The 144,179-nt window shown below is 34.1% G+C and overlaps 1 long non-coding RNA gene across 3 annotated transcripts; it reads left to right on the top strand.

The window, feature by feature from the left end:
* Nucleotides 1–23,990: 23,990 nt before the first annotated feature.
* On the top strand, nucleotides 23,991–134,831 carry LOC129532136 (uncharacterized). 3 transcript variants are annotated; one of them, XR_010129641.1, is made up of 6 exons: nucleotides 23,991–24,085; nucleotides 24,184–24,318; nucleotides 68,769–68,838; nucleotides 70,322–70,455; nucleotides 97,201–97,261; nucleotides 134,805–134,831. It is a non-coding gene; the product is annotated as an uncharacterized lncRNA (long non-coding RNA). The 3 variants fall into 3 exon arrangements; XR_010129642.1 differs by lacking the exon at nucleotides 70,322–70,455 and having other exon boundaries at nucleotides 134,805–134,822; XR_008677764.1 differs by lacking the exons at nucleotides 70,322–70,455; nucleotides 134,805–134,831 and having other exon boundaries at nucleotides 97,201–97,291.
* The last annotated feature ends 9,348 nt before the right edge of the window (nucleotides 134,832–144,179 follow it).

The raw sequence follows: 144,179 nt of genomic DNA, 5'->3' as shown, positions 1-144,179 counted from the left end.
CCTTCTATATCTCTTGTTTTTTCCATTATAGCTGGGGTTCAAACTAAAAACAGAGATTGCACTGAATTATTTTCTCTAACGCCTTCTCTGGTTATTGCTTTTGCCTCCAGTAGAAATTAATATGAATCATATACCAAGAACAAACATTTTAGAGCGCATGAAATAAAGACATTTTCCTAGAATCTGTATCTTTTGTTAAAATAAAAACTTAGAACATTGCCTATGTTTAGAATGAAATCAAAAGCTGAAACTTTCAAAATGGAGGTTATTTTCAATATGAAAAAGAATGACTCATAAATAAAGCTCTGAATATCAAAGATTGCTTTTTTATACTTATGTTCGAAAAACCAATTTCAGGTGTTTATGCCCACGTAATATGACCATATAACTTCGTGGTCAGTTTTCTCTACAAAATGTGAATGTGTTTAAACCCAGCTTAACATAATCTTGTTTGCCAAAATTAGATCATTTATGTTTTCAGCAACAGGAAACAACTGTGGCATACACAGGGATGTTCTAAGCGCTTATTCAGCAGTTTACTTAAAGGAATAATTATTCACTTTAATATCTGAAATTACTATTTTTCTGGTACCTATATTTAGTAAATGATATAATAGCCATAAACAACCAAATCTACAGTAACACAAATATTTAATAAGTACTTATGGGCTAAGTTCTCTATATGCATTGTTACATTTAATTCTTAACACCAATTTTTTGAGGTAGGTGACAAAAACCTCACAGTGAGTTTTCTTAGTGGAGTCAAGGAATAACCTCAAAATCAAAGCCAGTGGAAGATAAAGGAAGATTATTTTCTTTGGGAAAGTAATTAATAGAAGAAAAATCAGCTGGGAATTTTCCCACACTTACAGTAAATGACTCTGATATTTGGACCTCCCCAAATCTAGAAGCAAATATTGTAGGTATATCACAAAAATATAAGAAAAAACTAAAAATGTGCATTGGGTCAAACTAAAGGGCAGTCTCTGTCAACTCAGCTCACCTGAAGAATGTGGGCCCTGTCATCATACCCAGAAAACAAACTGGCTGACTGAAACATAATAATGCATCCAGACAGCATGTAGGTCACCCAATACTCATTCCTGCCAACAACCATCACTACCATTCCCCACACCCACACATCCCCACTCTCATGCAGTTTTTAGAGGCAGAGCTCTTCTAAACAGAATCTGACATTCACTGCAAGAGACAAAACTTTCTTTCTTTGCCGAAGTAAATGCTCTATAATTACAGAAAATTTTTAATTTATTTCTTCAAAAAGAAATGCTAACAGAAAAATCAAAGACCAGCAGTATTTAAGAAAATTCAGTTGCTAAGATTGGCAAATTGCCCTGAAGATAGTTAAATGCTGATTAAAAGACATTGAAAAACACTTAAAACAATAAAGGAATCATACCTACAGAGGTTACATTTCCCTAAAAATGCTGCTATGAAAAAGAAAACAAGAAGTACTGAAAATTAAAAATATAATTGCCAAAATGTACAAAAAATAAACAAGATATGGCTAAATGTAATAGAAAAGACATATCTAAAATTAAATTAGTGAACACAGAGATTTAGCAGAGGATCCCAGAAATCAGCGCATATAAAGACATGGGGATCATTTTAAAACTATTTAGAAATTTGAAGGCTAGATGAATGAGCTCCACAATCTGGCAGCAATTATAGAATGAGAACAGAGGGAAGGAGGAAGACCACATTGTAAAATAATAAATAAATGAAAATTTCCCCAAATCAAAAAAGTCCAAGTTTGAAAGCAGTAAGTACCTAAGCCACAAAGAATCAAAAGTCCGTTAGGCCCGGCGCAGTGGCCCATGCTTGCAATCCCAGCACTTTGGGAGGCCAAGGCAGATGGATCACCTGAGGAGACTGAGGAGACCAGCCTGGCCAACATGGTGAAACCCTGTCTCTACTAAAAATACAAAAAAATTAGCTGGGCCTGGTGGTGGACGCCTGTATTCCCAGAGCTACTCAGGAGGCTGAGGCAGGAGAATCGCTTGAACCCAGAAGACGGAGGTTGCAGTGAGCTGAGATCTTGCCATTGCACTCCAGCCTGGGTGACTAGAGTGAGACTGTCTCAAAATAAATAAATAAATAAATAAGTACGTGAGGTTCACATCCCAAATGCATGTGAGTACGTGCATGCACACACACACACACACACACTTGCATGTGTTATTTAATAGAATAATTTTTCTTTTTTTTCTTTTTGAGATGGAGCCTTGCTCTGTCGCCAGGCTGGAGTGCAGTGGTGTGATCTTGGCTCACTGCAACCCCCGCCTCCCAGGTTCAAGCGATTCTCCTGCCTCAGCCTCCCGAGTAGCTGGGATTACAGGCAAGTGCCACCACGCCCAACTAATTTTTGTATTTTTAGTAGAGATGGGGTTTCACCACGTTGGCCAGGATGGTCTCGATCTCCTGACCTCGTGATCCGCCTGCCTCGGCTTCCCAAAGTGCTGGGATTACAGGCTTTAGCCACCATGCCCGGCCAGCAGAATTCTTTAAAAGAACTTTTCCTGGTCTGTGGCTGAGGCTTTCAGTGCCCAAACGTAGAACTTTTATTTTCTACTTCCTGAACAGTTGTTTCTACATCTCTATTAGTTCAGCAGGTGTCATGGTGTTGAAAAGCTTCAAACATCAGGATATCTATACCTGAATAACTGTCAAAGTTGGTAGCTAACCTGGGCTAGCTAATAATTAGGTGCTTGTAAATTGGTTCAATGTCCATTGATAGCAACTGAAGAAAAAAAAATACAGGAATGTTATTTTTATGCTCAAAATAATGAGAATTTGGCATGCGTTTGCCATCTGAAGTTCTATGAACTAATAGTTTTATGAATTATATAACCGATATACAAGGTTGTTGAAACATTACTGCTTTCATTTTCTAATTATAATGGCTGCCATTTTTCATTCCCACCAAAATGTATGAGGGTTCAACTTACTTCACAACCTTGTCAATACTTTGTATTGTCAGTTTTTAAACATTTGTTTCACTTAGAAATTTTAGTACCCTGGTAGGTTTTTAGTCATATCTTATTAGAAGTTAAATTTGAATTTTCTAAATGACTAATGATGTTGGGCATCTTTTCATGCATGTGATTACATATGCTATACATATATATTATTTGATCAATGATCGTGTAAAACATTTGCCCATTTTTAATCTGTTTGCCGTTTGTTTTGAGAATTTCTTATTTATTCTATAAATTATATATCAGATATATGATTTTTAAACATTCATTCCAACCTGTAGCATTATATTTTTATTATAATATCTTTTAAAGAGCAGAAGTTCTCAATTTTGAGAAAGTACAATTTATAGTTACTTAACAGATCATGCCTTTAGTGCTGTATCTAAGAAATCGTTGCTAACCAAGATCACAAAAGTTTTTCTCCTGTTTTCACTAGAAGTCTTATAGCTTTAGATATTATACTTTGTTTTACGCTTCACTTTTTAAAGATTGCATATGATGCAATGTAAAACAATATTTTGACAAAAATGTAACCTTTTCTCAATAAAGAATAGTATTTCATATTGTCTTACTCCATTTTGGCTTCTAGTACAAACTACCACAAACTGGGTGGCTTATGAACAATAAACATTTATTTCTCACAGTTCTGGAGGCTGGGAAATCCAAGATAAAGGCAACAGGAATATTTAGTATCTGGTGAGGGCCAGTTCCTCACAGACAATGTCTGTTTGCTGTATCCTTACATGTTCTCTTTTATAAAGGCACAAATCCCAATTTTGAGGACCATCCTGATAACCTAATCACCTACCAAAGGCTCCAGCTCTTAGTATGATCACTTTGGGAGTTAGGATTTAATCATATGAATTTCAGGGGAACATAAACATTCAGACCATAGCACATACACTATCACAGAATTTTAGCTGACAATGATAGTCATCTGTCAGAGACTATCAAGTTATTAGTGTTTATACAGAGCATTGGGTATAGCTACACCACACAGATTGCACTTCTGTATAGCAAAGTTCTCTTTAGAGAGAGACTAGTGGTCAATAACTAAGACTGCTTTCTTATTTTTATTTTCAAGAGTTGTCCATCACTGTGGTAATGGTCAATTTTTTTTTTTAGCGAAAACATAAGAAATATTGACTCTAGGCCAGTCGTGGCGGCTCACACCTGTAATCCCAGCACTTCGGGAGGCCGAGGTGGGAGGATCACGAGGTCAGGAAATCAAGACCATCCTGGCTAACACGAAAAACCCCCGTCTCTACTAAAAATACAAAAAATTAGCTGGGCATGGTGGCGGGTGACTGTAGTCCCAGCTACTCGGGAGGCTGAGGCAGGAGAATGGCCTGAACTCGGGAGGGCGGAGCTTACAGTGAGCCGAGATTGTGTCACTGCACTCCAGCCTGGGCAACAAAGCAAGACTCCGTCTCAAAAAACAAACAAACAAAAAGAATTATTGACTCTAAAACTAAGAGTTATGATTTAGAAAAGGTTAAAATTGATGATCATAAGAAGTAAATATAGTACCACAGCAATAACTCTGGCATTTAAAGATTTTTTTCATTCTCCTTAACTATGAAATATTCCAAAATAGTAGTAATTGAAAGATAATTTACTGAGAAATGTAGAGATAATCTTTAGGAAACAATACTACTGTCTCTACAACTTGTTTTGTCAATTGGATTAATTTATTGTTTTGTATAATGAACGAATCTTTATTTAACTTTGCTAAATTGACTTAAATTACAAATGCAATCAACATCTTTGTATTGCCACAGAATATTCCTAATTATTGCATTTATATCAACACTTAATTGTGCAATAACTGAAAACTAGTCAGGAAAATAACATTTAAATTGATGATTTATTTGTGAGATTTGCAAGTTTAAGACAGAGATGAGACATCTGAATGAAAACGTTTGATTCTTGGTAAGTTGTATCATTGTATCATTCATTTCCTAATCAACCAAGCTCAATATGGAAAAACAATAACAACAACAAAAAACAATTGTGTACCATTTGCTTGACTGTTATAAGTTTAGACTTTTTTTTAAATATTGGAAGCATATGCCTACGGGGGGAAGATAAATAATATAATATGCTAAGTTAGATTCTTTTGATGAATTTTTATCTATGAAATTACTTTTTAAAACATATTCTGATATGTTTAATATGTTTTCTATTTAAGATTCTCCTGATTCAAGATGAATTTAATTTGTTTTTTATATACATATGAACCTTTGGGTAACTTGGATAAGGCTTATGAGATTGTCTTATTTTTAGATAGTATTTTTTTCTTTTCCTCTGAAATTAGACTTTTTGTCCTCTCATTTCTTTATTTTTCTCTTATACTATAATGTCATCCTGGTTTCATTAATAATTCAAAAACTGGAAACAACTTGAATGTCCATCAACAGAAGAACGAATAACTAAATCATGTCATATTTACATTGTGTAATCTTCACAGAAACTATGTTAAGAAAAAAAAAGTTACCGTGTAACTTTCATGTAACCATGTTACCATGTCTCATGGTAACAATACCATGTATCTACACGATATCGTGTTATTCCATTTATATAAAGCTCAAAACAGGCAAAATTAATTTACTGTGATAGAAATGGAGAAAACAGACACGAAATTACAAATAAATATTTGTTTCTATGGGGCATTGCTTGAAAAGATGCTGACAGGAATTGTTACTCATGATGCAATTTTTTTCATGATTGCAGTGGATGTATTTGTGAAACTTGTTTAAGTCTGTACTTAAGATCAATACATTGTGCTCCTTGTAAAATACACCTTAACTTCAGATGGTGAAGAGAGGAAAACAAAAAAAATGAATCAGAATTGCATGTCTCAGCATTTTTAAATTACTGCCTCCATAAAGAGTCTTTTTAGACATTGTTTTCATTATCCCCCCCATGAAATTTCAATACCACAAACATCTGTTTTTATATCCTCCATATATCAGTATTTTATACATAGCAATAGTATGAACATTTTTACCCCCCTCCTCCACTGAAGAACCCATTTTCACTCAGTTGGAGGTGATATTAGCCCCATTTTTATATTATCCATATATCTGTATTTTATACGTAGTAATAGTATAAAACATTTTTACCCCCCTCCTCCACTGAAGAACCCATTTTCACTCAGTTGGAGTGATATTAACCCCATTGAGCATACACAGACTGGAGTAAGTGGTTTAAACAGTAGGTTGTCAGAACCATCAAAATGATATTTAAAAATTAATTGTAACCCCCCTACTCCAGATACACAAATAAGAAGTGGAATCAATAATTAAATTACTTCGTGAGAAATACAATTAATTTCTTTGAAAAATTTAAATAAAGAAACAGTATATATTAAAAACTATTATTTAAACTTTTAGGACAAATCTTAAATATAAACAATGATGCATAAATTTTTACAGATAAAAATAAAATTTTATTCCATAGTGGTCATCTGTATTAAATATTTTGAATATATTTAAACTAGGAGTTTATGCAGTAACAGAAATTATACCTCAAGGCCGGGCGCCGTGGCTCACGCCTGTAATCCCAGCACTTAGGGAGGCTGAGGCAGGCAGATCAGAAGGTCAGGAGATCGAGACCATCCTGGCTAACACGGTGAAACCCTGTCTCTACTAAAAATACAAAAAAAATTAGCGGGCATGATGGCGGGCGCCTGTAGTCCCAGCTACTAGCGAGGCTGAGGCAGAAGAATGGCGTGAACTCGGGGGGCGGAGCTTGCAGTAAGCCGAGATCGCGCCACTGTACTTCAGCCTGGGTGACAGATTGAGACTCCGTGTCAAAAAAAGAAATTATACCTCAAAAAAGGTGCAACAGAATTTTATAATCTTAAAATATAACATATTGTTTCTTTAATTTACTTCATCAGGTATTTATTTATCCTTAATTATTTCCCCCATCTTCATTGCAAATTTTTCCTGAAAAAACTGCTGAATGAAAAGGCTTTTCCAACTTTTATATTACTGAGAGCTCTATATGTTCTCCCAATATGAATAACCGTTTTAACCATTTGTTTACAATAAATAGCTTTAGCTACTCATTGGCCATCAATGTTATAATTATTTATTCCGTATTTGTCTTTTATTATTTGAATATCACTGACAAAGCTATACTTTAAACTTTTAAGCTAGTTTATAATGGTGTATCAGGCAAATGAGTATTTGGTGGGGTGTGCTAATGCAAGCTAAAAATAAACCCCATCTGTTCACCTTTCAGACTGCACTGCATTAGTACCCTGCATATTGGGTACCACATAACTTAATGAAACACAAATAAAAATATGCTTATTTCTATATCTCTAACAGTAAAAGCAAGCTGCTTTTAAAAGGGAACAATTCATGTATTATTTCCTGGAGTGTAATACATTTGTGTATTTGTCAAGATAAACTGTACATACATTAAAGCCAACAATCTAGTGTCTGTTTTAGGTCCAAGAAATAGAAAATACTTAAGAATGTATACCTTAAAATGTTGGTCATTTCTTCTAAGTGCTGGAGTAATGTAACGCATTTTAAAGTAAGTGTATACCCATATATTTTTACATCAAGCATATAATAATTGAATATTTTATCAATTCGATTATATATATCTTTGTGAATCATTATATTTTGTGGCTAAGTAAATCCTATTACTTCATTCATTGTATTCTTACAGTTTCCATATCCTTTTATGCATCAAAACAATTTCCTAAAATTTTCTATGCCATGAATGTTATTGTCGGGTTTTGCTGCGTAAACAAGTCTAAAAATAAACATAAAGAATTGTACTTTTAAAAATAACTTTGATATAATTAAATAATAAACATTTTGTTAAAAGCATTTTACAATTAATACTCAGATATGCTGTATATGTCTACATTTATATATTCAAAAGTATTCATATATTATTTCCTGTAGACATCTAATTATTCCATCATCAGGAGACAAATTTACACTTAATTCGTCACAGGTTTTTCATCTGTTTATCATCATTTATCAATGCTGATAGCATTTATTGAACTGCTGAGATCACAACTATTATTTGAAGCATTTGATTTTGAGACATAACATCACTCAGTGTAAGGAAAGGACAGTACTTTCTGGTTTATGCTTAGTATTCCCCTGGATGTCAATTTATATTTATTTTTGTCTCTCAAAAAAGATTTATTTTCTTTTGCAGTGACTACATTCCTTTCTTTGTCTTTGACAAGACTAGGTATAATCATATTCTCTAGAACTTCTCCCTTCAATTTTCCTATTCATTCATGCACAGATATTTTAATAAAAACTCAAATAACCTAAGATGCCATTGTGCAAGGCATTGTAGGAAATACCTGTACTCTAGTAGTAGAAAGATTCTGAATCATCTCCTGTTAACTTTTGCTTCTGTATGAAATTATTTGATTCCTCACACCACATTGCTTGGACTATGTAACTTATATTTTATTCCTTACCCAAGCCACTTGTCCAATGGCTCAGTTTGACTCTTTTATTTAGTTTAATAGAGTGCCAAAATAATCTATTTTTCAAACAAAGACATTTTAATGAGTTAAACGGAGCACTAAATATTAAATAAACTGAAAAAAATAGTATAAATTATCAAGACTGTCCTGGAAAAAACTTGGATGCATCGTCAATTCAGGCTATAATCACATGAGTACAGGATTTTAGATATCCGTTCTTCAGCCCCACACAGAGTGATGCCAATTGAATCCCAGTACTTCTCTCTTGACCCAGAGACAAACCAAATAATCCACCATTAATTGTATGTACCCCTCAGAGAAATGATTGTAATGTTTCTCAAATTATCATTTATCTACTACTTTTCTGTTCTGTATAATGAGAACTTTAAGTCAATTTTCCTTCCTTAAATAGGTCAAATACACTCCTCTGATTTAGACATTTCTACAAGCTCTCAGCCGTGTTCAAAATTCTATCACTTATGTTCTTACCTCTAGAAGTCTTGAGGAAACAGTAGATAAATCCCTATACATGCTATGCTTCAATAAGAAGATTATCAATGAGTAGGAGAAAGGAGAAAGATAAGTTTTTCTTTCCGAGCAAATATTTATAATTTTTATTAAAGATCAAAAATGCTTATATTTTGAAGGAAGTGTCATTAATGAAAAATCCTTATTTATTTTATGAGTATCATAGGATTTAGGATTTCTCAGTTTTAAGTGAAATATAATCAAACTGAAAACAAACCAAAATGGAATCGATTGCCTGAATGGACAATCTCTTTGAGTGACATTCTAAATGCATGATAAGCATTTAGAAATGATTCCTACTGCTGTGGTAACAGCCGCAATATTTCAAGGCAATGAATTTTAAAATCAAAGCCAAAGATGTAAATAATTTTGCATCTAATGTTTTGTGAAATAGAAAACACTTAAGTCTTTAAATAAAAAAAGAGTGGAGAATTGAGACAAATATTTTTCACCAGTTGGACTATATTATAACATAATTACAGCACTTAGGATAATATAGTGTAGGAAACAATACTATTTTATTGAATTATCTAAAGATTTCTGAGGGTATTTAGAACTAAGCTGAGGTGATGTCCAGGTGAAAAAAAGAACACATTATTATTATTGTTGTTGTTATTTTAGAGACAGGGTCTTGCTTAGTTGCCCGGGCTGGAGTGCAGTAGTGTGATCACAGCTCACTGTAACCTCAGACTCCTGGGCTTAAGTGATCCTCCTTCTTCAGCCTTTCAAGCAAGTAGGACTGCAGGCACATACCACCATGCGTAGCTATTTTTTAAAATTTTTTTTGTAGACATGGGTGTCTCACTATGTTGCCTAGGCTGGTCTCGAACTCCTGGCCTCCAGCAGTTCTCCCGCCTAGGCCTCTCAAAGTGCTGAGATTACAGGCCCAGGCCAAAAGACAGGTTATTTTCAAAGAAACATAGCATTATACAATTTAGCGTTCAATGTATAAAGTAGTATTTATAAAGTACAGAGCAAAGCAATTTTTCAATGCCCATCTTAAGGTGAGTATATATATTACATATTTACAACTGGTGTATAATACTTTAGAAAGTGGTATTTACCGATAAGTCAAATGCCAATTGCCAGTGCCATTTCATGACAGTCATTATCTATCAAAGTATTTTTCGTTTTAGTTAAAATATGGATTTTTTCAAAAATAAAAGAATTTCAATACAATATGATGGAGTTTATTTGAGATGCTTTTCTTTGACATGAACCAGCTCCTTCATTATCACTCTTTTATTGGGCTCAACCATTTTTCTATCTTTTTGGATGTGTCTTCTCTTATTTTATTTAGTAATTCTATATATTATTTCAAACTTCTGTACCTTGTAAAATTGCAGCCTATCAAATGTGTGCTATCCTGCAGAACTTAAACATTTTATTGTAATTGAGAAACATTACCTTGTATTATTTTCTTCTTTCACAATTTTGATGAGTTATTAGAATTAGTAGCCATGTGATTTTACTGAAGAGTCACTTAAAAGCACTTTCCTTTATATAACTTTCATTGTATAGAAAAGAATATGTGTATTAAAATGATTATTTACATCATATGAAGTATTTCAATCAGAAAAATAGATAAAATCATGTTGTTGGAGGCAACTCATTAGGTAAGACAAGATCTGCCAGTAACAAGTGGACAGTCCATTTACCACATAGAAATCTTCCATAAATGATGTGCTTAAGAGGAAAAGTGTCCAGTGATAAATTTATATATATATGGAAACATTTATATATATGGAAAAATTCTACTGTGTTAAGATATAATTTAATTTAAAATACATGCATATATATTTGCATCTGACCTAATTTAATAGAGCTTAAGTTATGCCAGTAAAGCTTTAGTATTTTTGTGTTTCTTCTCTGAAGCCCTGAACTGCTATTTCTAGTGGATAGTAGCAAAAATAAAAGTTAAGTGAAATATTCTTATATTGCAGTTGGACAACCTGCTATTGATTTATGGTATGACTAATGAACCAACATGAAGTGGTGAATTACTGGAATAGAATTGAGATAATGCTGTGTTATTCCTGGATGTGAGTTATAATAAAATTACTAGTATTAAAGGAAATTGGATATTTTGCATGTTTTAAATTGAAGGGAAACAACATTTTAAATCATCAAGAGCAAACCAGCTTTTTAGTAAAACTATATTTTGGGACATGGTATTGTAAAACATATGCCATTGAATAATATCATAGATTGTTGCACGTTGTTGAGTTCCAAACATTTAGTTCAAGAGTGTGTGTGTGCATGTTTAATGTTACTATAACTTAGAAACCATATATGTATATGTATATACATATACAAAGACATGTTGCACTTATGTACAACATATGTATATACATTTATTATCTGTGAGTATGAGTATGCATGAATTGGCTAAAGTTGTATTTTATTACCCTGATACAGAGCAACTATGAAATAGAACACTATCTTTGAGCTTCTTAATAATCTGCTCTGGCTGGGCACAGTGGCTCACTCCTCTAATCCAGCACAAGAGGATCGCTTGAGCCCAGTAGTTCAAGACGGGGCAATATAGGGAGACCCTGTCTCAAAAACAAACAAACAAACAAAAAAAAAAACACTAGCAAGGCATGGTGTCTTACGTCTGTAGTACCAGCTATTTGAGAGGTTGAGGTAGGAAGATTGCTTGACCCCAGGTGTTTGAGGCTTCAGTGAGCCAAGATCACACCACTGCACTTCAGCCTGGGCAAGAGAGGGAGATCCTGTCTTAAAATAATAATAATCATCATCTACTAAATAATATTTTATGTAAGTGAATTATACTGGCTATAATTTTAGATCAGGAAGGACAGATTTGAATTCTGTGATCTTTGATGCTTTGATGAGATATTTTTTCACTCGCGTCCATGTGAAGAGACCACCAAACAGACTTTGAGCAACAAGGCTATTTATTTCACCTAGGGGCAGGCAGGCTGAGTCGGAAAAGAGAGTCACCGAAGGGAGATAGAGGTGGGACCGTTTTATAAGATTTGGTTAGGTAAAGGAAAATTACAGTCAAAGGGGGGTTGTTCTCTGGCGGGCAGGAGTGGGAGTCACAAGGTGCTCAGTGGGGGAGCTTTTTGAGTAGGATGAGCTAGGAGAAGGAATTTCACAAGGTAATGTCATCAGTTAAGGCAAGGAACCGGCCATTTTCACTTCTTTTGTGGTGGAATGTCATCAGTTAAGGCAGGAACAGGCCATTTTCACTTCTTTTGTGATTCTTCAGTTACTTCAGGCCATCTGGGCCTATACGTTCAGGTCACAGGGGATGCAATGGCTTACCTTGGGCTCAGAGGCCTGACATATTTAGCTACTCTGTGCCTTACTTATCTGCAATATAAGTATATAGTATGCATAGAGAAAGATGATTTTTCCAAGATTTGAACTTTTATGGCTTTTTACAGCAAAACATTCTCTGTGCTTTTTTTTTTTTAAATTACCTTTTCTACTGTAACTCAGTTTCTTACAGGGCTGGATTAGAAATTGGTCTTCTATAGTCATTAGCATAAAAGCTAAAATTAGAAATCCCCGTGAGGGAACATAGAGAAGAATAGATCACCAAAGAAACAAGAGTTTAGTTATTAGCTTTATCATCTCCTTATTTGACCAAAAATTTTGCTGAACATTTTAAATTTTATGATACCATAATTATGTTGGCAGTTGGGAACAAAAAATTCCAGTGCCTGTCATTGTTTAATTGCAAATTAAAATTATGTTCTGAGTTGTATTTAAATCTATTTTTTAAAGGAATGGTAATGATAGATAACATTTACTGAGTGTATACCATGTGACAGGTAATATGCTAGGTATGTAGCAAGGTCAATCATATTTAATTCTCAAAGTAACAGTACAAATTTGGTTATATTATATGAGCCTGGAAACAGACTTAACTCTGAAAAACTGATACTTTGAGCAAAAGAATTAAATCTCATAAAATTATTGATCAAGAATATCTTAATCTATTTCTCTGCCTCAAGTCTTGGCTCTACATAAAAGCATCCAGAAAAATAAAGATGTATTATTAAAAAAAAAAAAAAGAAAAGAAAAGAAATGAAAAACCTTCAGGGAAAGTGTTATGCCCAGACCGTTAGTTCCCCAAAGAAGACCACCAGAGTCCACAGTCAAAGCCAAGCGGCAAGGATCTTTACTACAAGTTCGAACCTGGTCCCTCCATTCCACAGCATACAAGAGGGCCCTGAACAATGCGAGTGTTTGCTTTTTATAGCCTGAAAGTTACAGGGGAACAAAGGAATTCTTTTGGTTCCCGCTCTTTCAGTAAAACTTTGAACGGCTGTCTCCTTATCGGAGACTTTCCTGGTGGTGTTTGTACTGGGCTCAGGAAGTTTGAGAGATATATGACGATATGTGGTGGGATGGGAGGATGGGATGTGTTTGTACTGGGCTTGTTTGTTTTGAGCCCGGGGCTGAGGAATGTGCCCGGCTCCTTTCAAAAGCAATTAACTTTCTTCCCTTAGAGCTCAAGCAAGTTCTAATATAAGCAAATTATTTTTCTATCTAGATTTTTTACTTTTTCTTAACCACATTCTAAGACTATAGCCTTTCTAACTTTCATGAAAATCATAAAATATCAATTTATCAGATTTTACATGACAAATTGTCATATATACATATATATATATGAGATTTGAAAAATATCAATGCACAATAATTGGCAGCACTGCCTTTATTTAAACTAATGGCAAGAATAACCCAGTTATGAGAAGTCAGAACGTTTAAAACCCTGGTAAACAGTTACAGATACTTTAACTGATTGTAATGAAAATGCAGAAGGTAATGGTCACAGCACATGGCTTTGCAAATAAATGACCTGGAAAAGAATAGAAGGGAGAGGAGGGAGAGGGCTAAGGGAGAGGCCCAAGTTACAGGCAGCCTGGACACTGGAGGTACTAAATCCATTGTGGTAAATGTCCCACAGTGCAATACTTCAATCTTTTTCTTTCTTTCTTTCTTTCTTTCTTTCTTTCTTTCTTTCTTTCTTTCTTTCTTTCTTTCTTTCTTTCTTTCTTTCTTTCTGTATATATATATATATTTTTTTTTAATCGAGACAGGGTTTCACCATTTTGGCCAGGCTGGTCTCGAACTCCTGACCTCAGGTGATCCACCGGCCCTGGCCTCCCAAAGTGCTGGGATTACAGGAGTAAGCCACCGTACCTGGCCAAATTTAGGGGCAGAAACCCCACGTTTCAGCCCCAATCTTCTTTCTTGTTTCTCCCTTTTCACTGCCTCAGATTTGTCGTTTTGTTTGATTTTTATTTTATTTTATTTTTTGTTTTTCTATTTGGCTATTTTCAGGAACAAATACTATTCAAGTCTCTATCTTTCCATTTTGTCCCTTTCACTTCTTATTCTACCATTTCTGAAAAGAAATCAGTTTCTACAGTGGAACATAGGCAGTAAGCAAGGTTTTTTGTGGTTACTAAAAAAGGAAAGGTTATTATTTTTTTTTAATTGCACAAGGCAATACCCAAAATAGCTCCTCCCTTTAATAGTCTTCACACATATAGTTTTCTGGTTGAGCTGTAAGATATTATTGCCAATAACCTTTGCTTTATTTCCAATAAAAATATAGTAACTTTAAGAGTTTCCCTTGCAGGTTTCACCTAAAGTGAGGATTAAATAACGAATCCTCCATATATGGAGAAAGAGGGCAAGCACTATAACTGATATATTTTACAATATTTAACTTTATAACTAAGCCATAGTTTTTCAATAAAACTAGAAAATAAGCAAAATAAAAATAATAAAAACAAATAAAACCTGGAAACTCCAAAAATATTTTAAATGATCTCTATGTAAAGCAGAAAAATAACTCAAAAATATCAAAGCATAAAGGTATTAATACAAAAAGGAGACTATTCAATGTCAGAAAGTAAATGCTGAAACAATAAAATTGTATCTGCATACTATTTTACAGAGTTTCTTTGATTATCTACAACAGAAATAATGAAAATGTACTAAGTATGAGACCTAAATTGGAAAAGAAATAATAAAATAAGTGAAAAGAAAATAGAAGGACACAATTACAATGCTGATCTTGGTAGAAAAAATAAACAGAAAACATACACAATTGAGAATAAGAAATAAAAGACCACTAAAAGGAAAAAGGTATATTTAAGTGTGGAGCTAGCTGAAGCTTAATTATCCTTTTCTTCTGCCTTCTAAATGCAGAAGAAAACTTGAAGCTATGTCTTGTGATTTAAACCTTGTAAGATCATTTGGATTTAACTGGAAAATACAGATTAGATTTCAAATATTCTCTCAGTAATTAAAAAACAATAACAAAGTTTTACTTTGCTTTCTTTCACAACTATGGAATGTCATTGTCAATTTCAGTTGCATATGGAATAAATTTTAAATTTAAAAGTTAAAATGAGGATAACAATGTGCATTTCTAGCTTTGCCCATTATTATTATCCTGCAGATATATACAGCAAAGTACACACAAATAAAATACATAAGATCAATCTAAGATTGCTTGTTCCTGAAGGGAAATTAGTCTACTTCTCAAGTTGTTATTTTATTTTTTGAGGGAAGAAAATGTCCTTCAATAGGAAGAATAATGGGAGCCATTCAAAGGAGAATTTAATGTTTTGAACTACAAAGGCATTATGGTATACCCTTAATGCCTACCACTACATACCCTTCACTACTGTGAAAATATGTGTTCAAAACACATATTTTAATGTCAAAATCATCCAATAGTTTTCAAAGCAAGTGCTTCATTTTATGTCAGAGAACATTTGCTTAATCTGTGAGGTTTGGTTATTTATACTGTATTTGTGCATGTCTCAAGAAATACAAGGTTCATATGATCAAGTGCAATACTTTCAATTGAGAAAATTGCACAGTGTTTCTTTTCTTTATGATATCATAAAGTATATGCAAAAGCTGTAAACCTAAGCCCTAATTAGCATATTGTATCAATTAAACAGTGAAGATTAGATAATAAATGAGTCATTACACATGTCATAAAAATGAGAGAAAGGTATTTGCATCAGGCCCTTCCCTACAGACTCTTTTGATGTCTATCTGAAATAAATATGATGAGATAAATTCCATGTTGATCATAAAAGGGAAATGATTTTGTTTTTTATTTTTATTTTAGTGTTCTTCCTTGTATAGATACCTTGTAAAAAATGTTATAGTTATATTTTACATAGAATAATGAATAATCTGTAGTTATACATACCAACCACATGGGCATTGTATTGGCAAACAAAGAAATCTTTGGTCAATTGACTTAAAATACATGTAAATAATACTTTTCTGGCTTTGATCTTCTACAACAATCTGGAAATTGTGTTATATAATTCTCAAATTATGTGGCAATTCTAAGAGATAGGTGAGAGATTTAAAACAATTTTATTTGTAATTTATATATTAAATATTCATGTCTAGTTCGCTAAAGTTAGTAAAATTAACTTTTGAAGAGCATCGCACACTCAAGAAGTGTACTTTAATAATCACTAAAACAAAAAAATATGTAAAGGTGTAAATGACCCTTTGGAAAAGAACTTCAACTCAAGAAAATATTTTAGTGGCTTTATATTTTCTTGAATTTCAAAATGGTTTGTAGACACAAAAACAAAATATGAAAACATGTTAGTATATTTATAAAATTACATTTAATTTTTGTAAATCTGATTCAAAACCAAAGACTTGTAGTGCTGAAGAGGATCGTTTTACCAAAACTGCATGCAATTTTTTTTACATTTTCTTCTGACTTCCTAGTCCAATTGATAATACACATCACCTACACAAATAAGTTTTTAAACCATTTAAAACATGTTTCATACATTTTAAATACATAACACATGAAATGTATTCAATATAATGCAGTAGTACATATAGAGTGCTTGGGTAAAATACAGATAGTGATTGTAGAGCATTATCGGAAAAACTAGAACAGTAATCAAATGGTATGGTTTATAAAATCTAATGTGCAAACATTTCAAGGTGAGGCTTGCGAGTTTTAATGTATTTTCTTCTTTTTCATGAAAATAATTATTTAGTTAAAGAGAGGTTCACATTACACTGAAGTTTTAAATGTTTAAGGTCTAGAACACTCTCAAGACTATTTATAAATTAACTTAGTGCCTAAAACAAGCAATCATCCAAATAACCTCAAACATATCAAATGAGTTTATCCAAATCTTAAAATGTTGAAATGATGAACCTCAAAAGGACTTAACCAGACCCTTGCAAAAGGAAGGGAGGTGTGAAATATTTAGAGAAGAATGTGATTTTCTTAGTAAATCAAACTTTGAAGACTCTTCAGTTGTAGCCATTGCTAGAGAGTCATGGTAAAGCTTCTTATTAACTTGGAGATCACAAACTTTCATAAAAAATAAAGATAATTCTTCAAGACCATAGAGGCTCAGTTAACTGTGATAATGATGTTAACCACATATATAATTTAAAATTGTTGAGTGGCATATTTATAAAGGTGAAAGGAAACAGGTGAAATTAATTTTAGTATTCAAAATATCATGTTACCATATAATCAGCATAAAAATTATTGAAGCTATATGACATACCTTTTCAACTAAGTTTTGAAATCTAGTGTGTATTTTACACTTACACATATCTGAATTTGTACTGGACAATGTGTCACTATGATGTATGAGTGAAACTTCAGTGTCAGAAAGTTACATATCATATGCATCTGAAATTCTCTGATCTGAGAGAATGAAGCTCACTCTCACTTTGACTGTTCCATTACTTTTCTTCTGTTAAACATGTTTGGATTATGCTCTCTGTTTAGATGTTATTTCATTAAACTAGTGAATTTTTGTCGTTTGCAGCCTTTGATAGATTAGAGGATCCTTCAATAATTCAGATCTACTTTAATTTCATTATTTATCCATATTTGATTCTGCATATCTTCACAAGCAGCCTTGACACTGGATTTTCAATGTAGTTTCCTAAAGCCTAAGGGTCATTGCTAAAATCTCCAAACATCAAAAATACTGAGTCACAATGTCAAAACTTTTCTGATTATAGAAGATGCCAGTTTCAAAGACAGCTTTTTTCATAGAGATGAAAGCCAAAAAAAAAAAAATCCTATAATATTTCAATATAAATATTTTGAGAATTTTTATCTGAAGATAATTGTTTACAATTAAAAATAGTCAATATTAAAAAAATTCAATTACCATGGATTAAAAATAGATGATAAATCTGAATACTAAAATACATTAATGTATGGAATAGTTATATGTCATATATTCCCAGCAATGGAGATTCTATTTGTTGATTTTGATTATGAATGGTTGAAATTTCCCGTTTATTCTTTACCTCAAAATATTGTCCTGTAATTACAATTTCATTGTGCTAGCCTTAACTGTTAGAATGATTTCCAAATTTGTTTGTATGCTACTAGGACATAAGATGTCATGAAAGTTACAATCCTTTGAATATAATTTTATTCAATTTATTTATTCAATTTATTCAATTCTATTTAAAATGTTTTATTCATAGTAGTATTTTTTGAACATTATAGATAAGAAAAAGAGGTTAAAAAACATGACCTTTCATTTGTCACTGTTTGGCTTTTGCATTGTGAAAGATGTGTTTAACCTTTTATTTCCTAGAGCAGAAACTATATAAAGGTGTGTGAGTTGTGTAATAACTATAAGTGAGCTCCTTACGCCTCCAGGAAAGTACTCTGACATTCACTATTTAAGGCTTCAAATTTGTGCTCTTGTAAAGGTCAGAGACCAAAGAACATTTTCAAGGCACTTAGTAAGCGGAGGAAAATTTTTGCAATTTGTTGAATGCTTCTTTTAAAAGAAATTTAATATTTTCTGAGCGTTAAACCAATAAAAATGCATGTAATTTGTTAACATCACAATAAAAATGTCTTTCAGGAAGAGTTGATCCATAAGGAATCTATGTGACATGTAAACTTAGAATCAAAATTTTAATTACAGAGAAAATATTAGGCATCTCTCAAAAGTTTGTATCACCATTTTTGGGATTACAATTTCAATTCCCAAACATACCCAAACAATTTAATGTATTCTACACTATTAATCAAATGCTTGGTCACAATGATAATACAAACCAATATGCCAGAAAATCTTTGTTAGTATATTCCAAATCCATTTTTTCTTAGTAATGTTAGGCTTTCAAAGACAAAACAAAACCCCAAAACCCTGCCAACAACAAATAAGCCATGAAGAAAAATAATAAAAACATTTTCAGATTGTTTATGAACACATGGTGCTAGCCTTTCAGGGAATAACTCTATTAAATAGTTGCTCTTTTGTTTTGTTTAAACATACTGTTAGCTCAGCTATATGTCAAAATATTCCTTAAGCTTAAAATAAGGTAGTGTTTTATATTTCATTTCTAATAAGAAAAAATATATAACTTTTTGTGTTTAGCAGTGGTGTTTGCATGAACAATTTAAATTACAACAAAAGAACTTTGTTTCCAGAAGAAATATATACACATTGGAAGGTTCCATATTTGCCCATCAAAGGAAGTAGCTGCCATATTTTATTATATACACCAATCTCTCTCTTTCTATCTATGCCCTGGTCTCTAAATGCATATGTAAATGTAAATTACAATAAATGTGAATAAAATTCTTTTAAAAAAATTGCAGGTTTGAGTGATACCATTACTCTTGCAATATTATTAACACAAAACCATGAAGTGATTTTTAATTGTTCCCTCTAAATTTTACCATTTATGGAGATTTTCCTCAAGTAACTGATTCTTCCAACATAAAGTTTCTAACATTAGTTGTTTGCGTTTATTTTTCAATCTTTTCACTGACAGTTGATAAACTCACTACTTCATGTCATTTCCTTTAGTTCCCAGTTTTGGAAAATTATAAAAAATAAATTTATATTTTTAAGTATATACAGAGGTGGCAAAATATAAAGAAAGCAAGAAGTAATAAGAAAAGTTAAAGTATTTGTTGTCATTCCAGGAGGAGAAGAGAGAAATAATCTTATAAGGCCTCTTGAAGGGCAGGCTATAAACCTGGCAATATTGTATTTTTCAGGCTGGAAGTTTGCTTTGTAATTATTCATTACATCATCCTTTATGTATTGTGTACTTTTCTATATGTGTAAAATATGTCTTAATACAAAGAATTTAAACACTCATGTTCTCTCCAGCGGAAAAGAACATCAAATATAAGAAGAAAAAAATCACACTATTCTCAGTCTTCTCTAAAACAGAGCTCAATGTGAAAAGAGTAAAAAAAATTTTAGAGTTCAGAAAAATAAAACAAACCTAATCACTGTATTTCCTTCATTTATAAAGAGTATAGGTATGCCTAAAAATGCACAACATTGCATACTACCTTTTAAAAAGAAAGCTATTTGATAATAAGTTAAACAATACAAGATAAAGTGATTGAGATAGATTGGTGATGAAGATGAAATTGTAGAACTAAAACATGTGGAAGCTACAGATACAGATCAAATTGTAGAGTTTTGTACATACATCCAGATGAGCTAACTTATACCATAGTAATATTTGCTGAAATATCTCAATGGCTTAGCACAACAAACAGTATTCATTTCTACCACATTAATACATAGATATAGGTCGGCAGGGGACAGTGCCTGTGGAAGTTCCTCAGACCACCAGCCTGAGGAAAGTCTTCAGTGGCGCTTTGGTCTTATGTTATGGAAGCCCGAGTTGACTGAGGCCAGAATAGAAATTACAATTGTACCATATGTTTGGAAAAGAGTACTAGAAATACTTATCAGTGTTACTAACGTGTACCATAATTGTGAAGATTTAAAATGTAAAATTAAAAATATAAATAACAAAATTTGGCAGAACAATAGGGAGAGGAAAGTAAAGCAAAACATGTTAATGTCCTCATTTTTCATAGCAGAAAAGCAGTAGAGCTTGTAAAACTGGAAAAAAATGAGTTACAAATGAAAACAATTCCAAAAGTAATAATTTATACATTCTTCAAGTTCAGAGAATTCTGTTGCAATATAACATCTCTTGTTTTCAAGAACTGTCATATTTAGTATTTTAATATTTAATTTTGATTACAAAATGTATTTGCCAGTATTCATCTGCATTATCAGAAGCACCAGAGACATTTTGATAATTTTAAAATGAGTTTTCACAAATATTTTATTATATAAATAAAAAACTTTTACTTACATTTAGAAGGATTATGATGAAATGAAGAAAGGATTCAGCGGGGAGGCCGGGCGTGCCGGCTCACGCCTGTTAATCCCAGCACTTTGGGAGGCTGATGGAGTTCAAGACCGGGCTGGCCAACATGGTGAAAACCTGTCTCTACTAAAAATACAAAAAAAAAAAAAAAATTAGCTGGACATGGTGGTGGGCACCTGTAATTCCAGCTACTTGGGAGGCTGAGGCAGGAGAATTGTTTGAACATGTCAGGCGGAGGTTGCGGTAAGCTGAGATCGCACCATTGCACTCCAGCCTGGGCAACAAGCGAGAAGCTCTGACAAAAAAAAAAAAAAAAAAAAAGAGAAAGCGAGCGAGAGAGAGAATTCAGTGTGAAATTCTGAGCAATAGTGCTAAAATTATGCAATATTTTCAAGAAAATAATGTTCAAGATTAATACACAGAAATTCATTATAAAGTCATGGAAGCTTAATCATGTTTGTAATATCAAGTCCAAAATTCTATCTTTGCCTATTCACTGCAGTTTTAGCAATCAGTGAAGACTATGACATCCTTAGAATATTTTTCACCCAAAACGAGTTCTTAGATTATCAAGATAAAACAAGAAAAATTAGAATCAAATGTGTATTTGAGAAGATCAATAGAAGAACGTGGTTTTAAATTATCATCCCTCTGTGAGAGATACCTACTTTTATCTGTCTATATTTTTTCCACTTTGTTAATGCAATATTTAAAATCATGCAACATATGCCTTGGATTTTGTTAATTGGATTATGTGCTGATGTGTCTTGGAAAACTATAATATATTGATAAAAATTTGACTTTTCATTTTGAAAAATAATACACTCAGGAAAAAAGTTTTAAGTAGCCTATATTAAAATGTCAATTGAAAAACAGAAAATTCTCTATTTTCTTTGGTCCATTAATGTTGCCATTTATATTATAAAGTTGTCTTGAATTTTCTGTCATTTTGATCATGCCTTTTTATTACCGTTATAAAGTGATTAAAAAAATAAAGTGATTGACTTTTTTCAACTGTATTGCTATAATTAAAATACCTTTTATTACACTTTTTAGTGTACGTGTGAGTGTATTAATAAAAACTCTTTAGGTACTTTTAATTAATTTGTACTTCAATGAAAAGATGTTGCTGAAATTGTAATTTGTACTGTAAGGGGCATTATAAAGTTTGAAAAGCATTTTCTGAAAATAATAATAGACAATAACAATACCGCTCTACAATAGTACAAGTACAATATTAATTGCAAACTGAAAATTAATGAGACAAACTTAAGGTTAAAACTTAGTAGTATAAATTAGAAATTCAGCAATTTCTTAATAAATATTTCCAAAATTTTGATCTTTTCACATTTATGCTCATGCCTCAAAACAACATATGTCATTTTATATAACCTCTTTTTCTACTCCAAACATTAATTATTCTGAATGATAGACTATTCAGTATATATATGTGTACACATATCTATACATGTATGTAATAACTGTCATATGTATATGTATGTATTGTTTACTAATACAGCTATAAGAGCCATTACTACCATGGGTAACATAATAAGGGCTGTTGTTTTTTTCATTATTTTCTGTATGCCTACTTACATACTTTATAAGTGCTTAATTGATATCGCTTGGTGTGTCCCCATCCAAATCTCATCGTGAATTGTAGCTCCTATCTTTCCCATGTGTTGTGGGGGGGACCTGGTGGGAGATAACTGAATCATGGGGGCGATTTCCCCATACTCATCTCATGGTAGTGAATAAATCTCACGGATATGATGGTTTTATCAGAGGTTTCCCCTTTCCCTTGGTTCTCATTCTCTCGTCTGCTGCCATGTAAGACATCCCTTTCGCCTTCTGCCATGATTGTGAGGCCTCCCCAGCCATGTGGAACTGTGAGTCCATTAAACCTCTTTTTCTTTAAAAATTACCCAGTCTTGGGTAGGTCTTTATCAGCAGCGTGAAAACAGACTAATACATTAATATACAATTATTAATAATAATTACTTTCTATATTCTCATGAGAAAAACAGAAAAAATCTGATATTTCAGGAGATCCATGTTGATTCAAACCCGTATGCTATTGCAGATCTTGAGACTCTCTTCCTACACGCAAAAAAGTACAGTGAAGAAATGTGTATGTTATGCAAGATGCATGATTTACTAATATGTTTAAAGATTTCTGGTTTATATAATGCTAAGGGGAACAACCCCTTGACACCATGCATAAATTTGGAGTAGGATAATATCTTGATGTGGGCAAGATGTATCTTAATCCATGAAATGTAAACTATGGTGGGAGAATCAAAGAAACTCAATCAATGAAGAAAGATAAAGCTTTGATAGTAAAATATATTGTACCTGAATTTTAGCCAATATATTGTCACTGTTAATAACAATGCAGGCATCCCCTAAACTTGGTGAACGTACATTTTACAAAGATGATATTTTCCTAGTGAGTGTAAATTTCTAGGTTCTGCTTCAGATTAGTGAGAAGGCTTTAGCTGTGCTGACATGTTGTTTCACCTCTCTCCAAACTTATCCTCTAGCCCAGTGGTCCCCAAACCCTGGGCAACAGTCCAGTATGGGTCCATGGCCTGTTAGGAACTGGGCCACACAGCAGGAGCTGAGCGCAGAGTGGGCATTACTGGCTGAGCTCCGCTTCCTGTCAGGTGAGCAGGAGGCGGCAGATTGAGCAGCAGCAGATTCCCATAGGAGCTGGAACCCTATTGTGAACTGCGCATGCGATTGAACTGCGCATGCGAGAGATCTAAGGTGTGTGCTCCTTATGAGAATCTAAATAACGCCTGATGATCTGAGTTGGGACAGTTTCATCCCACCCCCACTCCCATATGTGGAAAAATTGTCTTCCAGGAAACTGGTCTTTGATCCCAAAAAGGTTGGGGACCGCTGCTGTAGCCCCAACATCAATTATGACCATACGAAAGTCTACTTGGTTTCAAGACTTATGGTAAAATCCCTCTTTACTCTTTACAGCTCTACTCTCATTGGTATGTCGACCTCTAGTTTCCTGAGTCTTCACTGCCGAGTCATATAAGAGCCCAAATGGAATGAAAGGCCAGGACCCAGAACCTAACAAGTGTCTGCAGACCTGCAATTAAATTCCTCAAGGTTTGTCCTATAAAGTTTATGTTCTTAGGTGCTGGTAAATTTGTTTGAAAGTATTTATTCAATTCTTGGGCATCTATTAGTTAGAATTTATATTACCAACTTAATTTACCTTAACCTAAGGCTGCCCTGGAAAATATTTTGTGTGTTTTTAAAATACTTCAAGCACAATGCAAAAAGTTATCGAGTAATTTTTTTTTTGAGTTTTTGAAAATCTTTTAAAAACGTGGAATTTTCAGGGAACTGAAAACATAAAGAGAATTTCCAAACCATAACATGGAAATTACCATTAAAATCTGACCACTCAAAGACAAAAAGTTATTAAATAGCCTAATGTGATAAAAAATAGCAATGTATTTTGGTCTTTAATATTGTTGTAAAGTAACTATTTTGGAGGGTCAAGCTATGAAATATCCTTATCAGGAGACTGCCTTATAATTAGTTTAAGATCTCTGCTAAATCAATTTATGGATACTCTATTCAAGAGGATGAGCTCAACAGCGTAGTCAAATACTACCTACTTGAGTAACTCAACTTTGGAGCCTGCCCTGTGGCTCATCAGATTTCCAGCCTTTTGAAAACAAAGTCTCAGTCTTTGGTCTTCAGTTTTGCTGCGTCATTGATACTTTATTACTCCATCCCATCTTGACCCTGACGTGTGATCAGTTCTCACCAGGTGCTCCCATGCAACAGTACTTGCATTATTTCAAAATGGTACTAAAAGTAAACCTCATTTTAAATGAATCTTAGGTAACCATATGTCACAGGAGGAATGATAACAGATTTTTATAAAGGTCTCCGTAATTTAAGAAACTTCTTCAGTTTACTAGGAATAATTTATTGAGTGATAAAAATTAATTTTATTAAAAACATGCTATTCATTTTATCTTATTTATAATTATGCATTTTAGTTATGTAATTAGGTCTGCCTGTAATAAATGTTTAATAAATTATTGGATAATTTGTAAGATAATAATCACTTCAGCCTATGAGAGAGACGATTGAAATTGAGTATTTTCTCTCTGCTGTCTTCTACACATATACACATGCTCTTTTTTTACACTCTTACATGTTGGTTAAGAAGGAATAAAGAATAATATTCCATGAGGTCAATGAATCTATTTTTCCTGCATTTAGCTAATGCTTTCAGCAAATATCTGTTTGAAATGATATGACCTCAATTTCCATTACCCTTCAGATACATAATAGACACTCAGTTTTAGAAATGTTAATCTAAGGGATGCTGCAATGAGAAAAGTATTAATATTCATGTGGGAAGAAAAGTAAAAGAGGGGGCTGGGCACAGTGGCTCACGCCTGTAATTCCAGCACTTTGGGAGGCCGAGGCGGGCGGATCACGAGGTCAGGAGATCGAGACCATCCTAGCTAACGCGGTGAAACCCCGTCTCTACTAAAAATACAAAAAATTAGCCGGGCGTGGTGGTGGGCGCCTGTAGTCCCAGCTACTCGCTACTAGGGCGGCTGAGGCAGGAGAATGGTGTGAACCTGGCAGGCGGAGCTTGCAGTGAACCGAGATCGCTCTACTGCACTCCAGCCTCGGTGACGGAGTGAGACTCCGTCTCAAAAACCAAAAAAAAAAAAAAAAAAAAAGAAAAAGAAAAGAAAAGAGGAATACAATCAGATGTCTGTAGTTTCTTACTAAAACTGCTTGAAATATATATTAATATAAAATTCTATCTGTGAAAATCTATTACACTGCTTCCTGTCACCACACTGCCCCTTTCTGATTAATGCACTCATTATACATAAATATTGAATTATTTATCCCTCCTGTCCTTATCAATATGACTCCAAGCCATCCTTAAATTATTTAAGATGAATTAATGACATTTACTGTGAATGTACAGTTAGTGAAGTAGCCTTATCCTCTAAGTCAAAAATCACATTTTGTCAACAAACAATTGTCTAAACTTTACCATGACATTTCCTGCAAAGCTTTCAAGTAAATTACACAAAGTACTTTTTTTGTTCTTTTCACAAACTGTTGACCTATTAGACTCAAAAATATTTCTTAAAATTCTCTCTTAGATACTGAAAATAGAGATAGCTTAAAGTGAAAATGTCACTAAGTAAGTGGTTGAACTTTGACAACACATATAATGTTTGTCAATGGAACAAGAGTATGTAATAGTTTGGGAAAGAAAAGGCCCTAGGTGAACTCACATCACCAAATGAAAGAACAAAGTCATTTTATTGAGTATTCAAAAGTTGTTGAAAATAATATATAATAGAGATATTTTTTATTTTAGAAAATTTAACATTAATATTAAAAACATGCAATTGGAATACTCTACTGTGGCATTTTCTCTCATAGCTAGGTAAAATTATTTATAAGAGTAACATTTTCTGAAATCCACCAAACTAGACAACTCTAGAGGCAACTTTTAGAAGTGAGTTTTCCTATTTAATAGCTACATGTGAGGTGTGGGAAAAGATGAATTACATTTCTGTATTAAGGACAATGAATTCCAATGCTTATGCGACAAAGACATTTCAGTCTTTACTAGTGAGATAGTAAATATCTTTCTGAAGAGACAAACTTTTAGGTCCATGAAGACAAGGCATGGCTGACTAACAAAAATATAGAATCAATTAAATACATAAAACTATATTTAAAAACAATGTTCTTATGGATTAAAAATTGCTTTTTATTATAAAAGAAGTTTTTATTATAAAAGAAATTTGTATTATAAAAAGAAATTTTATTATAAAAAGCAATTTTTAATCAATAAGAATATTCAAGGGAAACTATATCACCTACCTTTAAAGAGCCTAAGTTTTTAAGCAGAGATCTGCATCTGAAGCTCCGCTCCTTCAGATAACTCACAATGTCACCTTAATAAATTTACATAACTTCTGAGCTTTGCTTTTTAAAAATTATTTCTAATTGACAAATAAAATTATATACCTTTATTGTATACAACAAGTTTCGAAGTATATATACATTGTGAAATGGTTTAATTTAGCCAATGAACAAATGCATTACCTCATGTAGTTATTTCTGTGGCAAGAACACTTCACACTCACTCTTCGAATTTTTCAAGAATATAATATATTGTCATTAACTATAGTGACCATGCTGTACAATAGATTGTTTGAATTTATTCCTCCTAACTGTAATTACGTATTTCTTGACCAATATCTCCTGTATTAGTCAGGGTTCTCTGAGGGACACAACTAATAGGATAGATGTACACATGAAAGGGAGTTTATTAAGGAGTATTGACTCACACAATGACAAGGTGAAGTCGCACAATTGGCCAGCTGAAGCTGAGGAGCAAGGAAGCCAGTCCAAGTCCCAAAACCTCACAAGTAGGGAAGCTGAGAGTGCAGCCTTCAGACTGTGGCCGAAGGCCCAAGAGGCCCTGGCAAATCACTGGTGTTAAGTCCAAGAGTCGAAAAGCTGAAGAACTTGGAGTCGAGTCTGATGTTCAAGGGCAGAAAGCACACAGCATGGAAGAAAGATTAAGGCTGGAAGACTCAGCCAGTCTAGTCCTTCCATGTTCCTCTGCCTGCTTTTATCCTAGCCGTGGTGGCAGTTGATTGGATGGTGCCTACTCAGATAGAGGGTGGGTCTGCCTCTCCCAGTCCACTGACTCAAATGTTAATCTCCTTTGGCAACCCCCTCACAGACACATTCAAGAACAATACTTTGCGTCTTTCAATCCAATCAAGTTGACACTCCATATTAACCATCACTTCTCATTATCCCCTATTCCCCCTCCTCCCCAATTTCTCTAGTCCCATGTAACCACCATTCTATTTTCTACTTCTATGAGATCAATTTTTTTAGATTCCACATAGGTGTGAGATCACATAGTATTTGTTTTTCTGTGTCTGGCTTATTTCACTTAAAATAATGCCTTCCAGGTCCATTTATGTTTTCACAAATGATAAAAACTCCTTCATTTTTTATAGTTAAATAGATTCCATTGTGTACGCCACATATTTTCTTCATCCACTCACTTTTGATGAATTCTTAGGTTTATTCTATATTTTGGCTATTGTGAATAATGCTGCAATAAACATGAAAGTGCTGATATATCTTTGACATACTGATTTTATTTCCTTTTGATATATACCCAGCATTGGGAATGCTGGATGATATGGTAGTTTTATTTTTAATTTTTTGAGGAATCTTCATTCTGTTTTCCATAATGGCTATAATAATTTACATTTCCACCAACTGTGTAAGGGTTCCCTTTCTCCACATCTTCATCAACACTTATCTTTTGTATTTTTGATTATAGCCATTCCAACAGGAGTGAGGTGATATCTCATTGTGCTTTTAATTTGTATTTCTCTGATGATTAATTATATTGAGCATTTAAAAAATATACTGGTTGGCCATTTGTATGTCTCTTTTTTTTTTTTAGAAATGTTCAGATCCTTTGCCCACTTTTAAATGAGCTTATTTGTTTACTTGTTTCTTTAGTGTTGTGAATTCCTCGTGTAATTTGAATATTATCCCTTTATTGGCTATAGAGTTTGCAAATATTTTCTCCCATTCCTTAGGTTGCCTCTTCACTGTTGTTTCTTTTGCTGTGTGAAATTTTTAAATTTTAAATCAACCCACTTATCTACTTATGCTTTTGAGGTGATATCCAAAAAATACTTCTGAAGACCAATATGATAAAGCATTTCCCCTGCATTTTATTCTAGCAATCTCATACTTTTGGCTCTTACATTTAAGTCTTTAATCCATTTTTAGTTGATTTTTATATATAGTGAGATTAAAGGGTCTAATATCATTCTTCTGCATGTGACTATTTAGTTTTCCCAACACCATTTATTGAAGAGACTTTCTTTCCCCATTGTGTGTTCTTAGCACTTTTTCCAGAATTCAGTTGCCTGAAAGTGTGTGGATTTATTTCTGGTCTCTCTTTTCTGTTCCATTGGTCTGCTGTCTGTTTTTTTGTCAGTTCCATGCTGTTTTGATTACTATTGCTTTGTAGTATATTTTGAAGTCAGATAATGTGAATTTTAGGTTTTTTTTTTTCTATTTCTTTGAGGACTATTATCACTATTTTGAAAAGATTATACTAAATCCCTAGATCACTTTAAGTAGTATGGGCATTTTAACAATATTAATTTTTCCAATTTATGAATACACAATATCTTTTCATTTCATTATGCCCTTAATTTTTTTCATCTATGTTTTATAGTTTTCACTGTAGAAATCTTCTACCACTTTGGTTAAATTTATTTATAAGTATTTTATTTTTCTTTAGCTATTGTAAATGTCATTGTTCTCTTGATTTCTTTTTCAGATAGGCTGCTGTTAGTATATAGAAATGCTATTGATTTTTGTATGTTGATTTTGTATCCTTCAAATTTACTGAATTGTCTTATTACTTCTATTCATTGGTGGAGTCTTTAGAGTTTTATATTTAAAAGATCATGTATTCTTCAAACAGGGATAATTTAACTTCTTAATTTCCAATTTGTATGCATTTTATTTCTTTCTCTTGCCTAATGGCTTTGCTAGAACTTTCATATACATAGAGTACAGAGTATCGGTATTAGAGAGTTGTTGGAAGCTCTTAGAATTGTCCTTCTTGGGCTACCTTATGGCTTCACCATTGACTAGCTTAGTAATCTTTGGCAAGTTACCTGATCTTCAGCCTCCATTTCTTCTACAAATGATGAAAATGGCATTAACTACCAGATGAAATTTCTGTGATTATAAAAAAATTAAACATGTGAAACACTTAGAATGATGTCTTTCACATAGTAAGTTTTCACCAAATATCAGGTCCCATTTTCATTGTTCAGAGGATATCTTAATTTTGATTTAGGTACTCTTGCTATATATTCTAACGTTGTACTTTTCAATTTGTTAGGTAATATTTTCTATTAAATGATCCAACCTATCTTTGTAATTAGATTTTTAGAGCCAACTTTGAATAGCAGATGTAAAGCACAATATAATAAAGCACCCATATGATTAATAAATGTTTTAACTTATTGTCAAATGCTTTAATATCTTATAGATACTATCTCTGCCAAATTGGACAAAGTTAAGTGCTAATATTACATAGCTATTATAATTCAGACAATGAACAAACAGATATAGGCAGATATGAATGTGCAACTTATATGCTCATATCAATTGGCAAAGCTATTGAGAGAAAAATTCAACATGGGTGTTTAGAATAGAGAAATATAAAGATCCTCTAAATATATAATTATTAGTTTTATTTGTTTACTCCAACGATCTGAATTTAATATTTTTATAAATAAGTATCACCTTATTATATTCTTTTCTAATTTAACTTACTTAGTTGCCTGAAAGTGCTTTTTCCTCTTTGAGTTTATATAATGTTTAATCCATAAAGTTCAATTAGGCCAATGAGGTAAACAAAATGGCTTAAACAGTTCTTATGGCACTATACGTGTGTGTACAATTTGTATAACAAATTTGAGTTATATATTTAAAGTATCTGATAATAATCCATTACAACAAAGTTTGTAAAATTTCTACACTCTCATAAAACTCTTTAATTCACTGAAGCACAAAATTTTTTCCCATGTTGTAGTCAACAACGAGCTCAGCATAAATGTGCTACTGAAATTTTGTGATAGCCGGATATAACAGTTGTCTTTCATTTTAGATAGCTTAATATATCAGAATACAAGTGTAAAAGCAGCACCTGAGGTTGTAATATATTTCTTAACATTTATCAATCAAAGCTTTCAACCTTATAAAATATTGTGGAATATAAGAAAATACATTAAAATATACTTTATTAATAAAAGGTGATGAAATATTGATAAAGTCATAAATTTTATAGGAATTTGGAATCTCTAAATATTTCTCATTGTTTTAAACAACATAATAAACAAAGCATGTATTTTTACTGGAAGATAGAATCTCAGGCTAGATCATATCCTTTAGTTATGATTGAAAATAGACATTTTACAGAAATTAATTTGAAAAGCAAAATTGCTTTTGATATTAGAAAATTATCTAATTAAACAAAACACATAATGTTAAAATTAAATTGCATTTAGCATCTGTGTCTAGTTAGTAATGAAATTTCTCAAACAAAAAATTGTCATTCTCAAAGAGCTAAAACATTCAGTAATGATCCAACAATTGTGGTCCTTGGTATTTACTCAAACGAGTTGAAAATTTACACCCACACTAAAACCTGCACATGAATGTTTATAGAAGCTTTATGCATAGTTGGCAATACCTGGAGGCAACCAAGATTTCCTTCAATAGGTCAATGGATAAACATACTGTGGTACACATACATACAAGAAAATATTATTTAGCTGTAAAAGGAAACGAGCTATTTGTTAGACAAAAGACATGGAGGAACCTTAAAAATGTATTGCTAAGTTAAAAAAAAATTCAGTCTGTAAAAGCTTCATAGTATTTGATTCCAATTATATGACATTCTGGAAAAGGAAAACCTATCGAGAGAGTAAAAAAATAAGTGGTTGCCAGGGGTTGGGGAGTAGAGGTGGGAATGGATGAATGAGAGGAACGCATGGGGTTTTTAGGACAGGGAAACAAAACAATTTTGTATCATAATGCCATGGTGGATACATGATATTATGCATTTGGTAAAACCCTTAGAATTGTATAACACAAAGAGTGCAACTTAATATAAAAGATACACTTTAGTTAATAAATAATGTATGGGTCCATAAATTGTAACAAATATGCCCAGCTAATGCAGTATGTTTATAGGTGAAACTGTGGGTGGGGGAGGATATGGCACTTTCTGTACAATTTTTCTTGTAAATCTAAAACTGCTTTAAAATTCTATTAATTTTTTAAAAATATTAGTGTGTAAGGTTGCGCTAAAGAGAAGCTGAGTTTTTAAGAGATGGGAAAGATTGTTATTCTTCTCAAGTGAAAGGACAAAGTAATTCAGGTTTTGAGTTTATTTTTTAATATTGTATAATTTTTTACTTACCAAAATATTTTACATTCTTATAGATATGAAAATGAAATGTGTGTGAAAGACAAGTATAAATTTTAGCTAATTTTACACACCTAAAAAATAAAACATAGGTTTTTCTATAGCTCTATAATTGCTACTTGAATAGTTGACCATTTCCTTGGTATGTAAAAGTGTTCTCAGAAAGCGTTCTATAATTACTCCTTATCTACTAATGGGGAAAAAGTGAAAGATTTTCATAAACTAGGAATGTTCATTCTTTTATTTATATGAAAAATGTGACTGTGTTTTTATAATATACGTATGCTTCTGCAGACTAATTCTCACTTCTCTTGCATTATATTCTGTCTCTTAAATAGCATTACCCTTGAACTTGTAAGGTATACTGGAAGAGACTATCAGAAGAATCTTTTCCGTAGCTTTCTCTCAATTATTTTATCTAGGTTTTACAAAAGCATAGTGCACACCTGGTAAGATAGCTTTTATCAATCACAACAGAAAATTTAAAGTATGATTTATATTTTCAAAACATTTCATCCACAAGTGCTTTTTTCCCTATCCAGAAAGAATGTCAGCATCTTTACAAGTATATTATCTCCCGATTTTCTAATCAAAACAATCCAGACTGGGAGACAGTAGGAGCTGTTTAAAACAATGAATATCACTGTAATGCATTTTTAGTTGGATCATTTGCTAGATGCATAAAACAAACAAACAAAAAAGGTCATTTCAGTGAAATCTGAACTCATGTAATAGACATGCATCTTTATATTCCACACACTTTGTTAATCATTGACTGAACAACATCGTGCCTGGAGCCACCTGACAAGAATTTTAACCTGATTAAATGTCCCAGTATGCCTTAATACCTTTAAATGGAATTTTTATGGTCTGTTCTGCACGCATATTATTAATACAGTGCCATCAAGAAAACCACAGGCACACATAATAGCTCATCAATTTGTAACTAAGCACTTTTGACCTTGAAAAATCAGCTGTCTTTCAGATTAATGTAGTTACATTTTAGGCAGAAAAAGAAGCCATAAAATTATCATGCTTATTTTTGTAACATGTCAGGATAAGAATTAGGAATAACGTCCCTGCCGATGGCTTCTTATTGATATTGCCTCCAACCTCTGACATCTGAATTAGAAACTCTGAGACCTCATCCTAATAAAAACCCACTTAAACATTAAATTTCAGCTAAAGGGATGAATATAATATACTGCTGATAAGTTAAAGGGGTAGAGTTTAAACTACCATCCCCATTGATGTTCACATTTCTTAGAAAATTAAAAGAAAGGAAAAGTCTCCAGATTTGTTTCCTCTTGAATGTGCACACACACACACACACACACACAATAAAAATGAAAATAATTAGTGTAAAAGAAAAGCTCACCATGAATATAGCAAGGTCATACCAGTCAATAATAAAAAAGGAGTAAGAAATAAAAAGGACATCATGTGAACATAGAAGCAATTTGAAAAATAGTGGAAAACTATCTTTTATTCAAGAAAAATATATATCTGAAGTAAAATAGGTGATATTAAATGAATTTGGTTATTTTTTCAAAAATAATTTTTGTAGCTAATGCTAATTTAATCATTTCAGAAGCTGCAAGATGAAATTGTGTATCCTACTATCTAAAACAAAGCACCTAAAATATTAGAATATCTGCCAGGTGCGATGGCTCATGTCTGTAATCCTAGCACTTTGGGAGGCCGAGCGGTTGGATCATCTAAAGTCAGGAGTTCTAGACCAGCCTGGTCAAAATGATGAAACCCTAACTCTACTAAAAATACTAAAAAAAAAAAAAAATTAGCCGAGCATGGTGGCGGGCACCTGTAGTCTCAGCTACTGGGGAGGCTGAAGCAGGAGAATCACTTGAACCTGGGAGACAGAGGTTGCATTGAGCTGAGTTCATGCCACTGCACTCCAGACTGAATGACAGGTAAGAGTCCTTCACAACAACAACAACAACAACAACAACAACAACAAAATCTGACCATAAAGATACTGTTTATTTTATTGTCAAATTTATGAGCTAATATCAAGTAGACGAAAGCTTTGGAAGAAGTTTCTGAGAATAGAGAGAATTTCTAAAAGCATATAGTGTCAGGGCTGGAATAAATCATCATCATATAGTCTACACAATCAGAAGAATCAACTCCTAGATAAAGCCAGAGCTACCTGCTGGCTTATAGTCAGTTTCAACCTTCTTTCAAGTATCCTTAGCATAATTTTACTTCTTACAATATTTTGCTAACTTATAAACTAGCTCAAATGTATGTAAGAATGTATTCATTTATTTTTAAATAGTTAATCAATACATTCCTTTTCCTCTAAGAAATATGAGATATGCCGTGCTACAATTAGGAGGAATTATATAAGGCTGGAATCTGATTGTTAATTACTTAAAAACAACATATTTAAAAACTACTCAAGAATAAAGGTAGTTCTCAGAATTTGATTTGCAGCAGCCCTCTCTCAGTACAACCCTAAAACAAACCAACCATTACAAAAGTCGAACTTCTCTATGTCAATGAATACTAAAGAAGGGTCACATCCTTGCTGAAGCTTTTTCTGGAGTAATTGCTACAAATCAAAATGACACGATAAATAAAAGGAAATTAGACCAATGGTAAATAGAGTTTCTTTCCTTTGTCACTAACATCTCCTTCATTGCAACTGTAAAAATCTCTAAGAGCTATCTGGTCTTTCCCATTGAGATGGGCTGGACATAGACGGTTTTGTGCAAAAGTTCATCAAATTAAAAAAAAAAAAGTGGTCTGCATTACATCCACTGCATAAGGGGGAAAGAAACACAAAATCTTTTCATGGTCTATAGTAAATCTGTTAGATAAACCTGGCAAATCCCAAAATCCTACAAATTACAGTAGGATGTTAGATACATCAATATGGTCAAAGTTAACGTGACATGATTATGTATACTTTATTTGGGGAATGTATAGATAGAGCAATCCTGGGTGTCTATTAATGTAATTTATCATATTAATTCAATTATAGGTTCAAGAAAAAAATATAATCTCAGTATTTACCAAAAAAGAAGCCATTTTACAAACATTTATTTTTGTTCTAAAGTTTACTTAGTAAGCAAGGATTACAAAGATATTTATTTAATGTAACAATAAGTGCTTATATGAAATTAACATAAAATATTATTTTTAACAATGAAATGTTAAGGAAGTCTTCTTAATATTGATTTAATGGAGACTATCAACTTCAACATTTAAGTATTTTTTTGGGGAGAAAGTCCATAATTATTATCAGATTTAGTTTATTGAACCAAAGAAAATCTGAGAACCATTGATCTATAGGCATGACACTGGGCAAAGACACCAACTACAAATTTTGAAAAGAGAAAAAAAGAAAGAGAAAGAAATATACCTATCAGAAAAGAGGAAAAGTAATTATAAACATTTGTAGACAATGTGATTAAATCTAGAAACTCCCCTCCTAAAGAAGATAAAAAATCTGCTTAAGTGTTGTTTGTATTACATTCTATAATTGTTTCTAAAGTCTACAAGACTTCATACACCAGCACTTGAAGATATTACAAAAATAGGCAATTCAAAAGAGCAAAAATATTCAATTAATAGCAATAATCTTAAAAATATGATTACATAATATTTAAGATTACATATGTAATCTTAAAAATATGATTACATAATATTTAAGATTACATATGTAATCTTAAAAATATGATTACATATTACATACATAAAGAACAGAAAACATTTTGTTAAGGGGCATATATGAACATATAAATAAATAGAAGCCATATTACTGATTTAGAATATCAGATATTAAAATATGTCTGTTCAACTGATAATCATCTAAAAATTTAGCAGTCATCTAAAATATCTAAAAAGTGAGGTTTTTTTTGTTGGAAATTCAACATATGATGTAACAGTTTTATATAAAATGCAGTTAGGATAAGATGTGTTTAGAAAGAGCAATGGCAAAAGGATTTCTCCCACTAGATAGCAAAATATATTAAATTACAATAATTAAAACATTGTGATACTAACATAAGCATAGATGAGCCGCACATAGAGCAAATGTAAATACTATACAATCTAGCTAACAAGTTAAAATAAAATTCTATTAAATTCCTGCCTCATATCTTAAACTCAAATTTCAGCATTATAAAGGTTGAAATAACGAAAACAGTTTTCAAAAAGATAGTAATCTTAAAGTGGAGATGTCTTTCTAATTCCTGATATCCTCGATCCCTTTCATATCGCCTATTTTGGGATTTGGTATTCTGTAATGTTTCTCTGAGTAGTCAAATAATAGACATTTCAAAGATCTCTTACGTTTTGTACTTTAATTCCACTGTTTCTGCAGCCCGACTTTGCTATTTCATAGTGTTGTATTTCTTCGAAAAGCTAGTGATTCTTGCTGATTCATGTGAGGGCATAAATTCAGCAATATTGGTGACATGGATAAACTTTCTCCATGTAAATGAATCTTACTGTGCTGGAAGTCTTAAATCCAAAGGCTGATTATAAGGATCTTGCCTGTGGTAAATCCCAGCTAGATTTCCTTGTCAAGTTTTTCCTATGGAAAGGGATTTGCATTTTGGATTCAAGGCCACCCGAACTATTTTAGAGATTGGAGTTACACAGAGATTAACCTTTTGTCTCTCTGGCCTGCCTCACTCTAATCCCCTCTGCAGGTCTTCAAATTTTTGAGAGTATTGTGTTTCAGATATCAAAATCTACTCTTCAGTACTAGAGTAGCTGTTGCACAAACATTTGACAAATTTTTCCAGTGACTTCCCAAACCCGCATTTGTTTCCATTCCCTACTCTAAACTAAATATTATCCCAAGAATTTCATGGGAAGACTCTTTCATAGGAGTGGGGGATCTTTCTTTGGCTTCTATTTTCTTGGGAGTTTCTCATCTCTGTATAATCCCTTATCTATACTGTATGGTTAGTTTGATATTTCAAGACATTCTTCAGTATTCTAGTAGGCAGCTGGTGGTTCTCTTGACTTTGGAGTGTTGTAATGTTTGTTTTTATTTTTATATTCTTCGAGCAATGGAAAGAAACTTTGAAAAAGAGACCTTACCACATATAGAGGAAAACCAGAAATTATTTTTAAAACATATTGATATTTGACCATATACTTAAACATTTCTTTGTAACAAAATTAAATGATAAATACAATATGAAGGCCTTAAACAAAATTAAAAGAAAAATGACTAGTAAATAAAAATTATAGGGAAGCAATAGATTAATAATTTAATGTCCTTAATATGTAAATAAAATTTAAAAACGATTATAAGAAGACAAAACCATAATTGAAAGACAGACAAAACATATTACAAATGATGAAATGCAATGGCCCACAACAAATGAAAGATGTTCAGCATAAGCAGTAATCAAAGCAGTGCAAATTAAGATAATGGGCCTCTCTCCCCTCCCCTTTTCATTTTTGCCTAGAAGCTTAGGAAAGATTTAAAAAGAAATACAAATACGCTGAAACAAAAAACGATAGCGGAGAATTGGTATTCTCCTATACTAGCAGTGAAGGTGATGACAGAAACTTCCTACAGGTCAATTTAAAATGTGCCTCCAAATAATTGCTAAAAACATATTAAAAAAATAAAGCCACTTTTAGAAATTCTTTCTGAGAAAACTATCTGGAATCAAGTAAGGTGTAAATATAGGGTTGTATACTGTAGCGTTAATAGTAACTATAGAAAATGATTAGAAATTTATTAGAAATATTACAAAATATTGAGAATAGAAGCATTCATCAAGGGACATAAATTTCACAAGAGCAAAAGCTCTATGTCCATTTATTGACTGAGAAAATTGTCGATATGTTAAGTTGAAAAGTTACAGAACTATTACTAAGATCATGTTAATATAGAAATTATATACACACTCATTATTTATTTGGATATACTTATGCGACACAGATGTATGTGTGTATACATACATAGAAAATTATGTGGATGTTTATAAATCAAAATATCAATAATGGTTACCTCTTGGAACCATATTATATATATTATATTGTTTTTGTATTTCACTTTATTTTCAGATCACTTTCCTATACCTAAATGTTAATTTTCAAATTTTACAAGTAGAATAATGGCATATTTTGAAACATGCTAAGTAGGAAGTCATTTCAATTATATAGAAAATTACTTCCCCTAGAGAAATAACTAAGAATATACATGAAGAACATGACATTAAAAGCTATTTTTTCTGTTTTGGGTTAAAGTAGACATATTTTCCTCATCTTTTATTCTTATTACAAGTGTTTCTGTTTTTAGTTTTATTCTGTCAGGTAAAAGTGTCTCTGTCTGATCCCTCACAACCAGCCCTAAAAATAGGTCAGTGACTCTGAATTATAATAAAGTTACTAGTTTTTCCTTTCTTTTTCTTCACATTTTTCAGCACAATTTAACAGTCAGATATAATTTGGGCAGTATGATATAAAACTGAGTTTTGGAAAATAGGTGATATAATCAACAGACACATTTTATTTTATTATTTTGTTATTTGGTATACTTCATTTGATTTGTTCAATTAGCCTGCTTTTTTGTAATGATCCATATTAACTTTGCATTGAAGGGGCCAGATTTCTTATTAACTGAAAAAACATAATTGACAAAACTACTTTTAGCTTCGTTAATACCTTCTAATACCATAAAACAAATAAAAAGTGTTTTAATCACATTAAAAAATAATGTATAATAATATTGACATTTTATAAAAAACTGAATTTGCAAATTATGACACTTTTATAATTAACTTTTAGCTGAATGAATCACTAGAATATTTTCTATATATGAAAGACTGTTTTTATTTAAGAGTATTTTAACTTTCTTCACCAGGCTATAAATAACTTGCAACCCCTTATAATTTTTATTGCTTTTGAGAATACAATATTGTTTTACAGAGTCCTGGTAGACAATCTCCAAAGCTAAAGCAAATATTCAATACACTATTTAAATAAATCTCAGGAATTTCTATTTTCTCACATTCTTTCTGTAATTAAATATGAACTTTGCACTCTAAATGTCCATGCTTAGATTGATTCTCCTTTCTCTCTCGCCCTCTGTTCACCTCGCCACCTCTCTCTCTCTTTCTCTCTCTCTCTCTCTCACACACACACACACACACACACACAATTGGTGTGATTTGGAACACATGGAAGACATCATGATTGAATGTAGAAGATTTAGTGTATCATGGCTGATCTTTGGAGATTTCTGTGTATAGAGATATTGTAGTGTGACACTCACTTTGCCTATTTCCTCAGCTGCCAGAAGTGCTGACTCTGATGGTTCAACTCTTGACTTCCCATTACCTCATTCAAGTTTATGTTCCCCTCTTGGGCACCATGATATCAATGATTAGTTGATGCACAAATACAAGCCTGATTCTCATTCCTTAATCTGGGACATCTCTGGAAGGCCATCCCAGCTTAAGAAGGCCCAGTAGGATTGTAGTACCTTTGGATCACGTGATCCCTTTGTACAACTGCATTATACTTGACTCCTTTTGTTTTGCATTCTGCTGCTGCTCCCTTACAGGTATTGCTGCAGATATCACACCTCAATAAACTTCCTGTAAGTACATCATAGACTCAGGGTCTGTTTCCTGGAAAACTCCTGTTAAATAGTCTGTGATTTTTAAAAATACTTTTTAAAGAGTACTTATAGTTTGCCTTCTATAGCATCTTTTAAAAACTCTTTTCTTACAGGGACATGAGAAACTACCTCAAGTTTTCTGTAGTGGAAAAATACCTCAAGTTTCCTGTAGTGAAGGAGCCATCTAGTTTACATAGACAATTGAGAAAGGAAGCTGTATGGAACCTCATGAATGAGTGAATAAATCCATCATCTGTTCACATAATGATTATCACCAAATGGATCCATTCCATTGCTGATAAAATGGAAAGAATGTTCTCTGTGCATCTATCCCTATTATTATATATACAGCCAGATGAGCTATGATTCTATTAGTTCCCAGAATCATTAGGGTCAATTCAGGTTACCATTCAGGAAGAAAGTATAATGGAAAATCATGCTGCTACAGCAGTATTAATGATTCATTAGGTGACATTCTACCGTCTGGATGTTCATGAAATAATCTAAATCCAAAGTGTCATAGAAGCTACACCAAAGCCATGACACAATAAAACAAAAGAAACGTTATGCCAAGTTATATGAGTGGAGAACTCAGCCTAACATACTATGTATTTTTTTTGCTTCAGTGGTGCTAAAGATGAGTGTAATTTTTTGAAAATTCAAAATTACATGTAATAGCCCATATCTATCTGGTTGTTTTAAATTAACCTAAGAATTTTGATTTCATTTATAAGTCCAGTTTATGGTCCTAAAGCCTTGTCTACTGATTATGCTTTTTATAAGCATAATAAGAAAATACAGCATTTTGTCAAGTTCCAAGGTCTTTCTTCAAACTACAGCTGTTCTACCTTTAAGCATAATATTTGATCTTCAACCTAATAGGAATAGCTATTTAGTAATAGTAATAATAATAATAATAGTAAACTTTTATGCAGTGTTTACAATGTGCCAGGCATTATTCTAAATTCTTTACATATTTGACTTCATACTATTACTATCCCAACTTCATTTATTTATTGTTAAATAACTTCAGTTTTTATTTTAGATTCAGAGGATAAATGTGAAAATGTGTTACAAGAGTATATTGTGTGATGCCAAGGTTTGCTGTACAAATGATTCTGGCACTCAGGAAGAGCACATAGTACTGGGCAGGTACTTTTTCAGGCCTTTTCTCCTACCCCTCTCTCCCCTCTAGTAGTCCCTGATGTCTACTATTCCCATCATTATGTCCATGCGTATACAATATTTAGCTCCCACATGTGGTATTTGGTTTTCTGTTGCCGAATGAATTAGCTTAGGATAATTACCTCTGGCTGCATCCATGTTGCTGCAAAGGGCATTATTCCATTCTTATTTATGGCTGCATGGAATTCCATGATGTATTTCTTTATCAACTTTATTTTGTTTATCCAATGAACCATTGGTGGGCATCTAGGTTGATTCCATGTCTTCACTATCATGAATAGTGCTGTGATGAACATATGAGCACATGTATCCTTTTCGTACAATGATTTATTTTCGTTTGGGTATATACCCAGTCATGGCATTGCTGGGTTAAATGTAATTCTGTTTTAAGTTTGAGAAGTCTCCAAACTGTTTTTCACAGTGGCTGAACTAACATACTTTCCTGGCAACAGTGTATAAGCATTTCTGTTTCTCCACAACCTCATCTGCATCTGTTATATTTTGACTCTTTAAAAACAGCCATTTTGACTCATATGAGCTAGTATCTCATTGTAGCTCAGTTTGCATTTCTCTGATAATTAGTGATGAGAATTTTTTCAGATGTTTGCTGTTCATTTGTATTAGTCAAGTTTCTCCATAGGGACAGAACTAATAGGATATGTGTATATGTGAAAGGAAGTTTATTAGAGAGAATTGGCTCATACAATCACAAGGTAAAGTCCTGTGATAAGCTTTCTGCAAGCTGGGGAAGGGAAAGAAGCCAGTAGTGGCTCAGTCCGAATCTGAAAGCCTCAAAACTAGGGAAGCCGACAATGTAGCCTTAGTCTGCGGCCAAAGGCCCAAGAGCCTCCTGCAAACCACTTGGTATAAGTCCAAGAGTCCAAAGGCCAGAGAACCTGGAGTCTGATGTCCAAGGGCAGGGGGAATGGAAGGAAGCATTCAACATGAGAAAGAGAAGACACCCAGAGACCCATCAAGCAAAGTTATTCCATCTTCTTATGGCTGCTTTGTTTTTGCTGGGTTGGCAGCTGATTGGATGAGGGTAGGTTTTCCTCTGCCAGTCCACTGACTCAAATGCCAATCTCCTCTGACAACACACTCACAGACACAACCAGAAACAACACTTTACTAGCCATCTAGGCATCCTTCAATGCAATCAAATTAACACCAAATATTAACTGTCAGGCCTCTGAGCCCAAGCTAAGCCATCATATCCCCTGTGACCTGCACGTACACATCCAGATGGCCGGTTCCTGCCTTAACGGATGACATTCCACCACAAAAGAAGTGAAAATGGCCTGTTCCTCCTTAACTGATGACATTATCTTGTGAAATTCCTTCTCCTGGCTCATCCTGGCTCAAAAGCTCCCCTACTGAGCACCTTGTGACCCCCACTCCTGCCTGCCAGAGAATAACCCCGCTTTGACTGTAATTTTCCTTTACCTAACCAAATCTTATAAAATGGCCCCACCCCTATCTCCCTTCGCTGCTGACTCTCTTTTTGGACTCAGCCCTCCTGCACCCAGGTGAAATAAACAGCCTTGTTGCTCACACAAAGCCTGTTTGGTGGTCTCTTCACGCAGATGTGAGTGAAATTAACCATCACACTGCTTGAATGTTTTATTTTGAGAAGTGTCTGTTCATGTCCTTTACCTGTTCTTTAATGGGGTTATTTGCTTTTTCCTTGTTATAAGCCTCTTACAGATTCTGCATATTAGACCTTTGTCAGATGCATAATTTTTCAATTATCTCTCTTTGCTGATGATATGATTCTATACCTATAAAACCATAAAGAGTCTTCTCCCAGAAATGATAAACATCAGTAAATTTTAGGTATAAAATAAATGTACAAAAATCAGTAGCATTTCTATACACCAATAACATTAAAATTGAAAACTAAATCAAGAACACAATCCGATTTACCATAGACACACACACACAGACACACACACACACACACACACACAAATATCTAGAAATACAGCTAGCCAAGGAGGTGAAATATTTCTACAACTACAAAACACTGCTGAAAAAATCAGGACTATCGCAAGGACAGAAAACCAAACACCACATGCTCTCACTCATAGGTGGGAATTGAACAATGAGAACACTTGGACACAGGGCAGGGAACACCACGCACTGGGGCCTGTCATAAGGTTGGGGGAGGGGGGAGGGATAGCATTAGGAGATATACCTAATGTAAATAACGAGTTAACGGGTGCAACACACCAACATGGCCCATGTATACATAAGTAACAAACCTGCACGTTGTGCACATGTACCCTAGAACTTAAAGTATAATAAGAAAAAAAAAGAAATCAGAGACAAGACAAATAAATGGAAAAGTACCCCGTGCTTATGGATTGGAAGAATCAATATGGTTAAAATGGCCATACTGCCCAAATCAATTTAAAGATTCAACACTTTTTTTTAATCAAACTACCAACATCATTTTTTCACAGAATTAGAAAACCCTATTCTAAAATTTATATGGAACCAAGGAAGAGCCCAAATAGACAAAGCAGTTCTAAACAAAAAGAACAAAGCTGGATGCCTCATATTACAACTTCAAACTATGCTATAAGGCTACAGTAACCAAAGAGCATGGTACTGGCATAGAAACAGGTACATGGAAAATGGAACAGAATAGACAACCCAGAAAGAAAGTTGCACACCTAGAACCATAGGATCTTTTACAGTGTCGACAAAAATAAGCAATGGGGAAATCAATCCCTATTCAATAAATGGTGTTGGCATTACTGGCTAGCCATATCAAGAAGTATGAAATTGAACCCTTAGCTTTCACCATCTGCAAAAATTAACTCAAGATGAATTAAAGATTTAAATGTAAGACCTCAAACGATAAAAATCCTAGAAGAAAACCTAGGAAATACCATTCTTGACATTGGCCATGGCTAATAATTTGTGGCTAAATCCTCAAAAGCAATTACAACAAAAACAAAAATTGACAAGTGGAACCTAATTAAACTAAAGTTTTTCCGCACAGTAACTTTACATAAATGGAAACTAAGCCTAAGAGTGTTTAGGTGACTTGTTGAAGTCACACAGCTAGTAACTGTCAGAGCTAGGATTTTATACCAGACAATCTGGCTCTGGGCTTTTTATTATTGGAATCAATTTGTGCTTTATAATGAACTAAGCATTGGAGAAGGATATAAAAGAGAAAACTGGGGGGCTCAAAATATTCTAGGCTAAGAGCTAAACAAACCAACAATTAGATAGTTCATCCTGCAGGTAAACATCAGATGCAGAGACATCTTTGGGGCTGAGAAAGTTTCTGAAAGAAGATGAGTTTTGATCTTAATATTAGAAGAGGATAAGGAATGAGGAGTGAACTGGGAAGGGTATACCATGTAGACAGATATGTTGTACAAGATTATAGATGTATGCCAGCATATGGCATTTTGGGAAATACAAGAAATTTAGTATGGCTGGAATAAAGGGGCTTGCTGTGTTACAGTAAGGGAGGTCAGAATGGGAGATAGGAACAATCATTTTATAAAGTGCCTTTCATGCCTTGTAATAAGCTGTGGCCTGATACACCTTCAAGAATGGTAAATATCTATTTATATAGTGAGTTTATATCTGTGTCTTATATCTAGTGACCCAACCACAAATGGTGTCATGGGTTCCCATGATTGTGGCACTGAGCTAGGATGCCTTAAATGACTTTGTGGCTAACGATTGTCTGGTTAATGAAAACAGTGAAGATATAATTCCTATTTCAGGGGAGGCCAGACCAGATATGCCTCATGGTATTTAGTGGGCTAAGTATTGTGGAATACATGAAACTTGTCTCATGAATGAAAATAGTAAAATCACTGAGTGAACCAAAGGGAATCCTCAAGTGGATAAGAAATAAAAGAGAAAAGGCAATAGTGGTGGAAAATCTCTATGATTTTTGAAAGCCCTAGTTGTGAATTTGTAAAGTTCCTAAGCCTGCAGCATAGTGGGAAATTCTACATTAAAAATTCAGGCACTGGGTCCAGATGCTACAGTAGTTAAAGTAGATATTTAAAGATTTACAAGTTAAAATGATGATGCACCATTCCTCTTTCTCCCTGGAGTCAGGAAAACAAAGTGCTGTAGAGCTTTCAAAAACGAGTTTAACATAGAATGCTCATTAGAAAACTGAGAAGGGCTCAGAGAACAAAAAGGAAACAGTGAAATAACTCAGAGAACATTATCCATAGCAAACAGTTAATATCTCTCAGGCTGGGGGAACTAAGTTTGAAGTTGTGATCAAAGTTCAAAAATCTCGGATTAGGAGCTGGCAGTAGTGGCAGGACCATCAACCACCAAAGGAGCATTGGGATAAAGCTTGGACACCACATGCAAGTGTCACATAGTGGGTGCTGGACCACTGAAATTTCCACCTGGTTGATCTGAGGACTGCCTTGGAGGTGGGGGTAGGGTGCTGAGCCTTCTGAAGGAATGCTCAGAACTAATACTAGGATTGAGACTGAGGAAGATGCTTGGCCTTGCATTTGCTAGAACTGCTGAAAAATGTTGGAATCAGCTGCTGCCCATTACTGGAAGATACCCAAATAAAAGACAATGACCCATCTGGGATGGACACAGAAGCCATAAACATAAGGCAGATTATCTCTTCTCCCTTTATTCTGACTTTTAGTCTAATACTAGTGCTTCAGTGGCAGAATCTAACTAAAAGTCAACAGGAAAGAAGTCTAGAAAGTGTAGCTCAATGTTTGTAGACCCCTAACACACATAAAAGGATAACACACAGGAGGATAGTAATGGAGGCTGAGAACAAACAAGAAAATTACCAGTACTTGGCAGGCATTTTCTTCCAATGAAAAAATAAAGTCAATGTGAAAAAAAAAAAAAAAGTCTGTGAGCCAGGAGACTGAGTATTCACCTTAGTTTGTGGGACTTCCACTCCACAATGGACACATCAGACCCCATACCCAGAGACTGCATTCACAAAGTAAAAAGAAGAAGGAGGGTCCTTCCACCACTTAAATGAACTCTTCTAAAATTACCAGCTGTGGCTTTTTTGTGTTGTTTTTACCCAAGAAATGTAAATGCCTGTTTATATGGTGAGTATGTATCTGTGCCTTATTTCTACTGACCCACTCACAAATGGTGTCATGGATTCCCATGATTGTGGCACTGCGCTGGGAAAGCTTAAATGATTTTGCAACTAACAATTGTCTGGTTTATGAAAATAGTGTGGATACAATTCTTATTTCAGGGAAGGCCAGACAGGCCTCATGGTACTTGGTGGCTTAAGAGTTGTAGAATACATGAAACTTGTCATGAATAGAAATAGCAAAATAACTGAGTGAATCAAAAGAAATCTTCAAGTGGATAAGAAATAAAAGAGAAAAATCAGTAGTGGTGGAATCGTATCACACTACTATTGACCATTTTAGAAGCAGTAGAGTGAAAGGAAAATAAATATAATACTAATGTTATCAGAAAAGGCAAGAAGCAAGCTGATGGTGCTGTACTTTTTTCTTTTTGGAATGAAATAGGGGAGATTGCTTGTTTTCTTTTGGCTTCACAATATTGCCAAGACTATTTCTTTTTCTTTGTTCCTATGTTTGTCTGTTTAGCTGCTATTCTTCCAGTAAGTCATCTCCTTCCTTCTAGTAGGGTAGAGAAGTTGAGAGGAGGGATAGTGGAAGGCAGTCACTTAAAAATTTGAGAGGTCTTTTGTGTACCAATACTTTATTTTACTTTAAAGGAATAAATTCTCACTAGCTATACAGACACAGACACACACATACACAGACATACACACACACACGTACACATGTTATTAACACATAAATCTGGTTATATATATGTTTTGTATGTTGTACAATCTTTATTCTAATCTTTTTTTACCTAGTTCATCTCCTTTTCTATTCTGTCTGCCCACCATCACTACTATGTTCCAGTTATTTCTCCATGCTTATGTAATTATATGTGAATATATATTAAAAATGTCATTTTAAAATGTATGATTATATTGTATATGATTTTTATATCTTTTTTCTCAAATAAGAGTATTTTATCAAAATACTCAATTTTAAAGGTTGAATAATATTTCATTGCACATATATATCCCATTTTATTTATTCATTAATCCATTGATGGACATTTAGGCTCTTTGCATATCTTTACTATTGTGAATAATGGCACAGTAAGCATTGGAGTGCCAATACTTTTTCATAATACTGATTTTAATTCTTTTGACTGTATACCCAGAAGTAGAATTTCTGGTTCTTATGGGAGTGCTATTTTTATTTTTTTGATGACTTTCCATATTCTTTTCTGTAGCAGCTGCACAATTTTGCATTCCTACCAACAGTGTTGAAGTGTTCCAATTTATCTATACCCTGGCCAATACTTATTATTTCCTGTTCTTTTGATTGTGGCCATCTAAATTTGTATGAGATAATATCTCATTTTGGTTTTAATTGGCATTTCCCTGATGATGAATGACATTGAGCATCTGTTTATATAATCAATGGCCATTTGTATATCTCCTTTAGAAAAGTGTCTGTTCAAGTCTTAGCCCATTTTAAAAATTGGGTTATGAATGTTTTGCAGTGGAGCTACATGAGTTCCTTATATACTACGTATTTTGGAAATTGTCTCCTTATCCGATAGATGATTTGCACATATTTTCTCTCATTAAGTAGGTTCTCTGTCAACTATTGTTTCCTTTGCTGTACAATTTTTTTAAAAAAAGGAAGAAAAAATTTCCTTTTTTAAGGAAAGCTTTTAAAAGAACATGACATAATCTAAACAACAATTCCCCTGTTAATGGCAAGAATATTTGTTTTTGCCATTATAAGCAATGCTACTATAAACATACTTACACATATAGATTTACTACAATTGCTTTGAATTCTAAGAGAAAGTTTTCCAGAAGTGGTATTACTGCATTAAAATATATTGGTATTTTTAATTTTAATAGATATCTCCAGGTTGGTCTCCAAAAAGGTTTTAACAATTCACATTCATTTTCAATATGTGAACATGTTTTTACCTTAACCCCTCCCAGCAATAGACTGTAGACATTAACAACTTCTTATGCAATCTACATTATAATTGTTTCTCAAGTCAGTCATTTGCTTATTAAATAATTGTAATATATTTTCTACACAAATATTATACTTAATCACATATGCATATATTATTTTTATAAAACTAAAGTATCCTCTGATTCTAGATTTATTTTTATACACAAGCCTTAAATCTACGTAAAATTATAGTGTATAAAACAGAAGAATGGAGTCAATTTTTATCTTTTCCCGTTGGTTAGCCAGACATTAAGTATCATTGGTTTAATAATGTCATTTCACACTGAATTGACTATCAGTCTCTTCTTATTTTAAATTCTTACATATGCTAGAATATATTTTGTAAATGCTTTCCTCTGTTTTAACTGATTTTACTGTGGAGTAGTAACTGACACCAGATAAGGTGCATACCCCTCCACAACTACAGATATACAAACACAAACCCAAAAAGACCTTTTGCATGTGTGAATGTCTGTGTATGTGTGCGTGTGTAATTTTCTTGATTTTTCTTAAATACATATTCTAAACAAATATTTTTTACTATTTTGTCCAATATCCCCACAATCCCTACTGTCTCTAATTGGAATTACACCATTAATAGTGAATGTAAATGTACAGCAAATATTATTTGGAAATATAAATATACGTTTGGGACAATTTTAGTTTTATCACAGTAAGTTTTTCATTTCAAAACATTATATTATTTGTTTAGGTCTTTTTGTTTGCCCAGATTTTATAGTTTTTATGCTAGGGCTATATCTGTCTTATTAAGATGATTAACAATTTTATATACTTGTATAGCTTAAATACTTTAAAATAAAAGCTTTATTTCTTCCATGTAAACGAAGTTCAGTATTTTATACTGTATCCTGTGTTTTCCTCTGGTCTTTTGATTACTTTTTCTAGTTACAGCAAGATGTGATTTCTTTCATTTTCTTTTTTTAATTTGAACATTTTATTGTACCTCCTCATTCTATTAATGGCCATCTTCCCATATGTGCTCTTCTACTTAGATAAATATTTCTCTATTTTTATTAGAAAACAACATACCAACCCTTTCCCTATCTAAATGCTGTCTTGCCAAGATACTGTATTTCCCCAACTTCTACTTCAAGATAAGTTTAGAATATTCTGACATCCCTTCCCCGCTGCAACTCTCTACCCTTGTTACCTGCCCTGAATGAAACTTTTTGAATGATTTCACTTAATTCTCTTTATTTTCCTCTGTTTAGTTGGCATTATTTAGTAATTTCAAGACAATGCTTTTCATCTATTTGGTTTTAAGTATGTGTGTGTGTATGTATGTGTGTGTGTGTGTGTGAATAAAGAAGCAGAGAAAGACAGAGACAGAGAGAAAATGAGAGAGATATATGTTTTGTTAGAGAAACCAAAGAGCATTGATTAGCGTTGTTTCTTTTCTTCTTCGTCTTCTATACCAAGTTCTAAACTATTATATTTATTGTTATTTAGAATCCTTCTTTGTGTTGTTTTTCTCAGATGTCATAAATAATTGCATTTCTTTCAATGTTTTCATTCCATCCTGACAGATGATAAATCACATTTATCTTGAATATAATATTGTTGGGTTAGTCCCCTTCTCCCCATAATCAGCAGATGCTATTCCACTGACTTAAAGCATAAAAAATTACAGATGGAATACATGAATTTTATTCCTTTTCTGTAATTTTTTATTTGAAATTTAAAGTTATTAAAATCTTCCTTTTTTTTCAGAATGTAGAGTTTTTAAAACTATGTCATTTTAGAAAAACCAAATGGAGGATGATGGACTAGAAGCCTCCACCAATCATCTCCCTGACAGGAAACATCAAGTTAACAACTATTATCACAGAAAAAACAAACAAACAAACAAACAAAAAACTTCCTAAGAGCCAAAAACCAGGTGAGCCCTCATAGTACCTACCTGATTTTAACTATGTATTACTGAAAAAGACACTGAACAGTTAGAAAAAGTCTTGAATCTCAAATCGCCTCCAATGGAAACACAACATGCCAAAACCTATGGGATATAGCAAAAGGTATACTAAGAGGGAAGTTTATAGCTCTAAGTGCCCGCATCAAAAAAGAGAAAAAACTTCAAACAAAATATCTAACAATGCACCTTAACCAACTAAAATAGCAAGTGCACACCAAACCCAAAATAGTGGAAGAAAAGAAATTATAAAGATCAGAGCAGAAATAAATGATTGAAACGAAGAAAATAATACAAAAGATCAATGAAACAAAAAGTAGGTTTTTTGAAAAGTTGAACAAAATCAACAAACCTATAGCCAGACTAAGAAATAAGGAGAGAAGATCCAAATAAATAAAATCAGAAATGTAAAAGGAGACATTGCAACTGATACTGCAGAAATTCACGGGATCATTACTGGCTACTACGAGCAACTATATGCCAATAAATTGGAAAATCTAGAAGAAATGGACAAATTCCTAGAACACATAAAATCTACAAACGTTGAACCAGGAAGAAATCCAAAACCTGAACAGAATCTAATTCACCAGTGAAGCTACCTTTACTGGGATAATTTTTTGCTGGGAGAAGCATCTTTACTGAGAAAACATTCACCAGATATTTAAAGAAGAACTAATACCAATCCTACTCACACCATTTTGAAAAATAGAGAAGAGAGTACTTCCAAACTCATTCTATGAGGCCAATATTACCCTGATACCAAAACCAGATAAAGACATATAATAAAAAGTAAACTACAGGGCAATATCTCTGATGAATATTGATGCAAAAATCCTCAACAAAATACTAGCAAATCAAATTCAGCAAGATATTAGAAAGATCAGTCATCATGACCAAGTGGGGATTATCCCTGGGAAGCAAGAATGGTTCAACATAGGCAAGTCATTCAATGTGGTACGTTATATCAAAAGAATGAAGGCTAAAAACCGTATGATAATTTCAATTGATGCTGAAAAAGCATTTGATAAAATGTAATATCCCTCTAAGATAAAAACCGTCAAAAAACTGGGTATAGAAATAAACAAAATAAAAGCCATATGTAACAGACAAACTCACAGCTAGTATCATCCTGTATGGGGAAAAACTGAAAGCCTTCCCCCTAAGATTTAGAACATGACAAGGACACTCACTTTCACCACTGTTATTCCACATAGTACTGGAAGTCCTCACTAGGGCAATCAAGAGAAAGAAAGAAATGTCATCCAAACTGACATGGAAGAAGTCCAATTATCCTTGTTTGCAGATTATATAATCTATATTTGGAAAAACCTAAAGACTTCATGAAAAAACAATTATAACTGTTAAATTCAGCAAAGTTGCAGGATACAAAATCAACATACAAAAATCAGTAGCATTTCTATATCCCAAATGTGAGAAATCTGAAAAAGAAATTAAAAATATAATGCCATTTACAGTAGCCACACAAAAAATTAAAAACCTAGGAATTAAGCAAAGACGTGAAAGACCTCTATGATGAAAACAATAAAACACTGAGAAAAGAAATTGAAGAGAACACCAAAAAATTGAAAAATATTTTGTGTTCATAGATCGGAGGACACAATATTGTTAAAATGCCCATAACACCCAAATCGATCTACAGATTTAAAGCAATCCCTATCAGAATACCAATGACATCCTCACAGAAATAGACGAAACAATCCTGAAAGTCATATGTAACCACAAAAGATCCAGAATAGCCAAAACTATCCTAAGCAAAAGTAGTAAAACTGAAAGAATCATGTTACTGACTTTAAATTATACTATAGAACTATAGTAATCAAAACAGCATCCTACTGACATAAAACACACACACACACACACACACACACACACACACACCAATGGGACAGAAAAGACAACCCATAAATAAATCCACACACTTAACATTGAACTTATTTTTGACAAATATGCCAAGGACATACACTGGGGAAAGCTAGTCTCTTCAATAAATGTTGCTGGGAAAACTGGATATCCATATGCAGAAGAATGAAATTAGACACCTGTCTCTCACCATATTAAAAAAATCAAATCAAAATGGATTAAAGACTTAAGTCTAAGACCTCAAACTATGAAACTCCTCCAAGAAAACATCGGAGAAAATCTCCAAGACATTGGTCTGGGCAGAAATTTATTGAGCAATACTCCACAAGCACAGGAAACCAAAGCAAAAATAGACAAATGGGATCACATCAAGTTAAAAAGCCTCTGCACATCAAAGGAAACAATCAACTAAATGAGGAGTCGGGCCACAGACTGGGATAAAATATTAGCAATCTACCCATTGATCAGGGGCGTAACCAAAACAGAATATATAAGGCGCTCATACAATCCTATAGAAAAAAAAATCTAATAATCTGATTAAAACATAACAAAAGATTTGAATAGACATTTCTCAAAAGAAGATATACAACTGGCCAACAGACAAATGAAAAGGTGCTCAACATCATTATCAGAGACATGCAAATAAAAATTACAATGAGATATCATCTCACCCCAGTTAAAATGGCTTACATTTTACATTTAAAAGACAGACAATTATAAATGCTGGTGAGAATGTTGACAAAGGGGAACGAACCCTCACATACTCTTGGTGGGAATGTTAGTACAACCACTATGCAGAACAGTTTGAAGTTTCCTCAAAAAACTAAAAATTAAGCTACTGTAGGATCCAGCAATCCCACTGTTGGGTATATACCCCAAAGAAAGAAAATCAGCAAATCAAAGGTATCTGCACTACCATGTTCGTTGCAGTACTCTTCACAGTAGCTAATATTTGGAAGCAACCTCAGTGTCCATCGAAAGTTGCGGGATACAAAATCAACTTACAAAAATCAGCAGCATTTTTATTTCCCAAAAATGAGCAATCAGAAAAAGAAATAAAAAACGCACTCTCATTTGTAATAGCCACACATAAAATTAAATACCTAGGAATCAACCAAAGAAGTGAAAAAGACCTCTATAATGAATGAATGAATAAAGAAAATGTGGTACATATACTAATGGATTACTGTTTAGCCATAAAAAAGAATGAGATTCTGTCATTTGCGACAACATGGATGGAACAGAAGGTCATTTTGTTAAGTGAAAAAAGCCAGACAGAGAAAGACAAACATTGAATATTCTCACGTATTTTTGGGATCTGAAAATCAAAGCAATTTAACTCATGGACATAGAGAGTAGAAAGACAGTTACCAGAGGCTGCCAAGTATAGTGGGGGGCTGGCAGGGAGGTGTTAATGTACAAAAAAAAGAAAGAACGAATAAGTCATATACTATTTGATGCCACAACAGGGTGACTACAGTTGATAATAGCTTAATTGTATATTTCAATTGTATATTTTAATTGTATATTTCAAAATAACTAAAAGAATTGGATTGTTTGTAACACAAAAGATAAATGCTTCAGAGGATGGATATCTCATTCTCCATTTATGTGATTATATCACATTGCATACCTGTATCAAAATATCTCACATTGCATACCTGTATCAAAATATCTCCTGTACCCTACAAATATAGCCTACATTTAAAAAAAATTAAAAAAATAAATTAATGTATCTTCTATTTTTTTCACTATTTCTGTTTTGTTGTATATATGTTATCATTGCTCTGACAAATTTTCCTGTTTCCAATTTGTTGGGCTTTCTTAGATTCAAGAATATTTGTTTTCTTAGTTTGTCTCTATATTACCTGAGAGTCCTACTGAGAGCTGGTGATAAAGCAGGCCCTACTGTTTGAGTCCTGATTCTATCAAGTTCAGGGCAGAGCTGGATCACCCCACTCACTCATTTCCTTTCTAGCTTCCTTAGCCTCTTCTGGTCACAGAGAGGCCAGAAAGATCAGACATGTAAGGTCAATGTCAACTTTCTCTCAGTTTCTATAGATACTTGCAGAGCTCTTCTGGTTCTTACACTTGGATTTCCAACACTAGTTATGAGGAAACAAAGTGAACCAGAGAAGAGAACCCAAATTCTCACTGGTTATCAGTTGTAAAAAGGCCTCAGCAGGCCTCCTGTTTTGCTCTGGAGAGGGTTAGTGTGAAAACATTCATATCACTGTGAATCAGTTATTTATATAATCAACTAAGAGAGTATTTGATTGTTTGTTAATCTGTGATTGAAGCTATTTCTCAATATAGATTTATGTCTAAAACATAATTGTTCGTACATAAAATGTACCATTTTCTTTCATGTCTCTATTCAAGGACAGATAAAGAATAATTATGTATGTATAATATGTTATATATAAACATATATATATATACACATATAAATCTGGTAACTAATTTACATTTAAATCTCAGTTTCTTAGTCTGTAATATAAAGTTAATTTCTCCTATCTTGTAGAATGATAGGGTGTGTTGGAAATGATGGATATAAAGCAGAAAGATTGTGAATATAAATCAGTACCTGGCTCAGAGTTGGCTCTCAATTAATGTACACTGTTATTTATCATTATTAATATTAGCATAGGCCACAATAAATGAGGGAATTCCAGTTACATATATTCATAGCCACAGCAAAAGTAAGAGCATAATATTTAATTGATTCTCAAATATTATTATATAATGACTATGTCATGTGCCACATTCAGTGAAAACAAAAGTTAGCAATAAAGGATTTTAGTTCTCAAGGGTTTGATCTTTATTTTGAAGCATATCAATTTCTAATTCAAAAGGCTCCAAATTATTGTAGTTAATTACTGTTAAATATTATTACAGAATAATAATTAATATTGTAAGAGACTTTAATGTATGGCAGATACAGATCTAACTACTGTGTGTCTGTGAGTGTGTGGATGTATGAATATGTATATACTGATAACAATTTTACATAATAACATGTACTGTGATTGCTTCTATTACCTCCACTTTGCTGACAAACAAACTGAGGCACAGAAAGATTATCATCAATTACCTAAGATCCACAACAGATAAATTACAGAAAATCTGTGTTTTGAACTCAGATATCTGTCTCCAAAGTTCACACTGAAAATCATTTTATTCAATGTGTTGTGAAAAGAGAACACACACATACACTTAGAAATTAAGTCTTAGATTGAATGAATTCCCAACCACAACCAAGCTAGTTAAAGAGTAGAGTAGCGGATTTAATTGCAACATTGCAGCACGCACTGATTATAGTTGTTAAAAATTATTCAATACCAGATCCACTGTGTTTTTGGTAATGATCTTACTTAGCTGAACATTCTATTCATAGCCCTGACTACAACGTAAAGCAGAGATTTGCTTTAGCATTGTATTTAATCTAAGGGGATCAAGGATCAAGATAACAATCAACATGCTAAATACACCATAAGTGAAGGGTCTTATTTTGTGTGTGGGCTGAAGATGTTTCTAATAAGTCCCCTGAAGAATTTACCTTCAATCAAGTGTTTCTAAATGTTACCATTTTTAATAGAATGCTAAAATAAAATGATAGTTCTAAATAATGATATAATTACTACTTTTCAAATAATTTATGTTAGAGATACATTCCCAAGCCCATGTCTGCTACGCAATAAATGTTTAATGAAGTTGCTATTCTTCAGATGGGACACTGATACTAAAAACCATTGTATTAAAACACACCATCACTAACTGTGTATGAAAAAAATAATGGAATTTCAATACATTTTTATAATGCAAATTCTTTTTTTTAAATTTTGTATTAGGAAAGTTTAAGTTACTATAGATTATTTCTGTGAATCTTTGCTTAATATGACTCTAATTTTCAGATTTAATAAAAAAATTTTACAAATATACAGTTTTTCTTAATCTCCATAGTCCCCCTACAGCTAACTGAAAGCAATTTCTACCATATCTATTTCCCATAGCAATTGCATTTATTCTATGTTGTGTGTGTGTACATTTAAAAAATCCGGGAAGAATGTGTGGGAGATTTGCAAATATCCCAACATGAAGTAGCTACACATCTCTTCCTCAGGAGGAATATTTCAGAGGCCAGGAGCAGTTAGAAGTCTGTATATCGTTGGTTTAATAGACTTCACATGATCTGGCAGTCACTAAAAATCAAAGTACTAAGAGAAATGCCTTTCTCCATCATAGGTCTAAAACTTACCCACTTCTTCCATGTGGAGCATTGAATGGAAAACTGTTTGGAGTAACATTTTCTCACTCTTTTTTATAATAGTGAAGACATAAAGTTTATTATGCTCTTGAGCCAGCTATTTCAAATGAAGCCAACTATTTCTGATTTCAGAGCAAGAACTAGAGGTCACAAAGAACCTTAATTGTTGGATGTGGGCCACAGTGTGCTGTCTTTCATAAATAAAGATGATACTATTAATATACTGGCAACAAGCCAGATATTGTCATTTTTTTCCCCCTCAGCAATGGTGACAGGTTTGTACCAATGCACTCATACTACCTTGTCTGGCCCCTCTTGTGACCAGTAGGATACTATTTGTCAGACTTCTAGTAGTGCAGACTGCACCCTGCGAATGTGAATCAGAGCACAGCCATGAGCGCTAAAGTGGGAAGTCAGCCTTGACTCAGGGCAATGCACTAATTAACAGAGCTCACCAGCTAGAGACTCATATGCTGTCTAATCAGGCAGCCGGACAAAAGGGAACATGTCAGCTTAGAACAATTATGTCAGAGAAGTGTTAATCTGCTGCTTAAACTTTTGGAAAAAATAAAACTTAAAATGAAATCATCTAAATCACATTGTAGCAATTTGAAGTGAGCCATATGAACAAAAGTATATAATAAATCACTCTATGTGATTAAAATCCATTTGTTATTAATTAGTAGGAAAATAAAGAGAACTCCTAAAATACCAGCAGTTAACTAAAAGAAAACAATACATGATTAACAAATACAGTGCATACTTCTACTAAATTCCTCTACAATTTTGAAAAAGTGATGTAACAATGCATGTCCTTCCTTAATTCTTTTTGTGTAAATATACTCATATACATCTCTATAGAGACTGTTCCAAGCAAATAAGACTAGCTATGAGAAGATTGGAAGTATACTAAGAGAAGAATGTTAGAGGAACTCAAAATGTATTATCATAATTTTAAATTCAAGCTTTACTCTTTTCATTTTTTATTCCTTTCCTTGATCCAAATATTTGAGTTACTTATTTGAGAATAACAGTGATCACTTACACTGAAGTTATTTTCTAGGTACTATCATAACTTATTAAATGTCCCTAAAAATCCCACGAGATTCTACTATTATTGCCATGTTACTGATAAAGGAGTTGAAGCAATAGAAAGTTAATTAACTTGTCCATGCTCACAAAACCAGTTAACTGGTGAAGTTTATTTTTAAATCAAAGCAGTTTGCCTCTATACTGTGTTTTTAACCACTGTGCTGTAGTTCATTGTTAAAACACAGAATGTGTGTTAAGTAATTTTATGACTAAAGGACAGCACAATATGTATTTATTGAGTTAAAACAAGACTTGTGTTCCCTGATTTTGCCATCTCTGACCCTGGTTAGATTCCCCTTTTTTTGCTTTGATAGTGCTCTTTACAGTCTCTCTCATTGATTTCGCCATATTGGATTTTCTACCATTAGTGTTGATGTGTGTCGCTCCCACTAAACAGTGATCCTTTTAATGGCTGGAGACTGAAATCAAATCTTGTCATTTTTTTAAAAAAAAATCATGCCTGATACAGAATAGGGAGACAATATTTATTTGTGGAATTAATGAGTAGATTATTTACCTTATACTTAAATGTCTACTTTAATATAGTTATACCATGATTTCCATTTTATTTCATGAAAGGAGAACTCCAAGTTTTGAGTGGGTTTTTGAAAATTTTAATTTCAAACTCAGTTTCAGATGGATAAAGTTATTATAAGCTCATAATTCTGGATAAAGATAGTGGATAATTTCCACACCCTGATTTGGAAGTCTAAAAATCAAGAGTTCAATTTTAGACATGGTAAAATTGGAACATAAATAAGCGAGCAGTTGGATATATGGGCCTAGATGGGAGATGCAGAAATGTGCAAACAAACAAAAGCTATCCAAACACCATTCAAAAAATACTTTTCTAAGTAACTATGGCATCAAAAAAAGGAAAAAACTAATAATTATGATATCACTAAGAGGAAAAATACTTCAGGGAGCTAAAACGGTATACAGTGAAGTATGTATAAATATTAAACTTTCATTAAAACAAAATAAGGAATTGGCCAGGTGTGGTGGCTCATGCCTGTAATCCAAGTACTTTGGGAGGCCAAGGTGGGTGTATCACCTGAGGTCAGGAGTTTGAAACCAGCCTGGCCAACATGGCAAAACTCCGCTTCTACTAAAAATGAAAAAAATAATTAGCCAGGCATGGTGGCACATACCTGTAATCCCAGCTACTTGGGAAGCTGAGGCAGGAGAATTGCTTGAACCTGGGAGGCGGAGGTTGCAGTGAGCTGAGATTGTGCCATTGCACTCCAGGCTGGGCAACAAAAGTGAAACTTAATCTCAGCAACAACAACAACAAAAAAGGAATTAAGAAAAAGGAAATAAACATGCCATGCAATTCAAGAAGTATGGTGATGACTTCGCAGATATACGCATATATTCAAATCCATTAAATTGTATACATTAAATAACTGTAGTTTTTTTTTCATGTCAATTATACCTCAATAAAGTGGTTAAAAAAAAGTAGAAAGAATATCACAACAAACTCAGGAACAAAAGAATTAAAATGATAAATCAAAATGATGTTTTCTAAAACAGAACAAAATCAGAAATTATGACACAATAATAAGATCAATTGTTATAAATAAATTTTCAGTGCTGCAAAAGACATAGCACTCAAATATAAAATTTTCTTTTCAATTCTCAGCAAGGCAAGGTACTTCTATAGAAGGGTACGCCCTTACAGATGGAGCAATAGGGAGCGCACACTTGGACAAGGGAGGGGAAGGGGTTCTTATCCCTGACACATGTGGCTCCCGCTGCTGTGTCGTTCCCCTATTGGCTGGAGTTAGACCACACAGGCTAAACTAATTCTGATTGGCTAATTTAAAGAGAGTACAGGGTGAGTGGTTTGGTGGGAAAAATGGTTATGACAGAGCAGGTAATTGGAATGAGTCAGGGTGGAGCAGGTAATCAAAAAAAGTTGCTTTATGAAGTTAAGTTTAAAAGTAGAAGGTGAAAAATTGAACATACTGACATATTGATTCTTTGAAAATAAATTTAGAACTCATATCTAATGGCAATGAATGCAATAATATAAACGAATACAAAATTAAACAATTTTACAACAGTGGAAGGGAGTATAATCACAACAAGAGGAATTGAAAGTAAGAAATAATTACTGTTTGTGATAAGACAAAAGCATACACCATCTAATACTTAGGAAAAAAGCTGGATATAGATTTTAGGAACCACACCCTATTAAAGAGATGCACACATGTGGTTTCATAAGAAATATATTTCTCATTTTCAAAGAAGTAATATACCATATGCTATTTCAATATTAAAACTCAAATCTTTTACTTTTCAAGTAAAAGGAAAAGGTGATCTGCAAATCATATTATAAAGCACTGTAATGCTAATACTCAGGTCTAACAAAACAGGTGAATAACTTACCTCAAATGAGTCTTACTTACATGTTCTTAAATGAATAATACTATGAAAGGCAAAATAATGGATCCTCAAAGATTTCCTCGCCCTAATCTCTAGAACCTGAGATTGTGTTACCTTACAATGGCAAAGAGACTTGCAGTTGTGATTAAAGATACGGATCTTGAAAAATGGTGATATTCCTGAATTACCCTATCCCAGAGAGGCCAATTAATCTACATTAATCCTTAAAAGCAAGAATCTTTCCTGGCTGTGGTCAGAGAATGAGATATGGTAGTGGAAGAAGAGTCCAAAATATGCTATGTAGCTGTAGCTTTGACAACAGAGGAAGGGGGCCACAAGACAAGAAAGGCAAAGATATCTAGAGGATGGAAAAGACAAGGAAACATATTCTTTCCTAGAAGCTTCGGAAATAAACTCAGTCCTGCCAAAAACTTAATTTTAGCCCATTGAAACCTATGCCAGAATTCTAAACCTCAGAACAAGAAGCTGATAAATTTGTGTTGTTTAAACTACTATTTTTGTGGCAATTGTTATGACAGCAATAGAATATTAATACAAACACTAAATGCAATTTATCTTTATATATATGGTACAATATAAAACAACCATGAGTAAAATATTTCCAAGAATAAGCTAATATGTTTTGGGAAATCAGGTAATATACATCATATTATAGGCTTAAAGGAAAACATTCATACAATCATTAGAAGTGATACTAAAAATAAGCATGAAACATAAATATACCTATTTTAAAATGCTAAAAACAATTTATTGAATGATATTACCTTAACAGAGCCTCATGCTCTGATATAATATAGATGGGCACTTACATGGTTTGGCTCTGTGTCCCCATCCAAATCTCATGTTGAATTGCAATCCCCAACGTGGGGAGGGACCTGGTAGGAGGTGATTTGATCATGGGGGCAGATTTCCACCTTGCTGTTCTCATAATACTGAGTGAGTCCTCACAAGATCTGGTTGTTTAAAAGTGTTTAAAACTTCCCCCTTTGCTCTCTCACTTGCTCTGCCATGGTAAGACACACTTGCTCCCCCTTCACCTTCCACCATGATTGGAAGTTTCCCAAGGCCTCCCAGCTATGCTTCCTGTATAGCCTGTGGAACTGTGAGTCAAGTAAACCTCTTTTTTTATAAATTACCCAGTCTCAGATAATTCCTTATAGCAGTGTGAGAATGGACTAATACAGAGAATTGTTACCAGGGGTCGGGCATTGCTATAAAGATATCTGAAAATGTGGAAGCAACTTTGGAACTCGGTACTGAGCAGAGGTTGGGACAGTTTGGAGGGATCAGAAGAAAACACGAAGATAAGTGACAGTTTGGAACTTCCTAGAGGCTTGTTGAATGGATACAACCAAAAACCACTGATAGTGATATGAACAGTGAAGTCCTGGCTGAGGTGATGTCAGATGGAGATGAGGAACTTATTGGGAACTGGAGTAAAGGTTATACTTGCTATGCTTTAGCAAAGAGATTGGCAGAGTTGTGCCCCTGCTCTAGAGATCTGTGAAACTTTGAACTTGAGATGATTTAGGGTGTCTGGTGGAATAAATTTCCAAGCAGCAAAATATTCAACAAGTGGTCCGGCTGCTTCTAAAAGCCTACACTCATTTGCATAAACAAAGAAATGACCTGAATCTAGAACTTATGTTTAAAAGGGAAGCAGAGCATTAAGGTTTGGAAAATTTGCAGCCTGACCGTGCAGTAGAAAAGCTGATGTGAATAACCAAGACAATGGGGAAAATACCTCCAGGGCATTTCAGAGACCTTCATGGCAGCCCTCCCATTACAAGTCTCAAAGTCATGGAGGAAAAAAATGGTTTCACGGACCAGGCCCAGGACCCCACTGCTCTGTGCAGCTTCAAAACATGGTGCCCTGAATCCTAGCTGCTCTAGCTGTAGCTGTGGTGAAAAGGGTCAAGGTACAGTTCTGGCATTGCTTCAGAGGGTACAAGCCCCAAGTCTTGGTGGCTTCTATGTGTGTTGGGGCTGCAGATGTGCAGATGAGAAGAGCTGAGGTTTGGGAGCCTCCAGTTAGATTTCACGGGATGGATGGAAATGCCTGGATGTCCAGAGAGAAGTCTGCTGCAGAAGTGGAGCCCTTCTGGGGAATCTCTGCTAGAGCAGTGCAGAAGGGAAATGTGGGGTTGGAACCCTGACACAGAGTCCCCATTGGGGCACTGCCTAGTGGAGCTGTGAGAAAGGGCCACCATCCCCAGACCCCAGAGTGGTAGATCCATTGATGGCTTGCACCCTGTGCATTGAAAAGCCACAGAAACTCAATGTCAGCCTGTGAAAGCAGCCATGGGGCTGTAATCTGCCAAGCAACAGGGGCAGGGCTGCACAAGGCCTTGGGAACCCACCCCTTCAGTGTGGTCTGAATGTGAGACATGGAGTCAAAGATTATATTGGAGCTTTAGGAATAACATCTGCTTTGCTGTGTTTTGGACTTTCATGGGGCCTGAAGCCCCTTGGTTTTGGCCAATTTCTCCCTTTTGAAATGAGAATATTTACCCAATGCTTGTACTCTCACTGTATCTTGGAATTGACTAATTGTTTATGATTTTACAGGTTGATTGGTAGAAGGAACTTGCCTTGTTTTAGATGAGGATTTGGAGTTGGACTTTTTGAGTTAATGCTAGAAGTGTTAAGACTTTGGGGGACTGTTGGGAAGACATGATTGGTTTTGAAATGTGAGAAGAACATGAGATTTGGGAGTGGTCAGGGGCAAAATGATATGGTTTGGCTCTATGTCCCTGCTCAAATCTCATGTTGAATTGTAATTCCCAATGTTGGGTGGGACCTGGTGGGTGGTGATTAGATCTCGGAGGCTGATTTCCCCCTTACTGTTCTCTGGAGAATGAGTGATTTCTCATGAAATCTGGAAGTGTGTCACACTTCCCCTTTGGCTCTCTGTCCTGCTGTGCCTTGGTAGGACATATTTGCTTCCCCTTTGCCTTCTGCCATGATTGGAAGTTTCCTGAGGTCTCCCAGCCGTACTTGCTATAGAGGCTGAGGAACAGAACTGTGAGTCAACTTGCGTCAATTAAATCTCTTTTCTTCATTAATTACCCAATCTCAGGTAGTTCTTTGTAGCAGTGTGAGAATGGACTAATACAGGCACAGACGCTTCTGAAGAGCAATCTGGTACAACAGAGGCAATGTGTATCTGTCACTTAGATAGGTAGGTAAAATGTGGTAAATTCAAACTATAGGATATTATATATCAAATAGAGCCAACAGGTTTGAGGTACACATATCAACATAAAATGTTCTTAAAAACTTAATGCTTAATAAAAAATTGTGAAAGCAAAGTAATATCTTAAGCAATTAAATAGATATGTTTGATATAATAGCCTTTTCATAAAAACAGATAAAATAGAAGGATGGTCCATGGTGGTCCATGGGGAGAAGGACGAAAGTGGGATAGGAGGAAAAAGAGAATCAATTATTCAATTAACTTAACAGAATACAGTCCTTTTCAGACCAGTCCTCATAAACTAAAATGAGCTAAGCAGTATGATTAATTCTATCATCAACGGTAGGAATATAAACAACATTATAACAAAATTTTAAAATACAAAAAAGGAAATAAGTTTTTAAAATCTGGAGTCTTATCACCTAGAAGCACTACTCATCTTTTTTTTTTAATAATAAAAGCATTACATTTAAAAGTATATATATTATTTTAATATAACTCAAAAATGCTCACAATGAAGGACACAGTTAATGAAGTGAACTCACTTAAAATTAAGAATTCCTATTCATCAAAACACTACTAAAATTTTAAGTGTAATCTGCATAATAGGTGAAGTTACTTTTAATACAAATATTGAACATGGGTTTGTGTCTACAATACATACAATTCAGTAAAAGAAAATATGGAAATGATTTTAAAAGGAATCTTATAGGGAGATACAGAAATGCCTATAAACACATGTAAAGTGCACATATTGTATGCACATGTAAATTGTGTACACATGTAAACTGCAAATTATACATGTAAAGTGTGCACATGGTAGCTTATATTTACAATGCTTCTCATTGGCATTACTCATCAAATAAATGCAAATATAAGCTACAATGATATATAAAAATATAGCTTTAGAGAGAAAATACATAAAAAAATAAGAATTACAACATCAATAAGAAAAATGAAACAGATACTAATAAAATAGAACCCCATTCTCTTTATTTTTTATTTTGTTGAGATAGAGTTTTGCTCTTGTTGCCCAGGCTGGAGTGCAATGGTGTAATCTTGGCTCACCGCAACCTCTGCTTCCTGGGTTCAAGTGATTCTCCTGTCTCAGCCTCCCAAGTAGCTGGGATTACAGGCATGCACCACCATGCCCGTCTAATTTTTTGTATTTTTAGTAGAGATGGGGTTCCTCCATATTGGTCAGGCTGGTCTCGAATCCCTGATCTCAGGTGATACGCCCTCCTTGGCATCCCAAAGTGCTTGGATTACAGGCATGAGACACTGTGCCTGGCCAGAATCCCATTCTCTACTGATGGAAATAAAAATGTATATAAACACTTTGGAAACTTGTTTTATAATACCTACTAACACTCAAAACACACATACCATTTTGTCCAGCAATTTTATTCCTATGTATACATTCAACAGATATATGTACTTATAAGATACATGCATAAGAATGTTCATAGTAGCTTTATTAATTAGAACTCCAGGCTGGGCCTGGTGGCTCATGTCTGCAATCTCAGCATTTGGGAGGCCAAGGCGGGCAGATCGCTTGAGCCCAGGAGTTCAAGACCAGCCTGGGAAACATGGCAACACCCCATCTCTACCAAAAATACAAACAATTAGCTGGGTGTGATGGCAGACGCCTGTGGTCCCAGCTACTTGGGAGGCTGAGGTGGGAGGTTTGCTTAACCCTGGAAGGCAGAGGTTGCAGTGAGCTGAGATCATGCCACTGCAGTCCAGCCTGGGTGACAGAGTGAGACCCCATCTCCAAAAGAAAAAAAAAAATCCCGAATTATAAATATCAAAAATATCCATCAAGAGTAGAATGAATAAAGAAATTATGGTATATTCATACAGTTGAATGCTAAACAATAAAGAATTTTCTGCTACATGAGCCAATATAAGTGAATCTGACCTAGTTCTGAGCTAAATAAACCATTTAAGTAAAGTTAAAATATAGGAAAAATAAGTAAAGTAAATAAATACATGTTAATAGAAGTCAAAATACTGTTCGCCTTTTGGTGAGATGACTGAGAAGTGTATAAAGATATTTTCTAAAGTTTAGGTGACATTCTTGAGTTGGGTACAGATGCACTTAGAGTGTGAAAATTCTTTGGGCAATGCATTTATTATTTTCACTTTTTTTCTGTATCACAAAACCCAGTAAAATTGTTTCAGTGTAGGGGAGTTAAAATCTTCAATAATAATTGTACATTCATCTCTGTCTCCTTGGTCATGTCTACTTTGCTTCATCCATTTTGAAGTTACATCATTAGGGGCATGACCTTTAGAACTCAGGTCCCTCTAGAGAACAAGATTTACCTTTATGTAATATTGCTTGCTATCTCTCATAAAAATATTTAGAACAATTTGTTTGATATAAATATGTTCACACCATAGAACTGTGGTTAGTATTTGGTGGTTGTGTCTTCTATTTCAATGCCTTTACTTTTAATCCATGTGTGTCTATTTAAAGTGTAACTCTCCCGGACATCTTAGAGTTGGATCTTTTTTGTTTTGTTTCACTCCAAATAACAATCTCTGGTATTGCTTAGACTGAATAGTCTATTTACATTTAATGTACTTGCTGAATTGTTTGGGATTAATTCTCTCATTTATTATTGATTTTCTTCCTATTCATGTGTAATTTACTTTGATATAGTTTTACCACTTTATTGAAAATAAATCCTTACAACCATGCATATACCTATGCATATACACATACACATACACACATACACACACACACACACACACGCACAAACACACACACACATAGTTAAGCTGGCAGGTGTTGAGGTAATCAATTAAGACAAGCCAAACTGAAAAGGCTGTTATTTTCTTACGACAACAGGGCAGGCAAGAAGCAGAGGGGAAAGTACCACACTTTGGCGTTCCATATTTTGCCATGGAACAGCACCAGGTGAAGTTCAGATGACAAGGAGCACAGATTGAGGGAATCATGTCAAAGTGGAGGAGCTCCTAGAAAAAAAACCTGCTGCCATTTTATGGACCTGGGCTCCCACAAGGAAAGAGCTGGAGAAGGACCTGGAGTGGAAAAATACTGAGTCAAAGCGGGGAAAACTCTATCAGTTAGGGCCTGACTGGTAAAGAGATCTCAAACGAAGTGCCTGGAAATTGCCTTAGCTGAGGCCCCTAATCAGGAAGCCTTCAAATAGAGGCACAGGGCTAGGAATGCAGATATGCATATGTACATGGTTTTGGGAGTGAGCTAGGGGATAAGTCTTTGACTGTATGTCCCTCAGAAAGTTACAGTGCACTGACTATGTGCCATATCTTATACAGGCAGGCAGCTTCCCACATGAGGCTTGATGAGCAAAGCACTGTAATTGCCTAGGGTTGACCTAAAAACAAATCACATATAGAAGTTTTGGCCTGGAGGCAGACTCTTCATGTACATTTTATATATATATATATAATATACCCCATGATACAGTAATGTTACTATGTTTTCTTAAATTTTAACTTTTAGTTAGGTTTAGGAGGTACATATGCAGGTTTGCTACCTGGATATACTGCATGATGCTGAGGTTTAGGGTACAGATAATTCCATCACCCAGGTAGTGAGCATAGTACCCAGTAGGTAGTTTTTCAGCCCTTGCCCACTTCTCTCTCTCACCAACAGTAGTTCCCAGTGTCTATTTTTTCATCTTTCTGTCCACGTGTACCCAATGTTTAGCTTCTACTTATAAGTAAGAAAATGCAGTATTTGGTTTTCTATTCCTGCACTAATTCACTTTAGATAATGGCCTTCTGTTGCATCCATGTTCTGCAAAGGATGAAATTTCATTCTTTTTTATGGTTGTAAAATATTCCACGGTGTACGTGTACCACATTTTCTTTATGCAATCCACTGTCGATGGAAGCCTAGGTTGAGCCTATATCTCTGCTATGGTGTATAGTGCTGCAGTGAACATACAAGTGCTTATGTCCTTTTGATAGAACAATTTATTTTCCTTTAAATATTTACCCAGTAATTGGATTGCTGGATCAAATGGTAGTTCCATTTTAAATTCTTAGAGAAATCTCCAAACTGCTTTTCACATTGGCTGAAATAATTTGCATTCACAACAATAGTGTATAAGGGTTTCCTTTTCTCCATAACCTAGCCAGCATCTGTTGATTTTTGACTTTTTAATAATAGCCACGTTAAATTACCTGGTATGGTTTCTTATTGTTGTTTTGATTTGCATTTCTCTGGAAATGCAAATTAGGAATGTTGAGCATTTTTTTTCATATGTTTGTTGATTGCTTGTATATTTTCTTTTGAGAAGTATCTGTTCATGTCCTCTGTCTACTTTTTAATAGGGTTATTTGTTTTTCACTTGTTGAATTATTTAAGAGCCTTACAGATTCTGGATATTAGACGTTCGTTGAATGCATAGATTGCGAATATTTTTTCCCATTCTGTAGGTTGTCTCTTTACTCTGTTGATAGCTATGTTTGCTCTGTAGAAGCTCTTTAGCCTAATTAGGTTAATTCTTGTTTTACTTGCAATTGCTTTTGTGGACTTTTAGTATATCAACAGTCTTTTCAAATGGTTTCTTAAATTTAAAAGTACAGTTTTTTTACATATGCTTATATATCCATCATTTCTTTTCTCTTTCATTCTCTCCTGTAGATCCATGTTTTGATCTGGGATCCTTTTAATTTATTTTGAAAGATTTTTTGAAATTTCTTAGTGTTTTTTGTAATGTGCTCCCACTGGTGAAGAATTGTCAGCCTTTCATTTTTAGAAATTAAAAAAAAAGATTTCTTTATTTTTAAAAGAGTTTTGTTGTACATAAAATTCTAGGTAAACTTTTATATTCTGTCCATTTTTTTAAGGCATTGTTTTATATTTTTCCAATTTTATGATGTCTGGCATAAATCACTGTTATTTTTCTTCTGAATGTAATGTGTCTTTGTTTTTCTCTATTTTTTTTTCTTTTCCCTCTAGTTTTTAGCATTATGTCAACAATATATTCTTATTTGATTTTATTATTTTTAAGTTTTCTTAATTTCTCAAATTACAAGAAATTCTCCCTCTTCTCCTTATCAACTCATTATGTTACCTCATTAAATCTTTCTCGACTTTTATAACTCCAGTTTATATTTTTGTTAGGATTTTGATATGGTCCATAGTTTCTTCACCAGTCTTTTCTGTTATTTGATGTTTCTCCTATTTTTTACTTTGGTAATTTCTATTACCTGTCGTATGTTCACTGTTTCTTTTTTTCTCTGTCCTGTATTTTATTAAATCAATTTCTGATACTATATTTTTCAGTTCTAGAATGTTATTTTGTGTCTTTATTAGAAATTCTATTTATTTGTTAAAATCTTTGTACTTTTCATCATTTTGTCCATTTTTTCTTCTAATTTTTTAAATACATTTATAACTGTTATTTTAAAGGCCAGATGCTATTTCCAACATCTGTATCTACTTCTTAAGACTATTTTTCTCTTGATTATGGCCAATTTTAATTATTCTTCACATAACTGATTTATATTTCATGGTGACTATTTTTGATTAAAGAATCAAAGAGATTCAGATAAATATTATTTTCTTCAGAGGGAAAAAGTCCCTTTCTCTGTTCATCAGATAGTAAAAGATGCTAATCATTTAAATTTAATTGGGAATTCTGCTAGATTGAACTATGTTGCAATTAAATTAGTTTAAGTTTACCTCTGCTTTAAAATTCTTGGGGTCAAGTTATGCACTATGTATATTATAGAAGTCTTCCTCTAGCATAATTCTTATATATAAGAATTGTAATAACATGGAGTTTCTCTCTCTCTCTCTCTCTCTGTCTCTCCCTCTCCCCCTCTGTCCCTGCCTCCCTCCCATTTGTAGAACGGATCCCAGCCTGTCATACTACTACCATCACTATATTCAGCAAAAGTCCCATGAGAAGTCTTGGCAGGTAGGTAAAATAGCCTTCTTCGAACACAAGAAACCAGTCCACCAGGCCAGCCCACATAGCTTTAAAACCTCTACTGATTTTGCTTACTCACAGCAGTCTCCTTTTCTATGGCAGATCCAATCCTTCAGTTCCATGATCCAACAAATGCTTCTGGTGATTTAATCAGTACTCATTTAGGAAGGGCTCATTCTTAACTTATTTGCTTCACATATCTTTTTATAGATTGATTTTGTGTTTATGAAATACATATGCAGTTTGTTGTTGTTTGTTGCTGTTGTTGCTGTTTTTAAGTTTCTTGGTTATTCTCCAGTTATTAGCAAAGGAACAGCTGTGTGTTGTAAATTTCTACATCTTAAACAAAAGTGAAACTTTCAGTTATGACATTCCAAACAGCATTGTAGATTATTTAATTTCTAGTTTGGATATATTGACTCTCAGCATTCTTTCTTGTTTTGTTATAATTTTAATATATTTTTTTAAATGTATGGTTCCAGCATAGATGAAAGTGTCTTTTTATTTTATTTCATTTTGTTCTGTTTACTGGATTTTGAGAGAACAATTGCTTATATTTTACAGATTTTCCTGGAAATATGAACAGCTCTGTTTGTAGTTATTCATAACTTTGATTACCTCATCTATATTTATTTTAAGGCTCTAAATAGGTTATATTCTCTATTGGCATAAGTTTTTTTAATCATAAAAATTGCACCTCATAGCCCTAGACTGACCAAAAGTGAGTCACTGTGTCCACCTAGAACAGTAGCAATTAAAATTCCTTCAGTAATGGAAATGTTTATATTCATGATGAACAATATGGTAGCCAAAAGCTGCAAGAGACTACTGAGAACTTGAGAATGTCTACTGCAGAGTCAGAATTACATTTTAATTTTAATTAATTTAAATTTAATGCAAATAACTATATGTGACTAGTGGCTATCTTATTGGACAGAACAGATTTAATACTTAGACCTCCCTAGAAAGTATATTAAGATTTGTATTTGTATTGATTTGTAAATCTATTACATTGTTTGCCAGAGGCAATTACTTGCCACCTGTGTTCTAACCAAGCTTGCCCATATTTCACATGTTGAGTTGTTCATTTTAACTGTCAATTGGCCTAATTTTCCCATTTCTAGCATTTTAATTTCTCCAGAGCTTGCATACTACATTGAACACCAATTCAGTGACCTGGAACAATTCCACTCGCATTTGTTCCTTTTAGACCATTTCACTGGGAGTATGTTTCCAATCCACTTATATAAAGATTCTCATCCTCTTCCCAAAGTGTTACTGTGAATCCACTTCCCAGCCCGGGACCATGGTATTACATTTAACCTGTTCTAAACTCTAGTCCCATAGAGAAACTCTTTATATATTGATTGGTTTCAGACACCTTTTTAGGTAGAGAATATGGGTTATAGTTTGTTCTTGTAATCGACCACTTACTATTCCTATGGAATCCTAATATTGTTTCTCATTCCAGTTACTCCTGTCAAATTCAAATTTCATCATGATTCACTGTGACTTCTTCTTGATTATTGAAACTGGGCACTAGGCTAGCATTTACTGCAGTGGTTTTGATTGATAGATGTGAAATCAGAGAGAACAAAGAATAAGGTAAACTATTAAGTACTACAGAGTTTTGATGAATGAATTGGTTACTTTTAATAGGAGAAAAACATTATTGCGGTGCCAATATTGAACTTGGGAAAAACACATTTATTAAAATTATAATTTTTCTCAATTTTCCTATTTTAGGCTTGAATATTTAATGTCTTTTATTTGCTTTTTTATCAAAAGATTGCTAATTTAAAGTTTGACAATAACCATTTCTACTACCTGCTACGCTGGTTGCATAAATTTCCTTTTTCAAGAGTACAGTTCAACCACTAATATCTAAAGTATCTATTCAGTTAATATTAATTATGCATACCTTTAAATTTCACTAGAAAAAAGAAATTCTTTATAGATATTCTGAACTCAGTTCATTAAAAAAAGTAATTACTCTAATAATGCTTCGAGTTTATTCTCTTTCATAAGTGAATAAAATTAGGACTGAATTATTTATTTTAAAAGAATGATTTATGGAGCTTTAAAGACACACATATAATTTTAAAGGATTTCACTCTTCAGCTTTTGAAAGATGTTCCATTTTGGTTCAACATTTCAGATCTGCAATTTTGACACTAAAAGCACAGAGAACTTTATTAATCTCAACTATAGACTTCAGTTTCCAAAGGAGTATTTCATCAACTCAAAGCCACGATCATTAAAAAAAAAATTGGAAATTTTACCTGGAATTAAAAAGAATTACTTTATTTGTAAATGTCTTACAAAAGATACAATAAATATCTGAACCTAATTTTAGGCACATACTTTCAGCCACTTCAAATGCATGGTTTTCTAATGCCACTAAGCTGAAACAACATATAGGTTATATTTTTAGGCAACCTAAAATTTTTGAATGATAAAAAGCATAAAATATAAGTGGAAAGTATAAATAACAAATTTTCTGTCAATGCAGAACGTGTTACTCTCTCTTAATAATAGTAAGAAATGTAATAGGAGAACAGTAATTCAAAGATACACAGGAAAAATTTACACATGAACTATAGATTTGGAGAAATAATGCCTGTTCATTTACATGATATCAACTTTCATACTTTGAGATACTCATGAGCTACTTTGAGATATTCATGAGATTTTTTTTAACACAAAAATAAAGTCTTTATAATAAACCAGATAATTGAATTTAAAAACCTCATGTCTTCAGTTCTGTGAATATATTTTTTATTTAAAGGTTTGGATAACCAAGTCAAAAATCTCTATCTCATAGATATGTATAAACACAGTAATGAAAATAAAAGTAAGTTTATTCAGTGTTAGTGGATGATTTTACAATGAACATCTGGCTGAGAGAAAAGTGCAACCCTAAAAGCCCTGTGATTATATACTCTTTATTGATTAAAAAGTAGTGTTACTATCTCAAGGAACTCACCTGAAAAGCCATTCTCAAAATCATAACCTCAAAATGATAGTATGTAACAGGCAGTGTACAAATTTAGACAGTCTTTTAAAACACTCGTTCTATTTTGAGAGAAAAAGTAAAACTTGTAAAGAAAAATGGGGTTTGGGAGAAGTCGTGTTTACCTATAAAAATGGTAAATTAAATATATTAGAATGGGACTGGGCAAGAAGGCCAACTAGATGCAGCAAGGTGGAACAGCTGCCACCAAGGGACCTAGATGACTAGTGCACTCCTAAAAGATCTTCAGAGGGAAAGCACTGAGAGTGTCCAGAGGGAAGACACAGAAGCTGGGCTAAAGGAGGAGGAAGCTCAGAACCTTGCATGGGCTACAGCAGTGGGACTCCTTCCTGGACCCCAGTGACTCCGGGGGAATAGATGAGTTGAACTGGCAAGGAACAACCTGCTCTCACCATGGCCCTCTGGAATCCTGACAGGAGAAGACCCCTTGACCACCATAGAGACTTGAGCTGGCAGGGAGAGCTGCTTAGAGAGGTGGTAGGGACCGCACACCAGCTGGTGTGGAGCCCAGAGGGTTTGATGCAGGAGCATCTGTTGTGGAGTATGGCCAGGGGCACCCAACCCTCTGGGCTCCACTTGCTCCCATAGGAGACTTTAGCTCTAGAGGAACTGTTGGACCTGAACTCTGCAGGGTGATCTTGCCCTTTAGATGGAGATAGTTCAACCTGACCTCTCCAGGGGCCCCAGCCTAGCCACACCTACTTGTAGTGCAGCCTCAGGTGACCTGGGGACCTGTATCATAGCTACTACCCTGGGGACAACACCTGACTGACAAAGAGTTTCAGTGGGGCAGGCCCCATGGCCATGTGCCAGCCCACCAGCTCCCTCCCCTACCTTCAACTTCTCTGGGGCTCACGGCCACCCTCCACATCACTTTGAGAGTGTGTATGTGGGCAGGCAGATCTTAGTCTCCCTGCCCCGCCAGTGCACATGTATGCACGCACACTGCCCTGCCATTGCTGCTGGTGGGAGTGCACTCCAAGCTCTCCCCACCCCCAATACCCCCACCATACTGCCATTGTAGTGAGAGCCTTGGTGGACACAGAGCCTGTAAGCCCTACTCCCAGCAGTGGCCCACCCCTATGCCAACACTTCTGCCAGAGTGAAACTAGGTACAGACAATAGCAGACCCTGCTGCACTGCAGCTGCTGCTGACACATGCAAATGATGATGGATCCCGCTGTCACTGCCCTGTGAAATGCTTCAGCTGGTGCCACCCTTCAGAGCGCTGGGACCAGTGGTTACAGAACATCTCAGGGCCACCCCCCGCCCCCCAGCTTAGGGAGTTCCTAACTTTGAGAAGCTAGAGAACAAACTCAGGGCCTGATACCAGTGCCCCAGAGTTAGAATATGCAGTCTAGAAGTTGTGAGCTGAGACTTGGCCCCCTAAAATCTTCCAGAAATAAAACCAGTTGACTGAACCCACATTATATACCACATTCAAACCCTCAAGGGTTTGATTTATCCTATCAAATAGGATTTAAAAAACCCCAAAATCCATCCAAAGGACAGCTACTTCAAAGATTGAAGGAACATCAGCACACAAAGATGAGAAAGAAACCAGCACAAGAACTCTTGACAACTCAAAACGCCAGAGCACCTTCTTTCCTCTAAATGAGGACACTAGCTCTCCAGCAAGCGTTCTAAACCAGGCTGAAATGGCTGAAATTACAGAAACAGAATTCAGGATGCGGATAGCAATGAAGATCATTGAGATGCAGAAGAACAGTTAAATCCAATCCAAGAAAGCTAAGAATCACAATAAAATGATAAAGGAGCTGACAGGCAAAATAGCCAGTACAGAAAAGAATAAAACTGACCTGATAGAGCTAAAAAACAAACTACAAGAATTTCATAATGCAATCACAAGTATTAATAGCAGAATAGACCAAGCTAGAGAAAGAATCTCAGAGCTTGATGACTGGCTTCCTGAAATAAGACAGAGAAGAATAGAGAAAAAAGAATGAAAAGGAATGAAAAAAAAAAAAACACACTGAGAAATATGGGATTATGTAAAAAGACCAAATCTACAACTCATTGATGTCCCTAAAAGAGATGAAAAGAATGAAAGCAACTTGGAAAATATATTTTGGGATATCACTCATGAGAACTTCCTCAACCTAGTTAGAGAGGCCAATATTCAAATTCAGGAAATGCAGAGAACCTTCATAAGATACTTCACGAGAAGATCATCCCCAATATGTATAATCATCAGATTCTCCAAGGTGGAAATGAAAGAAAAAATGTTACAGGCAGCCAGACAGAAAGGTCAGGTCACGTACAAAGGGAAGCCCATCAGACTAACAGTGGACTTGTCAGCAGAAACCCTGCAAGCCAGAAGAGATTGAGAGAAAATATTCAACATCCTTAAAGAAAAGAAATCCCAAACAAAAATTTTATATCCAGCCAAACTAAGCTTCATAAGCAAAGGAAAAATGAAATCCTTTCAGACAAGCAAATGCTGAGGGAATTTGTTATGACCAAATGTGCCTTAGAAGAGCTCCTAAAGGAAGCACTAAATCTGGAAAGGAAAGACTGTTACCAGCCACTACAAAAACACACTTAAACACATATACCGGAGACACTGTAAAGCAACAACAGAAACAAGTCAGCATAATAACACAAAATCTACCAAGAAAATGGGAAACAGAAGAAAGCAGGGGGTTGCAATCCTAATTTCAGACAAAACAGACTTCAAACCAACAAAGATCAAAAAAGACAAAGAAAGACATTACATAATGGTAAAGGGTTCAATTCAACAAGAAAATCTAACTATGCTAAATATATACACATGCAATACAAGAGCACGAATGTTAATAGAGCAAGTTTGTAGAGGCTTTCAATGAGACTTAGACTCCCACCCAATGGTAATGGGAGACTTTGATATCCCACTCTCACAGTATTAGACAGATCATCAAGGCAGAAAATTAACAAAGACATTCAGAACCAGAACTCAGTGCTGGATCAAATAAACATAATACATATCTGCAGAAATCTCCACCTGAAAACAACAAATATATGTTTTTCTCATTGCCACATGGCATATGCTCTAAAATCCACCACACAATCGTACATAAAACAATCCTCAGAAAATGCAAAAAAAGAAAAAGTGATATTGAACCACAGCAAAATACAATTACAAATCAAGGCTAAGAAAATCACTCAAAACCATACAATTACATGAAAATTAAACAACTTGCTCCTCAAAGACTTTTGGGAAAATAATGAAATTAAGGCAGAAATCAAGAAGCCCTTTGAAAGTAATGGGAAAAAAAGATACAACATATCAGAATCTCTGAGACACAGCTAAAGCAGTGTTAGGAGGCAAATTTATAGCACTAAATGCCCACCTCAAAAATTTAGAAAGATCTCAACATAACAACCTAACATCTCAAACTAAAAGAACAAGAGAACCAAGAGTAAATCATCCTGAATGCTAGCGGAAGACAAGAAATAAGCAAAATAAGGGCTGAACTGAAGGAGACTGAGACACAAAAACCATTCAAAAGATCAACAAACCCAGAAGTTGTTTTTTGTTTGGAAAATTTAATAAACTAGATAGACTGCTAGCTAGAGTAGTATAAAAGAAAAGAGAGAAGATCCAAATTAACACAATTAGAAATAACAAAGGGATATTATCACTGAGTCCTCAGAAATACAAATAACAATCACAAAATATTGTAAATACCTGTATTCACACAAACTGGAAAATGGATAAATTCCTGGACATACACACTCCCTAGAGTGAACCAGGAGGAAATTGAATTGCTGAACATACCCATAATGAACTCTGAAATTAAAACAGTAATAAACAGTCTACCAATAAAAAAAAAAATCTCAGGACCAGACAGATTCACAGCTGAATTCTACCAGATGTACAAAGAATAATCAGTACCATTCCTACCAAAACTATTACAAAAAATTGAGAAGACCTCCTCCCTAGCTCAGAATGAGTTATTCTGAGTATTCTATGAGTTATTCTATGAGTATTCTAAGAGGCCAGCATCATCCTGATACCAAAATCTGTCAGAGATACAACAAAGAAGGAAAACTTCAGGCCAATAGCCTTGATGAACATTGATGCAAAAATCCACAAGAAAATACTTGCAAACTGAATCCAATAGCACATCAAAAAGTTTATCCACCACAATCAAGTAGGCTTTATCCGTGGGATGTGAGGTTGGTTAAACATATGCAAATCAATAAATATGATTCATCACGTAAACAGAACTAAAAACAAAAAAACACATGAGTATCTCAGTAGATGCAGAAAAAGTGTTTTGATAAAACTCATCACCACTTTATGTTAAAAAACTCTCAGAAAACTAGGTATTGAAGGAACATACCTCAAAATAATAAGACCCATTTATAAAAATCCCACAGCCAACATCATACACAATGGGAAAAAGCTGGAAGCATTACACCTGAAAATTGGAACAAGACAAAGATTCTCTCTCTCACCACTCCAATTCAACATAAAATTGGCGGTCCTGGCTGAAGAAATCAAAGAGAAAGAAATAAAGGGCATCTAAATTGGAAGAGAGAAAGCCGAAATATCCGTGTTTGCAGACAACATGACTCTACATCTAATAAAACCCACAGTCTTGCCCCAGAAGCTCCGTAAGCTGATAAACAACTTCACCAAAGTCCCAGATTACAAAATCAATGAACAAAAATTATGAGCATCCCTATATACCAACAAAAGTCATGCCAAGAGCCAAATTAGGAACACAATCCTATTCACAGTTGCAACAAAAAGAATAAAATGCCTAGGAATACAACAAACCAGGGAGATGAAAGATCTGTACAATGAGAACTACAAAACAGTATTCAAAGAAACCATAAATGACACAAACAAATGGAAAAACATTCCATACTCATAGATAGGAAGCACAAATATGGTAAAAATGGCTATACTGCCCAAAGCAATTTATAGATTCAATGCTATTCTTATCACACTACTAATGACATTCTTCACAGAACTAAAAAACAAAAAACAAAAAAACCAAAAAACCCTATTTTAAAATTCATATAAAAACGTTTCAAGAAGCCTAAATAGCCAAGGCAATGCTAAGCAGAAAGAACAAACCTGGAGGCATCACATTACCGGTCTTCAAACTATCCTATAGGGCTACACTAACCAAAACACCGTGGTACTGGTACAAAAATAGTCATATAGACCAAAGGAACAGAATAGAGAGTCTAGAAATAAGACCACACACTTATGAACATCTGATGTTTGACAAAGCTGACAAAAACAAGCAATGGGGAAAGAACTCCTGTATCAGTCTGTTTTCACACTGCTATAAAGAACTGCCAGAGACTGGGTAATTTATAAAGGAAAGAAGTTTAATTGACTCACAGTTCCACATGGCTGGGGAGGCCTCCTGAACCTTATAATCATGGTGGAAGGCAAAGGAGAAGCAAGTACCTTCTTCACAAGGTAGCAGGAAAGAGAGAGAGCCAAGGGGGGAAAGCCCCTTATACTTTTTTTAACTTTTTATTTATTTATTTATTTATTTTGAGATTGAGTCTTGCTCTGTCACCCAGGCTGGAGTGCAGTGGCATGATCCTGTCTCACTGCAACCTCCACCTCCAAGGTTCAAGCAATTCCCCTGACTCAGCCTCCCATGTAGCTGGGATTACAGACGCACTCCACTACGTCCAGCTCACTTTTTTGTGTGCATTTTTAGTAGAGACGGGGTTTCACCATGTTGGCCAGGCTGGTCTCAAACTCCTGACCTCAGGTGATCTGCCAGCCTCAGCCTCCCAAAGTTCTGGGATTACAGGCATAAGCCACCACACCCGGCAGGAAAAGCCCCTTATAAAACCATCAGAACTTGTGAGAACTCTCACTATCACAAGAACAGCATGGGGGAAACTGCCCCCATGATCCAATCGCCTTCCACCAGTTCCCTCCCTCGACACGTGGGGATTACGGGGATTACAATTCAAGATGTGATTTGGGTGGGGACACAGACCCAAACCATATAAACTCCCTATTCAATAAATAATGCTGGAATAACTGGCTAGAAATATGCAAAAGTTTGATACTGGACCGTTTCCTTACACCATACATAAAAATCAACTCAAGATGGATTAAAGACTTAAATGTAAACCCCAAAACTATAAAAACTCTGGAAGACATCTAAGCAATACCATTCTAGACATAGAAAGTGGCAAAGATTTCACGACAAAAACCCCAAAAGCAATTGCAATGAAAGCAAAAGTTGACAAATGGAATCTAATTAAACTAAAGAGCTTCTGCAAAACAAAAGAAACTATCAACAGTGTTAACAGACGATGTACACAATGGGATAATTTTGCAAACTATTCATCTGACAAAGGTCATTAGACAAAGGTCATTAGACAAAGGTCATTAGACAAAGGTCTAATGACAAAGGTCATTAGACAAAGGTCTAATGACAAAGGTCATTAGATATTAATCTGGTATCCATAAAGAACTTAAATTTACACACAAAACAATTCATCCAAGGACATAAATAGACACTGTTCAAAAGATGACCTACATGCCGCCAAGAAGCATATGAAGAAAAAGCTCAACATCACTGATTATCGGAGAAATGCAAATCAAGACCAAGACCCCAATGAGATACCATCTCACACCAATTATAATGGCTATTTTATTTTATTTTATTCTATTTTATTTTATTTTTGAGACTGAGTCTCACTCTGTCACCCAGGCTGGAGTGCAGTGGCGCGATCTCAGCTCACTGCAAGCTCCGCCTCCCGGGTTCACGCCATTCTCCTGCCTCAGCCTCCCCAGTAGCTGGGACTACAGGCGCCTGCCACTGTGCCCGGCTAAATTTTGCATTTTTAGTAGAGACGGGGTTTCACCATGGTCTCGATCTCCTGACCTCGTGATCCACCTGCCTCGGCCTCCCAAAGTGCTGGGATTACAGGTGTGAGCTACTGCGCCCGGCCAGTTATAATGGTTATTATTAAAAAGTAAAAAAACAAAAACAAAAACAATAAAACCAAAAACAGATGCGGGAGAGATTGTCGAAAAAAAGAAACAACAATGCACTACTGGGAGTGTAAATTAGTTCAACCACTATAGAAAGTGGTGATTCCTCAAAGAGCTAAACTCCCAGCAATCCCATTATTGAGTATATACCCAAATGAATATAAATCATTCTATCATAAAAACACATGCACATGTATGTTCATTGCAGCACTATCCACAATAGCAATTACATGGAATCAACCTAAATGCTCATCAATGGTAGACGTGATTTAAAAAATGTGGTACATATACACTATGGAATACTAGGCTGCCATAAAAAAGGAATGAGATCATGTCCTTTGTAGGAGCATGGATGGAGCTGGAGATCATTATCCTTAGAAAACTAATGTTGAAACAGGAAAACAAATACTACACATTCTCACTTATAAGTGGGAGCTAAATGGTGAGAACACATGGGCACATAAATGGGAGCAACAGACACCATAGTCTACCAGCAGATGGAGGTTGGGAGATAGAAGAGGATCAGGAAAAATAACTAATGGGTACTAGGCTTAATAACTGGGTGATGAAATAATCTGTACATCAAACCCCAGTGAAATGAGTTTACCTATCTAAGAAACCTGTACAAATACCTCTGAACCTAAAATAAAAGTTAAAATAAATAAATAAAAATATTAGATACATTATATGAAAATATAAAGATGTGTATGCTCTTATAATTCAAAAATTCTTTAGCAATACTTACATTTTTAATAGAAAATTTGTATTATAACACATATATTACATATAAAATGTTATAAGTATTATTTAGCAAAATCCACATATTATGAAAGACTTATGAAATAATAAGCAAAGGCCAAGATATTTTAGCATAAAACATTCATTTATTTATGTATCAGAATTGAGCATCTGCTGTAGACAAATTACTTGACTAAATACTATGGGCTTTTCCAGACAAGAATAACTCGATATTGCTCTTTAGTTTGCAATGAAGAAGTCTCTTCCTCAGGCAACAAAGTTCAGTTCTAAAACTTGCTCAAATACAAACACCTGGCAAGGGCAGGGATTGTGACACTCCATCACCACTGCCATCTTACTGCCACTGTCAGTTCAACAGTACATCTGCTTTTCTCAGGAACCAGACAAGTAAATTAATGGGATTATTCTGAAACACATGAATCCTATATCCTTTAATTCTCTGATAACAGTTTTGAGAATAGTTTTTGAATTTATCTGCATGTAGTTTCAGGGTCTTCTCTGTGGTCTTCACAATTATCATGGCTTTTATGATGGTTCATACGGGGCAAGTAGCCAACCTAAAAGTTCTCCAACTGCTAAGTGTATCTATCTCAATTATATACTCAGAGAGAGGGAGAAATGAACTGCAGATGGGACTGTGTATCCTTTGTACTTTATTTGCATTCCCACCTGAACAGGGATGTCATGACAGCATTTCAGATTCAGATCAAATCTTCTCATATATTGTATCTAATCTCTTTGGATATCTGAGTAACCCCCTTTGCCCCAGTGTAAAATTATTCATATGAATGACCATCGATTCCCTTTGGGAAATGATTGGAGGAATCACTACTGTATATACTTTCTGTGGCATTGCAGGGACCTCTTTCAAGTGAGCCAGCCTCCACTCCTGCTAGTAAGTGGCTCTGGGTCAGAGAATAGGCCTCCATCTGGAAACTAATAAGGAAATAGCCTTTGGATGGTTGACATAAGCCTTCTGCTCATGCACTTTGGTCTTTATGTATGTGTGTGTGTATGTAACATATAATACACACTATGTATCTACAGTTACATTATTATATATGAGGCAACATCCTTGTTGGCCATCCTTAGAAAACCATGGTCTATTATAATCCCCTGCAGCTCAGAGCCCCCTTTTCATTGTTCCATCTTTGCTGTTCATTACCATAATTCTCTCCACCTTACTCTATTAAGTACTGTGCTCCTGACCACGGGCATTCTGGATTCGATCATCTTTATTGAGACTAAGAAAGCAAGTTCCATAAAAATCTCTGGACTGTCAATCATGGCCCAACAGGACAGCAATTAGTGAGCTCCGTAGTATGATGGTGCAAACTGTACAGATACATTGCTCATCTTGGTGAAGGAAATCTCCTCAGGGGCCATCTTTGTTTGTTTGTTTAACTCGTTAAAGTTTTATTAAATCCACAGATATAAAAATTATATCATTAGGGGTTGGGGGATAGTGCTGTTAGGGACAGAGGGATATGGACAGAACAGAGAACAGAACCCGGACAGTTTGGTCATGGGGGCCCTAGCCTTAGAGACTGTCACCAGAGCAGCTCTAGTGCATACTTGAAAGTACTGAACAGGAATCAGTAGTGGAGTTTTCATCAGCATCGCCACTGAGAATTTGGTATAGCCATAGGCCTCATTCATGTGTGTTTTGAAGAAACACTGCAAGCTGATAATGAACTCATATTTGCCTTGTCCTCAATTCAATCAATTGAACACGTCCTCCATGGACTGGGCAAACTCCTGGGTGGAGAGTCCTACAAGGCAGCAACTTCTCCTGAAGGTGGGCATGAACAGTGCTTATTCCAGGGTGACTTTGGGCTACTTCAGGGGAAGGTGGAGTTGATGGCCAGCAGATTCAGGGGGCAACAGGGCCTATGGCAGAACAGAGCAAACAGCATACCACTCACACTTTCACTGGTTGGCCAACAAGAGCTTCACAGTTTGTATATAATAGGTTTCTTCTCACATGTATCTTTCTGTTAGCCTTTTGATATGCTTCCTCAACATTCTTACAACAAAGTTCTTGCAACAATGTGCGTCATTAAAAAACTTCTGTCAATCATGGCCCATTAAAAACTGGACTTCTTTTCATTTCAGGATTTTCAAAGCTACCCTAGCAGAATATTACGACTAGGTGCAATTTAAAGCAAAATCTTTTGAAGGGCAGATAACTTTGCCTCACACTTGCATGGCAACTCTGAGCGCTAGTCAGTTCTGCACCAGTCATTGGTTAGCAGCCAACATGAACCTGTAAATATCAGGATGCTTCCATTTATCTGTGGGCAACTCTTTGTGCATGTAGGCAAAACAGACTGTGGCAGCCAGGGGACAGCCCTCTGATAAAGAGAAGCAGTTATTGCTTCTGGGAGAGCTAATGCATCATGGCAAGTACATGAAAATGGGAAATGGATCTGAGAGTACATGAGTGGTTGCAATAGTGCCTGCTATACACTCTCTCTCTCTCTCTCTGTCTCTCTCTCTCTCTCTCTCTCTCTCTGTGTATGTATATATATACATATATATATACATACACACATATACACATACCTATGTGTATGTATATATTTAATAAATGTATACCCTTGTGTATATACCATATTTTTCTTATAAAAAGTTTCAAAATTGTTTTGTTCATTTAAATGAATTACTTATATTGCAATATTGTCATTTTCAATAAATTCAACTTTTTTTTACATAAGTCCATATCTAGAAGGGGGAATCCAAAGCTTTTATGTGTGGATATCTGTAAGTATGAGCTTACAAAAGAGATGTTTCTTGCAATGAACAAAATTGAAAAGAATAATAAAAATGATTGCATTAATATAAATTAATTTACTTAATATAAGTAAGTGACTAAAAGTGCACTTAGGAATACCTTGGAGTACTACATAACAATATGTGACATAAATAGAAAAAATACTATATAATGAATATGAGGAAATGAAAGTTCATTTTACAAATGCCATTCTACAATTAAATCAATATTAATGCATTATATGAAGTCATATGAAGCATATAATCCATAAATAGTAAATTAAAATAAAAATTCACCTATGCTTTTAAAGTTGAATTTAACATGTAAAGATCTTGCCAAATCAGTTATCATTAGTGATATCTATCAGGCTAGGAATTATTTTGTAGGCCCCCTAGCTTAATATATAAATTGGTCCAAATTAATAATGTAATCACATTCTATACAAGGAACATTTAACCAAATAGAGCTGCCACAAATTATTCTTGGTGGATGCAGGTATGTGAGCTTAGTATTTTAAAAGAAATTTAAAGAAACACAAATGTAAATAAAAATACTGATAAGACTATTAAGTTTTTAGAAATAATAAAAACAAGAAAGTCAGGTAAAAATTAATGCATCATTATTCCTCTGGAAGATACTTTAAAGTCCTTTGCAAAATCAAGATTTTTTTGAATCACCTGCATATTACAAAAGATTAGCAGCTGTGAGTGAACTACTTTTGAATTGCCTAGAATATATTTTCTGAGTTGACATGTAATCAGCAGTTCGGCTGTGGTAACAAAGAGAGAACTACTTAAATTGTAATTTATGGGAAAGGGGAAACATTGTGGAATATTTAGAAGTGCAATGTTGTCCTTGCTGCTGCAACTCTTTTGCCTACTATGGTAATTCACTTCTCAGAAAATTATAACCATTTTCTCATAATATATAAATTGAACAATTAAGGACAAGTAAAAAAAGCTGATAGAGAGATAGAGAGATAGATAGATAGATAGATAGATAGATAGATAGATAGATAGATAGATAGATGATAGATAGGCAGATAGATAGATAGATAGATCTAGATTTACTATAACCAAGAAATCCAGACAGTGAGTATCAGATGGGTGGACAATGGAGGAGTGATTTGTAAAAGGCCGTTTCATGACACTGGGTAAGTTACTCTTCCTTTCTTTAGGTGTGATGCCTTACTTTCTAGTAAGGTAAATGGTGCATTAAACTGCATAGACATTTGGAGTGCTGGATTTTTTTTTTTTATGTCTAGACAATACTCTCTAAATAAAACCAACTAACAACATATAACAATAAAGATATTTAAAAACATATGAAAGGTAAATAGCTCTGTGCTATTCAAATTTAGATAAAAATTTTAATGTTTAATTTGAATTTAGTTATTTGTTAAAATAAAACTGCAATGCATTCAGTATATTACTAAGATATTAATTTGTATAAATTTGTAGGTATTATTCACTTGTCTTAATTTCTTAGTGCAATAACAAAAGCAAAATGACAATTATATTAAATATGAAAAAACACTATGGTCATTATGTTAGAAATGAAATCTCAAGTTGGAGAATCCAGCTTGTTACAAATTTTTTACAAATCCAAGTTGTGTAAATTTTAAAAGTAACAGAGAATATAACAAATGCTATTCACTATTTGATAATGTCACAAAATAGAACCAATTGCAATTTCCCTGTCTAAGTTCTTTTTCTCTGTTCAATTCTTCATGTATGAGAACTTATAATTATTTCATTATAAATACAGAATTCTAGCTGCATTTAAAAATTACTTAATTACAATTTCTAATAAATAGCATCACATAATATTTAAGATATATCAAGGTTGAGAAACACCACCTTAACAATTTCCTGAATTTAAAATGCACCTATATTCATTGTTTCAACAAAGATTTATGAAATGCTCAGTAAGTTCCAGCCAGCCTTCTAGGCACTAGAATATGGCAGTGAACAAAACACACACAACTTCCTTCATGGAATTAATAATATAATTTAGAGATGAAATGGTAAAAAGAAATTTTAAATATAATATTTCAGATAATACAAAAGCTATAAGTACCAATAAGTATTATAAGGAGAATAGGACAATGTGGGATGGGGTTGAATGAAGTTAGTCATTGTAGAAAAGGTACTTAAGGAAGATGCTATAATTTGGATATTTGACACTCCAAACTTCATGTTGAAATGTGATTCCCCAATGTTGTAGGTTAGGCCTAATGGGAGGTGTTTGGGTCATGGTGGCAGATCCTTCAGGAAAGAAAGGCTTGGTGCCATTCTTGCAGGAATGAGTGAATTTTGACTCTATTAAGTCTTGTGAAAGATAACTCCAAGAGCTAGTTTTAAAAAGAGCCTGGCACCTTCCCTTTCTCATTCTTGCCTCCTTCTCTTTCCATGTGATCTCTGTACATGTTGGCTCTGCTTTGCCTTCCACCATGAGTGGAAGCAGCCTGAAGCCCTCACCAGAAGCAAATGCTGGCACCGTTCTTCTTGTATAGCCTGCAGAATCATGAGCCAAATAAACCTCTTTTCTTTTTAAATTGCCCAGCCTCAGGTATTCTTGCATAGCAACACAAACAGACTAAAAGAGAAGACAATATAGAAGTGAAAAACTGAACCACACAGGAATTTGAAGAATAGGAACCAGAGAGTGTGCAAATGCTGTGGGGTGGGAGTGTGCTTGATGTTCCTTTGCGTGTCCAAGGAACATCAGGGAGAACCAGATGATTGGAACAAAGTGAGCAAGAGGCACAATGATACACAGTGAACCTGAAGAGGGAGCAAAGAGATCACAGAGACATTGCTACATCATTCTAAGGGCTTTTGTTTTACCATAGGATTGTGTAAAGAGAAGTGACATTATCTGAGTTAACTTTTAAAAGACAGATAGCCTGCAAGTCTACTACTTGCAGCACTATTCACAATAGCAAACACTTGGAACCAACATAAATGTCCATCAATGATAGACTGGATAAAGAAAATGTGGCACATCTACATCATGGAATAAATACTATGCAGCCATAAAAAAGGATGAGTTCATGTCCTTTGCAGGGACATGGATGAAGCTGGAAACCATGATTCTCAGCAAACTAACTAAAGAACAGAAAATCAAACACCCCATGTTCTCACTCATAAGTGGGAGGTGAACAATGAGAACACATGGACACAGGGAGAAGAACATCACACACCAGGGCCTGTCTGGGAGTGGGGGTTAGGGGAGGGATAGCATAAGGATAAATACCTAATGTAGGTGATGAGTTAATGGGTGCACGGGTGCAGCAAACCACTGTGGCACATGTATACTTATGTAACAAAACTGCACGTTCTGCACATGTACCCCAGAACTTAAAGTATAATTAAGAAAAGGAAAGAAATCTACTGAACAGAATTCCCTAACACAATTTTATTAACTGAAAGAAAAAAAAAGGAGAAGAATGGACAATAGAAGGGTGAGAGTAGAAATAAGAGAGACCATTTAGAAGACGTATTAGTCAGGGCTCTCCAGACAGATAAAACCAATAGGAAATAGATAGATGATAGATAGATAGATAGATAGATAGATAGATAGATAGATAGATAGATAGATAGATAGATAGATGAGAGGAGATTTATTAAGGGAATTGGCCCACATGATTATGGAGGCCAAGTTCCATAACAGGTGGTCTGCAAACCAAAGACCCTGGGATGCCAGTAGCATGACTCATTTCAAGTCAAAAAACCTGAGAACCTGAGTGGCCAATGCTGTATGTTTTGGAGTCCAAAGGCCAGAATTCCTGAAATTCTGAGGTCCAAGGGCAGGAGAAGCAGAGTGTATCCTAGACTAATTCACTTTTCTTCAGTTTTTGTTCTATCTGGGACCCCAGCCATTTAGATTGTGCCCACCCACATTGAAGGAAGACCTTCCCCACTTAGTCCACACAGACTCACATGAAATCTCCTCTGGAAATACCCTCACAGATATACCCCAAAATAATACTTTCCTAGTTCTCTAGGTATTCCTTAATCAAATCAAGTTGACACCTGAAATTAATGACCAGAAAAGACTACTGAAAGATACCATAGACAAAAAATATAGTAGTTTGGACAAAGGTGGTAGTAGAGTGAGAACTGGTAATATTCTCAGCATAAATGGAAGAGAGATTTGCAGATAATTTGGATTTGGGATACGAAAAAAAAAAAAAAAAGAGAGAGAACAATTAAAGTAACTCTAAAGTCCTTAACCAGAAGCATTAAATGAATAATGTTGATATTTTCTGAAGTGCAGAATAGAGTTGGTGGAATTTACAATCAAATCAGAGATTTGATTTTTAACATATTAAGATTTGTATTAGTTATCAAAATAAAGATGTTGAGTATGTAGTTGTATGTTCATATTTAGAGCTCTAGAAAGTTGCCCAGACTTGAAGTCAAAATTTATGGTTTACAGTGTACTGAAGGTATGAGAAATTAGTGTGGATAAATAAGAGAAGCTGTCTAAGATAAAGACTGAACCCCAATATACTCCAAATTTGTAAGTGTAAATTAAGTGGAACTAGCAGAGGAAACAGAAAAGAAGCACCAGTGATTTAGGAAATTCTCAATAAGATGATAATCCCAGAAGCTAAGAAAGAAAATAATCAACTACTGGTTGAGTTTGATCACATTGAGGTCTCAGGTGACTCTAATAAGAATTGTTTCTCTAGCTAGATGGAATAAGAAATCTGACTGGAGTTGATTCAAGAGAGAAATGGAAGAGTATAAGTGAAGCCAGGGAGTACAGAGAGCTGTGTTTGTTGTTACTGTTTTTCTTTTTAACAACTATTTGTTAAACATTTACTATGTAGCAAGCAGCATACTACCAAGTATTGGAATGGTAATTAATGAAACATAGTTTCTACTTTCATGAAATTGATAGTCTAAAAAAAAAAAGATAAAACAGACAAAAAGTAAATATGTGTTTATAAATTGAAAAAATGCTATGAAGGAAGAAAGTATGATGTTATAATAACAAGTTCTATTTAGGAGGATTTAGGAAAGTCCTTTCTAAGCCTTGAGAAATGAAAGGAACCAGTGATGCCAAGAGGAACAGTGCATGCAAAGGCCCCATAGTGGAAAAAGGCTGGGCATGAGAGGAAAGATAGTAGTGGGACTGCAGCAACAGAGAGAAAGCCTTACAGTGAAGATGGAAAGATGAGAAATGTAAAACAATTACATTTACTTTTTACAATGCAATGGGAAGTTATTGTGAAGGGGGTTTAGCAAGAAAAATAACATAATCAGACTTATATTTTAAGAGTATCAGTAACTCCTCTAGGAAAGCAGGAAATTCATATAGGGAAACCAAATGGTGTCAATTACAGGCTGAGCAAAAGAAAATAATGGGTTGATCCAGGGTGGTATTAGTTGAGATGAAGAGTAGTCAATGAACTAGGTATATTTTCTGAAGGTAGAAGCAATAAAGTGCTACAAGAGTGTGAAATAAATAGAGGGAGGAGGCAGGAATGGCTGGTAGGCTCCAGAGAGCTCTTGTAAATTATTTTGCTAAATGCATTGCCAGAAATATGAGGTGATACCTGAAGGAGGATGTAGGCTCAAAGAGGAAGAATTTGATTCATATCAGGTGTAACCACAGGTCAATAGGCTAATGAGGATTATTTAAGATGAGGGGAAAATATTGATGGAGAAGACAGGGGAAAATTCCTGGGGCAATGTCATTGAATTGCTGGGGGACGGGATTCATTGCACAAATGGATGAGATGGCTTTGTCGTGAGCATGGAGAATATTCCATAATAATAGGAGAGATGGTAGGGTATATGGATAGAGGTTGGTAGATTTGAGAGTGGAGATTTCCAGATTTTTTTTTCTAACTTTATATATATAGTTTTGCCCTCCAAAGAAATATAAAGCAAAGTTATCAGCCCAAGTCTGAAGGAAAAACAAAGGTGTTAAAAGTTGGAAGACATAGACAGTGTTGAAGAATTGTCAGGAACTGTCAAAAAGTGAACTGGCAATGGAAATTCAACAAGTTCCTTAAGGACCATCTGAACTTAGTGAGTATCAAATGTAAATGGAAATACATACACATGATTGCTTATTCCTAGCCACATTTAATTGCCCAGAGTTAGGCATAGAATGGGGAAAAGGTTGGATTTAACTTGTGTTTAGAGTTTGACTGGCAGGAAACATAGAGCGGTAAGAGGCCAAACATGTAAAGAACAGATGGAAGGAAGTGATTACAATGATGTATCATTATGAGAGTCTTGGAGGAAAAAAGAGGAAGAAAATCTATCAAATATTAGTGAGAGAATAGCTGGAATCTAAGTACAAGAGGGACCATGAGAAAGGCAGAAGATGGCTGTTAGAAAATAGGATGTTCAAATTTGAGTCTGTGGAGGCAGTGGCAAGATCTAGATGGTAAGTGACTAAGTAAGTAGGTATGTTGGGGCAGAAGATTATTGCAGATCATGAAACTCTGAAGCTAGGGTATGAGAATAATTGCCCATATGGATATTCAGAATTAAGACTATGACAAGAGTAGTATTGGAAAGAAATCATGCAAATTGTATCCTAAAATTTTCAGGGAAGAAGAACAACTTGAGAATCTGTAGAGGGGTACATTGAGGAGCAGTAGTATAGTCTAATAATATGTGCTCTAACTTGGAGATGTTTAAGGATGATGGAGAAAGAGGACTCTGAAAGCAGCAAAACAACTCTCCCCCTAGATGTTCCATATACCTAGAGGTACACTTCAAGACATGCTGACCCAGTGCTAACTGAGAAAGATACATGTATAGCTCTGATTGCTCCTCTGACTTGCATTGTTTTATACACTACTACCTTCTTGACTCTTTCCCAGGAATTTTAGATGACTGTCTCAAACTTCTTTTATGGCCAAAATAGAACTCTGGATTATCTTCCCCCACCCAACAAAAATTTCTACTTCTTTTTGGTTCCTTCTCTATCTAAATAAAGTCCATTTCTATTTAACAAATTACTCAAGCCAAATCTCAGAAGTTATTTTTCACACTCCCTTTCCCCTCATCCCTAAAATTTATCCACCAACAAATTCTTCAACTTTGTCTCCAAAATATGTCCAATATTATGTTCTATTTCCAATATTAAAATTCTAGTCCAAGCCACCATTTAGCTTGTCTGGACTCCAAAGCAGTCTCCATAAATATATTCTTACTCCCCCTTACCTTTCCTGCCAGGGTTATCTTTCCAAAATACAAATAGGATGATGTCACTACCCTCTTTAATACCCTAGAAAATTATTTCATTATATTTGGAACAAAATAGCAACTATTTTACTCTGGTTTACTAAACTTTTTATAATCTGGACACTGGCTACCTCATTCCATAAGACTCTCCTCCTTGTCAAATCTACTATTGCCACCATGGTTTTCCTTTTATTCCTTTACACATGAGGATCATTTTCATTTTAAGGCTGTAACACTTTGTGTTCCTTCTGCCTGAAATGTTCTCCCCAAGACCATGTAATGGGATGATTTATTTTTACTATTAAGATATCAGCTCAAATATCATTTTCTCAGGAATTCTTTCTTTTACCACTAAATCTAAAGTAACCTTCCCATCCTCTCTTCACACTGGCTATTTGATTGACTGAATAATTTAGCAATACTTTTCTTCATCTGAAATTATTTTGTAATTTTTTTTTACTTACTTATTCTGTGTCTCCCCACCCTAGAATTTAAGCTCCATAAACCCCCTTGTCTGACTTACCTCTTTATCTTTAGTTCCTAGGTCAGTACTTGACGTACCATTAGTCTCAAAAGATATTTGCCAAATAAATGAACAAACTACTAGTTTAACTCTCTGCAGGGTAAAGTCAGTCACTTTTGTGCAGTTACAAGAGTTCATAACCCAGGGTTTGAAAACCTAGATTACATTTTCAATATTTTTATTTTATGGACATTATATTTAATTTCTCTAGATTTCTGTTTTCTCATCCAAATATGAGAAACTTGAAGTAAATTTATGTCTTGCTTCCTCTTGTCCTAAAACTCAATCATTGTACATCATAAATGATTTTGACTGGATTTCAAAAATAAGACATTCTAATGACCTAGAATTCTGTCCTTAGTTCAGATGTGAAGTTAATGAAAGGCTATTTTGCTGTTTCATTTACCATTATGGTAAATTTCCAATGCTCGCGGTGCTCATGGCTAGGCTGTTTGAGAGATCTGGCAAATCAGTACTTCATTGGAAGCACATATGGAGCAACCTTATGCTGGCCTGCATTTTGCCAAAAGGGCTAACACTTCTGGGTCATCATATTGTCAACCACTTTGACACATTTTTGCCTATGTAGGGCCATGATTAAGACCTGGACACAATGGAAAGCCCCAAGATACTGGCTTCTCTCACTGCTGCTACTTCAGCAAAGAGGAACGGAAGACTCCAGGCCAAAGCTATGATCCATGATGAGAAGACAAGTATTATAGCTGGAATGTGCTTTCCATGTGGTTGGGGTTCATTTTTCATGTCAGAAGCAATGTGCCAGTTGTTTGTCTAAAGCTTGTGGGTTGCCTAATGTTGTTTGAGAAAATGTACATTTTTACAGAACTAGGATTTTTATGCTAATTTTTTGGCCCTGAATAACTAAGCAGAGGGTACTTTTGATGCTTATTTAAATAACATCTCCACCCTTCTTGTCTCTCTTGGAAAGATAATTTCACAAGCTGCCAGACAGAGCTTATACAACCCGTCTAACATTGACAGGAACAGGGCACTTTATCTAAGCCTGTTCTGTTGGCTTTAGTATACAGAAGGTCCCAGAACATTAGCCTGCACTTCTTAATTTGACATCACTAGCAGGCTGTCCTTAGAAAGACCTCCAGTGAGCATACCTCTGATCAAAATGTTTATCCAGCAACAATTCTATTTAAAAAAAAAGAACAACTTGAACTTGCCTAGCTACTGGTCAATTTATTATTTTCATAAACATTGACACTCTCTTCAAAAGATGAATAAGAGAACGCATTTCATTAATTTTGTGTTACATTATTTTATGCTTTAGGCAATACCTATAAAGTAGATATGCATATTACCTAAGATGCTTAGAGCAGAATGAAACACTGAATGTAAAACAGAGATTTATTTTTCAATAGCAAGAACAGAAAAATAACCCTCAGTTTTTCCTACTGTCTCTATAGGAAATAACCTACAGAAGAGAAAAAAAGAAACAAAAATAAAGCTTAGACAAGCCAGTGGATCACAGGGGAGGGAAATTTACAAGATATCATCATCACACTGTTCCAGTTGTTAGATTTTCCCTTCTAAGCCTATGTTCAGTTACTTAAATAAGTTGGTCCATTTAAAACTGTAAGGCATAAAATAGAGCTGCTTTAAATGGGTCACACTCACAATGTAACTTAATTTTCTGCTTTTAGACAGGCATGAATTTGATTTTATTTCTTAGGAAGGAAAAGAGTTTTATATACAGAGTTGAATGCTTTCAATTAAAAAAAATGAAGAAAATGAGCCTAAATTATAAGTTTCATGAATCTTGAATATTTAGTTACATATAGAAGTGTCAAGCTTGCTGTGTTAGAGAAATTCTAAATTCCAACAACATGGAGAAGTTAAAGATAATTAAAACCTATTCATTGATTGATTGCTCATATTCATATACATATTTCCTGAAGTTTAAAAGATGTAAAATTTATATGAAGATATATAACGTAATAGATCCATGCATGTTAATGTGAGTTTTCATTCAAAACAGAATGCTTGAGCACCTCTCTCCATGGGAACAAGTAGAACACATCTGAGATTGCTGTCAGTGCTGATTATAGGGGCATTTATAATGCAATTGTGGGCTCACCTAGAGACACTAAGCAACTTGCCATTATATAAATTATAAATTTCAACTAAATTTTTCAAAATGAATAATTTGATTACATTATTAATTATATACATACAGAATATTTATCATTTCCTTAATGTGAGGAGTAAGAATGTCAGATGGTCGACGTTCTAATAGTTATCTTCCCTCCATTACACAAAAACAATCCATGATAACCATTCTGACATTGTAGTCAATAATTTTTGGAGTTTTAGACAAAATTAAAATGAGAAATTTTGCCTCTTATAGACTATCTCAAATTACAATTGAAGAAAAGTAAAAACCTCAAAAATTGGAAAGAATACACAATTGAACATTTAATGCTATATTTTATATGCCACCAAAAGAAGTGCAAGTGCCTAAAAAGACCAATCTGCAAGTAACTCTCACAGATGAATTCGATATTCCAAAATAATAATGTGGAAAATGGAAAAAGGAAACAATGAAAGGTGAACAAAATGGCAAACAGCCTGGTTATTTTCTTATTTCTAATTAAAATGGCTGTTTTTAATCAAGCACAGGTTCTGTCCTGATGAATCTGAGCCTGTAGTCACCCCAAAAGTGGTGGCAGAGGTATTCCCAAGAGGAGGTGTCCCAAACCATCTTGAGAGAGGTTGGTTCTGGTTCCAAAGAAAGAAGCACTAAAAGGCAGGGTGAGCAATTCAAAGCATTTATCAGAGGAACTTACTTATATTGGGAGCGGTGGGGCTGCAGTGTATCCTCCAAAGGAAAGTGATACAAGGGATATTCTATCTCAATATATTTACAAGGAGGGGCCAAGGTGCATGGAGTTTATAGGAAACTTTAAGGAACTTGGCTCAGGGCCAGGGCAAGTTTCTGTCAGTGTTTTGGGCAAGAACCTGAACATCGTTATTAGATTCAGCCTGCAGAGGAAAACATGCAGCTGGCTGGGTCACAGAGCAGCCAAGAAACTCTTATATTTTTCTGTCGGGACAAGGAATAAAATAGGGAAAAGTGAAGGACCTTATAATAAGCATGTTTTAAAATGGGTTAAATAAGTTTAATAAGTCAGCTTCTGTAAAAACCAGAACTAGATTTTACTATACACTAATCTGATACTAGAATACGATGTAGGAATATTGCTGATATATTTTCACTATTAACAGTAACATCACTATTTCTATCAAAGCATTATTCTGTATATAAACAATCTCATCTTTAAAATATGAATCATTATTTACATTAAACATAATAAATGTATAGTACAATTGACTTTGTATAGATTTAATGTCCATGACAAGTCACTTCCAACATAAAACAGCATGGAAAATATTTAAAATACAGAACTATATGTATGTCTCAGAAGAATTAACTACTACTATTAAAAATAATTACACTTAATTTTGGAATTGCTTTGGTATATAATCTACTTCCTGAAAAAGCATTTATCCTTATAACTATTCTTTCCACAACTCCACTATTTTTTTATTTTATATTTATTTTAGCATGCATTTTTGCTATTTTGTGTTTTTAATCTTGCATCTCCATAATTTTTAAAGAAAGGTACATCTTCCGTTTTAAAGTCAATAGTGATGAATCAAGGTTAGAAATGAAACCTTTTAGTACAATCTTGTTATAATTTTCATTGCATAAATGTGCTATGTGTTAAGTTTATTCTAACCCAGGTTTTACACATTAGAAAACTGTTATGTGGGTGGTAAAACAAAATTAGAAATGCTAATATTGTAATAAGATGATTTTAAAATAAACATCAAAAATTAAGTTATTTAAAATAGTCAACTGATATTTTGTAATGTGTATTTATCTATAAAAAGGGTTTCTATTTACACAAATGTCTTAAGAGTATTCAAATAAGAGACACAATTTTAAAATAAATATTAATAATATAATTTTACTTAATCTTTAAAAAAATGTATCCTAGGGATTTAAAGACTATAGTAAATGATCAAGAAATATTTGTGGAAAAAAATTAGTAGGTTAATGATTTGACCACCTTGGTTTTGTCCAAAGGATTTCTTTAAAAACAGAGGCTGCCCAAATGTCAAGCAAATACACCCATGTGTGGCTGGACACAGTGGCTCACCTCTGTAATCCCAGCACTTTGGGAGGCCGAGGTGGGCAGATCACCTGAGGCCAGGAGTTTGAGACCAGCCTGGTCAACACGGTGAAACCCCGTCTCTACGAAAAATACAAAAAGTAGCCAGGCGTGCTGGCAAGCACCTGTAATCCCAGCTACTCGGGAGGCTGAGGCAGGAGAATCGCATGAACCCGGGAGGCGGAGGTCGCAGTGAGCTGAGATCATGCCATTGCTCTCCAGCTTGGGCGATGGCAACAGGGCAAAATTCCGTCTCAAAACAAACAAACAACAACAAGAAAGAAACAAAAAGAAAATACACCCATGTGCTTAAATCATTGAGTAATATAATCTGTCTTATTAAATTCCACAAAGAAATTGAAAGTCATTTAAAGCTATAGGGCTTACATTTCAAGGTAGGTGCATGCATTCTCTCCTCCCATCACCCCTCTACCTCTCCAAGATAGGTTCTCTGCCTCCTGCCTTATTGCCCACACCCAGCCATCACTGCCACCTTCTGCACCTGCAAGGGGCCTGGGTGCGGGTGTAAGGAGAGTTAAAATTGGGGGCCTGTGCCCTTTGCTGCCAGGTGGGGGGACCTGAGTGTCTGTGAGGATGTGAACTCACTCATTGAAAGAGAGAGTGCTGAATTAAAAAATGGCTTTTCTGTCTTTTGAACAGGGTATTTCACATTTTATTGCCCTGGATCCCACCTATTATGTAGTTGGCCCTGCTTTCAAAGCTGTTGATTTCTCCAACTTCCAAACAGAAATCTACAGCCCATACCTATCTCCATAACTCAAAACTTCTTTAACATACTGACTTTATAGCATCCCCCTTTTAATAATATCAAATTCTCAAAATCATATTGTCGAACTTAATTGATTTTTTCCCAGAGATTTGTTTCTCCAGTAGCTTTCTTTATCTCAGATGATTAACAGTTCTATACATTCAAATATTCAGGCCGAAGCTTGTCATCATTTACACTCCAAATCCATCACTTTAGGAAACCCAATATTCTCTACTTTTCAAATATATCTAGAACCCAGTGAGTCCTCACCATTTTCACTGCTACCAACATAATGTTTTGTCTGGATAACTGCAGTATCTCTGGTGTGATCTCTTCATTTCCATTTTTGTCCCCTAGCCCCATGGACTTCTCTGAACATTGTAGCTGGAGTGAGCCATTTAACAAAGACAGCCCATTCACTTAGTCCTCTACTCAAAACCCTGCTATGGCTTCATTCCCATTTCCTCACAGTGAAAGCCAGAGTCCTCTCAATGATCAGAGCCCCCTCTCTGATCTCATCCATTACCTTTCTTACCCTTGTTGCCTCTGCTCAAGCTACACTGGATTCTACTTTCTTTGAACATAAGAGGTTTGCTCTTGCCTTAGGAGCTTTTCACTGGCTGTTTGCGCCACTTAGATTATCTTCTTCACCCTGTATCCACAAGGACAAAGCCTTTACCACATGTAAGTTTTGTTCACTAAAGACTTCCCTGACCATCCTGTTAAGCACTACAACTTGCCTACTCTCTCCTCTTTACATCCAACCTGCTTCATCTTGCTCTATATTTTTTTATTTTTTTCCAGAATACCTACCGTCTAACATACTACTCAATTTTCTTGTTTATGATACATACTTGTTTACTTTCTCCCCATGTGAAAATACACTTTCTAATATGACAGAGACCTTATCAATTTATGTATTCCAAGCACCCAGCATAGCTTCTGGAATGTAGCAGAAGTCAAGTAAACATCTGTTGGATGAATGCATGTTCAAAATAGCAGATGAAAATATTAATCCTAGAAACATGAAGGACTATAAATAAATCTGCATTCTGATAATGACTGTTAAGAGTCTTTGAAATTAATAGAAAGTATTAATAAATCAGTGAAAGGAACATCTATAGATATACATGAGTGTATTATCATCTGAGCATAAGTATGAATGTGTCTGAATGTGAACATTTTTCTTTAAGGCTATGTGAACACTTAATACAATTTATTTCCCAAGTATATTTCTCTGGAGACAGGGACTAAATGTCCATCTACAGATGAATGGATAAACAAAAGATGGCATATGTGTATGATGCATTATTTAGTCTTAAAAAAGAAGGAAATTCTGTCACATTTTACAACATGGACAAATCCTAATAACATCATGCTAAGTCAAATATGCCAATCACAAAAAGACAAATAGTATTGATTTCACTTATATGAGATATCTAAAGTAGTCAGATTCATAAAAACAGAAAGTAGAATGGTGGTTAACAGGAGCTGGGGGAAAGAGAAAATGGGAAGTTGTTGATTAATGGGTACTGAGTTTTAGTTTTGCAAGATGAAAATGTTCTGAAAATCTGTTGCTCAACAATGTAAATACAATTAACACTGTTGAACTATGCACTTAAAAATCATTAACGTGGTACAATTTATGTTATGTGTTTCTTACCACAATTAAAAACAAAAAATACTTTTAAATAATTAATAGGAAAAAGTACAATTGTCACATGACCTTTAAAAATTTTTTTTGTCAAAACATTAAAAACTCTCTTTCAGTTATAAATGTATCGGGAAAGGAAAAACTAATAAAACTAATATTTACTTAGTGCACCAACTGAAACCATTGAACATTAAACATTAAGTTGTATTTTGTAAAAAAAATTAAAAATGAACAAGAGTAGTTTAAACAGTACTCCTACTCACCGTAACTTGCAGTATGGAACAATAGTCTTTTCTATGCCATGATGATTTGTCATACAGCTCTTTAGGTTTGAATCATCTAACAACATGTTATTCTTTTCACTTTCAATGTCAGGAAATATCTCCTAGAGTTCCTTTAGTGTAATTTTTTTTTCTTTTTTTTTTTGCCAGCATCGTTCCTTCTGAGACTTCCTGATCCGTTTCATCACAACTATTTTCCTCATTTATTCCAGTAAGTTTATCTTCACTGAGTTCCTCCGGCAATATACCTAGATCTATGGGCAGTGTCAGTGTTTTATCTTTACACTATGATTTAAAGTGAATGCCTGCTTTTGCTGAGGACATAGTGAGAGGGAAGGAGGTAATGGTGCTGGAATCTGATAGCTGAGGTCAGTCATGCTTAGGTGACTAACTTCCAGTAGTAATCCTGAAGAAAGACTCCTGTGAACTTCCCAGGTTGGCAACACCTTACACATGTTGTCAACTTTTATTTCTGGGAGAGTAACTACATCCATGTTTGACTTCACTGGGAGGAAACACCTGGAAGCTTACTCTTGGTTTCTCCTGGACTTCACCCCATGCACTTTTTCTTTTTGCTGATTTTGATCTGTATTATTTCACTGTGATAACCATAAACATGAATATAGCAGCTTCTGAGTCCTGCATGTCCTAGTAAATGATCAAGCCTGAGGGTGGCTTTGGGGATCCCTGACACACCATGCTACAAGGTAAAATTATGTATGAAAATGAATAGACATTGTTTGGAACACTGCATTCCATGCACATTAGGCCCTGCCCATGTGCTATTATATTCCAATGAAAAATGATACTTGAATGCAAGTAAGGGAGCCCCAACACAGATCTTATTTACCATGATATGATTGACCTCACGTAGTGTGATGGTTAATACTGAGGGTCAACTTGATTGGATTGAAGGATGCAAAGTATTGATCTTGGGTGTGTCTGTGAGAGTGTTGCCAAAGGAGATTGAGTCAGTGGGTTGGGAAAGGTGGACCTACCCTTAATCTGGGTGGGCACCATCTAATCAGCTGCCAGTGCAGCTGGAATATGAAATAGGCATAAAAATGTGAAAAGACCAGACTGGCAAAGCCTCCCAGCCTACATCTTTCGTCCGTGCTGGATGCTTCCTGCCCTCGAACACTGGACTCCAAGTTCTTCAGTTTTGGGGCTTGGACTGGCTCTATATATACACTATATCTTCTGAGCTTCTTTAAAGAATTGTAGTGTATACACTATATTGTATTGTTCAAGACGCTTCAAACAGAAATAACCAGAAAAGTATTTCTTTAAAGTTGCTGCTTAAATATATTAAGTATTGCACTGAGAAAGCAGAGAAAAAATTTTGAAAAGAATATTTAAAAAGGAATTAAAAGAGTTGTTTTAAAGCCTACTTTATGATTTTTAAGTGTTTAAGTATTAAAATATTTTAGAATATTTTATTACATTTTTCCCTAATAATCTGATGTTTTAAAACCAACATTTTTTGCAGTGCAATTATAACAAGACTATTATTAGAGGTGAGAGACTAAGTCACAAACATATGCTCCACTGCAGTAACTCAACAATATTTAGCTTCACAATTCCAACATGAGAATCTGCTATGCTCTGTGGTCTACAGATTGTAGTAATGTGTGGGTATTTAAAATATTCAGTATAGAAACTCTTTAAAAACTTTTTTCTCATTTCACAGGAAGACTCGTTCTTAGTAGATCTTTTTTATTTCAGTCAGGGAAATTAAATAAAATTATCCTAAGCCCAAAACCCACAGATTTTAAAAATGTACCACGTATACATATTGATTAAAAACCTTCTTTATATTTTAATAATTATATTTCAAATATCTTTATGCAAGTATCAAAACAGTCTTTCCATTACTTATGTAGATTATTACAGTTATTACTTGCCTTACTTATGTCCTTAAAAATATGAATATAGCTCAATATCTAAATCCATGGTGAATTTTCTACACCAGCCTACTTTCATGTCTTATTTTCCTCTATAAAAGTTATACAGTGATACCAAAGTGGATGATTTTACTGGCAATTATGCCACCATTGAGAAATATTAATTAGTATTTGTTACATTTACCCATTTACTTTAAAATTCTCAGAGCTGGAAAAAGATGCTAAGAAAAGATGGTAAGGTATTGTCAAACATGGCTAATGTTAATAAATACCAAATTCCAGGCAGGTCTATGTCAAGAGCTTTGAAGGGACTGAGATTTTACTCTACTTGCAAATTGTCATGTGAGAGTGCCACAGTTTCATAGATGATGGTAGAGACACAGGACTCCTCAGTCAGAGACAGAAAATACTTTATTACACAGATCAATATCAGTAGCTAGTATGTCATTATTCTTTTGTACTAGTCCCCTTTCCACAATTTATAAAGGGTACTATGAAGAGGATTAAATGATATACACAGTGAGTTGCTTTACAGAAGTTCCTAGGGACCTTGAACTTAGAGAACACAAAAGTTTTATAATGGGAGTTTTATATAAAATAAATGTTTTATATAAAGCAAATGTTTGTGGCCTAATGCCGGTCAAAGATTGTATGCATGAGACTGCCTTTTCCAAAAGTGCCTCATTCTTAAGATGTGCACAAATAATAGTTATCCATGAATAATTATTGCCCAACAGTCTAACGCTATTATATTTTATTTCAATTTTAAAATATGTTGTTCTATAGTAATATTTATCTGTTAAATTCCATAAAACTTATTTAAAACCGCAGTAATTCATTTTCCCACAAGTGGTATTTTTCCAATAGTTTCTTCTCTTGCAGTGTTTTTCCCCTTTATGGGCATCAGACTAGCAGATACTAAGTCTGGCCAGACACTGTGAGTCTGCTGCTATCTGCACCCATTTCCAATTATACCAGTCCTTTCACCCTCAGAATGGAACAAATGGGTCTTTTTCTTTTTCTTCTAGCCATCAAACATGAAGTATTAACTCAACTTTCATTCATTAATTTGTTAATTAGTTAAGGCTACACTGAGTAATTACCAAAGTGCCTAGCATAGAGAAGATACTCAATAAATTGTAAGTAGAATTATCATATGCAAGGAACTGCAGTAAGTGCTAGAAGACAAAGATGAATTATTCAACATCCTTGACATTGGAGTGCTTCACAGTCAGGTTACAGAGAAGGACAATTAAAATGCATAGATTCCTACAATATGTTATGAATCAAATTCCTACTTAGGAGAGCAGCTCAAATATAAAAGGCTAGGGTTTGGTAATTATTACAACAATATGTTCTATTTGAAGAGTCGGCTGAAACATCATGATGATGATATATTCTGACTAAGGTGTAAGGAAGAATACTGGGAAGCAAAAATGGCCTGATTCATATTCATGCCTCAAAGCCCTTCTAGAAATTCACATCGAGTAGAGAGAGAAGATTGTTTATTCACAAGAATCACATACAAGTGTATGCCTTTGTATTCTGAGTCAAAAAATAAGACTTTTTTCAAATAGAAACGTGTTTAGTCCCAAAGTTTGCCACTTCACAAAGAAACTTTCAAAATGGTAGTAAAGAATGTAGAATTAGCAAAGTGATGGGAACAGTGTATAGATGACTAGCAGAATATTTCTCTTTTAAAATTCTAATTCCAGTGCATTTAGGAGGAGACACGTGTCCTTCACTTGGGCATAAGTACTATCACTCTCTATCATTAAAAAAAACCTTTTTTTTTAGACAGTCTCAGTATGTTGCCCAGGCTGGCCTGGAACTCCTGGGCTCGAGTTATTCTCCCATGTCAGCTCCTGAGCAGCTGGGACTATGGGTGGACATCTTTTTTTTTTTTTTCCAACAGAGTCTTGCTGTGTTACCTAGGCTGGAATGCAGTGGCACAATCTCAGCTCAATGCAACCTCTGCCTCCCAGGTTCAAACGATTCTCCTGCCTCAGCCTCCTGATTAGCTGGGATTACAGGTGCCTGCCATCATGCCTGGCTAATTTTTGTATTTTTAGTAGAGACGGAGTTTCACCATGTTGGCCAGGCTGCTCTTGAACTTCTGACCTCAGGTGATCCGCTGCCTCTGCCTCCAAAAGTGCTGGGATTACAGGCGTGAGCCACCGAACCTGCCCCGGTGCACATCATTTTTACCTGGCCATCTCATTCATATTTGTGACATATTATTTATTGCCCACAAAGGATTATGTGAACCTGGGAAGAATTTTATATAATTATTTGAAAATTTTAACATATTATCAATATATTTCATTATACCTATCATGTGATAGTTATGCCATTTCAAGACCATGAACCCTGTCTTTGAGAGTTAAATTCAAGAATAGATTTATTTTTTCAAAAAATTTTTAGTCTACAGAGTCTCACTAACAGAGAGAATAAACATAGACATGTTTATTAAAGTGACATTTCACATGAATAACATTTGTTCAGGTTGGAAACAACGGGGATTTAGCATTTTTAAGGTTAGAAGAAGTATGTCCGTCCAAATACCCTAAGGAATAACACTTAAAAATATAATATTTAAGTCTATTATCCTGGCTTTCCTAAGTGGTTGCTAAAGTTTTTAAATCTTTGTTTTATCAGGATTAAAATTTAAAATTTTTGAAATTAATTAAGCTTTATTACTTTCTAAAAAAAATTAGAAATTAATAAAGCCAGTGCCACTATACTGATGATAAGCACATAGTCTTTTAAAGAGCATGGAACTATTTCTTTAACATGAGTACTTAGGAGAAAATAAATGACCATTTTATGAAACTGCATTTTAATAAGAAATCAGGAACATGGGTATATCAGATAATTTAGGAATGTTCACATAATCTCTCCATTTTCTTATATATAGATATCCATGTATACAGATATTTAATAATTTTATTATTCAATTAATAAAACATGCAACAATGTAATATAATAAAAGGGAAATTGAGTGTATTCTGGGTTTCTTAGAAAAAAATACTTTTTCCCTTGGAAATTTTTCAAATCCCTCTGAAGTATCATGTATAGCAGAAGACAACAGGAATATGAGATTCACCACTTTGGAAAGAATAAAAACTCTGTGTACTAATCTAAGTCATTATTCACATTATGACTATTTCAAGTTGCACCTTGATTTTCAAGTAGAGATCAAATACTTCTCAATGCTGGAGAAATTTCACAAAAAAATCTGACTATATGCCATAAGATGGGAGGGTGGCAATATATTTTCTGCCCCTTCTCTGCCCACTCCTCATATACACAGGTACTGATTAAGAAAAAGGGAGAGAAGAGTACAAGAAAAAGTGGGAGTGGAATGGAAAATAAAGCTGACTTGATTATCTCCAAAACAAAGTATTAAAATAACCAACCAGTACTTTAATACAATATTTTGTTACCCATTAAATAAATAAGTAATTTTTACCCAGAAAACTTCCAATCAGCTAGTTTATATCATGAAAGAAATATTAAATCAATGGCATGAAAATGACGTGGAAAAAATGTCTCATCATTCTATTCAAAAATTTTATGTGTGTCAATGTAAGAAAACAAATATGTAAGAAAAAATTAACTAAGCCACACAAGTTTCTAAATACCTACAAATGAAAACATTAGCATATGTTCTATCTCATATTTAAGATTCACTGGAATATCTTGCACAAGACTCAATATGCTTGCCCAAGTAACAGTGTAAAGAGATGTAGACCTTTAACTTTTCCACCACCTACTATTAACAATGTCTCTAAAATATAGTCAAGTTCTTGCAGCTTCCAAAACAAATAAAAAATAATTCTGTTCCCACCCCTTATTAAAATTCAGACTGCTATAGGAACCATAAACAATTAGCCTTATATCCATGGCATTAATGCATTGTATACACTTTTTTAAAAATTAAGAAGGAGAATTGTCATTCTCTGAAAGTAGTTAATTTCTTTTTTTTTCTTTTTTTTAATTATACTTTAAGTTCTAGGGTACATGTGCACAGCGTGCAGATTTGTTACATACGTATACATGTGCCATGTTGGTGTACTGTACCCATTAACTTGTCATTTACATTAGGTATATCTCCTAATGCTATCCCTCCCCCCTCCCCCACCCCACGACAGGCCCCAGTGTGTGATGTTCCCCTTCCTGTGTCCAAGTGTTCTCATTGTTCAATTCCCACCTATGAGTGAGAACATGCGGTGTTTGGTTTTTTGTCCTTGTGATAGTTTGCTGAGAATGATGGTTTCCAGCTTCATCCATGTCCCTACAAAGGACATGAACTCATCCTTTTTTATGGCTGCACAGTATTCCGTGGTATGTATGTGCCACATTTTCTTAATCCAGTCTATCATTGATGGACATTTGGGTTGGTTCCAAGTCTTTGCTATTGTGTATAGGGCTGCAATGAACATACGTGTGCATGTGTCTTTATAGCAGCATGATTTATAATCCTTTGAGTATATACCCAGTAATGGGATGGCTGGGTCAAATGGTATTTCTAGTTCTAGATCCTTGAGGTTAAGCTCTTTTATTTATTTATTTATTTTTGAGACGGAGTTTCACCCTGTCATCCAGGCTGGAGTGCAATGGCGTGATCTCGGCTCACTGTAACCTCTGTCTCCTGGGCTCAAGCGATTCTCCTGCCTCAGCCTCCCAAGTAGCTGGGACTACAGGCGTGTGCCATCATGCCCCACTAATTTTTGTATTTTTAGTAGAGATGGGGTTTCACCATGTTGGCTAGGATGGTCTTGATCTCTTGAGCTCATGATCCGCCCATCTTGGCCTCCCAAAGTGCTGGGATTACAGGTGTGAGCCACCATGCCCGGCCCAGTTTAGCCAATCCTTCCTCCTCAGTGGGCCTAGGGAGTTTTTCTCAAGAAACTCAAGTCTCTTGTTACTCAAGGACTTTGGTCAACAGTTCATTTCCAACTTCCTGTCAGAGAGAGGGGCACTTTCACATCAGTATGCGCTCCATAGGCTTAGCTCCTTGGAAGCCAGGGCCTTGTTTGCCTTGCTAATTGTTGTAACTGTCATTTCTACAACAGTGTCTGGAATAGAAGTATTTAATAAATATTCATAATGATTTAATGAAAATAATAAAAATTTCCTAGGTATGTGCTATTTGCTAATTATGGTGAGGATCCTGTAAAATAATTAGCCCCATTATTGCTGCTACCAGCGTGAGGGACATTTTCTCAACAAAGGTAAAATTTATCCCATTTCTTTAGAGAATGATGAAGAAGTACTTACTTGTAAAGCCAGATCACTAGAGCAAACCTCACGTCAACACCATCCTTGGCCATTTTCCTAAAGTAATTCCCCTGACCGCTGACATGTCCATCTCCCCATGCATTCATCTATATATGGCCTGTGATTTATTGTATCTAAGCCAGATTTCCACTGTCTGCCTCCTTCCCAACCTTTCTTCTTTGTCCTCTGATACAACTATCTTCAAAAATACATTGTGTAGACCACTAGTTTATGCATATACTGTTTCTTCTTCTCATAAATGAATTCTAGCTTTTTTTTTCTGAGGGATTACTTTCCTATCCACCCTCTACATTGGACTTCACTTATTCTTCTATACTCCATTAATTTGGGGCTTGAAGTGGTCTTAGCATGCCCCTGAATACTCAGTGTAACTTCCAGATCACTGGTGCTCCAACAACACTAGATAAAACCTCCTTTGAAATTAAACTCAATCTAATAAATGAGATCGTTCTCTTATTATCATTTTCATCTGTCAATTGCATGGCTTCTCATTATTCAAATACTTCTTTTCTAACTTAAATCTTGCCATCATTCTGGTGTCCTTTGATAATGCAAAATAATATGTCCAGATTTTCAGCTATTTACTCTGTTTACTTTTGTAACACTAACAACATTGGTTATATTTTACCCATCCATGCCCATTCAGTCATCTCCCAGAATTACTTATGAAATCCTTAAACTAGCATTCATTCTTCCAACTCTCACATTATCTATTTGTTCTTTAAGCATACTGAAATCTTTAGTTCCTTTACCCCTTTACCTTTTCCTATTAATTCCATTTAGTTTTCACCTGCTTCCCTAAATAACTCAAACCTTGTGTCACATTGTGTGTCACATTGTTTCAACCAAGTATTCTTTGGCCAATATTCTCAAATCCTTTGCTCCACCCAACTATTCTTTTGCCAACACTCTTGAATCCTTTGCCCCATTATCATCTGTAGCCCCAGCCAGGTAAAATCCCAGCCCTACAGTAATCCATTCAATACTTCAAAAATTGATGCGTCCAACACTGATTTCATCATCTTCTCCCCAAAATTGCTTTTGGCTATACTATCTATTTCAATAAAGAACTCCAAGGTGCTCAGTTCCAGAAATCTAAAAATTATTCTTAATGCTTCCTTTCTCTAATTCTATATCCAATCAATTATCGAGTCTTTGTAGTTGTAAATGTATTGCTATTCATGGTAGACGTCTTCTTAGTTTGCAAGTCATAAAAACGTGTTTGGGGTGATAAAACAAATGGCCCCATTTACATAGTGTAGAAGAAGGAGGTTTGTATTGGGAAAAATAATCCAGTATTTTGTCGATAATAAGAGGAGAGAGGTTCCAATTTTTATCCTATTAACTGTACAGCCAAGAGAAGAACTTAAATAAGGGGAAATATAAAAGAAAGGCCTTGAAGGAGAAAGCAGGGCTAAGGAATATAATCACAGTTATGGAACTTGGGGCTTCATAGTTTGTACAAGGTTCTCTATAAAGAATAAAGACCAATACATTTTTTGAAAGTTATCTGGTGTTCAGTTAAAAGCTGCTCCTTTTTCATTTTCCCAACTACCCTCTGCTGTTCTCTAACCTTTAGTAAAAATATATTATGAACCACAGCACTTTGTTGAAGTCATTTGTTGCCATATTATGTAAAATTACTTTTATTTTCATAGAAGATATCTGAAACGTAAAACTTACACAATCCAAATTTAAAAGAAGGTAAATAAAATTTTACAAAAAGTATATTCAGTTAAATAGTGAAGCAAAACATTTACAGTGACTATGGAGAACCAGATTGTGTTTACATTTAACTGTAAAGTCCATTTAAAAAATTTCAATGATGACATCTTAAAAAATAATTCTCTATGAATATAAAATGTGATGTCAGGAAAGATAACGATTCTCTGATCAAATAGGATAAGAGTGAAATCAGCAAACAAAAAAAATGTCTGTAAAGAAATGCTGTGTCATTTTCTCTGTCTCATAAAATAGTCAATACTTTAAATGAGCATAAAAGTCAAAGTGTCATTGTGTTCAGTATCCTGAAAGGTACAGAATAGTACAGGCTAGAATATTATATTCCTGAGGCAATAATTCACATATTATATAAAAAGGGGTATTTAAGGACAAAGAGTAGTAACTATCTTTTTACCAATCTAATAGAGAAATTTGGATATTAATAAAACAATGTTTAAAAAATATTTGGGAAGAATGTTCAATATTTATTTCAGTTAATTTGGATATAATTTTACCCAAGCAGCAACCACAAAGAAGTAGAATAATCAATAACATTTTGAACAATTCAACATTAATATATATTTAAAAATATCTACTTACTAGTTATAGGATCCTTGGGGTCCTAGGGTAAGAGAGAGCTAGTCTGATTTGCAGAAACATAGACAAGTTTATTGACATCAAGATGGTGTCCTCCAATGTCACAGGAGAGAGCAATGAAATATTGCAAGCAAACATCACAGCAAGAAGTAATCACAAACCATCTGATTTCTTTCTGAAACAATACCAAGATGAGGCTGGGTATATTTCTTATCTTGGTACCATGAGTTTTCTTACCTTCAGCAAAATAATGAAATTAAAAATATACATATACAAAATAAATCACAAAATATAACCTAAACATATCAAATTAATACTTATATTAAAAATAAAAAATAAGCATTTTAAGTTAGAAAATATAAAGATAAAAAGTTGATATTCGGACATTAAAAATAGCAAGTTGTTCAGTACATATTTGCAAGATACTTTACATCTTAAGCTTTTTAACTTCCAAATATGAAGATTAGCTCAAATATGGGCTCTAGAAATGCTTCCTAATGTAAGTTTGAAATGGCTTACCCTAAAGAATGGACAGAAATTATTTGTAAGTAGCTAGTACTGTTAATTTTAAGGGTTCATTATGCTTACAGATTTTTGGAAAAGTTGTCTTCTCAAACAATTTTAATACCCCCAACAAAATGACACACATTATTTTATATATACAAAATAAATTTGATTAAAGAAAATAAGCACACATGATTCATGAATGATTACCGTTTAAAAGAACTTTAGCTATTTGAAATATTTATACTCCGAATAGTATAAAGTAATATTCTATAGACTTTTTCTTATTCTAAATTCCAACATAGGAGGAGCTTTGATTAATTAAAAATTGCATATCAAACTATTATTCCAGATATAATAGTTTGGATTTGTATTTAAATCCAACATTAGTGCTTGGTAGATAGTAAGTTTTGTTGAATGAAAACTAAATAAAGAGATGACCCACAATAAAAGAAAGTATAATATTTTGGTCACTAACATAAGACAGTGATTACTGTTTATTTTCTAGTTTGAAAACAATGGTAAAATACAAAAGAAAAAATATTATTTATTTTCACATAAAAGATTTTATATGAACTGTATGAATCCTCTTATCCCTTTTCTCCAACATTCTAAACCCCATCCCTGAGACCTACCTAAAAATAAAATTCATGTAAAATGAAGAAGAGGAAATAGTGCCTTAAAAATTTCTAGCATTGATTCATATTACTCTTTTGAATTACTTTTAAAGTGTTCAGTTAAACCACTGTTTTGGAATTTTTTTAGCATATGAATTTTCTTGACAAATCATGTTGTGACACTTATAAAAAATATTATACCAGAAATCCAGAGTTGGGATGTGTCAGAGGGATGGTTATCAAGTAAGTGTACAAAAATCTGTCCTTTACCCTTAGGTGTTCTGTGTCATCAGTCCATTTCTCTTCACTGCCGCCCCATATAACCAGCAAGCAGTTTATCAAATTATTACTACCAAACATAATCAGAACTCTTCTGAGAGGAGGTCTCATCAATTTTCTCCATTTCTTTACAATTGAGTGATATTTGACTACTCCAGACAAATGCCCACTTAGCCTGTTCCTTTAACTAGTTCAGATAGGAGTTGATGAAACAGGTTGAGCACAAATAGTGACAGTCCCAGTCATAGATGGAGAATAGGATAAATGTCATTTTTGTGACTAATAATTTAAAATCATTAAGTAGGCTTAGTTCTTATTTCTTTCAATATATCAAGGTAATCTTCATAGTAGGAAGTACAGTGTACTTGGCTGTTAGTGTAACAGTTCTTTGATTTCTCATTTGTTTTCCATCCTAAATGGGTTACAGTAAAGCAGCAGTACTCAAAGGACATTCATGCATAAGAGTTTGAAATACTGAGGTGGAATAAAACTACATACAATATCTGGGTACCCTCTTTAATAATCCTGATTCATTAGGTTCAGAAAGAAGACATAGAATATGTATTTTTTGATAATTTGGTGGAAGCCAGATATTAGAAGTTGTGTTTTAGAATCTTTACAGACGTACAAGATGCTCTGCCTCTCAGAGTGTTACTTTTGCTTTGCAATAAACTTCTTTGCTTACTCTTACTTTGGACTCACAAATTCTTCTGTGTGGCAAAGTCAAGAACCTGAACTGACCGCCTACAACACTGGTTTCTTTGCTTTTTAGTTTATTTAGGTTAGTTTTTACTATCCAGTAGCATATAGGCCACAATGAAGTTTTTGAGGTAAAAAGAGGTAAACCTTGTATACTATATAACTTCTGTATTGATCCCTGCACCTGTTACAGAAGTTATTTTCCTGTCAACTTAGAGAAAAATTGGTGTTTCACTTTCCAGGTGATTAGAGTCTGAAAATGTCTCAGGCTTTGAGAAGAGTTACTGAAAAGAGTGATATTTCTATGTCATGGATTAATCCTCTCCCCATATAATAATGTACACTGGTCAGTAGATGAAAACTGCAAGAATGTAATTGGCTGTCTACCTACTCATGGATATTTTAAAACAACTTTTGACACTGCAACTCTGGATTTCTGGTATAATATTTTTTATAAGTGTCACAACATGATTTGTCAAGAAAATTCATATGCTAAAAAAATTCCAAAACAGTGGTTTAACTGAACACTTTAAAAGTAATTCAAAAGAGTAATATGAATCGATGCTAGGAATTTTTAAGGCACTATTTCCTCTTCTTCATTTTACATGAATTTTATTTTTAGGTAGGTTTCAGGGATGGGGTTTAGAATGTTGGAGAAAAGGGATAAGAGGATTCATACTGTTCATATAAAATCTTTTATATGAAAATAAATAATACTTTTTCTTTTGTATTTTACCATTGTTTTCAAACTAGAAAATAAACAGTAATCACTGTCTTATGTTAGTGACCAAAATATTATACTTTCTTTTATTGTGGGTCATCTCTTTATTTAGTTTTCATTCAACAAAACTTACTATCTACCAAGCACTAATGTTGGATTTAAATACAAATAAGATACAATGGCTGCTATCAAGATACTCAATTACTAGACACAACGATTACATGTAAATATACAAATTCTACAGTATAAGCTTAAAAGTATGTTCTGTGGTCAAGGGGATGTAATAATTATTATGGCAAGAGAAGAGGGGAAATACAAATGAATTTACAGGGGAAAAACTGTATGATTTGGCACTGGAAGTGACTAATATAGCTTATAGTAAAAAGTATGAGTTCAAATACAAACTTTACTACATGATAATGATATGCCCATGAACAAGGTTTTTATCCACATTAGTCTGTAGTTCCCTCCTCTGTAAAATGGAAATGCAAAAATGTTTTTGCCATAGGGTAGTTTTGAAGATTAAATAAGAAAATTTATGTAAAGGGCTTTATAGAATGTTAGGAAATTAGAAGCCTTTCATAAATCTTGTGTTTTAACATGAGTAGGAATTTTCCAAGAGGCCAAGTAAAGACAGGGGAATCCACATGGAAGAAATGGTAAAGAGAAAATGATAGGGCTTAGTTAGGTCAAGCGTATACTTTGGTAGAGATCCCAATTGGAGGAAAAGCAATGACAATAAATTTGGAATGTCAGGTTAGGATTAAATGGTTAAATATCTTATAAGCCTAGAAAAGGGTAAGAATTTAGTGGGGAAAAACCCGAATCAGATCTGTGCTTTAAATACAGTAAGAAGAGTTAATTTTTACTGAAGAGATGAATATCTGTATGGAGGCACTTGTAAGTACCCTGAATGATGGGCGGTATGTGAGAGATTGAAATGATAGGTTTTTATCACCAATTGAATATGAGAAATAAGATAGAATCAGGATTTCTCTCACCTCTAAAGTTTGTGTTCAGGCAACTCTGTGGACTCATTTAAGTGAGTTGGAGAAAGATAAAATAAAAACGTTTAGTGAAAGGTGTTATTTATAAATATAGACACACAAATGTATCTAACATATGTATATATAACTACATATTTATATATATACATATATACAGAGAGAGAGGGCTTTATCTCTATCTGTCTATCGCTCTCTCTCTCTCTCTCTCTCTCTCTCTCTCTATCTATCTATCTGTGTTAGTCCATTTTGTGTTGCTATAAAGGAATAACTGAGACTAGATAATTTATAAAGAAAAGAAATTTATTTGGCTCATGGTTCTGTAGGCCTTACAAGAAGTATGCGGCCGGGCACAGTTGCTCACACCTGTAATCCCAGCACTTTGGGAGGCTGAGGTGGGTGTATCACCTGAGGTCAGGAGTTCAAGACCAGCCTGGCCAACATGATGAAACCCCGTCTCTACTAAAAATAGAAAAATTAGCTGGGTGTGGTGGTGCACACCTGTAGTCCCACCTACTTGGGAGGCTGTGGCAGGATAATTGCTTGAACCCGGGTGGCAGAGGTTGCAGTGAGCCGAGATCAGAACACTGCACTCCAGCCTGGATGACAGATCCTGATTCCGTCTCCAAAAACAAAAACAAAAACAAAAACAAACAAACAACAACAACAAAAAAAACAAGAAGTATACTACTGCACTGGTATCTGCTCAACTTCATGGTGAGCTTTCCTTCATGGCAGAAGGCAAGGGGAGCCAGTGTGTCATGTGGCAAGGAGGGGCATGCCACACTGAAAACAATCAGCTCCTATGTGAACTAATAGAGTGATACTCACTCATTACCTCAAGGAGGGCTCCAAGTCCCCATGACCCAAACACCTCCCACCAGGCACCATTTGAACACATTTCAACACGAGATTTGGAGGGGACAAATGTCCATACTAATATTACCTATTTATCTATCTATGTATGAAAAAAAAAAAGCCTGCATGGAATGCATGTGGAATTGTGTAATTGGCTCCTGAAAATGCAGAACTGGAGCTCAAATGCACCCTCAGATGTGATGATATAAAGTTGGAAAGATGGGGAGCAAATGAAATTGCAGGAGTGAAATTATACAGGGAGAAAGGATAAAGGAGAAGACTTAGAATGAAGGGTAAAACTTGAGGAAACTGTGATTTTAAAAAAATGAAACAAGAAGGAAATAAAGATACAGGAGGACAGCCAGAGGAGCAACTTGGATGACATGCAAGCCATGAAAGCCAGTGAAGATGAGGAGTTTAAGATCCAATACTGGAGATTATTGAAGGAAAATGGCAGTCAGGAGGCAGGACTAGCTTTCAGCACCCACTGCCTGAGCAGTGTGTGGAGACCTACACTGTGAACTTTTGTTCCAACAATTACCATTGGAACGTACCTGAAAAGCCAAGAGAATCCATGGCCTTTTGAAGGGGGTGGATTCCTGTTGTAGACTCCATGGTACAGCTGAGGAACTCTGAAGGCAAAGAACATAATCTCTTGGGAGCTTTATGGCCCCACCTACTGCCTGATCCTCCCTATACTACTGCAGCTGATGCACTCTTGAAAGTGCCACCTCCTGGCTGGAGGCCAAGCAACACAAAACCAGCATATTTAAAAAAATACAAACAAGGACCCTCACAGAGTACACTTCCCTCCCCTGTTATCTTCACCAGATCAGGTGCTGGTATCCACAGTTGAGAGACCCGAAGACAGATCACATCACAGGACTCCTTGCAGACACTCTCCAGTGTCAACCCAGAGCCTGGCATCTCCACTGGGTGCTAGATCCAGAAGAGAAATAACAACCACTGCAGTTTGGCTCTCTGGAAGCCCCATTCCTAGGGGAGGGAAGAGAGAACCACATCAAGGGAGCACCGTGTGGGTCAAAAGAATCTGATCAGCAGCCCTTGAGTCCCAGAGTTTCCCTCTGACATAGTCTAACTAAATGAGAAGGAACCAGAAAAGCAATTTTGGTAATATGACAAAACAAGTTTGTTTAACACCCCCAAAAGATCACACTAGCTCACCAGCAATGGATCCAAACCAAGATGAAATCTCTTAATTTCCAGAAAAAGAATTCTGAACATCGACTCTTAAGTAGTTCAAGATGACATCAGAGAAAGGTAAAGTCCCACTTAAAGAAATTAACAAAAAAGATACAAGATATGAATGGAAAAACCTCCAGTGAAATAAATAGCATAAATAAAAAATAATCACAGCTTCTGGAAATGAATAGAGAATTGCAAAATTCACTGAAAAGTCTCAGTGATAGAATCAAATAAGTAGAAGAAAGAACTGCAGAGCTCAAAGACAAGGCTTTTCAATTAACCCAATCCAACAAAGACATAGAAAAAATAATTTTAAAAAATAAACAAAGCATCCAAAAAGTTTGGAATTACATTAAATGACCAAATCTAAGAATAATTGGTGTTCCCAAGGAAGAAGAGAAATCTAAAAGTCTGGAAAGCATATTTGAGGGAATAATCAAGGAAAATTTCCCCAGCCTTGCTAGAGATCTAGACATCCAAATACAAGAAGCTCAAAGAACACCTTGGAAATTAATTGCAAAAAGATCATCACTTAGGCACATAGTCACCAGGTTAAGTAAAATCAAGATGAAGGAAAGAATCTTAAGAGCTGTGAGACAAAAGTACCAAGTAACTTATAAAGGAAAGCCTATCAGATTAACAGCAGACTTGTCAGCAGAAGCCTTACAAGCTAGAAGGGATTGGCATCCTATCTTTAGCCTCCTTAAACAAAAAAATTATCAGCCAAAAATTTTGTATCCAGTGAAACTAAGCTTCATAAATGAAGGAAAGACAGTCTTTTTCAGACAAACAAATGCTGAGAGAATTCGCCATTACCAAGCCAGCACTACAAGAGCTGCTCTAAATCTTGAAACAAATCCTCAAAATATTGCAGGATTTTTTGCTCCTTAGTTCAGCTAAAATCCATGTTCTAGTCTCAAGACCAGGAAAAATTAGGCATATTGACACATTGAAAGGTGAGGAGAACGGAATTCATTAAAAGAAAGCTCTCAGAGAAAAAAAAAAAAAAAAGCCAAGGGGGTGGGTGGTGGGGCTCCTGCCAACAGTCTCCCACCTCACATACTGAATACCAGGCCACCACACAGGAGCTGAAGAGGCCAGGATCCCCTCCCCTGCATAAAACACAAATTGCCGGTGGCTCCACCCCATTTTCCCCATGCCCAGGCAGGCCCTTAATCTGAGCCACTCTACATTGATTTATTTTCCTTCCTGTGCGTGTGTTAAGGGGTGGAATTTTCACTGTGGCCATGTTTAGGCCAACCCCCTGTTCACAATGGCCTGGGTGGCATTTGGCTGTCTACTGTCTCTATCAAAAATATACAAAAATAGAATCTCCTTAAAGCACAAGTCTCACAGGACCTATAAAACAACAAAACAATGAAAAAAAAGGTATTCAGACAACAAATAGCAAGATGACTAGAATAGTACCTCACATCTTAATACTAACATTGAATGTAAATGGCCTAAATACTTCACTTAAAAGATATGGAATGGCAGACTGGATAAGAATTCACCAACCAGTTATCTACCATCTTCAAGAGACTCAGCTGATACATAAGGACTCACATAAACTTCAGGTAAAGGGGTGGAAAAAGATATTCCATGCAAATAGACACCAAAAATGAGCAGGATTAGCTATTCTTATATTAGACGAAACAAACTTTAAAGCAACAGCAGTGTTAAAAAAGACAGAGGGACATTATATAATGATAAAAGGACGAGTCAAATAGGAAAATATCACAATTCTAAATATATATGCATCTAACACTCGACCTCCCATATTTATAAAACAGATACTACTAGACATGAGACATGAGATAGATAGCAACATATTAATAGCAGGGACTTCAATATTCCACTGACAGCACTAGACAGGTCATCAAGAAAGAAAATCCACAAAGAAACAATTGGCTTAAACCATACCCTAGAATAAATGGACTTAACAGATATTTACAGAACATTCTACCCAACAACTGCAGAATATACATTCTATTCATCAGCACATGAAACATTCTCCAAGACGAACAATATCATAGGCCACAAAACAAGTCTCAATAAATTTAAGAAAACCAAATTATAGCAAGTCCTCTCTCAGGCCACAGTGGAATAAAATTGGAAATCAACTTGAAAAGGAACCCTTAAAATGATGCAATTACATGGAAATTAAATAACTTGTCCCTGAATGATCATTGGGCCAACAATGAATTCAAGATGTAAATTACAAAATTATTTGAACAGAATCATAATACTCACACAACCTATCCAAACCTCTGGGATACAGCAAAGGCACTGCTAAGAAGAAAGTTCATAGCATTAAATGACTACATCGAAAAGTCTGAAAGAGTACAAACAAACAATATAAGGTCATACCTCAAGGAGCTAGAGAAAAAAGAACAAACCAAACCCCAACCCAGCAGAAAAAAAGAAATAAGCAATATCAGAGCACAACTAAATAAAATTGAAACAAAAAAATACAAAAGATAAAACAAAAATCTGGCTCTTTGAAAAGATAAATAAAATTGATAGACAATTAGCAAGATTAACCAAGAAAAGAAGAGAGAAAATACAAATGAGCTCAATTAGAAATTAAACAGGAGATATTACAACCAATACCAAAGAAATACAAAAGATCATTAAAGGCTACTATGCACAGCTTCATGTGCATAAACTAGAAAATCTAGAGGAGATGGATAAATTCCTGGAAATATACAACCCTCCTAGATTAAACCAGGAAGAAATAGAAACTCTGAACTGACCAATAACAAGCAACAAGATTGAAATGGTAATTAAAAAGTTACCAAAAAAAAAAAAAAAGAAGTCCAGGACCGGATGGATTCACAGCTGAATTCTATCAGACATTCAAAGATGAATTGATAACAATCCTATAGACACTATACCAAAAGATAAAGAGGGAATCCTCCCTAAATCATTCTATGAAGCCAGTATCACCCTAATACCAGAACCAGGAAATGACAAAACAAAAAAATAAGAAAACTATAGGCCAATATCCCTGATGAACATAGATGCAAAAATTCTCAACAAATGCTAGCAAACCAAATCCAACAGCATATCAAAAAGATAATCCACCATGTTCAAGTGGGTTTCATACCTGGGGTGAAGGGATGGTTTAACATCCACATGTCAGTACAAGTGATGCACCACATAAACAGAAATCACATGATCATATCAATAGATGCAAATAAAAAAGCATTTGACAAAATCCAGTATCACTTTATAATTGAAACTCTTAGTAAAATTTGCATAGAAGGGACATAGTTTAAGGCAATAAAAGCCATCTATGACAAACCCACAGGCAACTTTAGACTGAACGGGGGAAAGATGAAAGCATTCCCCCTGATAACTGAAACAAGGAAGGCTGCCCACTCTCACCATTTCTATTCGGCATTGTACTGGAAGTCCTAGCCAGAGCAATCAGACAAGAGAAAGAAATATAGGGCATCCTTATCAGTGAAGAAGAAGTCAAACTGCGGCTGTTTACTCATGACATTATCTTGTACCTAGAAAACCCTAAAGACTCATCCAAAAAGCTCTTAGACTTGGTAAATAAATTCAGCAAAATATCAGGATAAAAAATTCATGTACACAAACTAGTAGCTCTGCTATACATTAATAGGACCAAGCTGAGAATCAAATCAAGAACTCAATCCTTTTTACAATAGCTACAAAAATTAAATAAAATACTTAGGAATATACTTAACTGAGATGAAAGACTGCTACAATGAAAACTACAAAACACTGCTGAAAGAAATCATAGAGGATATAAACAAATGGAAACACATCCCATGCTTACGGATGGATAAAATCAATATTGTGAAAATGACCATACTGCCAAAAGAAATCTATGAATTAAACGTAATTTCTATCAGAAAACCACCATCATTCTTCACAAAACTATAAAGAAAACCTAAAATTCATATGGAACCAAAAATAAGCCTGCATAGCCAAAGCAAGACTAAGCAAAAAGGACAAATCTGGCATTACATTACCTGCTACAAACTATGAAATATACTATAAGGCCATAGTCATCAAAACAACATGGTATTCATATTAAAACAGGCATATAGACCAATGGACAGAATAGAGAAACCAGAAATAAAGTCAAATCCTCACAGTCAACTGATCTTTGACAAAGCAAACAAAACCATAAAGTGGGGAAAGGAACACCCTATTCAACAAAGGATGCTGGGCTAACTGGCAAGCCACATATAGAAGAAGGAAACTGGATCCTCCCCTCTCACCTTATACAAAAATCAACTCAAGATGGATCAAAGACTTAAATCTCAGACCTAAAGCAATAAACATTCTAGAACACAACATTGGAAAAACCTCTGTAGACAATGGGTTAGGCAAAGCCTTCATGACCAAGAACCCAAAAGCAAATGCAACAAAAACAAAATTTAATAAATGGGACTCAATTAAGCTAAAAAGCTTATGCACATCAAAAGAAATAATAAGCAGAGCAAACAGACAACCCACAGAGCGGGAGAAAATCTTCACAATCCATACATCTGACGAAGGGCTAATATCTGGAATTTATAAGGAAGTCAAACCATCAGCAAGAACAAAACTTACAGTCTCATCAAAAAGTGGGCTAAAGACATGAATAGACTATTTTGTAAGGAAGATATACAAATGACCAACAAACATATGAAAAGATGCTCAACATCATTAATAATCAGGAAATGCAAAACAAAATCTTAATGCAATACCACCCCTACTCCTGCAAGAATGGCCATAATAAAAAAATAATGGATGTTGGCAAGGATGTGGTGAAAAGGGAATATTTTACACTGTGGGTGGGAATGTAAATTAGTATGAACACTATGGAAAACAGTGTGGAGATTCCTTAAAGAACTAAAAGCAGATCTACTATTTGATCCAGCAATCCCAGTCCTGGGTATCTACCCAGAGGAAAAGAAGTCATTATACGAAAAATATACTTGCACACACATGTTTCTAGCAGGACAATTTGCCATTGCAAAAATGTGGAAACAGCCCAAATGCCCATCAATTAATGAGTGGATAAAGAAATGTGATATATACATATATATACACACATATACATATGTGTATATATCACATAGTATATATATACATATACACATACACATATATGTATATGTGTATATATGTGTATGTATGTTTATATATATACTATGTGATATATATGCAATTATTTTGTTCCTTTTTATGGCTGAGTAGTATGCCATAGTATACATAAATACACACACACACACACATATATATATCACATAGTATATATGTATATGTGTATGTATGTGTATATATATACTATGTGATATATATAGTTTGTGTGTGTGTATATACTACACATATATGTATATGTGTATGTATGTGTGTATATATATTATGCAATATATATGTGTGTGTGTGTGTGTGTGTGTGTGTATTTATGTATACTATGGCATACCACTCAGCCATAAAAAGGAACAAAATAATTGCATTTGCAGCAACCTGGATAGAATTAGAGACCATTATTCTAAGTGAAGTAGCTCAGGAATGGAAAACCAAACCTCTTATTTTCTCACTCATAAATGGGAGCCAAGTTATGAGGATGCAAAGGCATAAGAATTATACAAGGGACTTTGGGAACTCTGGGGAAAGGGTTTAGGGGGTTGACGGATAAAAGACTACACACAGTGGTCTGGGTGTGGTGGCTCATGCCTGTAACTCCAGCACTTTTGGAGGCCGAGGCAGGCGGATCACTTGAGTTCAAGAGTTCAAGAATAGCCTAACAAACATGATGAAACCCCATGTGTACTAAAAATACAAAAATTTGCCAGGCATGGTGGCACGTGCCTGTAATCCCATCTCCTCAGGATGCTGAGGAGGGAGAATCACTTGAACCCGGGTGGCAGAGGTTGTAGTGAGCCAAGATCATGCCACTGCACTCCAGCCTGGGTGACAGAGCAAGACCCCATCTCAAAAACAAAAAAAAAACAAAAAAAAAGACTACACACAGGTTATAGTGTACACTGGTGTACACTGGTTGGATGATGGGTGCACCAAAACTCTGAAATCACCCCTAAAAATGTTAATGTAAACAAATACAACCTGTTCCCCCAAAACCTATTGAAATTTAAAAAAAATAAAGTAACTATTAAAATATAGTATAGAAAATACATAAACCAGTAACAGCCATTTATTACCATTATCAAGTTTTATGTACATAATTGTATGTGCTGTACCTTTATATGACAGACAGCACAGTAGGTTTGTTCAAACCAGCCTCATAACAAACAAGTGAAGAATGTGTTGCGCTATGACGTTAGGACAACTGCAACATCACTAGGCAATAGCAATTTTTCAGCTCCATTATAATCTTATGGGACCATCATTGTATATGCGGTCTGTCATTGGGTAAAATGTCATTATGTTGTGCAAAACTGTACTTCCTTTAAACCTTTAGAGATTTTTAAAATGTGAAATGCCCCAAACTACCTCAAGCTTCTTGTAATTGATCTTTTAAAATCTGATCTAAACATTCAATCATTAGAACTATAAATAACACAAAGTGGGAAATGACAATAATTTTTGTCAAACAAAATATTACCTCTTAAAAATAATGATCAATAAACCATGTATTAATATATAAAAAAGAATCCAGTACTGTTTGAAACCTATAGAGGAGTTAAGTAATACTATCTTTGAAAAAAGGCTATTGAATATGGCAATTGGGTGGCTATTTGCAGTATATTCAGCTTTGGTTGCAGGGAACAGGACAAAAATATAATAGTTTCAAGGATAAAGAGGAAGTGGCAGTTTGAGAGTGGGACACCCGAGATTTGAGGTTTGAGTACCAACTCCACCCTTACCATCTGAATGACCTTGAGATAATAACTGATCCTCTCCAGACTGTAGTTTTAAAGTTAAAATGATTCTTAAAGACTCATTTGAGAATTGAATAGACTATGCAGCAGAGTGACTAGACTATCATAATTAACAAATATTTATCATTATTATAGTTATTATAATCATCCTGGTTTCAATAAAATTTGCTCAAGTCAGTGCCAATGGATATCTGGTTAAGTGATCATTTTGCCTGCTCAGCTCATTTTTTAGCCTAACCTCTGGTTTATGTGCCTATTTCAATACTTATTCATTTATTCAGTCTCATTCACCTATTATTTATTTAGTGGCTATCATGCAGCTGAATTTTACGTTATGATAAAGAAGAGATAAGAAATAAAACATGTCTTTGTCATTATTAGGGAGGAGAAGTAATTGTACCCTACATCCTGGACCACTGCGTAACAAAAACCAGACCTGGTATCCAGGCTCTAACAGCATCACCATGAGGTATTGGTGTTCTGCTGAAGATGAACAACTTCAAAAAAGATTGTCCACAGACAAGGCCATTCTGTAACCACGGTGTATCAAGACAAAAACAAAACCACTCCATAATCATGCCTGAACAACATACAAAACATTGTCCAAATCTCAAAAAGTTTCTAACATCCTCATCTCAGGCTAATTGAGTGACTGCTAACTACTTATCAATTATAGTTTTAGTTTTGCTCTAGTGTCCCCACTCTACGGATAAGATTTACTGAGGTGTACCACCATAAAATTGGTTCTGCTTTCTGAAAGCTCTTAATTCAAAGTGAACCCCTGCTTCACTGGACTGTGCCCCAAATCACCCAACGAAAGCCTAAGTTCTCTAAGTCCTTTCTAACACCCTCTTACTGAGACACCTCATAGGTGTCCCCCATATGCATTTTTTCTCACTGCAATGATTAATAAATCCAACTTGCTCACCTACAGATGTATTTCTTATAGTCTGTGGCTGGAAAGCATTGACAACAAATAGAAGATGATATTGTGGGCATATGGAAACCATGTTTCAGCTTGGTAGAGCTTTTGGATTGGACATACTGTCCAAGCTAGCTGTCTTCTATCAAATCGTCATTTTTAAGAACATGTGACACAGGTGTTGGCATATATTTGCACTATTTCACGAAGCCTATCTCACTGATGTTTGGTAATAGCCCTTACTGGGTTATGGCTTCATAGGCTAACTTAGTATATTATTCTCAGTAAAGACCTATTACCTTTTGTTAAATTGCAAAGTAAAAAAAAAAAAAAAAAGTGAATTTTCTATTTGCATATTGTCAACGAAGGCAAATGTCCCAGTGAGTAGAGCTAATCTTTTCTGTCTGAAGTTTATGGGAGTTTGACCCAATAGAAGTGTGTTTAAACCTTAAAGCTGGAGCCAGAGGATTTCTACATCTAGTACACTGACTGGAGAGATGCAGCTCAGAATCCTAGCCTCTGAAGTCTGTAAAATGAAGATTAATATAGAGAGTAGTCATGAATGGAGAAAAAAGAAACAAAGGAAAGAAAACTTTGGAGTAGAAAAGACTAACGCAACAAATCATACTTTTTCCCCCCTTCATCTCCTGTTCACTTTAAATTTAATGCTTGTGTTTACTCTTACCTCCATTCCCTTTTCCTTTCTCACTTTTCTTTTTCAGACAATATAGAGTTCTAATATTGTGATCTAAAGCAACCTTCTAGTTTCTGCTAATAAATTTGGCATCCAAAAGAAAGCCCTATTTTAAGACACAAATGGAGTAAAGGTCATGAGGTGATATCATTATTATGCAGGCAAACTGTGTACTTGTAAAGATATTGAAAGTTATAAATCATTATTACATTTTTTATCATCTTTGTTGAAAAAGAGATTATTGTTTAAACTAAAATTATGAAACACTTTTATCTAAAGTAATAAGTTTTCTATAATGTCCAAATATTGGCTTACAAGTGCATTTTTCAGCATGTTGAAAATAAATGAAACATTAATTATTATGTCCCTGATGTCTGAAAAAATTTAGCTACCTTATCAATATGCCTTTTGAGCAAATCACCTCAGTGATTCTATGATTAACATAAATGCTGCACATAGGCAATTTTTGCCTGAACTTGTAGATTGCATTATTAATTCCACATAGATTCTTTATTCTAAAATCAACCTACCAATGTTTTCTCATCTCTAACCAAGTATTCAAAATTAATCAACTCTCTAAAGCAGCATGTTTTGTGACATGACAGTAATGTGTATGCCATAACCAATCAGGTGAAACATCATTGTACGGCAGACATTTCAAAGATGAGACTTTAAAAATTAATGAGCAAAGAGAGTAAAACATGTATACTTTCAACCTTTCTTTTTTCTTTGAAAGATCTAAAGAAGACAGACATGAAGCTCAGTTTTCTTCAAAGATACTTATTTAAATTTCAAATTGACTATTTTACATTGCTAAATTTTATATAAAATTAAGTATTGTATAGTAATGTAATAATGTCTTTAAAAGTAAAAAAAAATAGCTTTTCTGTAATCTTTTTTTATTATTTCAATTTCCTCTAACCCTTTATTTACTATCTTTTCTCATTTAATGCACACTTTACCCTATCAACTTCTGCAAACTTGTCACCCCTCAAAGACTTTGTATCATTAGAAGCACATGAAATAATTATGTTACTTCTGTCTTATGAGTTTGTATCTCTTACATCAAAAACCATTGAGATCAATAACCAAGTAATTTATTGAACATTATTAAATTACCTGACTTCATACAAAGAACTCAAAATGCACCTTACATCTCAGATTTGAGGAATATTGTCCATGTCATACTGACCTTTGTATCAGGCTCAGCCTAGTGGCTATAATTATTATATTTTTCCTTCTTTTATTTCTATTCTTCTAAGGAATTCCTTGTAATAGAGAACAATTATTTTGACATTGACTGAAAGGAGCCAGACATAGCAGAGTGTCATATATATGACTCCATTTGTGAAAAATTCAAAAACAGGAAGCTTTATTCTTTGAAATTGAAAGTCACAATAATGGTTACCTTCAGGAGAGAGAATAGCTGGGAGGGGATGTGAGGAAGGCTTCTAGGATTCTACTAGTCTTTTATATCTTAATTTGTATGGTGGTGGCATGGATGAGTGTATTTGTATAAGTTAATTGACCCTCACATGTAAAATTATATTCCCTTCACTTTATTAATATTCAAATAAACATGAACAAGTGATTAAAACTGCTCTCATTTTTAATAGGTTGTTATGATCCTTGTTCTTTCCTTTAAATAAGTCATATATTCACCAGCATTTGCTTATGTTCTCTTCAAAATGGCTGTTTATCTGATACTCTCCACTTTTTCTCCTATAAGTCCCAACAGTTTGAATAAAAATTCTTCTCTGTTCATTCCAGCCAAGATTAATTGGTATTCTTTCTGTGAACTTCTAAAATAAAAATGGCTTTAGCAATCATTTTGTTCTTTAACGATCAAATGATGTGTGTTAAGATGTGGTTTCTTCTGAGATAACATAACTATATCTCCAAATACAATGTCTCCACAACACTTGGCATAATTTTAAGACCTAGTAGACATTTAGTAAGTACATATCAAATTAATAGTTTATGCATGTCAATATGAAACTCTAAATTATGACCAAATCTTGTCATCAAATCTCTCTCAAAGTTGTTTATTCCTTGGAAAATGTAAATAAATAAATGTGCATATATATATATATACACATATTATTTACACATTATTTACAAATAAATGTATATATATATAGAGAGAGAGAGAGCACACGTACTTGTCTTACAGGAGTTTGTTACACCCACACCCACGTATTAAATAAGTAAATATGCATAAATTTTTTAAAAGACAAAAACATCAATCTCTGTCATTTTATTGCCTTTAAAATTTATATGTATAATGATCTACTTTTAGTTAGGATGTAGAAAAACAAAATTCTGTCACAACCACTGAAACAAGAAGTTAATGATACACAAAAATGTTATTCTTTGCCTTAAATCCATCGAAGAACTGTGAGCATAAAAGAATCCAACAAACTCCTGTAAGACAAGTATTCCTTAAGTGAACAAGAAACAGAAGATACTTTCATATCTGTGCCAGTTGCTGAGACTAGGGGACAAAATGTCCAAGGAGCAAGCCTGCCAAAGAAAGATAGCTTTTGCTTGGAATGCGAGAGTGGAAATGGGAGTTTATGGGGGCGTGCGGGAAAGGGTGATACTACATACAAGGAATAAGAATGAAAGCTGACTTCTCAGAAACAATAGAGGCCAGAAGACAATAAAACATTTTTAGATGCTAAAAGAAGAAAACTGTCAACCTAGAATTCTATGCACAGTGAGTCCTTTAAGATTAGAGAAATGATATTTACTGGCAAACAAAAACTAACATGCGCTACAAAAACTGCAAGGAAAACTTCTTTACGTCCAACAAGAAATAGTATAAGACGGAAATTTGGATCCACAGGCGAAAATGAACATTACAAATGGAAAATATGGAGTACATATAAAACTTTCCTTCTTTTCTTTAAAAGTATATGTCTATTAGTTATTTAAAGCAAAATATAACAAGGGATTGGGGTGTTTGTAACAGATGTCATAGTAAAATATATGACAGTGATAACACAAAGGGCAGAAGAAATATAAGTGAAATTATACTGTTTTAAGGTGTTAACCTTATATGGGAAGTAGTATAATATAAAATCAAGGTATAATGTGAATAAATTGCATATGTCATGTATGAAACAACTACAGATCAAACAGGTACTGCTAATTAAAAGCAAATAATTATAGCTGAAAAAATATCAAAATTACACAATTTTCCCTATGGAAGACACAAAAGGATGGACATAAGGAACAAAGAACAGAGGAAACAAAGAAAAAACTAATAGCATGTTAGTGCAGATAGAGTCCACCATATTAATAACTAGATTATAATTATTAATATATTTGTTGTTAATAAACCAAAACTCCAATTAAAAGTCAAAGAGCCGAAGATTGTCAGGCTGAATAAAACAGAAATCACTAACTACATGCTGTCTAGTTTCAAGAGAGATATTTAACATATAAAAGATACACAAATTAAAAGTAAAATATAGGAAAAAATAGATCATGAAAAACAAATAACAAAGATGTTGATATGCTATATTTTAAGAGTGATACAAAAATACAAAAACATTATTTCAAAATCATAAATGAATTAACTCCTTTAAAATATTCTAAAATTCACAGAATTGAAGGAAAAATAAAAAACCCACAATCCTAGTTGGGTATTTTAACACTCTTCTTTCAGTAATTCATTAAAAATGTCCATAAGTCAATAAAGATACAGAAGATTAAATAACACTATAAACCAATTCATGGTAACTGATAGCTATAAATATAACACCTATGAAAGAAAATTAAGTCTCCTTTAAGTATCTGCAGGAGATTGTTTCCAGGAACCCCTGCAAATACCAAATCTATGGATACTCTAGTCCTTTATATAAAATGATGTGGTATTTGTGTATAACCTATGTACATCCTCCCATTTATGTTAAATCATCTCTAGATTACTTATAATACCAAATACAGTGTAAATGCTATATAAACAGTTGTTATACTGTATTTTTATTTGCTTACTTACACTGTTGTATTTAAAACATTTTTTCAATCCACAGTGGTTGAATTCACAAATGTATAACCTGCAGATATGGAGGGCTAACTGCATACATCTCTTGAAATGTGCATAGTACATTCAGTAACACACACACACACACACACACACACACAATAACTGCCAGTCTACAGAGCATACTTTGCCAACCCTAAGAGAGACTTTACGATGGGACCATAAAACAAGGTTTTGACAAATTCCAAAGGAAAGAAGTCATACAAAGTACATTCTCTTTACAACAGATTGGAAATCAATAACATTAAAATACATAGAAAAATCCCAATTATCTGGTAAAAAACAAAACAAAACAAAACATTTCCAAGTAACCCACAGGTCAAAGAAGAAAGAGCAAAACCTGACAGGGATGTTACCAGAAAAGACCAACGTCCCTCATGAACTAAGATCCAAAAATTCTCAAGAAAACATTAGCAAATTGAATCAAGCAAGCTATAAAAGGTATTATATAATGATGAGGTGACATTAATAAAAATAATGCAAGGTTAGTTCAACACTCAAAAATGAATCTAATTAATTCATGACATTAACAGAACAAAGTAGTCATCTCAATATGTGCAGAAAAAATATTTTTTAAAAATTTAATGTACATTCATAATTAAAAGCAAGAAAAAAAAACCTCAGAAAACTAGTAATTACAGTCCTTTATAAGATACAGGATTTGCAAATATTTTCTCCCAGTCTTTGATTTGTCTTTTCATTCTCCTTATAATACTTTTTGAAAAATAGAAATGTTAAATTTTGATAGTGTCCAATTTATCCATTTTATCTTTGGTATTGTGTCTAAGAAATCTTTGCCTAACCCAAGGTCACAAAGATTTTCTCCTGCGTCTTTGATTTATACTAGGTTTTACATAGATGCCCTTTATCAATTGCTTTGAGGAAATTGTCTTCTACTCTTAATTTGTGGATACGTGTTTATATCAATACATACAGTGTTAGTCAAGTAATCTATTTGTTCTTTAGCCAGCTTTAACAGTTTATTTCAAGGAATTTGTCCATTTTATCTTAGTTGTTGAATGTATTCCCACACAATGTCTAATATTTATTTATTAACCTTTTAATATCTGTAGAATTTTTACTGCTGTCATTTTGCACAGAATCAATATTGGTAATTTATAATTTTATTATATTTTTCTCTAACCAGCATTTCTAGACACCCATCAATTTAAATTTTTTTTTAAAACTTTATTTTAGGTTGAGGGGTACATGTGCAGGTTTGTTATATAGATAGATTTTATGTCATGAGGATTTGGTGTATGGATTATTTCATCATCCAGATAATCAGCATAGGACCCAATGGTAGTTTTTCCATCCTCACCCTCCTCCCACCCTCCATCTTCAAGTAGGCCGCAGTATCTCTTGTTTCCTTTTTTGTCTCCATATGTACTCAGTGTTTAGCTCCCACTTATAAGCAAGAATATGTGGTATTTAGTTTTCTGTTTCTGTGTTAGTACACTCAGATTGATGGCCTCCAGCTCCACCTACCTTGTGGCAAAGGACAAGATCTTATTCTTTTTTATGGCTGCATAATGTTCCGTGGTGTGTATGTACCACATTTTTTTAATTCGATGAGGGGCCTTTAGGATGATTCCACGTCTTTGCTATTGTCAATAGTACTGCAATGAACATATGACTACATGTGTCTTTATAGTAAAATAATGTATATTCCTTTGAGTAGACACCCAGTAACGGAATTGCTGGGTGGAATGGTAGTTGTATTTTAAGTTCTTTGAGAAATCTCCAGATTGCCTTCCACAGTTGCTGAACTAATTTAAATTCCTCCCAGCAGTTTATAAGCATTTCCTTTTCTTTCCGCAACCCCACCAGAATCTGCTATTTTTTTTTTTTTTTGCCTTTTTAATAATAGCCATTCTGACTGCTGTGGGATGGTATCTCATTGTAGTTTTGATTTGCATTTCCCTATTTATTAGGAAAATACATATTGAGCATTTTTTCATATGCTTGTTATTTGTTTAGCTGCATAGCTGCGTGTATGCATGTATGTCTTCTTTTGAGAAGTGCCTGTTCATGTCTTTTTTTTTGAGACAGAGTCTTACTCTGTCACTCAGGCTGGAGAGCAGTGGCACAATTTCAACTTACTGCATCCGCCACCTCCTGAGTTCAAGCGATTCTCCTGCCTCAGCCTCCTGAGGAGCAGGGATTACAGATGTGCACCACCATGCCTGGCTAATTTTTGTATATTTAGTAAAGAGGTGCTTTCACCATGTTGGCCAGGCTGGTCTTGAACTCCTGACCTCAAGTGATCCGACTGTCTCGGCCTCCAAAGTGCTGGGATTACAGGCATGAGCCACAACATCTGGTTTCTTTGCCCATTTTTTAATGAGGTTGTTTTTTGCTTTTTTATTTATTTGAGCTCCTTATAGATGCTGGATATAAGACCTTTGTCAGAATCATAGTTTGCAAAGCTGGAGACATCAATGATTTTTTTGTAAAGCTTTAGATTTAATTAATTTTCCCAATTATTTTTCTCCTTTTTTAATTGACTTCTACTCAGAAATTTATTTACATGTTCATTTATTATTTATTTATTCTCATTTTGTTGGATTTAATTTGCTCTTCTTTTTAGTTTATTAAGGTAGAAGCTGAGGTAGTTGATTTTAACCCTTTCATATTTCCAAATATAAATATTTATTGGTACAAATCTATCCCTAAATAATGTTTTAATGCTATCAAACAAATATTGATATATTGTGTTTTTACTTTCTTTCACTTCAAAATAATGGTTTTTTTTTTTTTCATTTTACCTTTGGCTTCTTGGTTACATGGAAGAGTGTTGTTTAATTTCCTAATATTTGAAGGTTTTCCAAAGATTTACTTACCATTATTGATTTCTATTTTAATCCATTGTGATCAGAAAAATACTTTGCATGACTTGAATCTTTATAAGTTAACATTTGTTTTATGGACCCAAGCATTGTCTCATTTGATAAGTGTTTCATAGGTACATTTTTAAATGTATATTTTGCTGTTATTGGGTGGCAAGTACTATTAAGTTAATTTGGTTATTTGGTTAATTTGCCAATTGTGTAAATTTGGCTGCTAATGTTCAAATTATTTTTATAATTAACTAATTTTCTACCTACTTGTTCTGTCAACCATTGAAAGAGTAGTATTGAAATTTGAACATAAATTCATGGATTTTTCTATGTTTTCCTGCAATTCTATCCATTTGTGTGTCATGTATTTTGAATCTCTCTTATTAGGTGAGTAAATGTTTAGGATTCTTATGTCCACTTGATGACTTGACTCCTGCATCCTTATGAAATGAAATTATTCCTGTTAATATGCTTTTCTCTGTAATCTACTTTCTCTGATACTAATAAAAATATATTTTAAGTGTTTTAATATGCTATGTTATTTTCTATCCTTTTACTATTAACCCATTTGTATATTTTAATTTGAAATTTATTTCTATTAGGCAGCCTATATTGTATATTCAATCTGGCAATCTCTACTTTTTTTATTTTTATATTTAGACCATTTCCATTTAATTTAATTATTGATACGGCTAGGTCTATATCTAACAATTTGCTATATATTTATTTATCTCACCTGTTTTTGTCCCATTTTTCCTTTTCTTCCTGGTTTCTTTTACATAAATTTTGATGTTTTTGTTTTTATTTATCTCCATAATTAACTTAGTTTTATGAGGTGTTTCTGTGTATGTAATTTTATTCATTGCTTTAGAGCCAATATTTTATATCTCTAATGTATCACAGTCTACCTTCAAGTGATATTATGCAACTTCATGTACAAGAACATTAAAACAGTACAGTTCATACTTTCCATTCCTAATTTGTGTCCTGTTTTTGTTCATTGTATTTTTACACATTATAAATCCCAAATTTATTGTTATTATTTTTGTTTAAATTGCCAATCATCCTTTAAAAATATTTCTTTAAATATTCTTAAAATGTGGGTATGCTGTGATATTTTTAGCTTCTGTTTGTCCAAATGAGTATTTTGCCTTCTTCTTGAAAAGACGTCTGTGTTTTCTATAAAATTCTAGGTTGACACCATGTTTTAGTACTTCAAATATGTTAAATACCATAGACTTCCCACTTGCAGTTTTTTTGTTTGTTTGTCTGTTTGTTTTTACCAACTGTTATACTTGCCTTTGCTCCTTGGTTTACAACATGTCTTTTCTTCTGGCTAATTTTATAACTCCCTTTTTATCACTGGTATTAAGCAGTTTAATTAGAATATGCCTTGGTGTAATTTTTTCATGCTTCATCAAATTTGGCAAAATTTCACCATAATTTTATAATATTTCTTTCTGCTTCTTCCTCGTTTTTTTTCTTTAAGATACTTCATTTGCACATATATTAGGCTGCCTAAAGTTCTCCCCTTGTTCACTGATATGTCATTCATTGTGTGTCACCTTTTAAAAATATTTTTTAAACTTTATCATTGTAGATAATTTCTGTTTCTATGACTTCAAATTCAGTAATATTTTTCCTTAATGTCTAATCTGTCTTAAATATCATCCAGTGTGTTTTTCATCACACACTTGAAGATCTTATCTCTGGAAGTTTGATTTGGTCCTTCTTTATATCTTATTTATCTCAACATATTTTTTAACGGAATCTATTCATAAAAATGATTTTATTTATTACTTTAAAATAGGTATCAGTTCTACATGTGCTGCCATTATGGAGCACATTTTTCCTGTTTCTTTATGTGCTTAGTCAATTTTGATCAGATGTGAGATATTGTCAATTTTACCATACAGAGTACTGGAAATTTTGGTTTCCAAAAAAAAAAAAAAATTCTTGAGTGTTCTTCTTGCACAGAATTAATTTAATTAGAAACTGTTTGTTTACTGTATGCATTTCCTCTACCTTTTGTAGGTGGGAGTGAAATAGCACTTAGTCTAGAGCTAATTATTCTCCACTATTGAGGTTAGCCTTTTGTGTACTCTACCCAAATCCTCACCAGACTTGTTTTCCAGTCTGGCTGGTGGGAAGAAGCACCATTCTCTGTCCTATGTGAATGCTGAGTACTGTAATCTCTAATCCTTTTGAGTAGTACTTTCCCCAGGGGCAGGTAGTTTTCTCATACAAATGCACTCCCTAATCAGGACTGAGCTTAGTACTCAAGGAGGACTACCTATCTGCAGATTTCCAGAATTTTCTCTCAATATAGATCTCTCTTCTCTGATATTCTGTCCTGTGAACTCTAGTCATTGCATTCTTCACAAAATCTTAGCTCTACAACCTCAATTCAGGGACCTCACTGGTTTCCACCTGTGTTCACCTCCCTTTATCATGGCCTAGAAAATTTTTCAAGGCCACAACCTGGTGCACCCTTATCTGTTTCTCATCTCTTCAGCATCACTATTCTTCATTCTCTTATAGCCAGAGTTTGCCTAATTATCATTTCATATACTTTGTTCATTCTTTGGTCGTCTCATTTAGGAGAATGAAACTGTGGCCTGCTATTACCTGTACTCTGGAAGTGTAAATCCTAATCACTTATTATGGAAATGTTGATAAACTGATTTTTAAATTTATATAAAAATGCAAAGGAACTAAAATAGCCAAAACTTTCAGTAAAGAACATATGTGAAAGGTTTATACTACTTTTTTTAAGATTTACTTTAAAACAGCATGAGTCAAGACTATTATTTCCATAAAGACAAATAAATAGTAGAACAGATTATCCAAATATAGACTCACACGTATATGGCCAATTAATTTTTGACAAAGAACCAAGGTAAGTTAACCAGGAAAAAAGATGTGTTTTCATAAAAGTGCTAGAGCTACTAGATATCCATGTAAAAAATGTTAAAAAAATGAACTTTAACATTTACTTCTCACCAAACATAAAAACGCAAAAACTATCTGAAAGAGATAGATCAAAACATAGAAGATAAAGATAATAAAATTTCTAGGAAAAAAACAGAAAAGTAATATTTGAAAAGTAATGGTAAGTAAAAAGACTCTGAGTCTTTAAGACTCAAAAAGAATTAACCATTAAATGAAAAAAATTGACATCTTTATCTTCTTCAAAATGAAAAATACCTATTTTTCAAAAGCCATTGTTAAGAAAATAAAAAGGCAAAATAGTTTAGAGTAAAATATTCACAATGCATATATCTGGAAAAGTAGTTGCATCAAAAATATGCAAATGTCTCTTTAATTAGTTATCACAAAAATTCAAATTAAAATCATAATAAAATCATAATGATATACCACTTTATATCCACTAGTTTTTTTAAATTGACCAAGCCAAGGTTTGGAGAAGATGTGTAGTAATCGGATGTTGTGAACTGAATGTATTTTTTTCCCAAAATTCATTTGTTGATATCTAATCCTCAATGTGAAGATATTTGGAAATGGGGCCTTTAGGAGGTATTAGATCATGATGGTAGAGCCCTCATGTATGGAATTAGTGTCCTTATTACAAAAAGCCAGACAGCTAGCTTATCTTCTTTTCTCCATGTGAGGGGTTATAATGATAAGTCAGAAGTCTGCAAGCTAGAGGAGGGCTCTCCCCTGACTTGGAGCACACTGGCACCCTAATCTAAACCTTCCAGCCTCCAGAATGAGGATAAATACACTTCTGTTGTTTATAAGCCATGCAGTCAATGGTACTTTGTTATAGCAGCCCAAATTGACAAAAACATTAGAACACACACATTTTCCTGTTGGAGATATGAAAGTATATAATCAAATTAGAAAATTATTTGACAATTTCTTATAACTCAGACATGTAATTTCCTCTCTCTCCTTTTTATTTAGCCAAGAGAGGTGAAAACATATGTACACACAAAACTAGTACAAGAATGTTAATAGCAGTTTTATCTGTAACTGGAAAAACCCATGTTATAAAATGAATGTTAACAAATTCTGGTATATATATACATTGGAATATTACTCCATAATACAAATAACTATTGATATAAGAAAAAAGCTAAATTAATCTCAAAAACATTATATTGGTTGAAAGAAGCAAAAAAAAACAATGCACACATATATCAAATTTCTAAGCTTTTGTAATAGAAATCAGTTGTTTCTTAGGGTGGGGAATTGTAAGTGGGCATGAATAAACTTTCTGGGGTGATGTCAATATCTTATAATAGCCTGATTTAGGTGACAGTTTTATGAATGCCTATATTTGTCAAACTTTCTCAATCTATACACTTAAAATTTGAGCACATTCTTATATCCAAATTATATATAAATATAAAAGTATTTAGGTAAAAAGTTTTGACTGTAAATTTGGATCTGCTCTAGTGACCACTATTGTTGATATTTATTATTTGGTTTTTACTTAATTTTATTATTTAAAACAAATTGTTACCAAGTAATTAGTGAGCTCACTGCCCAATGTGCATAGAGGCCAATGCCATGGCACGATCTTTTGAGAAAAGAAAGGCTTTATGGTGAGTTAATTGACAAGGAGACAGGAGAAAACACTCAGATCTGTCTCCATGAGCTGACATTTGAATTGGGCTTTGTAAGCATAGGGTAATGAAGTGTGATGTGACTGGATCTTGCAATGAGGTGATGCCAGGAGGCATGATCTGACTGGGTCCTTTCATGGGGCTATGCCAGGGTCCTGGATCCTGCCATGCAGTATCTACTTCTTAATTCAGTCCAAGCATTTAGGTTCTCCATGCAGTTGCACACTTAATTCATCTGGGTATGCTCATTACCTTAGGATCCATGGCAATGAAAACCAACTCTCAACTTTGTTACATAAAAGTTAAACCAAATTGGTCTGAAGTGGTCAGCATATTAATCAACAAATATAGCATTTTAAAAAGCTGGAAATAGTTTTTTTAAACTCTTATCCATCATATATTATAAGTAGATATCAAGAGTGGGGCGTTTTCAAATCATCTATGAGAGATAAGACAAAATTAAAGTTCAAACCAAATAAAAATGATATATTTTAAAAAATCATCCAAAGACATTATTTCAAAGGACTTTAATTTATAAATATATTTTACTATTTGACAACTATTGACATTTTTCTTAGATCTACCCTCTTTAAACTACTGTTTCCAAAGTACATTTTTATATTTTCCATATTTTGAGGTTATGGTCAAATGAGTTTAAGAATGTGTATGTCTCTCACATTCTTTAGGAAAATATAGTCCTCTGGGGAGACAACTAAAATTGGTTCTAGCTTTACATAGATATAATTCCCTTTCAAAGTAAACATTTGAAACATTATGTATTGTTTGGCATTAATGTGAAAACAAAAATGAAATACAGTTTACTTTTAATTTGAGACTAATAATGAACATTATATGATTACCTCAGCCTTTGGAGATTCCACTGAAAACATTTATCACCAAAGTTCCTAGAACCCTCGAGTACAACATGTATTTTGGCTTAGGGACCAATTTTTACATTGCCTTTGCTGAATAGTTACTGATTCTTCCTCTCCGGTCCACGAGAAAAACTCAGTCATGTTTATTCTACAAGTTCGATGTGCCTATAACTCTGATACCATAAATCATCAGATGGTACTGCTGTTGGAATAGAATGGGTAATTATATTACGTTTTTGAGGAGTTAAAATCTGCCTCTAGCAAATACAAGATTTTTAATATAGCAAACAAACAAAGCAACTCTTCTATTTCCTCTGCTTTAAAACAAGGCTGTAATTCTAAAAGTTTTCAATATATAAAGCACTGTTGTTTATTGAAACCAAAAGCTTTAATTCAACTCAGTGTAACAAGTATTAATTTATTAACTACTACTATATGTGAACTAGTCATCTGGTTGCTTACATAATAATACCCATTCTTTGCTTATTCAAAATTATTTTGTACTAATTAAGTGTACTCATCAAAATCATTGCAAATTTTAGGACATAACATTTATGTCTGAAAATATGTAAAAAGTTTGTGTCAGATTCCTTTTAGTAGAGAACTTAGCACATATAGAAGGGAGTAAATTAATATTAGTTTTCTTCATTTTTCACCCACTGCTTTTTCCTGCTCTGTTGTGTCCCAACTTCCTACCGTTTAACTTTTTGTACTCTGAGGTTCTCATGCTTGTAATCAAGAATGTAAATCTACTGATGTATGTATTAATTATTGGTAAAACTAAAGTGCTGCTTTCTAAGGGTGACTACATTTTAAGTTAAAGGAGTGATTCTTCTCTTGTGGAGTTTAAAATGTCTGCATATATTTTACTTATCCTTGTTGTGCTAGTGTCCAACTCAGTATCTACCATTTAATAAATTTTTAATTAAAAAATGAGTTAATGAATGAGGACATTGTTCATAGAGTGTAGGGTTATCCAAATGCTGCCAGATCATTTGACTAAGGTATCCCTTATATCAATTAATAAAGGTCATATAAGTCATGATAAATAATTTATAGATTTCAGAGATTCAATGTTCTAATGAGACAGTGTTTGTTTATTTCTATGTAAAATTACACTCTTTGGCATCTGATGAAAATACCAATAATGTCTTCCATTTGCATTTAGTGAAACCTAGCTATTTCATTTCAATTTTAGCTTTTTTTCATTAAAATCACTGTTTTAATTTTGTGAGTACACAATAGGTATATATATTTGTGGGGTACATGAGGTATTTTGATACCAGCATGGCATGTGAAATAAGCACATCATGGAGAATGGGTTATCCATCCTTTCAAGCCTTTATTCTTTGAGTTACAAACAATCCAATTGTACATTTTAAAATGAACAATTATTATTGACTATAGTTACCCTGTTGTGCTATCAAATAATAGGTCTTACTCATTCTTTCTATTATTTTTGTTCCAATTAACCATCCCCACCTCTCCCCCAGGTCCTCACTACCCTTCCCAGCCTCTGGTAAGTATTCTTTTACTCTCTATGTTCATGAGCTCAATTGTTTTGATTTTTAGATTCTACAAATAAGTAAGAATATGTGATGTTTATCTTTCTGTGCCTGGCTTATTTCACTTAACATAATGGTCTCAACTGTCACATTGCAAAAATTTGAATTAATCTTATGATTATATTCTTAATTTGCCTGTAGTGTTTTCAAAGTATAGCACAGATAATATTGCGGATGATTCATAAACACACAAGGTTCAATAGTAAAGTAAGTTTGAGATGATCATCAAACAGTAAATCTTTCTTAAAGGTTCACAAATAATAACATTAAAATATTTAAGAAATTTTTCAATGAATAATATACTCAAACATATAATGCATAATTTGTCATACTTTTTGATCTAAAAATAAAAATTTCTTGATTAATAACAAGCATTATCCTTACTTCAATATTGTAGAACCCATATGCTCATCTACATTCTTAGCAGTAAGGCGTACTCTAGACAAGCAGGAACTGTAAGTGCTGAACAATCCTAGAGGGTCTGAACTGAGCATGGGAGTGGGGCAGAAATTCCTACGGGTTTTATGGGTTTTAATCAGCAGAGCTAACTCTGTTTAGAATTATCACCTAGGGACAAAATGAGAATGAAAAAGGAGTTTATTCAAGGCATCAAATGGAAACAATGAGGCAGAGAAACAGAATTTATTCATGTATAAAATAAACATTATTTATTCTCTTCATAATATTTATTGTAGCCTATTTTACATTGAATCTTCTACTAGACACCCAGGGACAAAATAATGAGTGACTCAGACATTAACCATGATCTCATGGAGGTTAAGGTCTCTCTTGATTTAAGAGTTCAAAAAAACAAGTTTATAAGAAAAAGACAACCTGTATTCAGAGAAAGTATATTTGAGGAATGGAAAGAAATATACCAGGGTTGAAGTAAAATATAAAAAAAAGGGTAGTCAAAAGTGACGCTGGAATTGTATAATCTCATATGAAACCTAATCTGGTAGAAAATATGTTATTATACAAAATACATGGCAAAAGGATTAATATATTTTATATTTTCTAGTATTTTCATGTCTGTCACATAAATGTTAAATGGTTCAATTATCACATGAAGCATTATGATGATTCTGTTGCATGCTGGAAATGAAGTGAAATGGATCATGACAATCAAATGTCACTTTTATCACCTAAAGAAAATAATTATATGTACTTGTTTTAAAGAGTTTTAGATTATTTATTGCTTATGATAAACCATATTCAGACATTTTCATCACTTAATAACTTTCAAAATCAGACTTTATTTAGTACAAAAAAGGAAGTAAGAGGGAGGAAAAGAGGGAGAGAGAAAGAGAGAAAGGAAGAGAAGAGAGGGGAGGGAGGGGAACAGTGGAGTGGAAGAGGGAAGAAAGGAGGACAGTTTGTCATGATTCTATATTTATTCAAATCTCAGGAAGATCCTTACACATTTAGCCTAAAAAACCAGGAACAGATTCAGAACCACTTTAAAGATACGGAAGATAATTTCAGGTTCATTAAATCTGGGGTAAAGCTTTTCAGGTATAAGTTCAGTTTTTTATTTCTAAATAACTGATCAACTGGTAGTTTTGGATTCTCCTTTTTTTCCTCATGATGATTTATTGCACAATTTTAACAAGCTGTAATTTAGCTCAACTATTAACAGGCATGTAGTATGTCAGCTTATGCAAAGTCGATAATCATTTTAAAAATTTTATCATCACTATAAACAATAAATATGAGCTCATTTATCATAGAATTAGAAACCATGTTTATTCTTTTAAAACCTTCAGACCTCCTGGCACAGAGTTGAATTCACAGACTCTTTTTAAATACTTGCCGAATTAAGCATTTCTAGGTAGATTACAAAACTGGCCCCAAATTTTCATCCCTCCTTTCATCCTCCCATTGCTAGGTAACTTTGTAGTACTCTGCCATATTGATTCTGGGCTTATCTATATGAACTTCTTTAGGCAGTGGGATGCTAAATGTGCAAGCAGAGGCTTGAAAATGCTTACACATTTGCACTCTACCTTTTATGCTCTTCAGTGTTTGCCACACTTTTGTGCACATGCATAAACAGCCAAAGCAGGTACTGGCTTATTTCAAAAGAAACTAAATTAGGGAGTAAAGCTCACCATCCAGTCACTCTAGCCAAAGGCAACTTAGATTAGCCAATAGCCAGCCAACCTCTAAAATTTTGATTAAATTTAAGGTTCATCAACTGAAGCACCTTACCAATCCCCAGCTGAGTCCAGATGTGTAAGCAATCAATGCTTATTGTTCTATTATGATAAGGTTTTGTAGTGGCTTGTCACTCAGCATTATTATGGCAATGGATCACTCATACAGGTGCAAAGACATTCAGGTGCATTTTTCCCTTTGATATAGATAGAAAAAAGTGAAAGCCTTTCTGATAGAAAAGATAAAAATGCTCCCATGTTTTGAATGTTTTATTTACATTTAAAGGATAGATTTAACTTGACGTCTATATATTAATCTACATTTAGGGTATTTCCTGGTGTTTCAACAACGTAGTACTAAAACATGGTAAGGACTGATTAAAGAACAAGGGAATAGCAATATAGCAAAGGAAAGGACTTGGAGATAGCCAGGACATATATAGTTTCCCCCAAATAGACTTATGTGAAAAAGATTGTATTCATTTCTTCTGTTGCTCCAGAGAGAAGAATAGGACCAAATATGTGAAGGTGTGTATCATAAGGAGATAGAAGTAACTAAAAAAAAAGTACTCAATATTTTCAGAACTCTAACAATAAAATACAGTCAGAAATTCAGTATACTCGGTTGGCTGAAAGTCAGGAGTAGCTTCAGTAAACTAGGCTTGATTTTGTTTCTTTTAAGATAAGCAATGAGGTAGAAATTTCAGAGTACAAAGAGGCTAAAGGAAAGTCATCAGCTATGCTCCAAATGCTATTATGCAATGTTCAAATATTGCCACAACAGTATCAGCTATAGATTCAGAAGGAGATTCAGAAGATTTTGCCTCAAATCAGATATCCGTTTCAAAGAGAAGAGAGCTGTTTTGTTCTTTAAACTTTTCTCCCTGCAGCAAAAAATGATTGGCCATGATGATGTCTGATTCCAGCTCCATTATCTATGATGGGTCCAAAGCTAATTAAGAGTAACAATAAAGATCTACCTAGTACAATTTTTGAATAAATATATTTTTCAGTAATGTGCAACTCTTGCAAAGTTCTATTTGTTGCAATAATATGAAATACGTATTTTTGAGAAAAGGACACACAGATGATGTTATTTACTGGATAAAAGGAATTAACAGTCATACTTTTTTTTTTCAGTTTTCACTAAGATTTAAAAAATTATAATTTTGAAGAGACCACAGGACTATAAAAGATAATTTGATCAGAGAGTTCCTAGAACCATGACTAATCTTCTTAGAAATATTGGAAAAATAAATTCTCATTCAAGTAAGAGATGAGACTTATATCAAGATTCTAAAATTTACAGTTAGACAGGAAGAATAAGTTCTAGTGTTCCATTATACAGTAGGGTGACCATAGCTATTAATTATGTATAGGATATTTTAAGATAGCAAGAGAATTTTGAATATTATCACCACAAAGAAATGAAACGTTTAAGGTGATAGATATGCTAATTACCTTGATTAATCATTACACAATGTATCCATGAATTGAACCATCACATTGCACAATATGTACAATTATTATGTGAATTATAAATGAAATAAAGTTTGAAATAAACATAAAATAGTTTAGAATCAAGTTCATAAGCATCATGTTTTACTTAGGAATACTAAATAAAAGAGTGTGTACTTATTTGATCTATTTACTGTAAAAAATTGCAAATTTGAATATCTCCTACATAACAAAGTGAGAGTACTTATGATAGAGTCATATTCTGCTTTCTATATAAGCAGGCCTTAGTCATGGAGATCTAGTTGTAATAAAAGTTATCTTAAAGAGGTACTTATTTACATGGGTGATTGAGGAGAGAGCTGATTAAGATTGGGATTTGGTGGTAGGGAGAGAGGGAGGACAATTCCCCACCTAAACTATTGTTGGCAGTCCTAATTCTTAGGAAGCAGCATTCCATTCCAAAGAATGCTTCTAGTAGTGGCAAAGCTAAAATTCTGCAAGTTTCCACTTGGTTGTATTCTAATATGTCAATGATTAACAAGGATATTCAAGTCACTTCTTATGCCATACTTACTTTGCTTTCAAATTTTATAAATATTTGGTAGCATATTAAATATCACAAAAAGGACTGGTGACAGCCTCACCTATCAGTTTTAAGTTCTATCCTGAAATAAGACCACTGTATGAAATGTTAGGAACAGAGAGGTTTTGTTGATATCCTCAAATACCCCGCATGAAGGAAACACAGTAAACTGTCTCTGGGACTATTAAAAGGGTATAGGCAGTATTGATGGCAAGCCAGTGGCTCAAATGGATCTGAAAACCAGGTTAGGGAAAAGCAGTTGAGCATCACTAAAAGTGCAATAGGACAATGGATATATTGACAAGAGCCACTGTGGGTTGGTGCCAATAATTAAAGTCTGTGTGGGCTGACTATTTTTCAGGGATGCCACCATAAAATGAGTGTGGACTATTTTTTCATGAAATATCGCAATGCCATAAAAGCCACAGGAATACAGGTTCTACAACAGAAATAAAAAAAGTTGAGGAGGAAAAATCTGAATTTGACAAAACTTAACTTTAAAATATACTATATTCTCAGTGAATGACTTTGGAAGTAAAATTTCTGGGGATTTAAAAGTTCCCTTCTGTCAAGCAAAATGGGAGCTCAATATAAAGATCAAGCTTGGCTTTCAGAAAAATTTAAAGAGAAATATTTTCTGCATTACTAAGTTTTTGAGCTGTAAAATTATTAAAATACTTTTAAATGTTGTATTTTTATTTAACAAAGTTCTGGGAAGTTATATAACCATTAAAAATATGTATTTAGTGTGATACACACTTAGCATATTGACCAGTGATATGAAAAATAATAAACATTTATTGCTTTCTAGTTCTTGATTTCTATAATGTTATTCACAGAGTCAATACTATTAAATATAATTGGAGTAGAATATTACAGTCAACCCAACTCCTTTCTTTTAATTTATCATCCCATTAGTTTTAATGTCTCTCATCTTCTCTACTTGTAGTATGAAGAGAAGGAAATAAAAAAGTGTAAAGGAAAGAAATTTAAATAAAATGGAAGCTCCAATCACAGGTGAATAAAAGAGGTTAGAGAAATTAAAGGGCTTTAATCATAAGATAAAAAGGGTTTTATGTTTCACTACAAGTATAAGAAGACCTGAATCAAAACATTTTAAAGCAATAATGTAATTATTATTTAATATAACATTAAACACTAAGGGAGAACAGTTCAAGGGATGTGGCAATTGCATCATCAAGGATGCTAGTTATTTCTGTCTGTTACCCTCAACATTTTGGTTTAGTTTATCTCAGAACTGGAAAATGGCCATTGCAGTCCAGAGCATTACCTACAGAAATGATCATGTCCTGTGGAAGTAAAACCATTAAACCATTTTCTCTCTCCCTTTCCTTTCACCCATGGCAATTCTTCAGTAGACTGTCATATGCTTCTGCCTAACCCTCCCAAAAAAAAGAATGAAGAGAAATGAATGAACTCCCTACCACTATCCTACAATTGGTCGAAAAATGTTGAGATGAGGAGGCACAAGAGTGAACAATGGTTAGCAATAGGAAACTAAGAGTGTTCCTTTCTTAGAACTTGGGAGGAATAAAGGCTGATTTAAGTACATTTTACATTCTCTCTGGTAAATGTAACGAAAGCAACTATTTCATATGGTTCTCGGAAAATGGAGGGCAGAGTGATTTTCAACTGCTACTCTTGTAACAATTCAACAAAATTGGAGTTACAAGAAAAAGTTAACTATCAACCTGTCATATAAAAGATAAAAACAGATAGAGGTTAACATATTGCTGTGAACTTGTCAACATACTTTTTAAAGTGGATGATTAGAACTCACTAAATCATAAAGTAACAAACAAAACAAAACTCACTAAAAGACTCATGAACTTACTAAAATTTTAGTTTATATCCATTGTGCATTATGAAAAGAAACAATAATTTTGCATTAATTTTCTTAGTTTAAGGCAAGGTAAATCAAGTACTTTGAATATTAAAGCATTTAAAGATCATATCTATAGATGAGAAGCTAATAAACAAATAAGTGGTATGTTAAATATTATCTTAGAAGTAACCGCATTCTAAAAATGATATCTCTAGGCTTTTCATTGGTTATACCACATGTCAAGAAAAAGTGGTGAGGAAAAACAAAAAGAATTAGGTTATCAAAATAAAAAGCCAGTTATCATTCTAGTAAGATGTCTCCTACATATTATTAGAGGAGTAGGAGACATCACCCCAAAAACAATATATTTGATTAAAAAAAAAGAAAACTTAGAAAACTCTGCTGCACCATGGAAATAACATACTGCATATATAACTTAAACTCTTTATTTACTTGATTTTTAAATTTTTATTATTTATTTATTTATTGAGATGGAGTCTCGCTCTGTCGCCCAGGCCGGAGTGCAGTGGCGCGATCTCGGCTCACTGCAAGCTCCGCCTCCTGAGTTCATGCCATTCTCCTGCCTCAGCCTCCCCCGAGTAGCTGGGACTACAGGCACCCGCCACCACGCCCGGCTATTTTTTTTTTTTTTTTTTTTTTGTATTTTTTTAGTAGAGACAGGGTTTCACCCTGTTAGCTAGGATGGTCTCCATCTCCTGACTTTGTGATCCGCCCACCTCAGTCTCCCAAAGTGCTGGGATTACAGGCATGAGCCACCGTACCCGGCCTTTATTTGATATTTTTACCACGATTTTTGGGTAGAAAATAATTGCATTCAAAGCTTATTAGCAAAGGTTATTTTACATCTTGCAATGTAGCATTCCTGAGTAACCAGCCATGAGATACAATTTCAGTGGCTCTTTAAAAGGCAGGAAAATAAATTAAGTACAGTGTGTTGGAGAATCAAAGCTAAATTGGGTCATAATTATAAAATACATGTTACAATATTTTTATTTTCCTACAAGTAGGCAAAATGTTTTCGTTGGAAATTGTCGTTTAGGCTAGTAAATTCTGTATGAACACAGAAGCAAATCCCTTTATATGAGAGGGCAACAGGAGCAGCCATGTAAGCAGATAAATGTTACACGCCTCAACTGTCGGAAGACACATTCCTTTAAAAAGTTCCTAAGTCCGCTTCCATTGTAGGAGACTAAAAGAAAAACAAAAATAATGAATTCTAAATACAAAATGACCATTTACACCAAGAAGAAATAAAAAGAAGTGGAAACTGTAGAAATATATGTAGTAGATAGCGCTGCCCAGAGATTTCCAGGAGACACTGATTAAAAAAAAAAAAAAAGACAAATTTTAAAAATACATGCATGTAATCAGGGACCACTAAAAAAGAGTAGCATGGATTTACAAAAATGATAAGTATTAAGACACTTAAACATTAAAGCTTTGTGAACAAAACAACAAAAATACCAGAAAGAAAAATTGATTTTTATTACATGATTATCAAAAGAGCAAGGATGTTAGGGCTACTTTTTGGGAGATGATGAAATCACACTACTAAAAGGAAAAGGCACAACTCTTCACTGTAGTTAGAGAGAAAATGCCAATAGCTGAGAGTGTAAGGTCCAACAACTAGAGACATGTAAAAACAGAATTGGAGGCCCTAAAGATTAATGAGTTTGCTGTCAACAAAAGTACTCAATAATAGATAGTATCAAGCAAAATACGGATTTTTAAGCTACTTGAATTTCTTATGTTCTTCTGATATTGAGAATCTATTACTCTAGCATAATTGTTGATTTGGTTTTCCGAATTAATAGGAGTGCTGTAATCAGCAAAAAACCAAACCAAAACAAAACAAAAAACCATGTTTTACAGACTTCACAGGTAAACATGCATAATTGAAAAAAAAGTCTCCTATTTTTAAGTTCAGCGGCTAGTTAGAGAATCTGTAGATTACACTTGGTTATACTCTTCTTTTTTGTTGTTTTCAGCTTCATAACGCCAATTGTGTTCTCTTAAATTATAGAATTATCAAAATTAAAGATGCTTCCTATATAATTTGAGGTTTTTTAAACCTTGCTTACTAAACAATAGCCAGATATATACCTATCACTAAGAATCACATTTTACAGGAATAACATATACTATAAAACAAAAATATCCCTGAAAATGCAAGATAGAGAATCTAAAGTTGCATATTCCTTCTGAAAAATTAGAAACTCACAAATCCATATTGTTTTATAAACTAAACATGTTAATCCAGGAATGCCGTTCACTGTAAGTAGAAGAAGAATTATTCATGAAATTTTCAAGAGCTTGTCATGTAACACCATCAGTCTATATTGAAAGAGTAGTGTGATAATACCACCAACCGTGGTATGGACATGGTTATTAGACATTCTCTTCTTATTACCAGGTGTATGGATAGGCTTTTAAAAACAGATAGACTTAAAAACTGATATAGGAATAAGTGTACATTGGATTGACAAAATGTTTCTGAAATAATAAAGTTTTCCCAGTAGTTCACAGCAGGTTTATCAAATAAGTAAACCAAGAGCGCCTACATCCTGCAGAGCACAAAATCACACCAGTCTCTGTTTCTACAGACTTCTAGGACTCCAGATCCTAAAAAAAGCACTGGCATATCAGATCTACTTTAACCTATATTCAAAAACAGAACACTATTGGATTTTTGAGACACATAACTACTGCCAGCTGTTATTTACACTTTTCTCCATTTACACTTTTCCCTACACAGAGTAGCTGTTCTATTTAAATTACAATCCTCTGCAAACTTTCCATTTCTGTTCTATAGATAATTCTGCCAAGCACTATCAGCAGGGCCACACCTGGCTAATTATTGCAAACACACAGCATCTTTGCAGTCATAATTTTATTTCACATGTTCATGCTTTTCAGAAGCACATCATTTTCTGGCCGGCCATCATCTGCACTTCCTCATCTAATCTCATTCTCCATACTCAAATAGTTTCTTCAGGATATTCATGGTTTCCAGCAGTGTAATTGAAAAAAAAAAATCTGTCTCCTATTTTCAAGTTTGGTAGCAAGTTAGAGAATCTACAGCTTGCACTTGGTCATACTCATTTTCTTTGTTTGTGGTTGTTTTCAGCTTAACTGTAATGTTGATGAGAGCAAGAATTAAGTTTTGAGTATCATTGCATCCCAGAAATGATCACAGTGGCTAGAATAATGGATCATCAATACATATATGCTGATTGAAA

This window comes from Gorilla gorilla, chromosome 11, assembly GCF_029281585.2.
Source record: "Gorilla gorilla gorilla isolate KB3781 chromosome 11, NHGRI_mGorGor1-v2.1_pri, whole genome shotgun sequence".
Taxonomy (NCBI): Eukaryota; Metazoa; Chordata; class Mammalia; order Primates; family Hominidae; genus Gorilla; species Gorilla gorilla.
The sequence above is the reverse complement of the archived record's forward strand: the minus strand, read 5'-3'. Positions and strand labels throughout refer to the sequence as shown.